Source organism: Engystomops pustulosus, chromosome 1 (genome assembly GCF_040894005.1).
Source record: "Engystomops pustulosus chromosome 1, aEngPut4.maternal, whole genome shotgun sequence".
NCBI lineage: Eukaryota > Metazoa > Chordata > Amphibia > Anura > Leptodactylidae > Engystomops > Engystomops pustulosus.
In genome coordinates, this window is record NC_092411.1 from 108,699,044 (window position 1) to 108,843,222 (window position 144,179).

Here is a 144,179-nt window from a genome sequence, read left to right on the forward strand (position 1 = left end):
ATGCTGTGACCATTACCTCTGACCTCACTTTTGTGTTATTTGTTTGCAAGTCTTGCTTTGTGTCCTCACTTTGTCATAGGAAGGGAATGTTGACCAGTTAGTGCTCACTGGCTAGGGGGCAACCGTAGGTAGGCAGGTGACAGTTTGGGGGAGCTCAGTTTAAGACTCACTGGGGCTCATTTACTAAGGGTCCGAACGCTGCACTTTCGTCAGGTTTCCCGAATATTTCTGATATTTCCGTTGAATTGCCCTGGGATTTTGGCGCACTTGATCCGATTGTGGACCATCGGCGCCGGCTTTCATGCAACAGAAATGGGGGGCGTGGCCATCAGACAACCCTACAGATTCAGAAAAACTGCGGAATTTAAAAAAGAATTTGTGTTGCAAGATCAGCACTTGATCATGCTCCGGGACGAAGAAGGTGAACTCCGGCGGACCTCGGCACAGCAGCGACACCTGCAGGATATCAGGCGCACGGACCTTAGTAAATCCCGGCAGACCCGAATCAGCGTTGGACAACTGGACCGGGTAAGTAAATCTACCCCACTGTCTTGTTTGTCCTACCCAGTCCAGAGTCCCCATTACAGTTTGTGAGATAATTAAGGAAATTAGCACCAAGTGCCAGATTAACACCAATAACTTTCAGGCATCTGAAAGTGTTCTCTAATTTTGATCTGTGTTCTTTTACAATTATCTCATTTACATTTTTATTCTGTGTTTAATAATATATACAATTTACGTAAGGATATATACACAAAGGACTACACAATGACTTTGACATCTAGGAAATTGTGTGTTGTTCTCTAATTTTGTGTATACAGTAACCAAACCAAGCTTATTGTGGAGATCTTGTAAAAGAATTAAGTCTACTTTAAAAATATAGTAACAAAACCAAGGTTACTGTACAGATATGCTAACAGAACAAAGTCCAGTGTATCGATAGGGTAAGAGCAGGGACAGTTTAAGACAAAGTGGGGCCCCAAAATAAAATTATATTATGAACAGTCACATTCAGTAAGATGCCCCTTTAGCCCTGCACAATAATAACACTTTGCAGTTTACAAACAGTAGTATGGTAAGGCAAACTATAATATGGGACTGTAGGCAAATTTTATAGGAGATGGATAGATGATAGGTAGATTGATGATATAAGATAATAATGAAAGACAACAGATTTATAGATGCATAAATATAAAGTTTATAGATGATAAAAAATAGGCACAGTAGAAGAGAGATAGAAGATCTATTGATATATGGATATTGATAGGAGATATATGGGTATATAATAGAAAGATATGATAGGTAGATAGAGGATATATAGATAAACAGACATAAAGTTAGATAGACAAATGGTTAGATAGACACATATATGGATAGGAAATAGACAGATTATAGCTAGACCAATAGATGATAAGCATCTTCACCCGGACATTCAACCAAGTGGTATTAAAGGAGAAACACATCCTCTGCCCACAAAAGTCCACATGCAGGGTCCCCTTTAGGACAGGAGGTCATGGGCAAATGGCCAGTTTGCCGCCCCTAATGCTGGCCCTAAGAACCAAGCTTACTGTATACATATGGTATTAGAATCAAGCCAACAGAACTTTTTCAGGATTTTTTCATGTTGTAAATTTAAGTGGCACTAGAAATTGTGCCGAGTTATCTAATACTCTCCCAGTCTCTGTTTCTAGAGCTGCAGCAATGATAGGCCCTAACTTTCTTGATGGTTAGAAACTGAGGGAGAACAATAGAGCCCTGTTGTTGGTGCTAGTAATATATACACAACATACAGAAGTTCTCCTAAATGTTTTGCTGCCTATTTACTATTAAATTAGATTACTGCAATTGCCTAATTAAAATGGGGTGTCTGTTCTTTGATGCCATTTTGAAATTGATAATTCTTATTTAAAGTCGCCATCAATATCAACTTCTTTAAAGAGGCCATCCTCGCTATATAGATGGACAGTGGATGGTGCTGGGTGAGGAAGCACTGTGTAGTGAACAATCTGGGTTAAAGCAGCTTAGCTCAATATACCTTAATGGGAACTAAGCTGCAGGACTCCATCCATAAATATCAAGAATATCCCAAGGTCTACATAACCTCTTTGAGAAAAGTATTTTTAACCCTGCTAAAATATGTAGTGAAACTACTGCATGTAATTTTTCCAACAAAGAATACATATATACTGTATATGAATGATAAATCTAACCTTACTAGCACTACATTGACTGTACCTTGGTCACTCTCCCTGTATGTTTGTCTCTCTCTCTCTCTCTCTCTGTCACTATTCCTGCCTGTCTATCTCTCCCTACCTCTATCCATCTTACCTTACAAATAAGAGTCTTATGCTCATTCCATATAGTAATAAATCAAAGTTCAGAGCTCATATTAATGAGCTATGGAAAAATAGCAACCAATCATGGCTCAGCTTCGAACAGCCACAGCAGCTTCAGACAATGGCTCCTGTTAATGGTGGTTAATAAGTGGATTTTGGAAAGCGCAGGATGAAATTTTTGGCTCAAAACCTATAGCGTTCCCTGAGGCACAGAGAGCGGCTGTGCAAAATATGGTAATTGTAAACGTTACGGTGCAGATTCCTTTAGCGGACATACATACATACATATAAACACACTCAGCTTTATATATTAGATAAAATGGTTATTCAAGATGGTTTGAGTTCATGCTGTAATAAAATAAAAAAGGTGTCAAATTTAATTTTAAATTGGTAATTGTACTGTCTTACTATTACCCTGGTACCCACCAAAGGAGCCAGCAAGAACCAGGTACGAACCAGTACCCAACCATCTATAGATGAGTCTCACCATGCAGCAACTTTATTGTATCTGAGAGCATATAGAAAAAGTGGGGACCATAAAAACTGCCTAACCATTTTATTTAAAAAAAAAATCAGTCATGGATAAAGTCCAAGACACAAATGGATCTGTTTAAAAGAACAAAGACTAATTAACTATTTTTATTAATTTGAAATGCTTGGAATCTCCTGCTTTAGCTTAAAAAACTGCTTCATGCTGCATTCACATCATGGGGCTTATTTATTAAGGGTCGCAGATCGCTTTTTTTTGGTCAGACTGTGCACCATTTTCGGGATTTGCATGCTTGGACAGGTATTTAACAGGTGTCTGCGTTGGGATTGTGTCGCAATTGTGAAATGCAATGTGTGTGACATTGTTACTCATTAATGTTCATGTTAAGAGGCATGTTTTTGTTCAAAAGTGGCTCCATCAGAAAAAGCAATGTTAGTGAGAAAAGTGGAGTCAGCATCAATTTGTTTCATCATTTGTTCACAAAAATCCTAACGGTGATCAAAGCCATCTTCATTTGCATGTGCATAACCAGGTGAATGATGACATGTACTTGAGAAGCTTCGTTGGTGCTGAGATGAGGATCTTCAATGAAACAGAATGCAACATCAAGCTGTTTATCCTCATAAGTCGATGATTTTGGTTGACCAGAAATGTTCGATTTCTAATAACTGCAGTTTTCTGGAAGCATCTGGCAGTTTTCTTGACAGGTGATTTCAAAATATAATTGTCTGGACTGCAAAGATTTTTGTTAAATAATTACCTTACCTTTGCATACGACCTTACAAGTTCACCCCCACGCATCATCAAAATAATTTTTTTTTTCTTCTTCAGAATGGCTCACCAATGCATTCTATGCACCCTAAATCTCCAATCCGCCAAACTTTCACCTGCCTATTGCCACAGAGTATGCTAAGCAATACCAAGACAACCACAGAGACTTTCTCTGTCTTACGTCTTAGTGTGAACACGTACAAGGACAAACAAACATATAACACAAAAGGAAGGTCGATAAATCCTAGGTCACAACAAGATAGCCAAATCACAAAAATAGAAGAGAACAAAAGTGCAAAGATTCAAAAAAACAGAATTACAGTCAGAATCACAATGTACAACTTTAGCCCTTTACCCATTATGAATTTCAACGATTACAGCGAAAGGCCCGTTCCATACTTGCAAGTGTGATGCGATGAAATCGCATCACACTCGCAACGCGTGCTGCCCGGATCGCACGGCCCGAGCATTTTAAACCGGAACGGAACTCAGCATGTCAGCTCTGTTCCGGGTTGTAGCGTTCGGGCTGTGCGATCCGGGCAGCATGCGTTGTGAGTGTGATGCGAGTTCATCGCCTCACACTCGCAAGTGTGGAACAGGCCAAAGACAGGCAGAAAAAGTCTATACAAATATAAATAGGGTGTATTACCTGCTAGGTAATGACGATATAGCCTCTGCAAACCACCAGAATGGTAGCACCCCAACACGTGTTTCAGCTTGAATCGCCTTGGTCCATGGGCAATGTTATCCAGACTCGCCTCACCAATAGAAAGGCTCACCTTATAGAAAGGCTCACCTATCGGGCCTGCGCTGCTAACATCACGTCATTAGTATCACGTGACGTATCTTCCGATCACATGTTACAGAGGCCAGATATAAACATCACAAAGGGCGTTGATGACGCCCACTCGCACCACGCATGTGCACATGCAGCCATATGAGTTTTAAACATTGTATCTATGGGAGGCTAAATCGAACAGCAGTAAAACAAATAACACAACTGCACCAAAATCACTATACTTGCTCACTATCTCTAACAGAAGCATCTGAAGCAGGATATATAGTGAAATTTGAAAAATATATTATACCAAAAGGTTACATTTACAGCATTAATAACCAATAGTCTAGTTTAAAAAGAACTTCACTATACCTAATGTTATAATAGCCAATTTATTTATAAGATGATATTATAGTGATATTATAATTTCACTTATAAGGTAATAAGGGTATCCAAATATAGCATGTGCAAATGACAACATTATAAGTGACAAAGTACTGCATAAATAAAGTGCATAATAGTGCATAAACAAAATACAATGGGGGTCATTTACTAAGGGCCCGATTCACGTTTTCCCGACATGTTACCCGAATATTTCCGATTTGCGCCGATTTCTCCTGAATTGCCCCAGGATTTTGGCGCACGCGATCGGATTGTGGCGCATCAGCGCTGGCATGCATGCGACAGAAATCGGGGGGCGTGGCCAAACGAAAACCCGACGGATTCGGAAAAACCGCCGCATTTAAAACAAAAAATCTGTTGCGGAGCTTGCACTTACCTTCACTCAGCCCGAGCCGGTGAACTCCAGTGCGTTCCGATGCTTTTCAGCGCAGCAACGCCACCTGGTGGACGGCAGAGGAACTACCTTTATAAATCCCGGCCGGACCCGAATCCAGCGCAGAGAACGTGCCGCTGGATCGCGAAAGGACCGGGTAAGTAAATCTGCCCCATTATGATTATGTACAAATAGTTTAATATAAAAAATTGTATACCTATACGAAAACATATAATATTCTGAATAGGTTTCATGAATAGTTCCTAAATCTCTGGCTTATCCTTCCCTAGAAGTAGATGACAACTCGTTAACATTCCTTTCCTGTACCAAAGTGAAAACATGGAGACAAGAACAAGACAACCAAACACAAAATAATACCAATACAAAAGCAAGAGGACAATGCAGTGCAGAATCAAGAGACAAATGGATGGTCATAAGGCAAGCAAGGGTCCAAAGATCAAAAAAATACATACAGTAAGTTTAAAAACTGCTTGTAAACTCCAAGAAGACTAATAGCATGCACTTGGAAGTTGGTAAACAATCCTCTTAAAAGAGATATGAGTCCAAAGAATGATTCGACCATCCCCTGACATCCAGACAAACCATGCTAGCAAGGGAAAAATGTAAGTGGAGAAGGCATCTGTCCATCACAGCTAGATTAACCATCTGCAGCCCAGAACAAAGTAATGAGGAGACAGATGGGTGTGGTGGGACTCAATTAAGACATCCAGGAGTGAAGTAAGGCAGTGTTCTGACTAGAGCAGGACAGAATGCAAACTAAGTACAAAATCACAGTCAGCAGTGCATCTTTTGCCGTACTTTACAGGCAAAGGATGGCGCTGAAGTCTGAACAATTGGGCACAAATATTGTATCTTCTGACTACTTCTTTTCTTCTTATACAGTGAGTATTATTTTGAGGAATCCATTAGTATTTATGCCTCTCAATAACCTTATTATAAAAATTTTGGACAACCAAAAATGAAAAATAAAAAAATGAATCACAATGTAATACAAATATATGAAATTTACTAATAGATATATGTGTGTTTGCCTTCTCATTAGACCTATCATCTATGAGGGACAGTGTGAAATGTATTTTCTAAATCCAAGAACAGAATATCAACAGCAGCTCCTCTTTACAGGAATCTTCTCACCTTTTCATAAAAATAAGTTAGTCTGACAATTTTGTCCTTAATAAAACTATGCTGGTTATCACTTATTTAAAAAAGCACCTCATTGCTTAGGATAAAGTATAAAAAAACATTGCTAACGCAGTGACACAGTAAATGCAATTCCAGGTTAATAAAGAAGTCAATAATTGGGGTTTTCCAGATTTATAACACATTAATTAACTCGTCTGAGACCACGCGCTGACTTTAGGCGTCAGCGGGTGCAGGTCCCGGGTCCCCTGCGACGTCTTTAGCTAGCCGAACGACGAGGACCCAGAGACCCTAAGGAGAAGTGAGATGTGGTTCGTTACCGCTTCTCCCTTGTCCGCTCCTCACAGCATTGCACTGAAGGAGTGCGGTGCATGGCGGAGCAGAGTCTGCGCTGCCATCAACTCCATAGACTCAGCGGTCATGTGATCGCCGGGTCTAAAGGGGTTAAGTAGCTTCTGGGTTTAATTAGACCCGGTACAGCTCTAATCAAAATCCCCAGTCATAGGTGGTCATTTCGCCTGTAACTGAGGCTCTTATAGAAGCCTCAGTTACAGGGGAAAACTTGTAAAAGAAAAAAATAGTAAAATAAGTAAGTAAAATGTAAAAAAAAAGGCCAATTAGCGGTTCGCTGGCCCTTTAAATCTCACAGAGCCAGCGCGCTCTGAAGAAAGAGTCTCAAAGAGTCTCAAACTAGGTTCTGCGGAAGGAAGACAAACCGGAGTAGCAGGAGGAGCCACAGGAACTGCTGATTAGCCAACAATTGTTGCAACATAGCGGTGACTTGTCTGAGTTGCTGACCGTGCGCGGCAATCTGCTTGGACCGCTGCGCGCCAATGGTGGTAAGATCAGCCAGTTCAGGTAGCGGAGTCCTGGCGGGATCCATGGCCAGATCTTACTGTCAGGATTCAGGGGTAGAGGACCCACTGTACAACCGTAAGCGATTATATGAGCCAACACCTGGGAGCAGAATCTAAGTTGCACCCCGTTTTCACCAGAGTGCGCCGCAGAGCGGATTGGACTTGTTGAGGCGGGATACCACCAAGTTGCTCCACAGGCTTGCTGTGGTGGTGAAGGCGTAGTACAGTGATTTCACAACGGGAAATCAGGATAAACGCACAGGGAAAGGAACACAGCTTTTTCAATGGCATTAGAGCACAGGCTATTAATTGAGTTACCAGGTGGCCAGTGCCAATTAGTGGTGTTCTGGCCCTTAACCCCTTCCCACAGCAGCCCTATTTCGTTTTTGTATTTTTATTTTTCACTCCCCACCTTCAAAAATCTATAACTTTTTAATTTTTCCATGTACAGAGCTGTATTATGGCTTATTTTCTGCGTAACAAATTACACTTCAAAATTGTGGTATTTAATATTGCCATGCCGTGTACTGGGAAGCGAGAAAAAAATTCCAAACAGTGAAATTGTTTAAAAAAACCCATTTGTGCCGTATTCTTGTGGGCTTGGATTTTACCAATTTTACTGTATGCCCCAAATTACATGTCTATTTTATTCTCATGGTTGGTACGATTACGGGGATATCGTATGGTTTTATAATGTTTTCATACATTTACAAAAATTAAAACCTCCTGTATTTTTGGCACTAATAACTTTTTTATACTTTGGTGTATGGAGCTGTGGGTGGTGTCACTTTTTGCGACTTTTGGTGATGTTTACAATGTTATTATTTTTAGGACTGTACGACCTTTTGATTACTTTTTATAGAATTTAAATTTAAAAAAAAAACGCAGTGAAAAACCGTTATTATACTAATGTTTTATGATTTTTACTGTTTATTTATATTTATATCAGTTCTAGAGAAAGGGGGGTGATTTGAGTTTTTAGGTTTTTTTATTAAACTTTTTTTTTTTACTTTTTTAATTTTTTTTTACTATTTTTCAGACTCCCTAGGGTACTTTAACCCTAGGTTGTTTGTACGATACTATCATATACAGCCACACTACTGTATGGCAGTATATCTGGATTTTACTACTCATACATTACAAATTGTAATGAATGGGTTAACCCGTAGTAGCCTCAGGTCTTCGGAAGACCAGAGACTACCATGGGGAAGGATCGCCGCTCCCCGATGACGTCACGGGGAGCGACGATCCTCGGAAAGAAGAAGCCACCGGCGGCGATCAAGGGGAAAACACCCGCGATCGGTGCTGGCGGGTGTTACCGGTAAGCCTTTGCTGCAATATGCAGCAAAGACTTACCGGCTATGGAGAGGGTTTAGCCCGTGAGCCCTCTCCATGCACCCGCACCCGGCATGTGACGTACTATTACGTCACATGTCTGTAAGGGGTTAAACCTCGCAATCTCGCAGAGCTAGTGTGTGGGGACATCTGCGCCAGACTGCAGGAGCCGCCGCTGGATCGTGGTGAAGTGAGTGAGCCCACAGGCATAGAGGGGCACACCAAGGAGCATGGGTGCGCCTGCGACCCGAGACAAGGGTCGCTGGGGCACCCATGACAGCTTCACTACAAATAGCCTTGCCATGTTTAAGGAAAACTTAGAAAATGGAAAGAAATTACTTGAGACATGTGTGCAACATTTTTGAGACATTTGTAACCAATGTTTCAAAAAGAGATCTGGAAAAAAAAAACATTTAAACACAAGGAAAAAGTGAGATTGATAAATTACCAAAGTATCAGACGGAGAAAAGACAGGCAAAACAAGCCAAAACAAACAAAGATTAAAAAAAAAAAGTGTTCTTTTTTTTAGAGAATTACAATGGGAGTTATGGCAATGCCTTGGCATAATCTTTTGAAAGTTTCTATACCTGTATGCATTTCAATTTTAGAGTAAGCAATTTTAGTGTGCATGTCACAGCCTCCCAGTATACAGCCAGCCAGCCCAGTAGTATATAGCCAGCCAGCCCCCAGTAGTATATAGCCAGACAGCCCCCAGTAGTATACAGCAAGCCTGCCCCATGTAGTATACAGCCAGCCTTCCCATGTAGTATACAGCCAGCCCCATATAGTATACAGCCAGCCCAGCCCCCTCTAGTATACAGCCAGCCCAGCCCCCTCTCTTATACAGCCAGCCCAGCCTGTCCCCAGTAGTATACAGCCAGCCCAGCCTGCCCCCAGTAGTATACAGCCAGCCCAGCCTGCCCCCTGTGGTATACAGCCAGCCCAGCCTGCCCCATGTAGTATACAGCCAGCCTGCCCCATGTAGTATACAGCCAGCCTGCTCCATGTAGTATACAGCCAGACAGTCCCAACTAGTATACATCCAGCCCAGCCCCCTCTAGTATACAGCCAGCCCAGCCCCCTCTAGTATACAGCAAGCCCAACCCCCTCTAGTATACAGCCCCCCCCAGACCCCTCTCTTATACAGCCAGCCCAGCCTGCCCCCAGTAGTATACAGCAAGACCAGCCTGCCCCCAGTAGTATACAGCCAGTCCAGCCTGCCCCCAGTAGTATACAGCCAGCCCAGCCTGCCCCCAGTAGTATACAGCCAGCCCAGCCTGCCACCTGTGGTATACAGCCAGCTTAGCCTGCCCCCAGTAGTACACAGCCAGCCCAGCCTGCCCCCTGTAGTATACAGCCAGCCAAGCCTGCCCCCTGTAGTATACAGCCAGCCCAGCCTGCCCCCAATAGTATACAGCCAGCCCAGCCTGCCCCCAATAGTATACAGCCAGCCCAGCTTGCCCCCAATAGTATACAGTCAACCTACCCTTATAATAAAAAAAATAAACTTATATACTCACACTCTGGCGGCACCGATGTCCGGCATGGCTCCCCGATGTCCGTACGGCTCCCTCAATGTCCGCGAGGCTCGTCTTCAATCTTTCGTCTTCTTTAAAAGCCTGCAAGGCGCGGCCAAGCTCTTTTGCGGCCGGCAGGCGCATACTATGACGCGGTGCCTGCTGACGTCATAGTGTGCGCCTGCTGGACAGGAGATGACATGGCCGCGCCCTACAGGCTTTTAAAGAAGACAGAAGATTGAAGAGGAGCCACGAGGAAGAAAGAAGAGGAGCCGCGCGGACATCGGGGTAGCCGTATGGACATCTGGGGAGCCGCGCTGAAAATCGGGGCCGCCGGAGGGTGAGTATATAATTTTATTTTTTTTTATTGACTTTTATGAGCCAAGGTGAGTATATATGGTATTTAATCATGTCTGCTGATTATACTCACTATTGAGACTAACTTAGAGGGGTTTTCCCATGAAAGAAAATTATTAAATTTCAATCCCCTGGTGCTGTTAACACAATAAAGATCATTTTTAACCCTTTACTTCACAATTTTACTCTAGTTTTATTGCTGTTTAGCTCCTATCACTCAGGGATGGGCAGTGCAAAATTCCAAAGTGTGGGGAGGGACTCTCTAAGCAGACTCCATCTGTGAGTTGACAGCGTGGTTATATTATCAGCGAACAGGTTTATATACACTTTCATTTAGCTTCTGAACATTGTACTAGTATCTGACACATAGAAAGACAGATCAGACAGATCAGACTTGATGAGATCCATGAGATGCCTATTGCACACAATGACACGGCTCTCCTACATCTCTGCTATTCCATAACACACTAGATCTGGAGGGCAGAGCGGGAAGGCACAGCAGTTCTAGTGTGTTATGGAATAGCAGAGATGTAGGAGAGCTGTGCCTTCCCGCTCTGCCCTCCAGATAAAGAACTTATCTGTCTATAGCTTTACACTCCTCAGACTGATGCCGGCAGGACGTTAGTGTCTGTATCAGTGTGAGCTCCATCCTGGACTGCAGGGGGCGGGGGGTTGAGTGCAGGTAGCAGAGAAAGAGAAACTCAGCTCCACCGCCATCACACAGAAATCTAAGATGGCTTCGCCGATCCTAAGCCAAAAGTTAAAGGGTCATGTCTAGGGGCAACTGAAATTGTGTACACCAAGACTGATAGAGACAGATTGGACTTATGCTGTATTTTTGTTCATAAAGGTGAATTAGAGAATGTGTTATTTTGTTATCCTGAATACATTTAAGAAACTTGTCTTCGCGGGAATACCCCTTTTAAAAGATTTACTATTTTGATACTTCTTTCACTTTGCAATGGAAGTGAATAGCCTCATGTTTAATTTTGCACACATTCTAATAGCATATCTGAGCTGATTTATACATGTTATTGGGTTGGGGTGTGGATAAAGAGGATTGTATCTTTAGGCACCAGTTTTGAAGATTTTCTATTTTCAGTTCCATGGTAAAGGTAGCTTTGACAGCTTGCCATTTAAAATATGGCTGAACTAAGGTCAAATTCATTATGATGCTACTCCTGTTACATTTTTCATAAAAGCAAATAATTATATCAAACTACATATGCATGAAAAGCACCAGGTGTGTTATGAATGATCTGTAGTTACTGGCACTGTGATTAGAGTTGTATTTACAGCTGGTAAAATTCTAGACATCAAATCTAAATATGCCCATGGTTGGCACAGTGCTTCATGTGAGCATAATGGTTGATTTATTGTTGCATTTTGGCTTTGACTTCATCCTAAAAACACTGGTGCAACACCCTGTGTTAACCTTCTAAGTGCCAAGTTCCAGGATTCGGTGCCCCCTGGGGCCAAAATTAAGGGGTATGATCAGTTCACATGACACCTGAGATCCTCCTAGAGCAGTGATGGCGAACCTTTTAAAGCCTGAGTGCCCAAACTTCAACCAAAAGCCACTTATTTATAGCAAAGTGCCAGCACAGCATTTTAAGCAGTAATTTATTTCTCCTTGTTCTTTGACAACTTTCAATCGTTCAGCCTCCTAAAGACACCGACGCATTTGAAAGGAGGAGGGCAAATTCATCTATCATTGTAGGAAGATTCTGTAGGAAGATTCCTTGAGTCCTGTCTGGTGAACTTCATGCTGGGGTGATGGCCTAGATGCCCACAGAGAGGGCTCCGAGTGCCGCCTCTGGCACCAGTGCCATAGGTTCGCCACCACTGTCCTAGAGGTTCCCAGGCCTGTCATATAAAGATCTCTGGGGGGCGTGGCCTGGCCGAGTAGGTATCCTGATGAGAACTTGCCCTGCCGGGTGCTGTGCTTGCTAGGCGCCAGCCATTTCCAATCTGGTACCAGGAACATTCCAAGGAGGGGAAAAACTGTGGTAAGACCGACAATACACTGTTTAAATAACGCTACAATATTATAAATACAGATTACAACAGGGGCGTGTCACTGCTGATCTATGTAAACGCATGTGTTCGGTAACCAGCACCCGGTGTCTTGTATTGTATAAATGCAAGACACCAGGTGCTGGCTACCGATCGCATGCGTTTCCATAGAAACTTATATAGGATAGACCCCGTGCACTCAAAGCGATAACATGTGACCTAACCCTAAGGGCCATAACACCTTTTTTTGTGCAGTACTTTAAAAACTTTTACAGTATTTTTTCATGACACATAAGGATAGTCAAAATGAAAAAAATGTTAAAGGACCTTTTTTAATTTTTAGTTTTGTTGGGGGTTAAAGTAACACAAACAGGAGAAAAATATACTAATGTATAGTATACATTTTATTTCAATTTTCAAATGAAGTCAAAATGACCATTGTAAATTAATTCCCTATTATGGGACGGTCGTTTAAAATGTATAGTCTGTGGTAATGTTTTTTATTGTGTAAAGGGGGAATTATTTTGTTCTATTAGGAAATAGTAATGTTTAAATATCTGTTAACCCCTTGTCACCGACAATAGTTTTCAGCTCAATGACCAGACTTGATTTTTCAAATCTGTCCTGTGTCACGATAATTGGTTATAACTTCGGAACACTTAAACATATCCAGGTGATTTTGAAAATGTTTTCTCGTGACACATTGTACTTCATGTTAGTTGTAAAATTTAAGTGATAAGTTTTGCCTTTCGGTCTGGAAAAAAGTTAAAATTTGGCAAAAGTTCATAAAAATTCTTCATTTTCCAAGTTTGAAATGTTCTGCTTTCCAGACAGGAAGTAAAACTACCCAAAAAGAATGATAATTAACATTTACGGAATGTCTTCTTTATGTTGAGATGATATTTTATGCATCCTCTCATTTTTCTAGGATGTTATGAGGCTCAGAACTTTAGGTGTGATTTTTCTCATTTTCGTGAAAATCCCCAAATCTCACATTTTGAGGGACAACTCAGCTTCCAAGTGACTTTGAAAGGCCTAAATAATAGTTAAACCCCATAAATTACCCCACTTTAGAAATTTCACCCCTCAACGTATGTAAAACAACTTCTATTAAGTCCATTAACCCTTTAAGTGTTTCACATGGGTTAAAACAATATGGACCTGCAATTTAGAAACTTTTGAATTTTTTGGGAAAATAAATTAATTTAGCCAAAACTTATGGTTTCATAATAAATTAAATGATGAAACGCTCTACAACATTTGATGCCCAATTTCTCCCGAGTGTACTAATACCCCATATGTGGTGGTAAACTGCTTTATGGGCACAAGGCCGGGCATAGAATGAAAGCAGCGCTATTCACAGTAGATTTGTATTGTCACATTTTACAAGCAATAAAATTAATTTTTTTTGCTAATGCGAACATATGAGGGCTTATTATTTGCCAGATGAGATACAATGGGGCAGATTTACTTACCCGGTCCATTCGCGATCCAGCAGCGCGTTCTCTGCCCTGGATTCGGGTCCGGCCGGGATTTATTAAGGTAGTTCCTCCGCGGTCCACCAGGTGGCGCTGCTGCGCTGAAAAGCATCGGAACGCACTGGAGTTCACCAAGCCGGGCTGAGTGAAGGTAAGTGCAAGCTCCGCAACACTTTTTTTTTTAAATGCGTCGGTTTTTCCGAATCTGTCGGGTTTTTATTCGGCCACACCCCGATTTCCGTCGCGTGCATGCCAGTGCCAATGCGCCACAATTCGATCGTGTGCGCCAAAATCCCGGGGCAATTCAGGGGAAATAGGCGCAAATCGGAAATATTCAGGTAACACATCGGGAAAACGCGAATCGGGCCCTTAGTAAATGACCCCCAATGTATAGATAATTATGTTGGGGGGTCAATTTTACTAAGCAAAACCAATATTGGAGGAATTTTTTTTTTAATATCGACAACTTTTCAGGGCCATAACTTCTGTAATTTTCTGTTGTGAGATCTGGTTGACGGCTTATTTTTTGCATAAAGAGGTGTTCTTTTCAGTCGTATCATATAAGGGAACGGAACTTTTTTTGATCACTTTTTAGAACATTTTTTGTGATGGTGTTTGATGAAAAATTGTATATTACGGGAAGTTTTTCGTGTTTTTTTTTACGTCGTTCACCGAGCGGGTTCAATATTGATTTAGATTTATTGTACAGATTAATATGGACGCTTTGATACCAAAAATGATATCACAGCCCGACACCGGCACTATACTGACCCGATGTCCCAAAATCTTCTTCTGACGTGCCGCCGTAGAAAGGCGTGGCGTCAGAAGAAGTACCCTTAATGACTGACGTAGATTCCCGATAGGGCGGTCATTAAGGGGTTAATATTTTGTGTCTGTAATTATTTTATATGTCCCCCAGTAGGTCATAAGAGACCCCTTGAGGGGCCTTTCCACAGTTTCGATTTATAGTCCGGTGTATGTGCAGTGTTAAATGCCTTCTGATGTGACTATAAGCTGTGTGTACTCTATGTGAATAGACTGCACCAGTCGCACGTATGTTTAACATCTGCTCAATTTCTGCCTTTTTGCAATGTTTTTGAACAGGAAATTCTCAGATACCTCAAACATAAAATTGGGAAAAAACTTTAAAATTAAGCAATAACTTCAAAATTGAACAATTTTCAGTTGATTTTCTTTTGAAAATTCTCAGTTGATAAATGTCGTGTTGCACATTCTATGGTGTATTTTTTCTGCCATTGCGTGACTTTAGAGTTGCGTTTTTTTTTCACGCAGTGCACAGCAAAAACAGCAACGTCCGTCGGCTTGCTTGAAGGCAGAAAAAGTGGAATTTTCTCCTTTTTTTTTGACAAGCGCTATTTTCCATTGCAAGGTTAAATGCCGTGAATAACTGTTATTATATTGTGATAGATCAGACATTTCGGGACGCGGCGATACCTAACATGTTTTTTACTGTTTAGTTATGTTTATATCAGTTCTAGGGAAAGGGGGTGGGGTGATTTCAAATTTTTTTTTAATACTCTTTAGACCCGCTAGGGTACTTTAACCCTAGGTTGTCTGATTGATCCTACCATATACTGTCATACTACAGTATGGCAGTATATGGGGATTTTACTAGTCCTTGGCACATTATAATAAATGCCCAGACATCATACAGCCATACAGGCTGTCCTGGAGACAGATTGTCACTCCCCAATTACATCAGGGGGAGTGTCGATCAAAGCCAAGATGGTGGAGCCCATACAAGCACTGATCACAGGTGATCAAGAAAATGCCAAGAGAGTGCTGGCGCCACACGTGGTGTTTTGAACCCATTTTTGGGCCGTTTTTTAAGCAGTCCATTAAAAAACGCATGCCTTTTTTGAAAATGCATCCGTTTTTGACCGGTTTTACCAATCTTAATAAAAACGAGTCAAAAACTGATGCATTTTCAAGAAACGGACTGCTTAAAAACGGACCAAAAATGGGTTCAAAACATGTGCCACTGCCCTTAGGCTTTACGAGCAAAGTGGAATCATTAGACATATTTTAAGAAGATTAAAATGCCATGAATGTGAATGTGAAATGCAATTACAGAGGAATAAACAGTACAGGTCTATTTTCCATATACAGTATATACATATTTTAGAGAGAACTCTATACAAAGCTCATAAATGGTAAATGTTTATTACTGAGTGAAGGACTGAATTTCACCGTCTTTTAAACATCAAAAGCTTGCCATGATGAAAAGGCTTCAAATTTTTGAAGGTCTAAACAACCTACATATTTTATTTTATCTGGTTGTGATTTCCTTTAGGTAATTTTTTAGCAGGGAATACACCCAGCAAACAGATTTAGCAATTAAAGGCAGCTTTCAGGTGCAAACACTTTTTCCATCATTGTACCTCTCACCTGATAGTGCCCCATGCTGCACTCCTTTTATGTACATTTCACATAAACTTGGCATCACTAGGCATCTCTATTTCCTGAATCCTTAATAAATTATAGCATTTGAATGATCCATAAAAAACTGTTTTGACTAGCTGCTCTCCATTGTAACAGATCGGCCGCAATAAAATATGATAAATGTCCATTTAGTTTTGTATATTTCCCTTATTATCCTCTGAGGAATAACAGTACACAAGGCTTATTGGTCCTTATAGAACAAAGTATACACCCTATCTACCATGTGTTCCATTGAACTGATAAAATAGAATTGGATCAGACATTGTGCTCTGTGTTATAGTTTCAAATAGTTAAGGGTGGGGCCACATGTGGCGCTTGCATTGCGTTCACAAACGCAGCCAGTTGGGTCGGAGCTAGACCCAACTGCATATGCTCTTTAATGGAAATGCATATGATTAGTTACCATTACCCAGGTGCTTGTGTTTGTAAATGCAATACAAGTGCCACGTATGGCCCTACCCTCAAAGTTTAGCAGTGGAGTTGTAAGCTTTCTCGGAGCAAAGCTGTCAATGTCCAGAAAATACAGAAGTTGGATAACTTAAAAATGATCTTTCACCACCTTCACCAACTCCAACTCTTTGTTTCCTTTAAAAAACATAACTACACAGATTGTGCACAGTTGGGATTTTTTCTATATCACTTGCCAGTACCAAGGAATCAGGCTCTATGTCAGGTGGGCACTAATGGGATGTAATAGACAGCATGGTACTACCTGCTTAGCATATTGACAAATCTAATGGCACTGATTGCTTCAACATGGTAGGAGCTAGAGAACAGATTACAAATTGCTGAAATTTGCTATACTTGTTAGGCAGAAGTCACACGTCCCGCTAGCGTTGCATTCATAACACAACACTACGCACAGGGGGCGGGCCTCGGCCCAATCGCATATGCGTTTCCAGGGAAACGCATGCGGTCAGTAACCAGGCCCCAGTGTCTTTTATTGTTTAAATGCAAGACACAGGGTCCTGGTTATCGATCACATGCGTTTCGCTGGAAATGCATTGTGATCGAGGTGAAGCCTGCCCCCTCTCTGTAGGAATGCGTCGCTAGTGGAACTTGTGACCACGGCATAAAGCTGTTCATTACACACATTTTCACTTAGAAATCCACATCCATCACAGCAGCTTTGTGGACAGAAAGATATGAGTGATTTCCCAGATACCTACCTGACTGAAGATTGTGATGATATAACAGTTTCTCACCTGTAATTATAAGCTCCCGGGTTACAGAATGTCTCCTGACTGAGCCTCACTTGTGATATCAAAGTGGTTATTTTTAAAATATCTGCTAGTTTTAAGGTATATTTGGTGGTGAAAATGAAATAAAAATGAAAAACATGTATACGGCTGAGTGTGCGTTCACACATGGTGTTTGCATTGCCGTTGAAAATGGAATGTAAATGCTTGGGGGCAGGGCTTTACCCGATTGCATTTATGGTTCCAGTGAAATGCATGTAATCAGCAACAAGCATCCAGTGTTTTGCATTGTGTACATACAAAACAACGGGTGCTGGTTACTGATCGCATGATCCATGTGTTTCACTGGAAATGCAGATGTGATTGGCCAAGCCTAGGCATCTGCATTGTGTTTATCTAAAGTTATTTTTGATGTTACTACCCATGGAAACAAAGTTTCTGATTGAACCTTACCTGATGATGTGATGAACATGCACCATACCTGAATTGTCACAGCAGCTCATCTGACATAAAAACATTGTTGCTCACGTAACAGAACCTGACAAAACCCACTTGTGACAGCATAAGATTTATGATTCATGGAATTGTGGGTTAATTTGTAATAGCATAGCAATACAGTTTATTTGACTAAACAAATTGTCTAGTTGTACAAAAAAAAATTCTAAATAATGTACAATAAAATAACTTAAAAAAATAAGTCCAGAAAAGTTTTCAAAGCCTCTGGAGTGAATGGTGCACCCAAAATGACCATGTTTTATGATGTCTGCTTCTGCAATCATCATTTCTGCTCTTTCATCTGCTGCTTCTGTGGACCAGTAGATAAAAGCAGGGGGCAGTATGTTTGCCTGCATGACCAGGCTGGTGCACATAACATGTTGCTTTCTCTTGTAGAACTTATTGTATTAAAAAGGTCACCGTGTTTCTTCATCTTCTTCTTTCTTGTTTCTGGGAGTCACGTGACGTTGACAGGTCCTGCCTATTGAGAGGCAGACCACCCACATGGAAGACGATGGAGCTGCCTAATAGAAACAGTCATGTAATTGTGAGAGCTTCCAGCACTCTGCAGAATGCCTGAACACCAGAAGGATTATTACACTCTCAGTTCCTGATGGCAGGGAATTGATGTGATCTCAAAGGTCCCCCCTAAGGATACAAGGAAAAATATCATCTTCCATTTCACTGGGGCTTAGCACATGTGACAAGGGACTTGATGGTAAGTACAATGACATGCTGAATTGCAGAATAATGACATAAGTGACCCTCTGAAGTGGGATGTTGGCAAATGGCACCGGCTGTGTTGTGATCTTGCTACTGCGGAGGAGGGCAGGGAAGGGTTGGCAGGGTGTTTGTGTGGATACAGGATCTGGGAATTGGGATTATGTGGTGGAATACGGAATGTTTTGGAAAGGGCAGTAACCCAGAGTGTGCCCTGTTCCCATACAGTTGTGCTGTTATCATAGCATGTGCTTCTTTACAAACCCTAACCTTGGATTTTGTTATTTTTTTCCCCTTCCTTATGTGTATGGTGTGTGACAGCAGGAATTTCTTGGTGGCTTTGTTTCATGAAAGGTGTATCTAATCTGGGAGGATATTTGGACAGCACAGAGTATTGTAGGACACAGGCTTGAAATCAGATCCCCCAGATAGATAAGTGACAGGCAGATCGCTGGAAGCTGGAAATGTTCTGTTCCAGTTTTTTCATCTTTATTTCCCCCACCCACACATTACACCTTTTATACTCAGTGTAGAAAGTCCTATTGAATTATGTAGGCGTGATGTGTAAACCGGATTAGCTGTATGAAAGGGATTTACAATGAAGCGGAATTGTTTTACTTGCCATTCACTTCTCAGGCGTATATCTCTAATAAATGTGTTACTCCCAGCACTGCACTCTCTTGCAATGGGCTATTGCTGGGTTACTTGGACCATCGGGCACTACATACACAGATGTTGTTAGGAAAGTTGTAGTTGTAGGGAACTCAAGCTAAACGTATTAGTGTGAACTAATCCATCATGCACACTGATGCAAATATATCTCTTATGAGCAATGCATGGCTTCTGTCTGACACCATGTATTACTAATGCTTATAGACCAGTGCAGGTGAGGTCAGTGACTACCACTGCTCTCCCAGGGTAACTTTTGTAGCTGTGCCAGAAGTTACCCATAGATGAGGGTGACTGTGTGACAATGTGGTTTACAAAAGTGTGTTATTAGAAACATGTATAATAATAATAATAATAATAATAATAATAACAACGTGTGTTCTTAGAAACATGTATAATAATGTGTGTTCTTAGAAACATGTTTAATAATAATGTGTGTTCTTAGAAACATGTATAATAATAATGTTTATTATGGCACTTGCTGAGCAGGTGGAGTCTAGAATGTAGGCATCCCCTGTAGGATGGCTATATATGAGGTAATAGAATTGTATGCCATTTAGTGAGATTACTGGAGTGCTACTTATAGAAGACTCCACATTGGTATTACTTACACCATGTTGTAGCCATATGTGACAGCTATCATCATTGTGACCCTGGCTGACAGTCATTAGACATGCTGCATAAGCACTGATGAGTTATTACTTCCAGGGTAGATATAAATGTAGACTTATCCCCTACACCAAGTTATCCTTACACACCCTACTTCTCACATTAAGAAAGCACTACTTTGCTCATGTCTTCCCTTGCTACACAAGTGTGGATCCTAAGGATTTGTGAAAGGTAACAAAACATGTTCAGGGCATTCACATTAAAGCCAACAAAGCTTATGAATGTAAAAAGGGGCAGATTGATCAGGAAGAGCATTATGGTAGCACTCTATATAACAAATTGGGGACAGGAATTCTTCTGACCACCCAAGTTGAGGCAGACTATTACAATGACACCTCTTCCTCTTTTTCAAACATTACTGAAACAAGGCCAATTATATCCCAACAGTAATTTATCAGTTGTATATGAAGGCTACTAGACCACAGGGAGAGAACCATTAGATAGTGCTTGTTTAGTGCTAACCTACTCATAAAGCCAGGAATTCGCTGGCAGCACTATTTTGGGCCATTTTGGGAAAGTTAACCACATTGAGGTGCAGGGTGCCTTCCACTAATCACCACTCCCAAGACCTAGTATCGTCAATGGAACTAGTTTCTTGCCAATGTGCTCTCCTGTGTGTGAGTGATGACGAGTGCCAGTGGTTAGAAGTCATCTTGTGCCCAGACTGTTTCCGCCGTGCTGTCCTGCATCCAACTAGTGATGGCCAGGCCCATGGTGCAGTGAGTGTACAGCATGACCTCAGAGCATACACTGTGGCTGGCAGCAAACTAAAGGTCCAGTCATTGCTTCATTCCTAATAATATCATGGATAGAAAGTGTTAGCAGTGCAACTTCTTTCTCCAACTAAAAGCAAAGCTGAGACATAAAAATTTTGTAGGAGCTGCAGTTTATACCACAGTTTTATAAAAATCATTGTATTACTAGGATTCTCACACTGTTGGGGTTACCATAGAGGTCTAAATCAATTGGGCTGTGGCTTAATATTGAAATATTATATGCATTTCTTTGTTATACGTTTTAGTATCTGAGTCTTCTTTTTTAAGGGAAAAAAAAACTTGCACAATTTAAAATGAGCCTGTGAAGGATTTATTTTGGAGTGCTATAAAATGGCATGCTCATATTTGACCCATAGGAATATTTACAATTGGCATGAAAAAATGAATTGCATATATGAATAGGGGAGTCATCGAAGAAAATATAGTAGCAAACATACTTACATAAGAAAGTTGATGATATCCCTTCATTCCAGTTTAGACCCTGTCTGGGTACACAGAAAAACCTTAAAAATATCCAATCACTGTTGATGATTGTTGAAGCTGTTATATTTTTGCACTTAAAGGGATTGTCCACTTTCAGCAAAAATTGTATATGGTTTGTGTAAGGAAAACTTATACAATTTTACAATATACTTTCTGTATCAATTTTTTACCATTTTCTAGAGCTCTGCTTGCTGTCCTTCTATTGAAAGCTTCTATGTTTATTTTCGCTGCATAGAAACCTGTCGATGGTCATGTGATGGACAATAGACATGCAGGTCTGTGAGCCTTGAGTATCACAGAGAGTATTTGCAGATCTGTGATAATAACAGCTCCTGCATCTGCATGTGCTGCGCATGACCACGGAAAGATTTCCAAGCAAGCAGAGGTCTAGAAAACTGTGAGCATTTGATACAGAAAATATATTGGGAAATTGTATAATTTTTCCTTACACAAAACATATAAATTATTTGCTGAAAGTGGACAACCCCTTTTATGTGTGTAATGGATTTACCAGAAAGTAAAGGCCAATGAGGTCCTAAGAAGTGTTTTAACTAAAGTGGGAAGAGATCAGTCAGAAGTATAATTTTTGTTATTTTAGAACCTATATTTAGCTATATTAAAGGGGTATTCCCATGAAAACGAGATTCTTAAAAATACCCAGGATAAAAAAATAACACATTCTCTAATTCCCTGTTATTAACAAAAATACAGCATTTCACAGATAGTATACCAGAACTGATAGAGACAGGTTGGAATTATATTTCGGTTGCTCCGGGATCCAACCGTTAACCTTCTGACTTTAGGGTCAGGAAGACACATTGGGGCCTATTTACTAAGGGTTCACGGCCGCACTTTTGTCGGATTTACCGATGTTTTCGGGATTTGTGCCGCTGTGACAGGTATTTAACTGGGGATTGTGACGTACACGATGGGATTGTGGCCCGGCTGCGCTGGCTTTCATGCGACATAAATCGGGGGGAATGCCGTTGAACTATCTGACTGATTCGGACTGAGCGCAGGATTTAACTTTCAAATTGTGTCCCAAGATCAAGCACTTACATGCACCAAGAAGAAGAAGGTGAACTCCGGCGGACCTGAGCAGGGAAGCGACACATGCAGGATATCGGGTGCACGATTTTAGTGAATGGTTTCAGAGTGCATAATCATCGGAACTCCTCGGACCAGGTAAGTTAATGTGCCCCATTGTTCTCCTGACTGAGGCTGCACTTTGCTCCTCTCTGCATGGCCCCGAACCCTTACATTTGAAGACGAGCTCACACACACACACACTTTCTGCCGGCAAGCAGCCTATGGAGAGTAAATCTACAAGCTACAGGCAGATAACATCTTTATTCAGGCGGAGGGAGAGGGAGGCACAGCATATCTGACAGTGTGTTTTGGCTGGGATGTAGTAGAGCTGAAAATGTAATTGTGTGTTATAGGCATCTCATGGATCTCATTATCTCTGATCTGTCTCATCTCTTTTTCTGTCAGATACTAGTACAATGTTCAGAAGCTAAATAAAAGTGTATATAAACCTGTACCCTGATATTCTAACCACATAGTCAGTACAAAGCAGCTCATAACACTAGAGGGATGATAATGTACCTGCTTAGAGAGTCCCTGCCCACGTTCTGGAATTTTACACTGACCAGCCTAGGGAGTAATTGGAGATAAAACAGCAATAAAACTGAATAAAATTGTAAAGTAAAACGTTAAAAATTATCTTTATTGTGTAAACATTACTAGGGGATTGAAATCCGAGCATTCTCTTTCATGGGCAAACCCCTTTAAATGATTTTTCCTATACCTGGAAAACCCATGTAAAACACAACATACCGGCGATCTTCTGTCTCCACTAGGGGGAGTTAACGAGCTTACTGCATACATTGATCTCTATGGGGATTCTTTTACACTCTACCCAGCGGGAAACCTCACACCCAGGCAAACAGTAAACCCCCATCCCCTTGATGAAGACCATAAGAGACTTAGTATTAGTTGTGTCCTGTGTATTTTGCTTTTTTTTCTGTATAAAATAATGTAGACAGTTACTGACAAAAAAGTTAGTTACTTTCAAATGAACCAAGGATTTGGTGATTGGATTAAATCCTTTGTAGCAGCTGAAAATGTATACTTTTGGGGTCTGTTCTATTAATCCTGAAATCTTACTACAACTCACAGCAAATAGCAAATAGCAAGTAACAAGCTTACATGTCAATAGAATGATATATGCCCACCACTGCTCTTCACACAGGGGATTTTTAGACCCCAGTTCCCATGATTGTTGGGTGTTCCAGCAATCAGAATCTCAGCGTTCACACACATCTGCCCGAATGTGGATGACAAAAGTGTTGAAAGTGGGAACGCTTTTAAGAAAAAATCCTAAGATGAGGTTAATTTATATTTTATGCTCAGGTACTTCTTCTGTGCCACATCTTGTGTGTGAACTTGTGAACATTTGTTCCTCTTTTTCAAAGTCAGTCATTCAGGTAACCTCCTCTGTTTCCAGAACACTGTTTGGAGACTCATTGACTACTCACAGTGGGCTCTCTTCACATTTGGGTTAGAATTTCTGTCACAGGTTTCATCATATTTAATGAGTGACAAAAACCTATATGGAACCACTCCTCGATTTAGAAGCAGCACTCCAAGATTTATCTTGGAGTGCTGCTTCTAAATCGAGGAGTGTACATTGACAGGATCTTGAGTCGGATCCTTTTGAAGCTTGCACCCTCTCTGGATTGAATCCAGTCACAGTGCTGCTCTACAAACTTGTTTGGTCCTATATGGAACCAGGTGAACTCCAGTGCTAGTCACTGAGGTCCATCAGATGTTGTTACTCTTTAATACAATAGAAACCAGAATGTGAACAGAGCATCATGACAGAGGGGCTCCACTATAAACAGTGTCCGCAGTAGGGAAAATCCTAATCAGCTTTGAAGTGTATAGTTTTGGCAGTAAATATGAAAACAATATTTCTTTTTCATTGTTGCAGTTTTTCTTTAAAAAAAAAAATGTCAATTTATGTCAGGCCAGCTTCTGAAAATTACAGAATGGTCCATGTGTTGCATTTATTCTGGAGTTTGACACTTATAGATTTTTGACCCCCACCTTTCAAAAGCCGTAACTTTATAAAATTTTCATTCATCAAATTAGAGCTTGCTTTTGAAATGTTGAGTCATATTTAGTACTGGCACCATTTTGGAGTATACAGAATGTATTGATTCATTTTATTAACCCTTAATTCTGGGGAAAATTTGTAGAAAATTCAATTCTGATGCTTTAAATTTACAGTGATAACCATGCAGTGTAAATAGCATGATGACTTTAAAGGGAACCTGTCATCAGAAACTGGCCTAATAAACCACCAGCAGTATGTTGGCAAGCAGCTGAGCAGCTTCTTGATGATATTTCTTTCATAGCCTGGTGTGGTGCATCATCCAGAAAATCTACTTTGAAGTGGGATTTAAATTGGTTTTATGAAGTCATGGAGGCAGAGAGTTAAACATTGAAGTCAATCTTTCCCTTCCTTCAAATGCCCCCTTACCACATAACAGACTTCCATACTACAAACAAATGTCCCAACATAGAACTAGAATAAGCGCACTCACCACCCCATGACCTAGTAGCACTCCTACACACGAAGTACAATAGATGGCCCACAATAGCAAAGGTTTTGATAGTATTGAGAGATACACTAGTAGCATGGAAGGAGGTGCATAAACTATATTCCCATCCTTTCCTCCTCTCTAAGCACATGCCCCCATGGAGACATAGAGAATTCACCCCAGGCACGGAATTATTTACACCATTTCGTCTTACTGAGTGGTACAACACACAATTCCTCAATGGTACATTGTGAGCCCTGCAATTATGAAAGTGAGAACAGCCACATCATACAGGAGGGTCACCAAGGAGTAATGTCCTTCCCACGGTGGATCAAGCAGCGGGTCCTAGAATCAGATACTTACACAAACATAATGACGCACCCTTCCCAGGGCATCCTCATTTAATTTTCATATTATCTTATGTCATTTCATGTTATATTCTATACAAATCTCTTACTTGCTGTATCAGAAACTGCATTGTGATTAATGATACTTGCAAAATACCCAGCAAAATGCACTTTTTCTTTGTATATTGAAAACCAAATAAAATGTTATTGGTGGTCCTGTGTCCAGGTACATAATTGATCCGATCTCCTGAAGTCTGCACATGATTTCAATCCCATGGGAGGAGGTATTTAAAGTTAGCAAGAGCTTGACTTCAGTGTTAAACTCTCCACCTCCGTGACTTTATACATCTAACTTTAAAGTTGATTTTCTGGATGAGACCACCAGAAACATGATCTGGAAGGTGTTCAACTCCTTGACAACATACTGGTAGTGGGTTTATTAGGCCAATTTTGATGACAGGTTCCCTTTAATTTCCAGGTCAGCAGAATACTGAAGACACCAATGGTGTCATTTATCTTTAGTCTGGAAATTTTTGCCCGTCTTTTTTCTGTTTTGAGGGGCTTGTTTAGCCCCTTAAGGACGCAGGGTTTTTCCGCTCATTTCTCGCTCTCCAACTTCAAAAATCCATAACTTTTTAATTTTACGTGTACAGACCTGTGTGAGGGCTTATTTTGTGCGTAACAAATTTTACTTTACCGTAATGTTATTCATTTTAACATGCCGTGTACTGCGAAGCTGAAAAAAATTCCAAATGTGGAAAAATTTGGGCTTAGTTTTTTTTCGACTTTGACTGTGCACTCAAAATAACACCTCGGCTTTATTCTTTGGTTCGGTGCGATCGCGGTGATACCAAATTTATATAGGTTTTATTGTGTTTTAATACATTTTCAAAAATTAAACGAATGTGTACAAAAAAGGAAAAAAATTTTTTGCCATCTTCTGACGCTAATAACTTTTTCATACTTTGGGGTACGGAGCTGTGTGAGGTGTCATTTTTTGCAAAATGAGGCGACGTTTTCATTGCTACCATTTTGAGGTCTGTGCGACATTTTGATCATTTTTAATTTCATTTTTTATGTGATGTAAAAAGGTGTAAAAGTCGCATTTTGGACATTTGGGCGCCATTTCCTGCCTCGGAGGTCACCGCCAGCCGTAACTGTTTTTATATTTTGATAGATTGGGCATTTTTGGACGCGGCGATACCTAATATGTTTGTGATTTTTACTGTTTATTATGTTTTATATCAGTTCTAGCGAAAGGGGGGTGATTTTAATTTTTAATATTTTATTAATTTTTTTTATTTTTTAAACTTTTTTTTTCCACTATTTCTTAGACCATCTAGGGTACATTAACCCTAGATGGTCAGATCGCTCCTACCATATATTGCAATACTTCTGTATTGCAATATATGGCATTTTTGCAGGTAATTCATTACAATGAGCCACTGGCTCATTGTAACGAATCTCCAGAAGCCATTAAGCCTCGTGTCAAAAGAAGACTTTGTTGGCGGCAATGACAGGGTTAATAGTGGCGATCGGTGCAAGCACCGACCGCGGTTATTAGCGGTGGGGGTTTTCTGCAAAATGCAAAAACCCCCACCTTTGTATGAAGAGGACTCAGCCCCTGAGCCCACTTCATATACTCCTTATACCTCTGCGCCGTAGAGCTACGGCGCAGAGCGTTAAGGGGTTAAAGAGGACCTGTCACCCTGAAAAACAGAACTAGTGCTAAAACAAACGCAGCAGCGTTACAATGTTAGCGTTGTCGGAAACCTCTGATAACGCTTACTAACACTGCTACGCTGTACACTACAAACGCAGGACTGCTCTCAAAGCGGTCGGGGGCATTTGTGAGGGGGCGGGATTAGAAGCAGTGACTGCCACATGACGCGTGGCAGCGCCTTGGACTGCCCCCTCATGAATACGCCGGACTGCTTTGAGAACGGTCCAGCGTTTGTAGTGTACAGCGCAGCAGTGTATGCTATCATTGTAACACTGCCGTGTTTGTTTTAGCACTAGCTCCTAATGACATTTTTCAGGGTGACAAGTCCTCTTTAAATCTGGCATATGAGTATTTTTTTTATAAGTTGCACAACATTTCCAAGTTGCAAGTTTCTTGAGCAAAATTTGGTGATTTTTTTGGGACTGTACTGCCTCCCATACTCAGGGTTGGGGTACAAGTCTTGTTGCGAACCACAGGGAAATAAACTGTAGCTAAGTAATTTAAAAATACATTGTGTCAGTTGTCCTTGAGATGGGGATTCATCCCCAGGGCTTTCCTCATGACCCTGGTTGGTAGGTTGCTGCTCTAATTAGGGAATCCCCAACAGTAGACAATCACACAGAGGATTACAGCAGTGCAGGAACCGCATCAACTGTAGGACCTTGGTATGTGCCAGAGGATGGTGTATGCCATTACCCCTGCATTTCCCTACCGCCTGATTGCCAGCCTTATAAGAGCACTTTGGTTGCTATACCTGGGTTCTATTGGCACACTGCATGCACTTGCACTTTCAGGTTTATTTACTCCTTTTGATACTTGATTTATGCTTTGGCAGTTCATAGGATTCATGAATTTTTAGGGATTCACTGTCATTATTTACTGATGTCTGTATTTGTTGAGATTTGGCATGCCTCAATACATTTTGGTTGGTAGGATTTCAGTCCACCGCAGGGGGACCTACATTGGGTCGACCTGCACCTTGGTCACCAGTTGATATGTATGTATATTACATGTTTTAGATGTTTTTAAATGTGTGTCATATATGTATCTTGTTTGGTAATGAATAAAGTTTACAATACTTTTTGCATATAGTGTCTACTGAGCTATCTTTGGTGCACACTTTCCCCCTTTTTTTGTTGTGTAGTTGACTTGATTGTGCACCTGCTCATTTGTATATACGCTTTTGGTTGTGCTGGACGGTCTTTGTTTGTAGCTGCCACTGGTTCCTCATCATTGCACAAGCTATGGAGATTTTTGGTGTAATGGCAAAACACATGGCTGTGGTTGATCTTTAACCCCTTAAGGACGCAGGGTCTTTCGGCTCATTTCTCGCTCTCCAACTTCAAAAATCCATAACTTTTTCATTTTTCCGTGTACAGACCTGTGTGAGGGCTTATTTTGTGCGTAACAAATTTTACTTTCCCGTAATGTTATTTATTTTAACATGCCGTCTACTGCGAAGCTGAAAAAAAATTCCAAATGTGGAAAAAGTGAAAAAAAAAACGCACGTTCTTGTGGGCTCAGTTTTTACGACTTTCACTCTTCGCTCCAAATAACATGCCTACTTTATTCTTTGGTTCGGTGCAATCGCGGTGATACCAAATTTATACAGGTTTTATTGTGTTTTAATACATTTTCAAAAATTAAACAAATGTGTACAAAAAAGAAAAAAATGTTTTGCCATCTTCTGACGCTAATAACTTTTTCATACTTTGGCGCACGGAGATGTGTGAGGGGTCATTTTTTGCGAAATGAGGCGACGTTTTCATTGCTACCATTTTGAGGTCTGTGCGACATTTTGATCATTTTTTATTTAATTTTTTATGTTATGTAAAAAGGTGTAAAAGTCGCATTTCGGACATTTGGGCGCCATTTCCCGCCTTGGAGGTCATCGACGCCTGTAACCGTTTTTATATTTTGATAGATCGGGCATTTTGTGACGCGGCGATACCTAATATGTTTGTGATTTTTACTGTTTATTATGTTTTATATCCGTTCTAGGGAAAGGGGGGTGATTTGAACTTTTAATATTTTATTAATTTTTTAAATTTTTTAAACTTTTTTTTTTCACTATTTTTTAGACCATCTAGGGTACATTAACCCTAGATGGTCAGATCGCTCCTACCATATACTGCATATACTACAGTATTGCAATATGTGGCATTTTTGCACACTATACATTACAATGAGCCACAGGCTCATTGTAATGCATATGCAGAAGCCATGTATCCTCGGGTCAAACGAAGACCCGAGGCTACCATGGCAACCGATCGCCGCCCCCCGATGACGTTTGGGGGCGCGGCGATCAAAACAAAGATGGCGGCGCCCGCGCGCCACCGTCTTTTAAATGCCGCTGGTGACTTTGCGGGCGGCAACGGAGGGGTTATTAGCACCGACCGCGGTTATTAGCGGTGGGGGTTTTATGCAATATGCAAAAACCCCCACCTTTGTATGAAGAGGACTCAGCCCGTGAGGGGTTAATCATTGTGCCCTGTCTTGTTTCACAGCCTAACCACAATGCTAAGGATAGGACTCCTTGCATCATAGTTATATAGGATGCAAGGAGTCCCTTCTTCCCCGCAAAACAACACAGCCAAACTGTAGTCATGATAACAGATGGGCAATGCTGTTTAGAGCCAAAAAGGACTCTGTGCCTATACACAGTTCTGTCCATGGCAAAGTGGTAGGTCTGTGAAACAGGACACTGCATTATCTATGATGCACAGATGACCACAGCCTTGTGTTTTATACATGAAATTGGCAGGGGGCCTATTAGGTGGTTCCTCCGGCATAGACTAATAGGCATGCATTGATGCCAGCATGAAGCCCTTCATCAAGACCCTGGCTGCAATGTAACTCCATTTGTACTTTTGCAGGATGTCTAACTGTATGTAAAGATAGTTTACAAGTCAGTATGAGCCTCATCTGACACAGGAAAATTGCACTGGGCACTGCCACACGTTACATAAGGGAACCTGTCACCAGGAGACCCATGTTTAGCACTCCCCAGTCCCCACAGAGCATAGTACATACACTGACAAAGTGTTTTTGTATAAAAAAATTCGTTTCACAGAAAAAAAGATATGTTATATTGTACCTTTCATTAGCATCTGCTGTGTGACTAGGCAGTTGCCTATTGGGAGGGGCAGGAAAGGAGCAGTTCCCCTCCACCCTTGGGGAACAGCTTCTCCATGTGACCTTTTCAAATATATGAAAACAACCATCACTTGGCTTAGCGACGCCCCCTGCTCCTCTACAGCCAATCCCGAGTGTGGGGAGTTATTTATATATTTGAAAAGGTCACATGTTTCCCAAGGGTGGGGGGGACTGCTCCTTTCCAGCCCCTCCCAGTGGCCAACTGCCTAGTCACACAGCAGATGCTAATGAAAGGTAAATTATAACATATCTTTTTTTCTGTAAAACCCATTTTTTATACAAAAACACTTTGGCAGTGTATGTGCTATGCTTTGTGGGGACTGGGGGAGTGCTAAAAATGGGTCTCCTGGTGACAGGTTCCCTTTAAGGACCAATTTAGGTAAAAGGAACTGATTTTAAGTCCCAAAATGGCTGCAACAAATCTGCATATGAATACAAGCCTGAACAACATTGAAATCGGCATTTTTCCCACTGAAGATACATCAGCACACACTAAGGACCCTTGCACTTGAGCACGTGTTAATAACTTGCTTTGGACTCATTGGGGGTGAAGCGTCACTTTTTTATCTATGTGTGACATTGCTTTGGTGCACTTGTGGTGCAAATGCTGTTTTGAGACTTAGGCCGCGGTCACACGTACCGCTAGACGTCCGTTCATAACGTGACGCTAGCGCACAGGGGGAGGTCCTCGGCCCGAACGCACATGCGTTTCCAGGGAAACGCATGCGATTGTTAAGCCGATCGCATGCGTTTCTCTGGAAACGCATGTGCGTTCGGGTCGAGGACCTCCCCCTGTGCGCTAGCGTCGCGTTATGACGGACGCTTAGCGGTACGTGTGACCGCGGCCTTACCCAATGAACATAGAACAACGCAAAGTCACTTTGACATCACCCTTCTTACACCAAATTCTTTATTTGCATAGGCAAGTTATCACAATAGGACTGAATTCATGAATTGTGACTTCAAGTTTTGACGCAAATTGACTCCAGCCCTCACTCTGGTCTATGTGCTGCGAATTTTGATAAATTGTTGCAACTATTTATGCGACTGTTACAAACGACCCCATAGCAGACAGATTTATCAAGGGCCAAAAGCCACTTTAAAGGGAACCTGTCACCAGCGGGACTGCTGTTAAACCCCTAAACATACCTTATAGGCTGCATTTAATGTTGTCCAGGCTTGTCCTCATAATGATTGAGTGCTGCATGCTGAAATAACAACTTATATTCACAGGTAGCTCCAGTCAGTGGGGTGGGCTTCGGGGTCCAGCAGTCAAGCGTTCACCAAGCCTCCGGCTAGCAGCATCATCAAGACTCCTACTACAGTTCTCTTTTCAGCCGATTCCTGCCCTGCCTTCTCTCTTTCGAAATCTTGGACATGCACAGTCTGTTTAGTATCTCCTCTCCGGCCATGGGCGCGTTAGGAGGGAGAAACGCGCACTTTGCATGCACGTGCACGAGGCACATCGGTCGGCTATCAATTACGCAGCAGCGAATAAGTTGTTAATTCTGCATGCGGTCTGCACACCATCATTACAAGGACATGCCTGGACAACATTAAGGCCCCTTCCACGCACGTGCTTTTGACGCGCAGAACTTGCATTACACTCTGACCCATTATAATCAATGGGCTTTTTCGCACTTGCATTTTTCTTAACGCGCGTTTAAATCTCGGCATGCTCTATTTTACAAGTCACACGCGTGAAAAACGCACCATATAAGTCTATGGAGATATCAAAAACGCATTGCACTGTGAGACAACTGCAAGTCCAATGCGTTCTTCACGCATGAATTGCCATAGAAAAGATAGAGCTCAGTCCTGAGTCCTTTTCACGTGCATTATCCGCGTGTGAAAAACGCATTGAAATTGCATTGAAAATGCGTGTGAAAAACTGAGACACTGAACAAACTGACAGAAAACTGATTAAACTCTGATGCAAAATGTCAGTTTTTCACTGACCAAACCCTGATCGCACCCTGATCACCCTGAACAGGCATCCTGTGGTGACAGGTTCCCTTTAACCTCTTAGCGCTCAGCGTCCGATATATCGGACGCTGAGCAAAGTGCCTTAACGCTCAGCGTCCGATATATCGGACGCGAGCGCTACTCCATTTTCGGACGTCCCCCTGTCACGAGACAGGGTGACATGTCGGTGGGAGGTGTCGGCATTACTTGCCGACACCCCACCGATGACATCACAGGACCAGTTTGATTGGTCCTGTGATGTCGATCGCCGCCATTGGCCAATCCATCGCGATTGGCCAATGACAGCGATCCGTGACGCGGGCCGGTGACACGTCGGTGGGAGGTGTCGGCAACGCTTGCCGACACCCCACCGATGACATCAAAGGACCAATTTGATTGGTCCTGTGACGTCGATCGCCGCCATTGGCTAATCGATTCAGATTGGCCAATGACAGCGATCTCTGACGCTGGGGGGCTGATCTACTCAGCACAACCCTCTCTAACAGCGCCATTTTGGTGTTGGAGTTGTTAGAGAGAGTTGTGCTAGAGAGCTGTCCCTGTACTGTACCCTAAAACACAAAATTACCCCCCCCCCTTGTACGTTTTCCCTATCCCCCACAACCGCACTTTTCAGTGCGATCCGTTAGGAGTTGGAGGAGTAGCGTTTAGGAGTAGCGTTTAGGAGTAGCGAGTAGGAGTAGCGTTTAGGAGTAGCAGGCGTGTGGTGGAGCAGGTGTTGTGTGGAGGAGAAGGCGTTGTGTGGAGGAGAAGGCGTTGTGTGGAGGAGAAGGCGTTGTGTGGAGGAGAAGGCGTTGTGAGGAGGAGAAGGCGTGTGTGGAGGAGAAGGCGTTGTGTGGAGGAGCAGGCGTTGTGTGGAGGAGAAGGCGTTGTGTGGAGGAGAAGGCGTTGTGTGGAGGAGAAGGCGTTGTGTGGTGGAGCAGGCGTTGTGTGGTGGAGCAGGCGTTTTGTGGTGGAGAAGGCGTTGTGTGGTGGAGCAGGCGTTGTGAGGAGGAGAAGGCGTTGTGAGGAGGAGAAGGCGTTGTGAGGAGGAGAAGGCGTTGTGAGGAGGAGAAGGCGTGGTGAGGAGGAGCAGGCGTGGTGTGGAAGAGAAGGCGTTGTGTGGAGGAGAAGGCGTTGTGTGGTGGAGCAGGCGTGGTGTGGAGGAGAAGGCGTTGTGTGGAGGAGAAGGCGTTGTGTGGTGGAGCAGGCGTTGTGAGGAGGAGAAGGCGTTGTGTGGAGGAGAAGGCGTTGTGTGGAGGAGAAGGCGTTGTGAGGAGGAGAAGGCGTTGTGAGGAGGAGAAGGCGTTGTGAGGAGGAGAAGGCGTTGTGAGGAGGAGAAGGCGTTGTGAGGAGGAGAAGGCGTTGTGAGGAGGAGAAGGCGTTGTGAGGAGGAGAAGGCGTTGTGAGGAGGAGAAGGCGTTGTGAGGAGGAGAAGGCGTTGTGAGGAGGAGAAGGCGTTGTGAGGAGGAGAAGGCGTTGTGAGGAGGAGAAGGCGTTGTGTGGTGGAGAAGGCGTTGTGTGGTGGAGAAGGCGTTGTGTGGTGGAGAAGGCGTTGTGTGGTGGAGAAGGCGTTGTGTGGAGGAGAAGGCGTTGTGTGGAGGAGAAGGCGTTGTGTGGAGGAGAAGGCGTTGTGTGGAGGAGAAGGCGTTGTGTGGAGGAGAAGGCGTTGTGTGGAGGAGAAGGCGTTGTGAGGAGGAGAAGGCGTTGTGAGGAGGAGAAGGCGTTGTGAGGAGGAGAAGGCGTTGTGAGGAGGAGAAGGCGTTGTGAGGAGGAGAAGGCGTTGTGAGGAGGAGAAGGCGTTGTGAGGAGGAGAAGGCGTTGTGAGGAGGAGAAGGCGTTGTGAGGAGGAGAAGGCGTTGTGAGGAGGAGAAGGCGTTGTGAGGAGGAGAAGGCGTTGTGAGGAGGAGAAGGCGTTGTGAGGAGGAGAAGGCGTTGTGAGGAGGAGAAGGCGTTGTGAGGAGGAGAAGGCGTTGTGAGGAGGAGAAGGCGTTGTGTGGTGTAGTGTAGTAGGTGTAGTGTAGTGTAGGTACTATACTATCTCCCCCATCATGTCACAAAAATCATATACTGATTTGGAGGTCTATAGTTTTATGGCCTCCGATACGGAGTCAGCTAGTGGGGACGAGTGTCCGTTTTATCTATCTACCTCTTCCTCAGAAAGCGACTCTGAAGAACCCCCGAGAAGGCGCTTACAGAGTGCCGGAGTGCCCGGGACTTCTGCCGGAGTGCCCGGGACTTCTGCCGGAGTGCCCGGGACTTCTGCCGGAGTGCCCGGGACTTCTGCCGGAGTGCCCGGGACTTCTGCCGGAGTGCCCGGGACTTCTGCCGGAGTGCCCGGGACTTCTGCCGGAGTGCCCGGGACTTCTGCTGGAGTGCCCGGGACTTCTGACCCCACATGGGTGACCCCCAGTAATTATGCCCCTCAGGTCCCTGATTTTACGGCCAGTCCTGGGATACACAGAGACACGGCAGGGCTCGGGCCAGTGGACTTTTTTAAGTTCTTTTTTAGTGAGGACCTAGTTGGTCTGATGGTGTCCCAGACTAATCTCTACGCTGCACAATACATTGCCCAAAACCCCACTTCTTTTTATTCACAACCCCACAGGTGGACCCCTGTTAGTGCAGCAGAGATGGAGAAGTATTGGGGCATAGTACTTCTTATGGGACTAGTAAAGAAGCCATCTATCAGGGATTATTGGAGCACAGACATTCTGTACCACACCCCGATGTTCCGCATGGCAATGAGTAGGATGCGCTTTGAAGCCATCCATAAGTTTCTGCATTTTGCCGACAATGCAAGGTGCCCACCCAGAGGTGACCCCAGTTATGATAGGCTATATAAGGTCCGACCCATATTAGATTATCTAAATGCCCAATTTATGGAAGTGTATACTCCAGAGAGGCATTTATCGATAGACGAGTCCCTGGTACATTTCAAAGGGAGACTTCAGTTCCGCCAGTACCTGCCCAATAAGAGGGCAAGGTATGGTGTGAAGATGTATAAGCTGTGTGAGAGTGCATCAGGGTATTCTTATAAGTTCAGGATATATGAAGGCAAGGATTCCAAAATAGTGCCCCCTGAATGCCCCCCCTTCCTGGGAATTGCTGGGAAAGTAGTATGGGATTTAGTGCACCCACTACTGGACCAGGGCTACCACCTCTACCTGGATAATTTTTATACCAGTGTTACCCTGTTCAAGTGCCTCCCTTCCAGACAAACTGCGGCATGCGGCACTGTTAGAAGGAATAAGAGAGGTCTCCCGAAGTCGCTGCTAGGGGAAAAGCTCAGAAGGCATGAGAGCCGAGCACTAAGCAGCGACTCAGTATTGTGTGTTAGGTACAAGGACAAGAGGGATGTCCTTGTACTAACAACAATACATGGGCACACCACCACCTCTGCCCCTGTACGAGGTACCAGTGCAGAAGCCCCCAAGCCAGACTGTATTCTGGATTACAATAAGTACATGGGAGGGGTGGATTTGTCGGACCAGGTACTACAGCCATATAACGCCATGCGGAAATCGAGGGTGTGGTACAAAAAGCTGGCCGTGCACATCATGCAGATGGCATTGTATAATGCTTTCGTGCTACATCGATGTGCCGGCCAGAGGGGAACTTTCCTGGAATTTCAAGAGGTGGTAGTGAAGAAGTTGATTTTTAGAGACCAGGAAGGGGGGAGTGCTAGCACGTCTGGAAGCGAGGCCACATCACGGATTGTACCAGGGCAGCACTTTCCAGGAGAAGTTCCCCAAACAGCCAGCAAGGGAAGGACACAGAAGAGATGCAGGGTGTGCTCAAAAAGGGGCATAAAAAACAAACCATCTACCAGTGTGACACATGCCCCGAGAAACCAGGGTTATGCATGAAAGATTGTTTCCGCATATACCACACATCCCTGGATATGTAATTTTACCCTGATGCACACAGCTCACACAGCTTATACATCATGCCGCATGCCGCACCTTCCCTGCTGAGCTCTACCGTGTGCCCAGCCTGTAGATTATTGCCACATATGGGGTATTGCCGTACCCGGGAGAACCCACATCATGATTTTTGGGGTGTTTGTCTCCCGTGGCAGGAGCTGGGCACAAGATGACATAATGGATAATTTGTACTATGCTCTATCCATTATGCATCATCCTTGGGGTCCACCTGTGGGGTTAAAATGCTTACTACACTCCTAGATTTATTCATGGAGGGGTGTAGTTTTCAAATAGGATCAGTTTTCAGGGGTTTCTACTGTTCTGATCCCTAAGGGCATCTACAAATGTTTTATGATGTAAAAAAAAAATGAAATGTCTGTGCTCCAAATACCAGTCTCTTCCATATCCTGCCGTGTCTCCATCTTGTAGCCTATTGCCACACATGGGGTATTGCCATACCCGTAATAACCCGCAGAATGATTTTTGGGGTGTTTATCCACAGTGGCATGAGTTGGGCTGATGTCATTTGTCACTACAATGACACATTTGAAAAAAACAATGCAATTTTTACACTGACCCATTCACTTTGTATTACATTTGGGCCAGCATCTTAGGGGTTAAAATGTTCATACAACCCTAGAACAATACTTTGAGGGGTGCCCTTTCCTAAAATGGGGTCACTACTCGGGGGCTTCTAATGCACTGGTACGTCAGGGGCACCCCAACACCAGTCTAGTGAAAAGGGTGCTCCAAAAGCTAAATTTTGCTTGTCCCTTTCTCAGGCCTGCCGTGTGCCCAGCCTGTCAATTATTGGCACATCTGTTATATTGCCGTACTCAGGACAACCCGCAGAATGATTTTTGGGGTGTAAATTGCCATGGGTTGGGCACAGTATATTAGGCACTAAAATGACATTTTTGCAAGAAAAACGCAATTTTTACTATGCACCATTTACTTTGCATTCAATTTTGACCTGCATGTTGGGGGTTAAAATTCTCACCACAACCCCAGATGAATTCTTTGAGGGGTCTAGTTTCCAAAATGTTATGATTTATCAGGGGTTTCTATTACACTGGCACCCCACGGGCCCTGCAAACATGACATGGCACTCCAAATCCAAACGTGTGAAAACGGAGCTGAAAAATCAAAATGTCACTCCTTCCCTTCTCAGGCCTGCCGTGTGCCCAGCCTGTCAATTATTGGCACATGTGTGATATTGCTGTACTCAGGACAACCCGCAGAATGATTTTTGGGGTGTTTGTCTAAATTGCCATGGGTTGGGCACAGTATATTAGGCACTAAAATGACATTTTTGCAAGAAAAACGCAATTTTTACTATGCACCATTTACTTTGCATTCAATTTTGACCTGCATGTTGGGGGTTAAAATTCTCACCACAACCCCAGATGAATTCTTTGAGGGGTCTAGTTTCCAAAATGGTATGATTTATCGGGGGTTTCTATTACACTGGCACCTCACGGGCCCTGCAAACATGACATGGCACTCCAAATCCAGACGTGTGAAAACGGAGCTGAAAAATCAAAATGTCACTCCTTCCCTTCTCAGGCCTGCCGTGTGCCCAGCCTGTCAATTATTGGCACATGTGTGATATTGCTGTACTCAGGACAACCCGCAGAATGATTTTTGGGGTGTTTGTCTAAATTGCCATGGGTTGGGCACAGTATATTAGGCACTAAAATGACATTTTTGCAAGAAAAACGCAATTTTTACTATGCACCATTTACTTTGCATTCAATTTTGACCTGCATGTTGGGGGTTAAAATTCTCACCACAACCCCAGATGAATTCTTTGAGGGGTCTAGTTTCCAAAATGGTATGATTTATCGGGGGTTTCTATTACACTGGCACCTCACGGGCCCTGCAAACATGACATGGCACTCCAAATCCAAACGTGTGAAAACGGAGCTGAAAAATCAAAATGTCACTCCTTCCCTTCTCAGGCCTGCCGTGCGCCCAGCCTGTCAATTATTGGCACATGTGTGATATTGCTGTACTCAGGACAACCCGCAGAATGATTTTTGGGGTGTTTGTCTAAATTGCCATGGGTTGGGCACAGTATATTAGGCACTAAAATGACATTTTTGCAAGAAAAACGCAATTTTTACTATGCACCATTTACTTTGCATTCAATTTTGACCTGCATGTTGGGGGTTGAAATGCTCACCACAACCCCAGACGAATTCTTTGAGGGGTCTAGTCTCCGAAATGGTGACATCTTTGGGGGTTTTTTACTGTACTGTTTCTTCAGGGGCTCTTCAAGTACACTGTGGCACCACAAAATATTTGAAGCCAAACTGGCCTTCCGAAAACCCAATAGAACTAACTCTGTTCTGGACATCGCTGTGCGACGAAACAGCAATTGACATCCACATATCTGGTATTGTCGTACTCGGAAGAAGCAGGGCAAAAATTTTGGGATGTATATTTGCCACAACTTCCTTCTGAATGTGTCCATTTTAGGGCTAAATGAGAAAAATCGTAATCAAAAATTTAAATTTTGAAATTTCCAATCCATTTTTGTATGCTTCCAGAAAAATATTTAAAGGGTTAATAGACTTCTCAAATGCTGATTTGAATAGGTTGAGATGTTAGGTTCATAAAATGGTGTTACTTGTGGGGGTATATAGTACAAAAGTCTCTGTAGAGCACTTCCAAACTGAATTGATCACCAAACATTTTGCATTTTTCAAATTTCAAAAAAATCTGAGAAGTTGCTACTAAAACTTGAAACCTTCTCACATCCGTAAAGAAAATGGAAAAGTAAAACAAATTATGGAAATAAAAAGCAGACCAATGGCAAAAGGTTTCTACCCCAAAAAAATTGTGGTGTGACTTTTTGTCTAAAAAGTAGAACATTTTAAATTTTGAAAATTGTAATTTTTTTCAAATTTTTCCTAAATTTTTGAATTTTTACCCCCCAAAAAAGGACCGGATCACCGAAATGATACTACCAACATAAACTACAATGTCTCACGAGAAAACAATCTCAAAATCACAGGGATATCTTAAATTGTTAAAAAGTTATTACCACAGGAAGAGACACTGGTCAAATTTCTAAAAAAAAGGACCGAGCCTTAACCTACAAACAGGCTGCGTCCTTAAGGGGTTAATGAATCTGACTGCAGCAGAACTCCAAAGACAGACATAGAATTGTTGTACAGAGCCGATATAATGATAAATTAGCCCCAGCGTGTTTCCACTGATCCAGACCACTGCCTTGTGATACCCGTTAAAGCAAGCACATGCAAAGGGCCAAAAAATATGTTAGTGTGGAAGGAACCTGATATACAGTCAGTGATGGTTTGAGGAACTGACATTTTTACATGGACACCCAGTTCTTCAACATGTGCATAGCCCTTCATGCAATACAATGTCAAGCACACAGTTGTCCATAAGGGGTTTCACCATTGCTCAAGCCAGAAATAGTTCCAGAGGTGCGGGACTAGAAGCACATGAATGGACTACACTAGCCCTATAACATGGTCCATGTGTGGAGTGGGCTTCTGCCTCCTCACTTCAGCATAGGGTTTAGTGTCTTCCCTCAGGAATGTACTACGGCTTGTGAGGCGGCAGCTGAGTGCGGACACCGGGGACTGTGCCTGTAATATACAGGTCTGCGAGCGGCCGCGTGCGCTATAGTAAACACACACGCGCTGGCTGTAGGGAGCGCGCCTTCCTCGGGAGGCCCGTCCGTCACGTGACGCGGGCGCAGGCCCCGCCCAGGTCGCGCCGCTTTTCTCTCTCCCACAGGCGGGTTCCCTCAGCCCCCTCCTCCCGCGTGCAACGCTTCGGGTTTTTTTTTTCAATGGACACACACAGTGCTGCGGTTAACTCCCTCACTGCTGGAACGTCTTGTAGTTTAGCCCTGTGCTGATGAGAAGAAATACATGGTTTGAGGCACAGGTTACATTTAGAAAGTTGTTACATTTGTTATGTAAAATACATTTAGTCAGCCTCACAGGAATGGTTTGCCACATGGGAATTGCATGAACCTTCAATGTGCACAGCGGCTTGCCTGAAGTGCTGGCAGTGCCTGGTACTGCGCCTCACATCCCATTTTATTTATTTTTTGTTAGAATAATTACAGTTGGAGTACATGTGTGCTATGCACTTAGTTAAGGGGTTGTCTGACTTTTTAAAAAAAAATATATACACAAACCAAATATGACATCAGAGAACAATAATGTGGATTTATGAAACAATAGGTTAGAATTCATGAGATTCAGGCTGGTGCCACAAGGACTGCTTTGTCAGACAAAGCCGCACCCACCGGGGCGGGCCGCGGCCCAGATCGCATCTGCATTTCTATGCAAAACATTGTGCGGCTCGTTCCCAATCGCAGACGTTTCCATGCGAGCGGGCCGCCCCGGTGGGTGTGGCTTTGTCTGCATTTGCGTTTCAAACGCAAACAAAGCGGTGTGTGTGGCACCAGCCTCAGGGTGATGGCACACGTGATGTTTTGAATGCGTTTTTGGCTGGTTTTAAGCAGTCCGTTAAACGCATGCATTTTTTTAAAACGCATCCGTTTTTGACAGGTTTGACCAATTATCTTAATTCAAACTGGTCAAAATGGATGTGTTTTCAAAAAAAGCATGCGTTTTTCAAAAACGCACACATTCTTTAACGTACATTGTTTTTGACGGACTGCTTAAAAACAGGCCAAAAACGTGTTTGAAACGCCACGTGTTCTGTCACCGTTAGGCCTCTTGCCCGAGAGCGAGTGCAGTCAGTGAAAACCGCTCCATGTGCTGTAGAGATCTCCCGACTCGAACCTCTGACCACAGGAACGCACTCATTGCAAAACATTTATATAAAGTGTCCTTACCTCCGCTGGTTTGGTTTTTGATTAGCTGTTGATAAGGAGATACATATTTAATATTTCTGTCCCCAGTGCCAGTTTCTATTCTGCTAGACAATTTTTTTTTGTCTACTTTTTTCTACTTTTGAGAGCATATATTCCACACCATGTTTCCAAACCATGAAAACCAAGCCCCTTTTCAGAGCGAAGTGGATGAATGCAGACAATCACATTTTTTCTTGGCAACGGCCACTAATAAATGTGTTGGAAGGGAGAAAAGGTAGAAACCCCATAGTAAGCACTTCAATTCATTCCAATGATCAGAGGTTGTAGTGATGTGATGTTTGCACACAACCAATTTTGGTAGCCGTGAACTACTGCGGCCAGCTTATGGCCACCATTAACTTGCATTATGCACGTACATTGTGCAGTGAGGCCATCAAGTGTTACTGCACCGTGACCAAAATGGGCGGCCGTGCCGCATTAGATAAGTGTTTTCAATGCAGATGAGAGGGGTGAGAAACACTCAATCTCCCATCTTCAGCAATCCTCAAACTCATACTAGTTTTTAGTCTGTTTTAAGCAAACGTTCACGTGCACATAGCCTGAAATGCGCTTCTTGGTCCACCAAAGGCAGGGTTAAGGTAGATAATTCACATATTTTCTTCTTACTACAGCTTACTATAGGGCAGTGATAGCGAACCTCTTAAAGACCAGGTGCCCAAGCTACAACCAAAACCCACTTATTTACCATCAAGTGCCTACATGACGAATACAGGAAGAATCATAGGGCCAGCAAGGGGACCTCAAAACATAATCTGGCCCTGTTTACCTTTTCACTGCAGTTGAGAGTGTTGAGAGCAGCATCTCAAATTGTCTGGAACTGCAGGAAGCTTTGAGTCCTGTCTGGTGAACTCTGTCCTGAGGTGACTGCCCAGATGCCCACATAGAGGGCTGTGAGTGCCACCTCTGGCACCTGTGCCAAAGGTTCACCATCACTGCTATAGGGTTATCTACAACTGTGTAATAGGCAGTGCTGGCTAAAACTTGCACAACAAATAATTCAAACGCCATATGTGAACATTGCCTCACGGTAACATCCCCAGTCCCATCCTCAGTAGTGAAGTTTACTGAAAGATATGGTTTGATAGGTATGCCTGGCATATATAAGTGTTTACCACAATTTTTTCATAGATTCACACAAACATAAAACAGTGAGGGAAATTTATCTAAAGTGTCTGAGGGCAGAACTGTTCTAATTGCCCATGTCAACCAATGAGAACTCAGCTTTAATTTTCCCACAGCTGTTTATAAAATTAAAGCTCAGCTCTGATTGGTTTCCATGGGCAACTAGAACAGTTTTACCTCTGTCCTTTGGCCTCTTTCTAAAATTTGAGGCATAGATTTATAGTACAGGCGGTCCCCGAGTTACGTACATGATAGGGTCCGTCGGTTTGTTCTTAAGTTGAATTTGTATGTAAGTCGAAACTGTATATTTTATAATTGCAGTTACAAAAAATATATATATATATATATATATATATATATATATTTTGCCCCAGTGACAATTGGATTTTCAAAATCCCATGAATACTACGCATAAAATATGCATAAGAATTTTTAGTTATTTTTGGTTTTGCATACCCAGTGAATACATATCAAAATACATGACCATTACATATTATGGTTGCCGTAGGAGACATCCTAGCCACAGATTTCTAGGCTAGTTGGAAATGATTGCCTTTTTATATCTTGTATATAAAACATAAGCAGAAAAGAAAGGAAAATTCTGCCACTTCCCAGAATATCTCCCACAAGCACCATAATTTGTGCAAACCTAGGAATTCAAGCTGGACCTCCCAGTATTTGTTTCAGCTTGGGGTCAAGGCACCCCTTTAAAGGAAATCTACCATCACATTCACTGATGATAGACTAGTCCTACTTACAAGCTCCTGAGTAATCCTTCTTTTCAGAACTTCTGTTATTATAACCCTGCATGCTGTAATTTCGTCAATATAGAGTTATAAAAATTATGCTAATCAGTCTGAGGGGCTCCAGCTATGCCAGCAGAGCACCTCAGCTTATAATTTATTCCCTTCCCCTCACTATTCTAGTCTTACCTGTACCTGCCTTGATTTGCTTAAAAACATCCCAAAAACGGGTTCAAAACATCACGTGTGCCGCCGGCCTTAGGGTGTTGCCACACGGGGCGTTCTTGGAGAGGTTTTGGACGTTTTTTATATGTTTTCAGTCTGTTTGAAAGCGCATGTGTTTTGAATGTTTACCATGCATTTGGCTGATTTGAAGTGTAGGCAGCTTTGAAACGCATTAAAACCATCCAAACTCATGGTAAACATACAATAACCCATGCATTTTATAACGCATGTGTTTTCAGTCGGTTTAAAAACGGACCAAAAAGGGGCCAAGAACGGACCAAGGACGCACCCTAAAATACAAATCACATTTGAAAACAAATTTTGAAGCAAAAGATTCTCCGTCTAAAAGATATGAATCAAAAACACAATGGGAAATCACAACCTGAACGCCACCTGTGTCACCAGCCTTAAAGCTGAGATTATTAGAGACTAGACTAGAGATGAAGGAAAGCAGAAAAAGTCATGATATATGAGCCATAAGGAAACCAGAGCCTACTGTACAGACTACAGAAAAGGGAAAGCAGATAAAGAGAAGAAGCTGGAGACAAATGCTGAGGGAGAAGAAGGGGAAGCAAAGAAAAGCGAAGAACTGAACACTGGAAAAGTGGAAAAGTAAAGACAACTGAAGAGATTGGGGAATCATCTTCTGGGGAACCTATTGTGTCAACCACTTGGAGTGTCCCATAATTGTCTTACCTAGCAACTGATCCCCACATACAGACATGCACATGGATGACTCCTGTGTGTCATCCATATTTCAACGTTCCAATAGAGTTCTACTGGAAGGATCAGCTGCAAACACTGGCAAGAATAGGACCTGCTTTAAGTTCGGAAGTTTGTGCAGGCAGCTCAAGTGCGAGGCTACTCAAACTACAAGTGGAAACTAAAGCTGTGTGTATGCAACTCTAGAAATACATGGGGACTTATGCTATTCGTAGAAACAATGGCTAGCGAAAACAACATTCATGTGTATGAGAACCCTACACACAACTCATGGCATGTCCCATTTTTGGCTCTGTTCTCCCATGGAAGTCTATTGAAACATGAAAAATATGAATTCCACAGGTGCAATCTCTATTTGCAGATCATTTGCTAGGTAACCCAATCATGTGACACTATAATCGGTTGGGACAAAACTGATGACATAGCATGATAGAGCCATGCTCCCCCCCCCCCCTTTTAGTGCCGGAAGCATCAAAAGGCTTAGGCCGCCGTCACACGTACTGCTAAACGTCCGTTCATAACGCGACGCTAGCGTACAGGGAGCGGTCCTCGGGCCAAATGCACATTAGTTTCCAGGGAAACGCATGCGGTTGATAAGCCGATTGCATGCGTTTCTCCGGAAACGCATGTGTGTTCGGGCCGAGGATTGCCCCCTGTGCGTCACGTTATAAAAGGAGGTCTAGCGGTACGTGTGACCGCGGCCTTAGGCCTCTTCATATATCTGGCGTGCAGCACAGCCACCAGGCAAAACTACGCCTGGTCCGTCCTAGCCCCATGCCCGCCCCGCCATCGGCCACTCTACAACCGGGAGTATTCACTATTAGTAGTGTATTCACTATTTTCATAGAAAAATCTAGCAATGCACAAGAATTTTTACATTTCTTTTTGGATTATTTCACTGCATCCATGCCAGAAAACTGGTGTAGAAGCAGTGATACGTCTCCCCTGATACTTTTTTGTAGACAAGAAACTTAAAAAATACTAAAGACACATGGACCGCAAAAACAAAAATTATACAGAAATTGTAGTCAGAAAGTAGTGAGAGAAATGTAATAATACAGAGGATAGAGAAAAGGAAACAAAAGATGAAGAACAAAAGAAAGAAGAGAAAACCAGGGCAATGCAGGCAGAAATATGAAGACTCATGAGGAAGGAAGAAGAAAATAGAGAGGGAAGGGGAGCAGAACACAGTGCAGAAGAAAGAAGAGGGAAAAAGAAACCCGAGAAAGAGTTCCTCAGGACGAGAGGGGCTCATGTCCCTTTAAGACTCCCCCTGAAGCTGGGAGATACATGCACAGCCCCGGCTGCCTGGGTGGTCCCTCTACTTTGGTGAGCTGTTGCTAAGCAGCTAATAATAGTCATGTTTGTTGAGTATTTTTTGCTGCCCCTCAGCCAATGGCAGGAGCGGGTGTGCAGCCATCTGACAGCCCCGGGGGCGGCTCTGTGCGGAGTCTCCCCTCCTTTTCTCTTTCTCCAAATGGAGAGAGCGAGTTTTCCTCTCCCTCCCCCCTTCTCGTACATCTCATCTATTGAGGCAAGGAAGGAGCCAGGGAGAGAGAGCGGAGCGCACAGCCAGCCAGGCAGCGGAGCGGGTGTCGCAGGGGCCCAAGCACGGATCGGGTTGCGTCGCTGTGCATCGTCCGATGTGGGATTAGCAGTCGCTGGATGTGTGCGGAGCAGTGAGTGAGCACAGGAGCGCTGCTCCCCCTTCCTCTGCCGCTCTCACACATAAACAAACACTCTCTGAATGTGGGAAGCGGCGCAGACCTCCGGATCGCGAAATGTGGGGATGGAAGGCGCAAAGTGTGACTCGCCGCCCTCCAGCAGCTCGCCTGCCCAAGCATGAAGACGAGAGCTGTGCCCAGCGACCCACCACAAGCCTGTCCTCCCCCAGCCCGCTAAAGCTTCGCAAGTACCCGGCCACAGCATGGCCCTGGCTGCCGAGCCTCAGGGCACTGGCGACCCGGCTGCCCGGCCGAGGGTAGCGAGGAGAAGGGCTCGCCATCTCCGGACTACAGGGCCGCCGGCGCCGGACTATCTGCAGCGGCCGAGCTACTGTGATGCGACGTTCGCCCTGCAGCAGATCTCCGAGGTGAGCGGCACCATTCATAAATCCGCTGTGTAGTAGTGCAGGCGCCTATTCACACAGGGAACAGTCCCCCCTTGTAGTGAGAGAGCACACCATGTGGCTGCCCTCTTCCGTTCACTCATGTTGTTGTGAGCAGCCCTGTGTGGACATTACTACAGAGCCCGTGTGTGTGCGGTGCTAGCACGTGTAGTCCTACACCAAGGGATAGATGTGCTGCACTACTACTACTAACCTGTATACTAACACCAATGAGTAATTACCCTCTCCAGCAGGGGGCAGGCACCGCACATCTCTTATGGGCTGCATTGTACCCCACAACATGGAATAAGTCATGTTTATGTATTTCATGTGTGACCATAATGACATCTGTCACCCTGATGGTTAATGTGGTGTATTTTCTTTCTTCCTCAGGGGAAAGCTACGGGCAGGAAAGCGCCTCTGTGGCTCAGAGCTATGTTTCAAAGACTGTTATTTAAACTTGGTTGCTACATACAAAAAAACTGCGGAAAATTTTTGGTTGTGGGCCTTTTAATATTTGGTGCTTTTGCTGTGGGATTACGAGCAGCGAACCTGGAGACCAATGTGGAGGAGCTTTGGGTTGAAGGTAAGACGACCTTTCTTTCTTTATGTGCCATTGTGTCATGTCTGCCTCTGCGTGGTACATTTACTGCACCTTCTCTGTCTGTAGATGTTGGTTTTTGTGGTGTTTAGTCTTTTTAACTTTTCTTCTAGTCAGTGGTTTGTATTTTAGTATGTCATGCACTAGTTGTTTTTGCTGGAAAGGCCTCTAGGAAGACATAATGCACAATGCAACCTGTAGAGTCTTGTGTGTGGTCCTCTGTTGGAAAGCTTTCAAGTTTTACTTGGAGGGTGGAGTTGTGCAACATATGTCTTAAGGTAAAATGAGAGTAATCCTTCAAATACACGGTGACATCACTGCAATGGGAAATTCACATATAAAAGATCTGTGATATGATTGGTACCTGTATCCAGATTTATATGTTTGTTTGTGCCAAGAATATTGGTTTCTTGTCTGCCTCTTTCATAAACTGTGCTTCATTGTAATGTTTCTATGGCCATGATTATGAAGATCCCTGAATCAGATTCTAACAGCAATCTTGTATTTATTACTTATTCTGTGGCGGCATGATTGTGGGAACACTACTTTTAAGATTTTATATGAATTCTTTTCGGAAACTTGTTTTTAGTGTGTGCAGATGTACAGGAATAGACCTATAATGGCTGAACTGAACTGACATGCTGAGGTCAGATCAGTTCAGTTCATTATATCCCACACACAGAGTGAATTCGTTGACAATAACTTCCCTCAGATACAACCAGCCTAATATTGATCCATAGATGTTAGATATAAGGTTGTGCTCTTTACATGTCTCGCTTGGGCCTGTCATACAGTCAATCTTATGTTCAACTTGGCATCTAAGGGTGCTGTCATATGATTGCGTTTTGAAACTGAATCAAAACGCACGGGGGCGGGCCATGGCTGTTTGTACATGCGTTTCTATTCCAACGCATGCAATCATCAATTGTTACCCAGTGTCATTCATTTAGGGTGTGACTACACATTCAGATCTTCAGATGCAGTTTTTGATGCCAAAACCTGAAGTGGAGTAAAAGTAGGAGGAGGAGCAGCACCTTTCAAATATTTATCTTAACCCATTATCATTCACACCTCCAAAAACTGCATCTGAAATACTGAAATACTGAACTGGCACCAGGTGCCAGTTGCCGATCCGATGTGTATGCATAGAAACGCATATGCAAACGGCTGTGCCCTGTCCCTGTGCGCTTTGATTCTGTTTCAAAACTGAAGCAAAACGTTTTTGTCTGACAGCACCCTCAGGGTGATGCCACATGTCCCGTTTTTGGACTGTTTTAAAGCCTGCGTTTTCGGACTGTTTAAAAACTTGTGCACCATGTGTTTGGCTGGTTATTATGTTTCACAGCTGCCTACACATCTAGAAATGAAGATAAACGGGTTCATAGCAGCCAAATGCATGGTAAACATTCAAAAACGCATGCTATAAAATGGTCCAAAACGCAATGTGTGGCATCGCCCTCTTCAACTGATCTACAACCAAAAAAAATTTTGAGCTGTAAAGCATACAGTTCCATAATAAAAGGTTTTTTTTTACAGATCTATCATACATACATTATACATAGGTCAATAAGATGTAAACAAAGCCAAATGTATGGATGCCACATTATGGTTGCCTATTCTTTGAGTATTTTCATGGAGGACTGCCAGGTGATCATGTACATGTTTCACTTGTTGAGTATTTCTCTCTCTTCTGCATGGATTTCTTCCATATAAGGTTTTTAATTCATTGGTCAAACAAAGGCTGAATGAGCTGTATATAGAAGTGGAGGCATGCCAATACTACGTGGATATTTTACTGCTAGGTTTAACCTAATGGTATCACAGCTGTGCACTAGTCTTTGAAACCAAGAATATTGGCCAATATACCAGACTGTATGTTAAAATGGTATTAGCAACATCTAAAGAGGTTCATATCCTTCTCTGTGGAATGGAAACTATTTGAAGTTTGACAGTGAACACTTTCATAAGCAGGTTTTGGAGGAATTGGCAATTTAGGTCATCTATTTTTTTGCACCATAATCTGAGTCTTAATGACCAAAGTATCAATTCTGTATGGGTGGACCTTGTTGTTGTACACTCAGGGAATGACATTTTGTTTAGCAGGTTTCCTCTTCAAAATCAAATTTATGCATTCAGTTTATGTATTTCACCTGTGAAATTGACAAAACTGCACCTAACACTACCTCAAAACTGATTGCAATGCAGATTTAACTGCAACGTGTGACTGCACACATTGCAGTTAAAACTTTATAGTAATCAGTTTTAGGCTACATTTGCACGAACTTATGGGGGACGTATATACGTCCCCCATACTCTTCAATGGCCTTGCGGCTCCGGCGCCTGTGTATTCCTATGGAGAGGGGCGGGGGTAAGCAGCGCTCTCCTCCTCTTCCTGGCGCCGATGTATGCTCGCCGTGCTACCGTATGGCGGGCATACATCGTGTGAATGTAGCCTTAATGTGGTTTTGGGTGCCGTTTTATTAATTTAACAGGTGAAACACATTAACTGAACAGTTGAGTTTCATTTTGAAGGGGAAACCTCAAGAAATGTGATTCACCTGTTCAGTTCATGTCTTACACCTGTTAAAGTGAGAAACTGCACCTAAAACCACCTCAAAACTGATTACAATGCAGTGTACTAAAATGTTATTTGTGGAACTAGCTGAGGATCTATAGCTCCTTGATTTTAGTTTTTTTTTCTTTTTTAATCTTATGTCCCTTGTTGACATGACGTCACCAGGCAGCTTGTCACTGGAACAGAGGGAGTGTAAGCTTTTGACTTTTTCTTTTAATTTACATGTTCATCTGACTTTCATGCCTTAATTTGCCCAGTAGACAGAATAGCAACCCAGATATACAAAATTTAGACTGAGATAATAATGGTTAGACAAGGTAAATGTAGACATCTTAAATTCTGCCTAAAATTTATATCTGTGGCTCTGGTTGTACATTGTTTGGTACATAGACTATTGCATTGTACTATGTTTTTCTAGATGGAGTCAAAAAATGTATTGCCCAAGTTTTGCATGTCTGTATTGCATTACTGTTCTAGAAAATGTTGTTGGAAAGGTTAGGAAGTCTTGAGGGCACTAGAGTAGAGGAGAAAATTAAAGCCACTGAGAGGGTAGATGATTTGGTATATATATTTGTGTGGGGTGATGGGACATTGTTTTTATCGGTAGGGATGAGCGGACTCGACATTCGTGATTCGAGTTTGTCTGTGCAACCCAGGCATATTGCCAGACTGGCAGCTGAACGGCCAATCCGGCAAATTGATGCTCCTAACAACTAGCCAGTGCCATGATTGGCCATGGACTGAACAGCCAATTCTCCCAGGTCAAATGGCCAACAGGAAAGTTGAGTCTGCTCATCTCTACTTATTAGGTTTGGAATAAAAAAGAAATTCTGACTGGCATTGAAGAGGGAGGCAGTGGAAGAGTGACCTTTGGAGGAGGGCGTTGAAGCCATTTATTTGGGATTTGATGATGGTATACAAGGAAAAATACAAAAAACGTTTTGCATAAAAACATTCCAAATGTGTTCCTTTTGGGAAAAATACTGGTTTGCTGTTTATCTTGCATCATGTCAATGGGTTTCTTTAAAAAAAAGTCATGCTTGGTGTTACTAGGGTTAGTAGAGAACTAATTTTTGTTTCCATCTTGTTGATGAGCAATTCATGTATTGGCTTAACTTGTGTAGCATTTAAAGGAAATCAGGCATCAAAATCAAACATGATTAACAAGGGACACTTTCTCATAGATCCAGACACCGTGACTGTGGTGATCATCTTATATTTGTCATCTCTTCCTTCTAAAATCAACAGTGTAACATCCTATAAAGCCTGATCAGAGGGGCTAAGGTAGCCCCTCGGGCTCATTAGCATAATTTTAAATGTTGACTTTAGAAGGAAGGAGGACCTTGATAACAAATATAAGAAGATTATCACAGTCATGATGCTTGGACCTATGAGTAAGGGCCCCTGGTTTAACATTCTTGTTTTGTTTTGTTTTTAGATTTTTTTTGCATACTTTGTGTAAATTCCACATCAACGCTTAAAGACCCACAAAATAAATCTGTCTCTCTCTATCTTAACAAGAAAAATAACTCAAAAAGTCTGTTTTCTGCTCCAGGGGTGGAGATGGTGTGTATTGGCAGAAATTTGCATTGTGAAAATTAGACTTTAATAATAAATGAAGGACACCTTAGTGCTTTCCTGTAAAGGTTGCAACCTTTCCAAGACCCGTTTATTCTCAATCTCCGTTGCATAGAACTACCATCTTAAATTTTTTTACAACAAGCCTATGCGTACACAATAAACCTTTCCCAGAAACACTCCAGAATTATGGTGCACATCTATTTACAAATATTCCCTATTTTTTTTTAGAATAGATTTAGCATTTAAACCTTATGTAGGGGTTATTTTTTTGTATATTAGCTTGTGTGTGTGTTTTTTTTTAATTGAGAATTTGGTCCATTTGGCCACATGTCTTGTTTTGGTTACTCTGGGTGTATATTCTACACAGCAGAAGACTGCTCATTCCTATTCATGTCCAGCTGTGAGTACACAAATAGATGGTGATGGTGGGTCTTTAACACATAAGTAACAAGTGTCAAAGTATGACTGAAACTTGTTATCACTGGTCTTGTTAGAGGCATTAGTTGTCATTGTCTGAGAAGCCACATGCAGGGGGGTTAATCCACATATGGCTCCTTAACCAATGGGTGATGAACCCTGCAATCGATAATGAAGATACAGCAAGTTCTACCAGTGAGCCTGCTCAACTTATTCAGTCACCATTTTATTCAAACATATAATAATGACTGAAAGCAGACCACAAAGTTGTAACCACTTGCATGGATTTAAAGCAATTATGTTTGCACTCAAATTAAAGAATAAGGAATTACCCAGACTTGCTTTTTTAAATAATTATTATATTTTATTATTATTATTGCCACACCAAATTGTGGTCCATTTCCACTTGTTGTACATGATGGCCGATACCCACATATCGTCATAATGCTACCATCCATAGCTACCCTTGAAACAATCAATCAAGGGTATAATTTTGTTTTTATCAAATCGCCTCCTCCTCCTTTACCAGTGAGCCACAGACTCAACTGCTCTATGTGAGAGAGTTTCCTTAGATAAAAGCTTCAATAGAGTTATGCTTTAGTCTTATTTAGTGCTATATAGAGATGTATCAAGGATATCTCACTAAATGCTGATAATTAATAATGTAAATTTGATATTAATGTATTTCAGCCATAAAGATCTAAAGAACACATAAATTACAGGCTAGCTGCACAGACCCTTACGTTTAAGGGTCCATAGCAAAGGATCATTTTGGTATTGAGATACCTGTGCACACCCGCTCAAGCTGGATATGTTGCCAGATTGGCTGCCCAGCAGCCAATACGGCATATTAACGCCCCAAGCAACTAGCCATGGCTTTGATTAGGCAGGGGTATCCCCGTGGTTAATCACAGCCATGGCTGGTTGCTTGGGGCGTTGATTTGCTGGAATGGCTGTTCGGCAGACAATTCAGCAATATGTCTGATTTGTGCGGGGTGCATCTGAACAGGAAGTTTGGGGCTGCTTATCTCTTGTGAGGGCACTTTGCAATAAATTCCAGGCTATGAACCTCTAAAAGGTCCACCATTGCTGCCCTAAGCAAATATAATAAGTGTCCATTAGATTTTTCTTGAAAATTTAATGTATGAAAGACACTTTACTGAACGAACAGGAAGGTAAATATTGCCAGTCACAAATGCCAAGAATTGGTTCTCTGAATACATTACTCAGAATAATATATTCATAAAAACTGGCACCAGAGCAAAACTGTAGGAGGCGTATAATTATTCCAAATCTCATATTAGACTGTTAGATGCTAAAAATTAGTTGTCTGATTTGTGGTTGAATGTATCTTACATAAATGTTGACAGATACTGACAATTAGTATCTTTAACCAGAACAACAAGCATAGGTATGAGGAATGGGCATGCCCAACCTTCCCCAGTTCTTGATTATAATAATCTGCCGTCAGGAGTGTCTGGTTTGCCTTCATCTCACCTAGTGAATAAGTATGCACGCTGGACATTTTGGTAAGTTTACTTTCTTTCCACTTCTAGAAAAACAAGCTGCTAATTTTTGCCAGAATTTCCAAATTAGATTTTAAAAAATGCAGCATGAATCTGGTATATTGTTGTTGACTATGTGCATCACAATTAGAGGTTGTTTTACAAAGAATTGACAATGACCTTGTTAAGAATTAGAATTTTCTATTTTGAGTGGGCAAGGTATAGAAACAAATATTCCTTAAAAACTTTGGTTCTAAATCATGGCTAGACTTGTTGACTCATGTAAGAGATCAGATTTTGATGGTTTTAGGGCACAACGCCCTCTATGGCAGTGATGGCTAACCTATGGCACTGATGCCAGAGGTGGCACTCAGAGCCTTTTCTGTGGGCACTCAGGCCATCACCAGAGAAATTTCTGTGTTGGCACTTTGCGATAAATAAGCGGGTCTTTGTTGTAGTTTGGGCACTCGGTCTCTAAAAGGTTTGCCATCACTGCTCTATGGCCTTAGCTGAAAGAGTTCATGTCAATGATTGGGATCCAGTGGCTTTAGAAACATCTAATACTGAGCATTGTCCGCCAGTAGACTGCATTTACACCCAATGACTTATGGCAGTTCCGTATATAAAGTTTGTTGTATTCCCCCTTGGGTATATTTGGGAAGGTCTTTTTCTCCAACAGCTCTCAATCTTTTTGCTGTTCCCTTTTTCTCCTGAGATTTTGGTTAGGGGGTTGTCTGCCAACTATGTAGCTCAGCTAATTGTTTTCACTTTTGTGACAGAACGTCTAATCCATTTGTTTCTATGTGTGGTACAGTTGATACTTTATGCACTGAGATGTTTACATGTCATTTGGACTTCTTCTTTTAAACTGACCGATCTGTGACCTCTGAAATTTACATTCTCTTTAGATACAATCTAGAGCTAATGGAAACATTTGCCAGTCCTGTTTATTGACCACAATTAGATTTTAACACTATTCAGAGGGGGGAAAGTTGTTCTTCTCAACTTGAAACATTTGGGATGAAAGGTTGATCCATCAATGATTAAAACTACTGACCATGCTGATGGTAATTTTTATGTATTTTCCTCCATATTTGTGGTGTAATAGATACATAGGATTCATATAGACAGATTGGTGTTTAGAGACAATTGTTTGACCCTGAGTGTGGACAACATTAATAGAGGATTCCCTTATTGTGGAGGATGTGAACTTGTATGCAAGTCAGAATAGGTATATATATATGTTTTTTTGTGTGTAACTCCAGACTAATTATTGCTTGGTCCTCCAAGATTTGTCATGAGAACAATGAAGTTTCATTACAGGCATCGTGCAGCTGATCACTGCAGTCTGGGACTAAAGTAAAGCACCCAGAGAACTTCACCAGAGGTCACAGGGGCAGAGAGGTCCATCTGGAACTAGGGGTCATCTGTAAGTTGGATGTTCTTAAGCCTACATTTACACAAACGTATAATCGCCGAGCCGTAGCCAGGCAGGCATACGTCCGGAGGGATGACCGTAGAAATGCACGGGGTACTTGGCGTACACACGGGAAAAGAATAGGGGGGGTTGCGCATGTGTACCCAAACATAGGTCCCCCATATGGTAATGTGAATGCGGCCTAAGTCGGGACTGCGTTTATGGATAACATCCTTCTATGGGTGAAAGAGGCTAAGGTTGCTATGGCACCAGTCTCCCCAGTCCGCTGGTCCACAGTTTGATGATTTACTAAGATGTTCCAGTGCCTTCGATGAATTCTATACCAGGTCTAGCGCCTGATTTAGGATTTCCACACTCACTTTGTTTTTCACTCATGCATTCCCATAGAAAATATGGACCACATTCATCTGTTTTTTTGTGGTTTTATTTATTTATTTTTTGTTGTGTCTGAAAAACTGAAACGCAGAACAATATTTACCAGAAAACTGAAATCGGGTTAGCCGTTGGCAAGACCTGTAGCTAGCGGAAGAGAAATCCAAAATGGCCTTTTTTATTTATTTATTTATTTTTTTTGTTTATGTGAGCTTAGGCTTTTGGTAATTTTTTTTTTAAATCCTCTCCATATTACAGAATGATACAAGACTCTTGTCTGTCCATTGGGTCATCAACTTTTTAGAGTATTCCACCTATTAAAAAAAGTTAATTCCGACAGGTAAATTTGGTCCTTGCCAAACAAGATTTTCTCCAGATTACTACTTCTGTATTAAATTGAATTATTAACTAGACTTTTTTTTTTACGACTACACTTATTATGAGCTGGATCCAGAAATTTATTGGGGTGAAATTTGAGAACAAATGTAAGCAATAAGATATTTCCTGGAATCATTTCCTTCAATCCAAAGGCTAAGTAAGTTGACTTTCTCTGCTGCCATTCCTCCACCCCCCTCCACTGAATGCATACTCATCAGCGCTTACGCTTGTGTGTGTCGGTACTGAATAATAGTCCATTGATCCGTTATTATATGCTGTGTGTGTATAATATATATAGCGAGTACAATCAATAGGAGAACATGCAATTTTGTACAAGTTTTCTTTCTTTCTTTTTTTTCTTTGTGAAATCATTGCTTAAGGGCTTCTGGCCCCCAGCTCAGGAATCCTGACCAAAATGCCAGAAGTATTACACAGTCAAGGATTGCAATGTAAACAGTGCTCTCTGCCATAAGAGCAGGGTGGTCCTTTTTTTTTTTTTTTTCCTTGAAGGAGGGGGGGAGGAGGGAAAATGCCTGCGCTCACAGCACAGTAGTTGTAGTGTTATTTGTGTTTTGGCTGCACAGATGGGTTTTTCTTATAAACTCCAGTATGAGAGCACAGATGAATTAATATCTTGGACAGGCAGGGACAAGCATCTGAACCGCTGAGATACTGTGTTATAAAATGCTGCTGGGATATCGCTGCTTGGTTTGGCACGATAATGCTTTGTAACTGGAAGGATGTGTGGAAATGTATACACGCGTATGTTATATTTTAGTAATTGCTATGTAGCATTGCGGGTACTGAGTGCATGTGGACTGTGGAATATATGTGCCACACACAGTGATAATCCAAATATAGGAGAGTGTTGCTTTATACGGTACTAAGCGTGGTCTTTTTATCAATATATTCACAGTTTGGCGACCGATTAGACCCAATTTTGCAAGTGACACAAAGGAGAGCGTGACAAATATCCATTAAATCTAGCACCTCATATTTATTACAAGCAGATACAAGCCCTGGAAGAACATGGGAGAACAGATGGAAAGGAAGTTATGGGATATGGGGCCAAGGCAGGACTTGGACTTGTAAAGAACACTGCAGTGTTAAGTGTGAAAAGGGAGGTGAGCCACTTTATCTGGACAGCAAGTTGGATAAAGTACTCAGAGCTGATTTGTGCTATGTCAGTGCTGCTTGTCATCACGGCTTCATTTTCTGACTGCGTGGAGGTATCTCGCCAGTTACAAGGCTTTGTTCAGTCCCCTTTTTTTATCCTTTTGCTTTAACTCCTGATCTGAACAAGGCATTCAGGCAAGGAAAGGTATCTCCGCCAGGAGGTAAGGGAACTCCTTAGCGAGTTGCAACACCAAGTGTAGTCTGTCCGCAGATGCTGACCATGTAGGCGCGAGAATTGCCTGACGCAATCAGCAGGAAGAGGACAAAGGGGTGTGCCTACACATATGACGCATTGACTGGGGGAGGAGATATGGAGGACATGGGAAGTTTTTAAAAAGTATGGTGAGTTTATTTCAAACTAAGTATATTAGAAAAATGTTCACATCACTCATACCCACGCAATATAAAAAATCATCTGTAATGATGGTTACGCTTTAAGCTTGTCACCTATCCATGACACTTGGCATCTAGATGGTCGGGGTTTGACTACTGGGACTCCTGCCAGTTATGAGTAAGGGGGTCCTATTCTTTTCTATTTTTCGAGCTGTGGTCAAGCACGTGTACTCCTGTAGACCAGAGAGATGTGTACGGCATATTCCGCTGTCCGATAGGAATGAATGGAGCGGCACTGTGCATGCCTGAGCGCTGCTCCATTCAAATGGAAGAAGAGTGGACCTGTATGATAACGTTTCATTGGCTTTCCTTTTAAATAAGGGGTCATGGGACACCCCATCTAATGAGTGGTGAAGGGCAAAATAAGAACGGGTACTAACAAATGTCGATTACATTGCATGGAATATTAATAATAATAATGATATTATACTGGCACTTGGAAGTACAATTTGTCTTGCAGATATCAAGTTGTGATACAAACTTTGTAATTGGGGAAAATTAAGTTATGGCTTTTGGAAGGAGGGAATGAAACCCGAAAATACAGTTACACGGTGCCAATAATAGTGTGTACTTTTAAATGTATAGCTTCCAGTTTGAGGGTTGTTGCCCATTTCATGTGTGATTATTTATTTATTTTTTATTTTTTTCCCTAGATGCCTGTATTTTGCATGTTTCAATGAGGCTGATCATTCATGATTTCACTTGTAAAGGCCTCCCCTAAATGTTTTGGTCCTTGGTGTGTAAATGCCCAGGCTGTGTACATACCATATGTAGTACACACTAACACCTAAACTATGTGCAACACTTTCACAGGACTTGTGAAGAAATGCCTCTCTCCCTCTTTGTTTCCCACACCAATTGATTTATCATTTTGCTTGCAAGCAGACTTTGAATGTTAGAAAAGTGAGTGTGTTCGTGCCCTATCGTAACTTTTGTTGCGGACCGAAACCAGTTGACTTGAATACATTTTTCTGTGGCCTGAATGAAGCCAGCAACGTGGAAAAATCTTGCCATTCAAGGCGGCCTGAATGTACATTTCAGCCACACAGTAAGCTGCATTGGTAGGCAGTGGACTGCTAAATACAACCATTTTTCGCAGCAGAGAGTTAGACAGGTGATTAGCATAATTAGCAGAGAGTAGGCTATACATATGGTAATGTTAAATGTGTAAATGCCAGCTGCGGTGTAAAATTTATGTCAGGGGTCGACAGGGTTGTGCGAAAGTATTGTGTTACCGCTGCAGGTCAAAGCCTCCTTTGCCTACACCCTTTTCTCTTGTTGGTGAATAGAAAAGCAGAAACCTAGTAGATAAGGCTGGGATGGAGGAGCAGAGTGGTAAGCAACAGGGGAAGCTTGGTGTGTTTTTTTTTTTTTTTTTTTTTTTCTCTCCTTCTTCTTGCCAGCTATAAAATGCCCAGTTAAACTGCGCAGCATATTTGAAGCATTAGCCCGAATGACTGTGGTTTCTAATGATACGCGTACGGCTGACGTGTGTATGAAGCCTTTCTTGTAGCGGTCGCTTTCCAGATTGCTTGCGGAGCAAGATGTAGCCAGTCAAATGTGACAGAGTAAATGTAATAGTAACTTGTCAGTGCCATGGTTTTGTAGCCGTCTGGCTGAATTTGGAACCGCAGCCAAGAAATGTCCCTATGTGTTTTTTTTTTTTTTTCTATTTTGTGTGTGTATGCAGTTTAGTATACTGATTCTCCCCCTGCCCCTCCAGACTCCTTAACCGCAGAATTCTTAAGAAATGAGAAGTTACCTGTGTGGCTATTTTCACATAATCGGGACTTTATTTTCTAAACAGGCCCCACATTGTAAAGCGGAGACATCACATGCCCTTTGTTTATACCCATGTCAGTTTTTTTGCCAGTGGTGGTGGTGTTGACAGAATATACTTCACACCACACTGACCTTGTGATGAAACTTCCTCACAGCCGCAGGGGGTCCTTATGAATCAAACTCTAATCCAGCTAATCCTGATCGCAACAAAAATCATGAAAGTGGCCCCCAGTGCTGTGTGTTTCTGTGCACAGATGCAGCGGAGGAACAGGATTGGGTATAAATCAGTGCAGGATGATGCTGGGGAGCCCGTGTGAAGCTGGGGGATTCCTTTGTGTCTTGCCCCATGCGGCCTCAAGTGGAAAGCCAATGAAAGGAGGATGGGAAGCATAATGAGAAGCGTTCAGAGCCATGAAGTGATGTCAGCCTTCCACAAGTCAAGACAAGAGAAGCGGGGTTAACGTTGTGCAATAAGACCCCATTTTGGAATCATTTCATTAGTGGTGTATGTGCTCTTCTAGTACTTGATTTCTGTCTTCGTATTCGGCTCTATTTGTTTGTATGTGGTTTATGAATGGTAGCGATACATGAGGAAGGTGGGATCATTATCCTGCATGTGTTGGGTTCCTAAGCAGCGCTGACAGTGAGCTCCTTGTTTGCAGTGCTGTCTGTGGAGATTTCTGAATGAACCATTTAAGTATCCAGTGAAAAATAGGCTGCGTGACAGGTCCAATGTTGTGTTTGGAACTGGTGGGCATGTAAGAAATATGGAGACAGGGAGGGCCATGACAGGCAGCAGTTTCATGCTGGGGGAGCACTGACCTGACCTGATTGTCTCTGACAGTGAGAGAAGTTCTGCTTTGCTGCAAGGATTTTCTATAGCAAACCTTTTAGGTAGCAACAGATGGCATAACAAGCAGCTGCTTAAAAAGCTTTTTAGGCACATGTTTTTTTTTTTTGTATTTTTGTTTTGCACATTTGTTTTCTTGTATAATCTTATGAATTCTAGCTTGGAGGGTTTTTAACAGTCTGAATTCATTTATTTTTTTTTTGCCATGTGGTTATTGAAGATTAAACTCTTTCTCTGCAGTTGTCTGATCAGTGCCAGAGGTAGTTGTACCTTTTTTTTAGACATTAGGAGACATTTATCAGGGCTTCTAAACCAGAAAACTGGCCTGCGCACCTGGAACGTTTGCATCGTTTTTGTGCAGAACTATGCCAGCTAGCAGCTGCTGTGGTTTTGGCCTCTGCTGCAGCCACCCACTGCATACATGAGGAGGCCTATGATAAATCCCCTGATAAATCTCCCTGATTTAATGTAGTGGAAGGATGCTCAACCTGGTATTTTGGAAAGCGACACTATGGTCATACCCCTACTGATCTGATTGCTATCCCCAATCTGGAGAATAGAAGATAACAAACTCAGGACAACCCTTTTAAAAGGTTTCTCCGGGGATAGCAAGTTGGGCTCCATCCAAGGAGCTGCAGGTGCATGTGTGACTGGCTGCTATGGAAATCTCTGGTGCAAAGGGTTACAACTAACCCCTCTTCTTGTGATCCTTGGGGTATCACCACTGAGACCCCCACCGATCATCAAGCTAGGCCCCATCCTGTGGATAAGACAGGATGCAAGGAGAAACCCTTTAAGGATGTCTACGCTAATGTATAGCATATTTTCCCATGAGGCTGCACTCATGCGATGCTTTTGAACTGCATGTTAAACACAACTCAAGCGTTTTGTGGAGAAGTTACTCCTGAACACACTTGTTAACTGTCAAAACATGTGTTACATGTTCCAGAATTCAAGTGTTTAGGTGTAAACAAATCTGTGTTTTGTAGATGCACTTAAATTTCCTTTCAAACCGCATACCGTGTGAACGTGGCAATACTAGTGTATAAAATTATATACTCGCCCTCCGACGGCCCCGATGCACAGCGCTGCTCCCCTGATGTCAGTGCGGGTCCTCTTCTGTCTTCGTTAACATCTTGCTGGGCGCCGCCATGTTTTTCTCCTGGCGGGCGCATAGTATGACGTCGGCAGTGGCTGCGTCATACTATGCGCCTGCCGGCCGGGAAGGTCTTGGCGGCGCCCAGCAGGATGTTTCCCAAGACAGAAGACTGGTGCGGAAGCCATAATAGGAGCCGCGCTGACATCGGGGGATTTTTTTTTTTGGAGCGCTCCACCTAAATCATAACGGTAGAATTGGCGTGGTAGAGGCCACACTTTGAAACACATTTGTGTATGCACCAAGCAAAACTCAATTCAATGAAATCATATTTGGTTTCTCCAACATGCATGCATTTTGCATGATGCACTTCAATGAATTTCAAAACTGCAATGAAAACAAATTAAAAACTCCATGCATGATCGTGGCCTCGGGATTTGGGTACCACCAGCTGTCCTGTTACAAGTTGAGCACAAGTATGCACTCATAGCATGTTATGGCCATGTAAAATGTATTGTTCTGTATTCACTCAGTATGTACTGTATTGCCTTAAAGGAAACCTACCACCAGGATGAAGGATTGTAAGCTAAGCACACTTACATGCTGGTGTGTGTGTGTCCTCTGCCAGGATCTGCTCTTCTTTAAGCTTCCTATGACCTGGCTTCTAACATTATGCAAATGAGTCTGTGGCGTTCCTGGCTCCATAGTTTTTAATGGAGCCTGGAGCCCCTCAGGTTCACTTACATAATTATAAAGCCTTTTTTTTCTTAAAAGCAAGGTCATATGAAGCTTAAAGAAGAGCAGATCCTGCCAGAGGGGGCCCACACCAGCATGGCAGGGTGCATAGTTTACAGTCCTTCATCCTGGTGGTAGATGTCCTTTAAAGCATTATAATTTAGTTTGTGTCTTGAGTTATATTCCTTACTCTGACCTGCTTTCTACGTCTTGGAAGGTTCTTACTTCTCGCAGTTGAATGCTTTCTCGTTCTTAGCATGCACTTACAGTGTATTTGGTTGCTGTTTTGACAGGTAGTCTTGCTGATGGGCTTTTTACATGCTGAATTATTAGCGTAATGAGTAAAGGGAATACTCTGTTGTAACAGGTGTGCCTTAAAGACTTCAACAGCTTGTCACAAACAGTCATCATCCATATGGAACAAAATGTTATTTTGACATCAATTTGTGTATTTCACATATTGAATAGAGCACTGTGGTCTAAAATCTCACAGTACTTCATTTTTTAAAATTTCATTTTATACCAGTATATATGGCATAAAACATCTCTGTTAACATCACTGTAGTATAATGCAACAATTTTTGAACATTTTAAAGTTCAGAAAATTGAATCCTTTCATCTAAATCAAAAAGTAGTCTAAAGAGACCTGCTGTTTAAGACAGATTTCTTAAAGGGATCCTGTTCTGATAAATACAAATGTGGCAGGCAGAAGGAAAGTATTGAGATTTGTGGATAAACATTCACCTCCTGTAAGTCAAGGAGGCAGTCTTTATCATTGATGGCCTTTCTTGGCTCTATGTACAAACAGAGTACAGGCAGTCCTCGGGTTACATACAAGATAGAACTGTAGGTTTGTTCTTAAGTTGAATTTGTATGCAAGTCAGAACTATATACTTTATCGTTGTAACCCCAGCCATAATTTTTTTTTGGTCTCTTTGACAATTGGATTTTAAATATGTCAGATTGTCATAATATTGTCATATTTAATAATAAAGCTTAATTGCAGACACATTTGATAACTATTATAGCTGTTTATTGTAGCCATAGGTTAAAGTACAGTAATTTAACAATATCTATAGGTCTGTTTGTAACTACGGGTCCTCTGTAAGTTGTGTGTTCTTAAGTAGGGGACAGCCTGTACTTGTCGATTACAAATAGGACCACCTTAACCTTGTAGAAGAAAGTGTTCTACATACAAGAGAGGTGATGATCGCAGCATTGTGGCCCGATCGGTTATCCATTGCGTTGCTCATACACACACATATATATATCTTGTATATGTGGAAGATGGCTTCATAGATGTGGTGCCCTCTCCATTAAAAGCCTTAGGAGTGGGGACAAACGGTAGCATATTTTTGTAGGATTAACCATTCATCTAATGTAGATAGATATTTCTGGACATTATTTTTTTACCCAAAAATAGGGATATTGGCAATTGGAAAGGCTAGCACTTTTGCCCCATGGGTCTTAAATAAATGTTAAGGTCCTGTTCAAGTCACACTGTGCTATTTTGCCCACAAAACCCTACAGATATATCAATGACAAAAACCTTATCTTGTCTTCATAGAAATGACACTCTTATAAGCCGGAGAGAGGTCTGTTTACTTTTCACTGTCTTTTACCAAGCTTCACCTTTTGTAACATTGTTGCAAAGGAAAATTGTTTTAACAGCGCCAGCTTTTTTTTTCCTCTTAACTCTCTATATATGGATGTAGATACATAAAAGCCATTGATCGTGAAATGTGCTATAGAACCAGACTGTTTATACAAGTGCAAGAAATTGTACAAAAAATGTTCAGTCTGCTTGGTATAGAAAGCTTTCTTAAAGTGATTTAGCTTCTCCATATGGAAGTCTTATATTCGGGAGGGAGTAAAAGACTGGAAGAAAAATTAAGGCTATTTGTAATGTAATTATTACTCTTTTATGGTTTATTGTGGTCGTCAACAAATATCATCTGCACATCAGAGTGGCGGATAAAGTGCCCTGCAGCTGTTTAAGTACTTCTGCCCTGGAAGAGGTTTCTGGGAATAGCAGTCCAGTTGCTGCATTGCGGCCTCATATTCTTTTGGCATTGGTTTAGTGTTGGATTCTTGTCCTTTAAATGATCTTTACTTGTACTTTTCTTCTAGTTGGTGGTCGAGTAAGTCGTGAATTAAATTATACCCGCCAAAAGATCGGAGAGGAAGCCATGTTTAATCCACAGCTCATGATCCAGACTCCACTAGAGAATGGTGCTAATGTCCTTACAACAGAAGCTCTGAGGCAACATCTTCTCTCAGCATTTGAAGCCACCAAGGTGCAAGTCTACATGTACGACAGGTAAATGGCAGATGGTAAAAATGTGTTTCAGTGCACTACATAGTTTATGGCCACTTTTTTTTTTTTTTAAATAGAAATAAAAGCGTTATGCGTGCTATTAAAGGGTTACAAGTCCTTCCCATATCACCCAAAAATTAGCTGCCTTTGAGGCACCGTATTTTAATTACAGACATTTTTCTGATATGCAAATTTGCTTTTGTGACTCATGTCTGATATCTGTGACTCTTCTCTCTGGCTGCCAGTGAATCACGCCCCATTATTCTGACTGACAGCTCTGTGTCTCTTCAAATCACTGCTCTGGCTCCTTGTACTTAGGGACTGTCTGCTAATATTCACTTATAGACATATAAAGCTCTATGTGCAGATGGGAAATATTGTGTCTTTTTTTTTTTTTTTTACATGGTGCCTTGTGTTACATTCATGACATGAGACCAATGACATCACCGCAGTTCCTTTAGCGTTCTAAAAATAGCAAACTGTATACTATGCATATGATCACATGAAATCACAGCAGCCTTCATGGAGGATGGAGAGTAGTAGAAGTCCATAGAGGCGGCTGTAACTTCATGACATGAATTGTGATGTTTCTCTCCAATGAGCCACCATATGGTACGTTATAGCTAAGCCTCTGATAATTATACAATATAGATTAATCTGTGTTTGTGTAGCATTTCTTTTTTAATTTGTTTCTATTGTATCATCTGATCATGTTATTGCTCTGTATGTTTTATTTTATTTACATACCACATGATCAGTAATGGACTGCAGAATATTATGGCACAATATAAAGTAATTATTATAAAAACATTTGTGTATTCTTGTAAAATAATTGATCTAGCATAAGATGCTCTTTAAAGTAAATTTCCTCCTCTCAAATCATAGCACATACAATATAAAATAAGAATACATCTATATTTTGAACACTTGTGTAAGACTTCAATAGTCCTTTTTTGTGTGAATTGGTTCTTTTCATAAAACCTCATTGGTAACTTCTGAAAGAAAGAAGTGAATATCAAGTGTTTTGTGTTGCACATAGAAATATTTTGTCCTGTTTTCTTGTCCAATAGGCCATGGAGACTAGAAGATCTGTGCTTTAAATCGGGAGAAGTTATAACTGAAGCTGGGTTTATGAGCCAGGTAAATGCCTTAATTGTGTTAAATGTGTTGTAGGAATGAAGAAATTGGTTCAGACACCTGTGTACAGCATGTTCCCTTCCTTCTACCATTTCCACAGCAGCCAGCGTTTTTTTTTTTTTTTTTTTTCCTTTCTTTTCCTTCTGTATTATAATGGATAGCAATGTAGGGAAGGTAAATTGAAGTCACTGGAGAATGGATGATAACCTTTCCGTTTAGCTTCACTTCTTAATTTCCGTTCCTAAAACGGAAACCTCTGACACAGGTGTGAAATGAGCCTTAGTTTACACAAGGGACGACCCCCCAAGCTAAAATAATATGCTGAATGGTTGGCAAGAGCCTGCTATAGATCTGTCTAGACCAGTAGAGGTTGTCCGATCTTGACAGTATTTTTTTTTTCCAAATGCCCCCTGCCCACCCCCCAATTCCTCCATTGCATCACTTTAGGAGAAAAGTTGAAGGACATATATTTCCAAATAGATGATCGTGTCCTAATTAGATTTTTCAACAGGTTTTATCGCATCTTTCATACCCAAATATTAACTTTGTAAAAGTACCGGAGGCTTGCTTGGGGGCGTGCATAAATTAAAAGCCAGGGAAGTTCTGAATGTATTTTGTTCCCAATTACAAATACGGGATATATTGGTAATATATTGATGATTGCCACCCTCTTGTTTTTATTCCTAGATTGTAGAATCACTTTACCCTTGTTTAATTATCACACCTTTGGACTGCTTTTGGGAAGGAGCGAAACTTCATTCTGGTTGGGCATATCTACCGTAAGCAATCCATTTTTATTTTCCATAGTTATGTGGATGGCGAGAATGTCTTTCATTATAAAATTGTTCTAAGATGGTTGATGCTTCTGGGGTGCAGATCTTGTGTGCATGCACTTTTTTTCCTTTTATTGCTCCCTTCTTGGGAACGGTTTCTAGCATGTGCCTGGGAATGTGCTTGTAAAGCTTAAAGTATTCAGAGGCATAAGCAACTGGTTTTTTTTATTTCACTTGTGTAATGAAACAAAAAAAGCCGCATTTTAATTCCCATCTTAGGTTTTTTGCAGTTGAGCAGCTTTTATATTTCATAGTCTGCATGCAACAAAGAGTTAATTGTTTTGTGCATTTGGCATATGTTGGCATTTTTGAGTAATTATGCAAGAGTTCGTGTCTGAGTAATTGTTCATGTCCTGGTTTGCTTGTCTCTGAAAATAAGCAATTTGCAATAGCCATCCCCTAACCTACAATGTGCAGCTCTGGATGTAGGACGTGAAGCATTTTCACTTTTCTAGTTGGGAGACTTGAAATAATGACTTAAGCCTGGATGGGCAAATACAGTTTGGCATAGACAACAAAATGAGGCAGCCAGAAAGCCTTTGTAATATGCCTGGCTAAAACTTGAGACGTGCCAGTTCTGGGGAAGCAGCAGTAGCCACTGTAGTGGGAGACATTGCCAAGTCATCAGCCTTGCTTAAAAGATATTTTCTGCTCTTGCCTACATTGTGTTTTTCTTACTTTCTCACTGATATAAATTTGTCATCATTAGTTATATGCTTTGCCTCCCACTCTGCCCACTTCATTTCCATTCTTTCCAATCTGCTCCGCTAACAGCACAGATTGGATGTTGTAATTTTTTGGCTCACACTGGTTTCTTTCCAGAGGTAAACCCCTTTTATATTGGACAAACTTTGACCCCATGATCTTGATGGAGGAGTTGAAGAGAGAAAATTTCCAAGTAGACATCTTCGAGGAAATGCTCAAAAAGGCTGAGGTTGGTCATGGATATATGGACCGCCCCTGCCTCGACCCCTTAGATTCGGATTGTCCGCCTACAGCACCCAATAAAAATTCAACCAAAGTGAGTTCATACACAGGATGATATTTCTCAACCTGCTCTTAGAAAATGAGCTTTGTATTGGTAATGGTTTACATGTTATAGTTATAAGTTTGTGCGTTCTGTGCCATATCTCTTACACTTGTTTATCACAATATGAAGAGAAGTACAGAAGAAAATTGGTTACGTTATGATAAAAAAAGTTGCAGTTTTTGTGAGTCTCCTGAACTCTTATTTTATTTTCAGCCTCTGGACATTGCCTTTGTGATGAATGGAGGGTGTTATGGTATTTCCAGAAAATACATGCACTGGCAAGAGGAACTCATCATTGGTGGCACATTGAAAAATGCTAGCAGGAAGCTTGTAAGGTAAGTGTTTATGTGTTATACTACAAGCCATCATAATCATCTGTCTTGGTAACAACAGTGACCTGGATGTGTTTCTATTGGAATCTGGTGTCAAGCATTAGTTAAGCATACATTCCATATACAATGTATTTAAAAATGGATCCATACATTTTGGCTTGGACATGCGAAATTTGAAATGTGAAATTTCTTAAAACATTTTTTGACTAATTGTATATTCTTCTGGTATGTTCAGTAAATACGTATTATGTACTTTTACACTATTTATTTTTGGAGGCCACAGGGCTTGCTGTGAACAATAGTCGCCGAAAGGAAACTTTACAATGTTGATGTCCATTCTGTTATAAATTTATATGTGAGGATAGCATTGGTGTAACTTGGATCATGAAGAGGTAGTATCGGTGGAATACTCCTTCAATTACTCTGCTAAATGGTAGAAAGAGTGGTAGAGATTGGAATCTTTTCTTACGTTGTTTCGAGGTGTAGAAATATGTTCACATGTCAGAATTTAAAACCAAGAAATTGTAATTTTTTTTTTTCAGTTTTGCCTGATTATGTTATACTATACTGTATATACTCGAGTATAAGCCGGTGTGCTGCAGGCTGTATACTGGGGGACAAGGGCTGCAGATTATATATGGGGGGGGGGCAGGGGCTGCAGGCTATGTAACGGGGGAAGGCTGGGACCAATGCATTTTCTACCCTTGGCTTATACTCGAGTCAGTAGTTTTTTCCAGGTTTTTTTTGTGCTAAAACTAGATACCTCGGCTTTTTTGTTACATATTGTTTTAGAAAAACCAATAAAAAGAAAGATGCAAAAAAAAAAAATTAGATACCTCTAGTCTAGATATACTCTAGTGCAGTGATGGCAAACCTTTTAGATGCCGAGTGCCCAAACTACGACCGAAACCCAAGTATCTTTTGCAAAGTGCCGATTCGACAATTTAAACAGTAACTTAACAGTAACAGTGACTCCCTGCTCTGTTACATGTTTAAATTGTATAGGCACCCGAGGACACCAATACAGTAGAAATAAGGAGAAGACGTTCAGATTATTATTGTAGCTTCCTTCAAGGGTTCTGGGCTGCCTGGGGCTGCATGAGGCCTTGAGTCCTGCCTGGTAAACTCTGCGTTGGGGTGATGGCGCAGGTGCCCACAGAAAGGGCTCCGAGTGCCACCTCTGGCACCCGTGCCATAGGTTCGCCATCACTGCTCTAGTGTATATACAGTAGTTTGATATCCTCCCTTTCACCAATGGCAGTCTGTGTCATCCTCCAGTTAAAATCCATCCTGTGTTAAAATCTGCCCTTATTGTATTGGTTCGTGTTTCAATATAAGCATCTATCCTATACATCTCATCAGGGTTATTATACCATACACAACAACCTTCTAAAGTTTTGGTTGTAGATTTATCCACAATGTACCACTGTAAGGTAGACAGATTTTGCACCATGTGAAACCATAATGATTTAGCGCTGATGGCGAGTGTGAATACAGCACAACTAGAGTGGTAAGGGGAAAGACTTGCACACGTCTGTTTAAACAATAATCACCATTTGTGTACTTCCTAGATTCCTGCACAGTGTCAAGAGTTTAGTCTGGTAGAGCTCTCAAGTCAAGCCAAATTTCTAGTGATTGCAGACAGGGTTTCTACACATGGCATTGCTACAAGCAATGTTGTTTTCTAATATGTGATATTGACCTTTTGACTTTAGCTTAACAAAGGGAAAACTTAATGACTCAAGGCTCCATCGCATGTAATTTTATGTTTCTGTAAAAGGCACGCACTTTGGAAAAAGGAATGCAACAATGTCTACAAATTTTACTTGATTTGCTAATAAAATATTTCCATGCTTTTCTGTGTTCCAGTGCGAAAGCGCTGCAGACCATGTTTCAGTTAATGACTCCTAAGCAGATGTACGAGCACTTCAAGGGACATAATGATGTTTCTAAGATCAATTGGAATGAAGAGAAAGCAGCAGCCATTCTAGAGGCCTGGCAGCGAGTTTATGTTCAGGTATGGCTGAGTCCATTGTGATTTTAGGGAATCGCCACCTATTGTAAGGTTTACATTTTACATTTTTGAAAATCAACTTGCTTTCATTGGAGGCTTTAAGTGGTAGACCATGGGGCACATTTTTTAAGAATGGTTCAAACTGCTAAGTGTGGCTTGACTGTGTATAATGCAGGGTGCTCCAGATTCATGATTTCTGGCACCTATTCTTCATGAATCTGGTCCTCCATAAACTGGCCTGACAGAGTGCACCACATTCTTTCTGGTCTATCTTTGACAGAAGTGTGTCCCACGCCCCAATGTTAGACTTACATGTTAAATCTGGTGCAGCTGCGCACAGGAACACCCCCTAATTTGTGTCTCGCGTTGCCTAGTGCATCTGCGCCACAAAGCGGTCGCAGACACTGGTGCAGACACTTCTTAAAAGATGGTGCTAAATCCACCAGAAAACCGGCGCATAGCCCTTAGTAAATGTGCCCCCATGTGTTTTGCACAACTTTTCATAACTTGGCACTGCCAATTTATATGTTTTGAAGTATATAAATAATCCTAAATTTAAACAAAAGTTATAGAATAACATCATAGTATAATTTAGTTTTGGAGTCCGGAATTGATCAGCACATTTCCATCACCTTAGCTGACTCTTTTTTAGAAACAGAGTTAGAAACATTGGACCCACAAACTGCCCAGCAGAAGACTTATTTTATGTTTGGTATACAGATTTAAGATGGTAAAACTTCCATTTAACATGAGAAGAATTTTTGTAATAGCAATAAGGTTTCTTTTCCTTGAGATGTAGTGGCTTGCCAGGGTAGTATTTCCTAATATAGCATGCAGTCTAGGGAGAAGAGAACTGAAATAAAAAGCAAGTGTGACTTGTAAGGAAAGGTGTCTGGAACACATTAGTGAGCCAGAGAATCTGTTCACAGCTGCGGTCCCATTGGTGAGGTCATGTGACATTTTTTTGGCCTTTGTTTCCCAAGCATTGACCTTTGCGGAGTTGCATGTGACCCCTGTGAGTCAGCCAGCCAATTAAACGTAAAGCCTACTCTTCCAGGCAATGTGTAGAAGACCACTGCAGAGTGATATATAGGAGATGAGTGATGGCTCGGCATCCTTCTACCACCCTGTAAAGTACAATATTCATTTTATTGTCTTGCAATGAATTAAATAAAATCAGGACTGAGCAGGGGATCAGGCACCAGATGAATTTACTTACTTGTAAGTGGTTGTTGAAATTCTTTCTCGGCTCTTCTGGTGACATCAATGTCTTCCTTACTGGTAGGTTGTACATCAAAGTGTTGCACAAAATTCCTCCCAGAAAGTCCTCCCTTTCACAACTACTACACTGGACGACATCCTAAAGTCCTTTTCAGATGTCAGCGTCATCCGAGTCGCTAGTGGCTACCTGCTGATGGTGAGTCAGACTGATTTATACTTTACCAAGCTAAGAGATAGCCTAGGCATGGGGCTTTGACACTTAGCACATTAACATGCATGTTTAAAATAGTTTCTTCCTTTGAGAATTGCCAAGGGAATGGGTTGACCTGCTGCATTTTAATGTGGTTTGCTTTTTGTTTCCAAATGTTTCATTTTCAGCTTGCCTATGCCTGTTTAACCATGCTGAGGTGGGACTGTGCCAAGTCTCAGGGTGCCGTGGGGCTGGCTGGAGTATTGCTCGTTGCGCTTTCAGTGGCAGCAGGATTGGGACTGTGTTCATTGATTGGGATTTCCTTTAATGCCGCGACAACTCAGGTATTAACTTCTGTGCAGCACATATTACATGTAGAATAAGATCACTGCATGATTTGTAAGCATTCTGAACTAGGGTTTGGGTGTTCTATTATACCTGTTTTTATGCCAACATTTTTGTGTTTGGTCGTCTTTGTTTAAATAGATTTACTTGGGCTACATTCACACTGCCGTTGCCCGCTGTACCGTTGCATGGCGGGCATACAGCAGTGCCGGGGGAAAGGAGGAGGGGGAGAGCGCTGCTCACCCCTGCCCCCCTCCATAGGAGTATATGGTGCACGGCGCCATATTCAAGAGACAGATAGGACATGCCCCATTGCTATGTATGCCATTGCTATGTATGGGGGACGTATGACGGCCGTATATACGTCCCCTATACGTTCGTGTAAATGTAGCCTTATACTGTATGTGTATCTGATATTTTACCGGTTCACTAATTATTATAAGACTTGCACCTTGTATAAGGAAGATTATTCCATTTATAACGTTTCTGTATAACTGTGGAAAAGCCAGATTCCTCAACCTGTGTCCCAAGAATCCTTCAGAAGAATGTAGTTTGCCTAAGGAACGGCAGACACCCACAGACTATGTCTGCTGAAGGGAAAGCAAGGAGGAATTTATATTCCCTGCGGCTTCCCTGCTTTATAATGCGAATGCTCCAGTAAGAGTTGTTTATCAGGGAGCGCCTTTTAATGAACTTCCCTCATTTATTGATTTTGATTCACTAGAGGCAAGTCCGGTTTAGACTATTGACTGCCAAGGATTCCTGAACACGATGAAAATGTCTGTGCACGAAAGACAGTAAAAATGGGAAGTTACTGGGCTGGATGGACATGTTACTTAGGGTGCACATAAGGCTGCCAAAAATTGTATGTGTGTTTCAAGTCTTCACTGCTTGCATTGTTCCCCACAGGTTCTGCCTTTTCTTGCTCTTGGGGTTGGTGTAGACGATGTCTTTCTGTTGGCACATGCATTTAGTGAAACCGGCCAAAATAATAGGATTCCATTTGAGGTAATTATAAAACCTGAAAATGAAAAAGTGTCTTTGTTTAGAGGCATTTTTCCCAGGAGGCATATACTGAGTTTAATATTACGTTATTTATTGCCGATTTTGGACTGATATAATGCATCGTTTGCTAACCATAGATATTATACCAAAAAATTCTTAGATCACTAGATTGATCCTCTATAGTTTGCCCCATAAGGTCCAGATCACATCTGCATTCTGCCCTCTTGTATGATCTTCCGCCACGAAAACAATAATAACAGGATCCAAAACTATGTTCATTGATTTCAGTGGACCTATATGGTCTTCGGTTAGTGTCTTTTTGCACCACTTCTGTAAGTACGTTTACTACATGGGACAGGGCCTGCTATATTTTGTTCAGTCTCCAATGACAGAAGCACAATGGAAGTGGTTCAAACAGACACTAAAAGAAGTCTCTAAATGTCCTGTGAAATCAATGGACATTTTAATGGATTATTGTTGCATTAGTGATGGAAGATATTAACGGAGGTCCAATTGCAGATGTGAACTGGGCCTTGATTGAATGTATTTTAATAGATTTGTTTTATGTTCTAATAGTAATGGAACAATTAAGCCATTTTGTTACCATTCATGATTCCTACTACATTAATGTGATATTGTGGATTAACATTTTTTTTTAACTTTTAGGACAGAACTGGGGAATGTTTAAAAAGAACAGGAGCTAGTGTTGCCCTAACTTCCATCAGCAATGTGACTGCTTTCTTCATGGCTGCCTTAATTCCCATCCCTGCACTTCGAGCTTTCTCTCTTCAAGTAAGTGTTTTTTTTTTTCTTTTTTACTCCTTATACAAACATGTTTCTTTATGGACTCTTGTGTAGAGTTGGGAAATAATTGTAATCCATTCTGCAAGTATAAGCTGATTCCACCCCTCCCCCACCCCCTGCATATTGCTTTTCCTGGGAGCAGCATTGCGGAGATTCATAAAAATGTATAAGGCACAAAATAAATTATACATTTTATATTATATTACCAAGACAACCTTCAACTTGATCGTTGGTGTTCGCATGCGTTTAATTGGAAATGCATATGTGATTAGGCTGAGCCCCGCCCCAGACATTTGTAACCTTCTAAACACTGTGTAAACGCCCCATGTGACCGCATCCTAAACATTAAATCCAGATACTTTTATTCTTTGTTTCATTATCTACCACTTAAAGCTTCTATGTTATCACCTTAAAGAAATGTTTGCACATCATCTCCTAACTCTGAACATCAATGCAAAATGTTAAAATGGAGCTAATGTTGTATCAACTCCTCATTGGTTATATAAATTTTTATTTGTGATTTTTATTAATGATCCTGAGAAATTCAGCTTTTAAAATCTTTCAAGGAAAAAGAAGTGTCTTTCTTTCCCTAGCCTCTCGTAGTATTGCCTGTCCCCTTTCCTAAGCCCTTCCTTGAATAGATAATCGGTAATGTTGGAGTTGGATATATTGGACTAAAAGAGGCTTTACACAATAGCTGGATAAAGAAGGGAGTTACTGAGGAGCAGCTGTAATGTGGAGCTTGAGCTGACAGGCATCCTCATCTGCTCATCACTTCAAGCTATGCAGTACACCCACTCTCCCTGTGTGGTCTGCCAGGAATGGCAAGGAAAACACACATACCTTGGGCAGGGCCCCATCTGAGAAGGCATACTCTTGATTCCCTGGGTAGTTCTAGCACAGACCTCCCATTCTTCTCTGACATCAGTTACAGGCAGAAAGCTCCAGATTTTTAAACACTGGAACAGTGAAACCTTACAAGGGCCAAATCGGAAAGATGTGTGTAATCTAGGAGATCACCACTGATCACTTTCTGCACGGGACATGTGGCTCACTCATTCTGTGTCTTAATAACAACAGTACCGTCAGAAAAACAGAGAAATAAAACAGTAGAATTCATACTGCATCAATCTGCCTTCTGTCCACCATTTGTACTCTTCTGTATTAGTGGTAGTGGACAGAATTTTATAGCATTTATTGTTCTGAACAAATATTATGTATGAACTATTGTGTACTTTTAGGCTGCTGTCGTAGTGGTGTTCAACTTTGCCATGGTTCTTCTGATATTTCCTGCCATTTTAAGCATGGATTTGTACCGCAGGAGAGATCACAGACTTGATATCTTTTGCTGCTTCAGCAGGTAAATGTTACTTTTTCAATATATTTTTTTGAAAACCTGTAGCACCTACCATGTGACAAATGGAGATCTGATGTTGCTACTGAACATGACTTTCTTCCTTTTTTGTATCTAACCCTTACAATTTTATTTATTTATTTTTTAATAGTCCGTGTGTCAGTAGAGTGATTCAGATTGAGCCTCAAGCTTATACAGATAATAATGAGAATCAAAGCTACAGTCCACCACCACCATACAGTAGCCACAGTTTTGCCCACGAGACACAAATCACCATGCAATCAACCGTCCAGTTGCGAACAGAGTATGACCCAAGGACCCAGTCATATTACACCACAGCAGAACCCCTGTCTGAAATCTCCGTGCAACCATCAATCTCCACCTCCCATGATGCCAGCAGTCTAGCCCCAGAAAACACAAATTCCACGCGAGATCTACTTGAATCCGGCTTTAACTGCATTCAGCCTTCTTGTACCAAGTGGACACTTTCGTCATTTGCTGAGAAGCACTATGCGCCTTTTCTGTTAAAGCCGACAACAAAGGTAAATTTCTATTAAAGTAAAGTATAAAACGCACATTATAGTATACACTATTTATTCCCCCCAAATGGGATCGTAACTGTTTACAATGTGTAGCAATAATAAAATGTGGCCATGTGCATTGAAGAAGTATAAAATCTGAAGCTTATAATAAGGCAAATCGTGTAAATCAATGGTATTGAATCCATACATCTTTATGGATAAAGATAAGGTAAAGTCTTTATCTGTTAAATAGTTGCTTTTGTATTTCATTGTTTCATGTTTTTTTTCTTTCTTTTTTTTTCACAGATTGCAGTTATATTGGTTTTCTTGGCCTTGCTGGGGGTTAGCCTGTATGGTACCACACGTGTTCGAGATGGATTGGATCTTACTGATATTGTGCCTCGGGAAACTCGGGAGTATGACTTCATTGCAGCCCAATTTAAGTACTTTTCTTTTTACAACATGTATGTGGTGACACAGAAGGCAGACTACCCCCGTGCACAAAGATTACTCTATGACCTGCACAAGAGTTTTTCAAGTGTTAAATATGTTTTGTTAGAGGAGGACAAACAGCTTCCCAAGATGTGGCTTCACTACTTCAGAGATTGGCTGCAAGGTAAGGTTATACTTTGGTATTCAAACTGAGATGTTCATTTGACTAATATCTAACATAGGTGCTGAAGATCATTCTATAGCTAGAGTTGGGGTCTGAATAACCACATCATAATATTTAATGAATGAGTTTAGGCTTTAAAGGGGTATTCCCACAAAGACAAGATTCTTAAAAATACTCAGGATAACAAAATAACACCTTCTCTAATTCACTGTTAACAAAAATACAGAATTTCACAGATCTATATCTGTGCTCTCTGCCTCCTCTGGATCCCATATATATTGAAAAAATGTCCAAAAATCGACAATTTCAAGGACTCTGGCCCACTATGTAATGTGGATGAGTCCTCCTTACCATCCCCTTACAGATGATTTTGGGAGAAAGAAGACGACCACCTATAAATCTTCCTTTTAAAGGGGTTATCAGAGTTCCGGAAAACCTAAGGGCTGGGGCGGGATATTTAAAAATAATAAATGTGTACGGCTTCTGTGCCCCCTGTAAACAAACATGGGCATGGATCAAACGGACCGCGGCACGGGACATCGCCGGAGGAGGTAAGTACACTTTTATTATTTTAAAATAGCCCAGCCCTAAGTTATTCTGGAACTCCTATAACCCCTTTAATCCTGTGGATGAAATGGACCCCTTAAGAATTACAGTGCTAGGAGCTGTTTATGTATAGTCTTTTTACAGAAATTGATATCCATTTTATATTTACCATGTATAAATGTTGGACATCCACAAGGAAGCTGGAAATCAAGCATTTTACGTTCTTTATTAATAACCGGGCTGAACTTTTTCTGCCTGTTATCAATTTGGAATATATTGGTGAAGCTGAGCCATGGGGGATGTGTTCTTAATGTGGACTGACTCATACTCTGATCTGTTTGAGTCTTTGCTGGATATTTGTTAGAAGACGTTTGTGTCTCAGTTGTGGTTTTGTGGCTTGCTAGACCTGGGTGGTATTTCATTTCTGGTCACATTCTCTGGTGGGTAGGTCTCGCTGTGTGTAATCTCTTTGAGACATGCCTCATTGTTCTCAGGGTTTCACAAGTTTTTACTAGTCTTATTGTTTTAGGCCTTTCACTACCACAAGGAGTTTTACAAAGCAAAGAAAGAATCAGCGATTGGTTAAAGAAAACAGCACATAACTAAAGGCGAACAGATTAGACGAAATTCTGTTTCAGCAACTGTAGCCGTGTAATTGCATTCCTTACAAATGATAACATCTCTATTCCGACTGAAATCTTTTTTTTTTTTTTTTTTTTTCCCGAGCTCTGATTGTAATTTTATATTTGTTTTTAATCTGATATCTTTTCATCTCACAAGCTCCCCTGCTTTCCATCTGGGAAACAGTACTCTGATTTCTTCTGCAGCTGTTAAGTAATGACTGGATCTTCCTAGAAAGTGCTTCAGAGAAAACGCTTTATTGTGCTGCTTGTGTTTTATGTTCACATTTTGGTATTTGTGTGTATACTAACAGGGTTGCAATATAGTATATTTAAGGCTGTGCCACTTTTTAGTTTTTCCACTATTCTTTATGTAAGGGCATTTCGGATAAAATTCAATGAATGGATAAAAACATGGTCATAGTTATACTCAGTCTTATATCATGTGAAGACAAGAATGCAATTTTAGACGCTTCACCCTGAGAAGGACATGTGTTTAGGATTGATGGACTGTAACGTTGCTTTTGGATTTAGCATTTCTTGTGCGAGCGTAGGGGGTCTTCTACTTTGTCATCCCATTCTTCTTTCTCTCTGGGCTGTGAATTGTCATGTATGTTTGTGCAGTGGTCAGCATGCGCTGAGCTATGGCTTCCTGTATGAAATGTGCTCCAGATTACCTGCCTGCCACCGCTGGTGTGTGCAGAGGCACTGTTCCCTCTCCCCTAACAGGATGGCAGAGAGGAAAGGAGCAGTTGAGAGTGAATAGATGTTGGCTGTGATCTTTACACATGCTGGCAGCAGATCCCACATCTTGTATTAGCTGCACAAGTTGAACAGATGGAACAAATTGACAAAATCGTGTTCACTCACACTGTGCTCAAGAAGCAGCTGAGATGCTATATGAAGCTCAAAAACTAAAGTATTTTTATTAGTTCTTGCCTTCTCTCGTCACGGAACTTACTATTTTAACCTGCAAATCAGTAGCTCAGGATGGTTCAGAATGAAAATTGTATGCGTCCTCCCCTCCGCCAGCTCGAGTTATAATACATGTTAAACATGTACTGTTTAACAATCCGGTTACTGAGTTCTGTGGGGCTTAAATGCTCTGTAATTCCAGAGCTTGGTTTCAGTGGTATATAGAATTTATTACTTAACTGGTAAAATCCATACTCCTCCTCTTGGTCTATAGTGCACCAAAAATTCCAACAAATAGGACACACACCCCCAATTAGAGTTTGTCCATACAGTTAGGAAATAGGGACATGTACAAGCCTTTTTTTCTACAGCTAGTACGTGTTCCCAATCATGAGCCAACTGCCTGGGCTGCAAAAGATGGAGCAGGTCTTAAAGGGATTCTCCGGCCACTCTATCGAAATATTTTAAAAAAAAAATTTTTATATAGTGAAGGGCATATTTTAACCTACTTTGTAACACAACTTTTCTCCCTTTAAAATTACTCCTTTAGTTTATTTTTTGTGTCTTGCTTACCTTTTTATCTACTGAGTTTGATTAAAGAGCCAAGATGGCCACAGCTTGCCTCCTCAGTGTGATCCATTGCAGTATGCGATTGCTCTTTCTGCAATATCTGTCGCACGCCCCTGCAATTGTGAAGAGTTTGCGCATGCGCTACAAGACAACTACAGGTCGTTTCCTAGGAGATCGCTGACCAATGTAACTTGCATCCTGTAAGTGGCTAAACACGTTGGCTATTTTTTAGCAAGATAATCCTGCACATATTGCAGCCTATGCAGTCAATTATTGTCATTGGTGATGTGTTGAGTGTTGGAGTAAACCCACACAGCTACATGTTGCCTTTTAATAACCCAGAACTGCAAGTTTCAAAACATTGCATCAATGTGCTGCCGATATACACTACATAAACATGATATCCACATATGGATAAGGATGTTATCCTTGGATGTGTGTTGGATTTTCTGAGTACTATTCAATTTGGGACAGCTAGGCTGGATTACACCTGTGGAGAGGTGTGTCTGTCCTGGAAGAAAGTTGCAGATTCTTCCATTTTCAACTTGGAAGGACTGGAGGTAACCAGAAACTTAAATACCAATAACTCTATGGGAAACCTCATATGCCACATATTATGGATAGAATCTGTCCGATTTATAGACATTTTGTCCGCTTTCCAAAAATAGATGCAGTCCCCCAATTTACCGAATGCTGTGGGTTCCAACAGCCTGAATCCATGTAATCAACCTGGATAGACAATAAATGCCTTTAAGAAAAAAAAAACATTTGAAGGGGTTGTGTGAAGATATCTCTTGTCCATGTGCCCTATTAAGGGAAGCTGTCATTGGCAATTGGCCTAATAAACCAATAACTGAGTATTGTCAAGCTACGTCACCTTCTAGTTTTGTTTCTTTCATTGTCCAGTGTGGTGGCATCTAGAAATTCAACTTTGAAGCAACATGTAAATTGGTTGTTTAAAGTCAAGGAGGAGGAGACTTTAATACTGTAGTCAAGCTCTGAACGTCTACTCCACTGTAATAGAAAGCATGCTTCTGACTTCAGGAATTCTGGTTAGTGATGTCTCTGATGCAGGACCATCAATAACAGTGAAGGGGTTTTCTAAAGAAGAGAGAGCTTGACTTCAGTGTTATCCTCTCTGCCTCCTTGACTTTATACAATTACTTTACATCCCACTTCAATGTAGAATTTTTGGATTTGCTGTATTTATATTGAATATGTGAATTGAAGCGGTGGCCACACATGTCCACTGCTGCTTCATTTGCCTGTAAGGGGCTGCTCAATATTCAGCACTCTGCAGTTGGTCCGCCATCGATGGTACAACCCCTTTAATCCACATGTAAGCCTTTTTTGTCTGATGGTAGTAAATAATAAATTCATAGTTCACTTGTAGTGGCATATTTTGTCTTTTCCTTGAAATCTAGTACAACTATGCATTTATTTTATTTAGTCAACAAATACTGTTCTAGGTAACAAATTTAAACTTGTTCAAAAAGTATTCATTTTTTTTTTACATATGTATCTACCTGGCCCACATAGTTTTTTTAGTTTAACTTTACATCAAAATATCGAAATATAGAATATTAATGTTTAACAGCTTTTTGTATAACAAGCTTTTATGGCTGGTAGGATGTTGACAATTTGTTTTTAATGTTCCTATAGGACTACAAGATACTTTTGACAGTGAATGGGAAGCTGGGAAAATAACATACAATAATTATAGGAATGGCTCTGATGATGCAGTACTAGCTTACAAGTTATTGATACAGACCGGAAATGCAGATAAACCTATTGACCTCAGTCGGGTAAGATTTCAAGCCAATTATTTTATATAATTTTTTTTTATGAGTATAAATAGTGCTAGTTTGTCAGTCTTTGTGGAAGAGCTTTTGTCTCTTCTTGGATTTAGTCCGCTTTAGCCTCATGCACGTGCATGGTGTGCTCTCTGGCTGCAAACAAGGGGCCCATGGTCCCTATGAGGCCTATCTGTCATCGGTGTATGGGTTCTGGAATAGGACCTGCTCTACAATTTGCTTCCTGCCCCTATAATCTGCTCTATCTACCCATCTATCGCAAAGGTCTGCTTCTTACCCTAATCATATTCTGCTCATAGATGGCACAAAATTTCTTGTGATAATATGATGCTTTCCACAAAAAGGGCAGAACTGTGATCATAATTGATGTCAGCACTGCTGCTTCACACATGATGTAAGGAGTCCCATCCCCGACATCCCATCCCAAACAATTTTTGTTTCCATAATTTGGGAAATGTATCAGTCGTACATGACATTATGCGCATCTATATGTATTTTTTTTCATTAGACTTTTGGAGATGTAATTCTGTATTTTCACAATCTTTGACAAATCACTTAGTAGAGCTTAGGAAGCGTTACTGTTATGGAAAGTGTGGAGACAGACGACAAGAACCTGTAATTACTTCTGCTCCAATAATTACATACACGTCCTATGTGGAATTTGATGCTGTGACCTGAGATGAAATCTCTCCTAGCTTATGGTCTTGCAGTAGAGATGTACTTTGCCAGACACATCTTGAAGACACGCTGTTATTCCATCTCTAGACGATTAATTAACTCCAGATACTCCAAATCATTGGGGGCACGAAAAAGAGAGTTGTGCTGCTGTCACTGTTTCTCATTTCATTTAGAAGACCTCAGCGTGGAGTTTTGCCAGTTTTTTTTCTTGTAGCCTTCTCTTACAAATGGTGCTTAAATGGATGTGGCTATCCTTCTGTGCCCTTGACTTGGAAGGTCGCAATGCATGACCTCTTAGCTTGTAGATGGATCTTACTAGTTAATGAGTTAATTTTAAAATAACTGGTCATTTAGTAAATACTGCAGCCACGGAAGAAAAGTCAGAAGATCACATGTACAGATGTTTTATTTTTTATTGCTCTCCTTCATTTACTGGGTGGCATTTCCTTCAGTGTTAACAGTGGAGGTTAACTGCACCCAGACGTGCAGGGGGATGTTTGCCAGGGCTTTTTTCTCTCTGCATCGCTTTGTTTCTGCAAAATGTTTCTCTAGCTTGGTCATCCCTCCCAGAACCACCCTCACCCCCCAGCTGTAGACATTTGTTGAGCGCACTGGTCCATCAGGAGGGGCTTGGATTCAGGAATGGAACAGGGTTGCTAGTGTAATTACAAGGGGAAGAGGGAAAGAAAGGAGAAATGTTTTTGTTAGATGGGGAGTCATATTTCTTTGGAATGCAGCAACTGTTTATTCATTTCCATTCCATTCACTTCAAGGGTAATTAAAAAACAGAGATGTTTATCATTTTTGTTTAAGAAAATAAATCAACCTCATATGGCTGGACCCCTTCTTCTAAATGTAATCACTTAAGGAAGACAAATATGTCTATATGTATAAATAGGACATATACTCCTCTGTAACTTCTAAGCCAGCAGTTCACTGAATGAGAGGCCCCAACTCACAAATGTGCTGGTTACATTGAGTTCAGGCAGAAAAGCACAGCTCCAGTCACATATAAAAAGGCATACCCTATGGATAATTCATGTAATGAAATAGTATTCATGAACAAAAACTTTCACATTTATTTGTTGTGTTTTGTGTTCCGTGCACAATATGTCCGTATACAGCTAAGGTTAGTCTACTATACCTGGTCGCATTCATAGTATCATAGTATAGAAGGCTGGAAAAATAAAAGTCCATCAAGTCCAACATTTACGGATTGAACAAATGTTTTATCCCCATAACCCGTGATAGGAATCCAGGCCTCTCTTGAACATGTACATAGAGTCGGCCATAACAACCTCCTGTGGCAGAGAGTTCCATAGTCTCACTGCTCTTACAGTAAAGAACCTTTGTCTATGGTGATGGTAGAACCTCCTCTCCTCTAAGTGTAGAGGATTCCCCCTTGTCCTGGTCACCGGCCTTGGTACAAAAAAAAACCTTTGGAGAGATCAATAAGTGCCAAATAAAATGTGTTTTCACAAAATAAGATTCATATGGTTTTATAAGAATGTAGGATTAAATACTCCATACGTTGGCAATTCTTCATTCCGGTCTCTCTTGTGTGGCTCCATGCCATAGATGCATGGAGCATTCAATAGCATGAATTTTTAGTGAATAAGAACATAAAGCATAATTTAATGAAGTGAAAGCCATTAATGTGACCTAATATACAGTGACAACCCAAATCCCCTCTGGAAATAGGAATAAATTTAACATACTAATGTTACCATTGTTGGTGTGCGCTAGCAAGGTCTCGCTGACTGGACAGTGTCTGACTGCAGGGAAGCTTCCAGCAAATACATCCATTTCTAAAATGATGCCCCTGTTTTTGTAGTTAAGGGGTCTGATTTATTAAAACAGACGTGTGAGGAGAAGTGACAAGTCCTCCTCTAACGGCTGATGTTATATTAAGATGTTGTACTCTCTGCAGTTTTCTGACAACTTTCCATATGCATGTGTTCTACAGTTGACTAAACAGCGGCTTGTGGATGCAGATGGGATCATTCATCCAAATGCCTTCTACATCTATTTAACGGCCTGGGTGAGTAATGACCCTGTAGCCTACGCTGCTTCTCAGGCCAATATCCGCCCGCACCCTCCAGAGTGGGTCCACGACAAAGCAGACTACATGCCTGAAACCAGGACAAGTAAGTAGGACTTTGCCTCAAGCCTTAAACTGTTTATGAACAGCTTCCTCTGGACTGGCTCTGTTTTTGGATGATATTGTGCAGATCTAGCACGCTTTCAGAGACTGGTCTGTTTTAATTTGACAACCATTTTTATGATACATTTTCTGTTGAAAGAATCATGTCTTTTCCATTCAGCCAGAAATAAATGCAATCTTACTAGTCAAGAAATGGTTATTTTAGCTTAAAAGGGTTAAATAGCTATAAACGCAGGTCAATATTTGCTTACCCCATATATCAAAGTCTAATAATATGATAATGAATTTTAAAATGTAAGGATACTTTAGTCATGGATTACTTTCTCACTTGTGTATTTTCTATTGGAGGAAGTTTAGAAAGAGACATTTTGAAGAGATTTACATATTCCAGGAAAAAATGCAATGGGCTAAAAAGTAAATGGCTTTACAGTATCTGAACCCTAGAGCCTTGTGGCAGTCAGCCAAGCCTTGTCTTAATGAAAATTTATAGCTGAGATTATAATAGGGCAAATCATGTTTAGCAAGTCAACTGAATGACCCTGCAGGGTCTGGAACACACAACGACAGTAACTGAGCGCTAGCAGTATGACTGACTGGAATTTATATATCTAGTGGGTTTTTTCTCCCTTATTGTGGTAGATCTAAGGTTACCGTTACATGATAAAAGAAGCATGGAAAATCAAGGTTCCCAGACTATTAAATGATCATATGTTCTAAATTTCATAAAACAAAGACCTTTTCATCTTTGTAGATGTTTCTCTGGCTCAGTCATTGTCAACAGCTTTACTAGTCCTTCTGCACTTTTTACAGCAGCTGTATAATGGGCTTTTTTTATGTTTCTGTATTTCTTATGTACCATTATTGATCCTCCTGTTTATTTGTTCTTTAGTTCATGCAGCTGAGCCAATAGAGTATGCCCAGTTTCCTTTTTACCTCAATGGACTACGGGAAACCTCAGATTTTGTTCAAGCTATAGAAAAAGTTCGAGCCATTTGCAACAACTATACCAGCCTGGGAGTATCAAGTTATCCAAATGGCTACCCGTTCCTCTTCTGGGAGCAATACATTGGGCTCCGCCACTGGCTGCTCTTGTCCATCAGCGTGGTTCTGGCCTGCACATTCCTAGTGTGTGCCCTCTTTCTTCTGAACCCCTGGACTGCTGGAATCATTGTAAGTTAATAAGGTTCTTTGTTGCAGTGAAATTCCTTTCGGCATAGCTATTGCTACAGCCAGTAAGGTTTGTTTATGTCTGGATCTCTGGTGGAATAAAGTATGTTACATCATTCATGATATGTTTATTCGACTTCGAAGGGGAAAGAAAGGGAGGGTTCACAGCTTCAGAGTAAACCTGAAAAACTTAATCCACATATTCCCTAAAGAACAAGCAACTTTTAATTGATACACATTCACTTTCGCTTACAATGGAGATTTACTTTATCAGATGTGTTTATGAGATTACCAGCTTGCCTGTAAAGCGATGGCATAGTTGTAGCTTTTTTCTGATCACTTCACAGCCGTGAAGTGTACACATTTTACCATACTCTCCTTTGTTCCCATAATAAAGGAATAGATACCGGATGCTAGAAGGATAACAATTTCTCATGTGCCTTTATTGACTCCATACATTTAATACATGTAATATTGTTTTATTTAACAGCACTTTTTACCAAAATTGCATTGAACAGTACTGTACTAAAAAGCTATTTCTTAGCCCCCCTCCCAAATTCATCCGTACATTTTGCTTCACTGCCTGCTTTGTCTATACCAATCTTCCCTAGTTCCTTAAAAGCCCAGAGGCCTCCCTGTAATCTGACACCTATTAGGGTTTCTTTTAAGCTGGCTAAGGATTTAATATTAAATGTCCTCGACAATGCGTGTTGTCATATTCCCAGATCCAGCATTTATTTTTCCACCCTAAATGTCTTTTTATATGCTTTATTTGATGCAAGGGCAAACAAGGTCATCTGTTATATTTACAGTCCCTCTTGTGGATAAATGCTGAACTGTAAGTACCGGTAGTTGACCTATGAGGTGCTGGAGGAATCCATAAAGGCAATTCTCCTGCTATTACATCTTGCATATAGAAGATGGTAGTTTATGTATATTATGTACTTCAAAGTATTCAAGCAAACACAGGTAGACTTTTACTTACCGTACTTACTTTTTCAGTCTTGACAGATTTAATGTTTTTGTTGTAGGTTATGGTGCTGGCCCTTATGACAGTGGAGCTGTTTGGAATGATGGGTCTCATTGGAATTAAGCTGAGTGCCGTGCCTGTGGTGATCCTGATCGCGTCTGTGGGCATAGGGGTAGAATTCACTGTACACGTGGCCTTGGTAAGTACTGAGTACTGTTCAGTTGTTTTTTTACCTTTTTTTAGTTTAGGGTTTGGTTTGTAATAGAATCTCTAACTGAAACAATTTAATATTATATATTCTATTTTGTCAATGCATAGCCCCTGCTCTTAAGGAAATCTGTGGTTTATACACCAAAATATACCTTAACTTATAATGGCTACATAATACATGTATACAGGCGGTCCCCTACTTAAGAACACCTGACTTACAGACGATCCCTAGTTACAAACGGACCGCTGGATGTTGGTGATTTACTGTACTTTAGCCCCAGGCTACAATAAACATCTATAACAGTAATTAAATGTGTCTGCAAGCTTTATTGTTAATCCTGGTTCTGATGACAGTCCAACTTTTTAAAATCCAATTGTCACAAGAAAACAAAAAAAAATTGGCTGTGGTTACAATTATAAAATATACAGTTTCAACTTTATACAAATTCAACTTAAGAACAAACCTACAAAACATATCGTGTACATAACCCGGGACTGCCTGAAATTAATAATATAGAAGTGTATGTTTATAGCAAATGGAAGACTATGGTTGATCATGTGTAGAGGCTCAATAGCAGTTCTGTGCTCCCAGTCAATATATTTACAGGACCAAATGGACTTTCCCTTGCTTTTTTATATCTAGTACATGGTAGAAAAAAAACACAAATGAGTATTCCAGGGCTGATACTTAGGTGCCCAGTAATATTTGGAGCCCAATGCATTTTATGCAAATCCTTGTCAATCCAATAACACTGTTCTTTTCAATAAACCAAACCATGAATTTCTCCATACAGATCCTTCTTCTGTGCAGTTTTCCTGCTTTTCCTTGCACAGTTGTACCCCAGAATACAAATAATAAATGATCGTTATTTTCATCTGTAGGCTTTCCTCACCGCTATTGGAGACAAGAACCGTAGGGCAGTGCTGGCTTTGGAACATATGTTCGCTCCAGTACTAGATGGAGCTGTGTCTACCTTACTGGGGGTCCTTATGTTAGCTGGATCAGAATTTGACTTTATAGTCAGGTAATGCATATTTTTATTTTTTTTATTTTTTTTCATCTGTTACAACATGTTAAATAATGCAAATGATCCCAAATTATATCTTCTGCATTTCTAATTCTATGTTACTGCAAAACATAATCTGTCACTGCCTAGTTCCAGGTAAATAATCCAACTCTAAGGCTACACTGGTTGAGCAGCAGAGTTTTTATTCACATTTGCTAGATGGCATTAGAGGTGGGGAGGGGGTTCTACAGGGAAGTGAAAAGGGAGGCTGTTTTCTTGTGGATTTAATTAAGAATGTAAGTTTGTCAGCTCTGGGAGGTTTTCTTTGAAGGGAATTTGATAAGTGCAGTGAAATGGATCCCTCTCTATTACAAACAACCTGTGGAGCTCTGTAAAATGACTAATCTTAGATGTAACACTGCTTCATTGTGGAGATCTGCTATTGCAAAAAAGCCTGGGAGCAAGAACAAAGCCCTAATGGAGGAGAGGCATATGAAATTCCTCCTATTTAACATAGATGCTCATATTTATGTATTGTGATGGGCAAGTTTTACTGATCTTCATTGGGCATCTTTTGTATATGGCGTATAATATGGTATAAACACTTATTAAACATACTACAACCTACAGTGTTCTATGAGCAGAGAGAGCAACACAGACCTCATCTGTTCTCGACTATGTTGTTTGTGTGATGCCTGCTGATAAAAGCTACTCATTAGGTAAATGATTTCCCAGTGCAATGTGTATGGGGTTGACGCACCGTGTAGGAGTAGCTATTTTTGGATTTCACCATGCCTATTCTTTGCTCCATTGTATACATAGCCGATCCAAGTAATATTTTCATTAGACACCTGAAGGAGATAGCTGTCCGCCTAGTATATATAGCCAGCCCCCTCCCTTCCCAGAATATTGTCTGCCAGCCCCTCCCCCCGCCTCAAAATATATATATATATATATATATATATATATATATATATATATATATATATATATATATATATATATATATATTAGCTAGCCTTCCCCCTGTCCGTCAGTATATAACTGTAGCCTGAACCGTGCTCCCAGTATATAGCCAGCCCCCTTTCCACTGTATATAGCTAAGCAGCCAACGCATTCTACCCAGTATGTAGAAAGCCCCTGTTCCCAGTACATGGCCCGCTTTCTGTCTCCAGTACACCCAGCATATTAAAAAAAATTTACTTTGTACTCCCCTTTCTGACTCCCCTCTCCCCCAGGTCCTTGCATCATAGTGGGTGCACAACCTGTTGCTCCTGGCACACACCATGATGTCAGCAAGTGGCTGCTTTCATGGTGTGTGGGCGATCAGCAGCAAGGACCTGTCATCAGCAACAATGAAGAGGAGGACCTGTGGGGGGGGGGCAGGATGGTTAGTACAGCCTTTTTTTTTTTTTTTGGTAGACTTTTTGTATAAGCAGAGTTAATATTTTTTTCGGTACCTTTTTTTTGAGCTGGAAAACTCTGCTTATACTTAAGTATATACACTAGGACCCTTATACATTAATGGGGTTGTTCAAGAAATTATTAAATCAATAACATTAACGACTTTTAAGATTTTTAAATCTGCTGCTCTTCCACCATCATTCATCTGACCATTATTCAACAAGGCTTCAGAATACTTTCTATTAGGACTGTAGTTTATGGCATAAACTTGGGATAGGCCATCATTACAGTAACATAATAGGAATTGGCTGCTGACAAACTAGACAAAGGTTTGTCTTCCATGGGAACAGAGTTGGGCAGATTAAGATCTATAATTTGCCACCGGGATACCCCCATGCACAACAGCTAATCCTGATGGAATTGAGCTTTCGTAGTCGCACATCCTCTGTATCATGGCTGGTATTTATGTAGGAGTTCTCTGTGCTTGAGAGCCATCGTGTTTACCCGCATCTTAACACACACATGTTGGAGCTAAATAGAAATCTGGTTCTTTTCTTGGTTGGATATAAAGTGATCAAATGTTACTGCTTTGTTCCAGGGGATTACAAAAAGTTCTGGAAAGACAGAGAGATTAGCTCAACGATGCGCTCCACTAAAATGGAGTAAATTAACAGACATTGTATATGCAAAGCAGACTGAAATATAATCTCCTTGTTTATTCTACAGCTAGATGGATGACATGCAAATGTTTCTGGGGCCTATTGTTGATACAAATCCCAGTCTAAAGTTTTGCTTGGTTTACATTTGAAGAGGACATTGGCTTGTTCATTGTACTAATGGAGTTAAGATTTTCCACGATGTTTACAGAACCAGGTTATTTGTATGTTGTGATTTCTTGAGGAATAAAGATACAAGGAAAACAAGAGCCTTATCCCCAGCCAAGCATTTGTTAACCTCTTCTTCTGTGAAGTGTTCCACAACCGAAATCATTTCATGTGAAGGGGAAAATATACTGCTGCCAGCCGCATCGTCACTAAATAAGCTTACATTTTATGAACTTTTTAGAAAAAATAAACTTTTTTTTTTTCTGTAATGGGTCCGCATTTTCGTATATCTGAATAATCCCTGACCATAAGCCTTAGTGGTGGGAAACTGCATCCACTTGTGCACTTCCCTCCTCTTCCCCATTACTTTCGCCTTTATCTTTGAATTGCCTGACTCAAAACAAGAGTATTCAGAGATGCTAAATTGATCAACAAAAGATTAGCCTGCAATGCAGCTCAGCCATTGTGGAGCCTTTTACCGCGTACAATGCTCAGGCATACCATAGAATGGAAAGCATTTTCTTTTTACAAAAAGCTGGTTCCTCCACTCTGAACAGTTTGCAATTTAAGCTATGTGGTAAAACTGAAACACATTGAATTCCTTGAGGAATATAGTTGTTAAAGATCAGGAACACAAAAAAAAGGGACTTTACCTGAACAAGCAGTGACTTAATTGGAGATCTCTAAGTTTCAGAAATTGTGAATTAACATTTTGCACAAGTGGCTCTCTTCCCCTTGTAGAGGTTTTTTTTTTCAATTCTCTGCCCCTACATACATTTAGTTACCATTTTCTGGGTTCTGGTTAATGGGGAGAACAGTGGAGTCTGGTATTGTGTTCTATTCACTTCACATTCCATATTTCTGGGTCTTGTGTTACACTTTCCTGAATAGAAGCAATTTATCAAGTCTTCTGTTGTGGTAACAGTCTAACCATTCTCTTTTCTGCTAACTGAGAGTGAACCTTGGGATTTAACATTGAAGGTAAAATAATACAAGAGCTTCTCATGCTTGTTGCTTTTGCTGTGTTCTGTTATGTGTTTGGTTAGTAGCATTGCATGTTCTGTTTTTAATTCCAATAATCTGCACCTTTCTCTTTTAATAGTGATCATTCATATGATTTCCTTTCTTTGCAGGTACTTCTTTGCTGTGTTGGCAATATTAACCCTTCTTGGGGTCCTAAATGGATTGGTGCTTCTTCCAGTACTCCTGTCTGTCTTTGGACCTTATCCTGAGGTAGGCATTGTATTGCTATGAAATGTATTTGCATGCTATTTTGAATGTTTCTTGGGTATTTTCCATTTAAATATATTTAATGTACAATATAAGTTTTTAACCAAAATAAAAATATTTTTAGGTGTCACCAGCCAATGGTGGAGACCGGTTACCCACACCAACATTAGATCTCCCACCAAACTTTGTGAGGTTTCCTGTGTTAAAGCAACAAGCCAATACTGGGTCAGACTCTTCAGACTCTGAATCAAGCTCACAAACTACAGTGTCTGGCTTTAGTGAAGAATTTCACCAGTACGAAGCCCAAAGAGCCGGTGCACCTCCACACCAAGTTATTGTTGAGGCCACCAGAAATCCAGTCTTCCCGAGGTCTTCTGTGAGTTCTGCCCTTGTTTTATCTGCATTTGTTTCTGATGTATCTCTTGAAATAAAAAATATTACTTTATAGTGAAGAAGTGCTATCCGAGCATGCACACTTAAGTCGGTGCATATGGAGAGAGCAAGGAAAGAATTGTTCAGAAGTAAAATCTCTGTACTACGCTAATGGGAAATTCTTTATACCATGTCACGGGCTGACTTTATTGGTGTTGACCGATCTTGGTGACAGCCAAGTGACCACAATCATTTACAAGATCCATCGCGTTTTGTCATGGCCATTTTAACACCAAGAATACCTTAACAGATGCTTATTGACTTGCTGCATTAGACAACATATTAAAGGCACCAGTTTTAAAATTATTGTTAAATTACCCGTTTCTCGGGATGGGGTATAACAAACTCATTGGTAATGGTCTGACTGCTGGGACCCACAGTGATCATAAAAACGGGACACCCAGAAATAATATGGGAGTGTTGGATATTGCAGAGAACGTTGCTCACTTATTACTGGCACTCACATAGTCATTGCATCCCCTACACTCCAATACTATTGAATACAGCGAGAGGACTAGCATGCAACCACCTATTCGGGAAACGGGACCCCTCTCCTCTTCTGTGGATGGGGGATAACTCGATACAACCCATTATTTCCATGAAAATACCTTGGACTAATTTAATGTATTCTTAGATTGTTGAAAGCTGACTTTGTATATTATTTTCCAGGTTGTAATACCAGAAGGCACACACACCCAGCCAAATCGGAGGACATTGTCTGATGCAGATCCAAGACCTCAACAGCAATGGCGCCCTAACAGGAATCAAAGGTGGGAGTCAAGGGAACAATCACGACCACCTCCATACCGTCCTCGTAGGGATGCCTTTGAAACTTCTACTGAGAACCATGCTGGTCCTAGTACCAGAGATCGCTCAGGACACAGACCACACTTACAAAGCAATAGGAGAACAGCTTTTGCTCCAACAGGTTCTTCAGGGCCTGCATACTGCCAGCCTATTACTACTGTGACTGCTTCGGCTTCAGTTACTGTTGCTGTTCACCCTTCATTGTGTAGCCACAATAACCGCAGTAGCTACCCATTTTACAGTGGGTACCACGAAGATGACCATGGACCTTATGAGGATCCTCATGTGCCTTTTAATGTTCGTTATGAGAGAAGGAACTCTAAAGTAGAAGTGATAGAGCTGCAAGATGTTGAATGTGAAGAAAGGACAAGAGGAAATGTCTCAAAATAAGGTACAAAATTGACTTGGACTATCAGAGATTGAAATGCTACTTAAAGAAGACCTGTCACCAGTTTTGGGACCCTAAACCAAATACAGGTCTGTATGGACCTGTGATTTAGGGTCCCAAAACAGCGTTTATGAGCTATCGGGGGGGGGGGGGGGGGGGGGCGCAATGTAAAAAAAATAAACACCTATATACTTGCCTAGATGTCAATCCAATAAGGCACATTGGACTTGCATCTGAAGTTCTCACTGACTCGCTTTTTCTCTTGCGTTGCCGGGAGACGACCCCATCTTCCTTGCGAATGAGCTGTACCTATGGTACATGCAGAGAAGGCTGGGGAAGGCAGGTAGAATTTATGCTGTGTGGGGTTTTTTTGTCAAGTTTTTTACTGCCCCCACCATGGAACTCATACGGAATGATTCGGGACACTAAACTACAGGTCCATAAGGACATGTAAGTGATTTATTGTACTGAATCGCCCTGACAGCTTTAAGGGAACCCTTATTTTCATATTGTGTGTGTTTTTTTTTTTTTTTCCTCATCACAGATGATCTGAAATGAAGTCTACATGTCTTTCACATCTGAAGGTCTTGTCACATACTAGTATAGATCATCAAAGAATAAATGCTTTGATATTTTTTTTACATTTGTTAGGGATGTTTATACAGATTTTCAGTTATACATTCTTGGATTTCCCATAAAATTGCAATTGAGGAGAAGCTTTACTTCTACTGTCTCCACCAAGATATAGAAAAATGCTCTGAAATTTCCAACATAGCTTTATTATTTCTGTCCATTATGCCATTTCTGAGAAATTTCCATTTTCTTCCATATGCTAATAACATAGTTGGTGCAACTGGAGTATGTCCTCAACACCTGAATGTTTCCCTACTCCTCCAGTATTACCCAATGTTTCTCACAAGAAAAATGACAGTGTGTATAATAGGGATTAGCAGTTCCCTCTGGACATGTCCTCTGTCCTTTAACTGCGTCATTTGCGTCAAGTGGATAAAACTGAATATTTTCCAGAAATGTCATCATAATGGACAGAAACAATGCTAAAATTGAAATCCTAATGTATTTCGCTACAGTATGCTGCCAACAGATACTTGGGATATGGCAGATTCCCTTTAAACCCCAGTATGTTGTTCCTCTCTAATCCCCCAGGGAAATCTATCCGTAAATTGACAATTTGATATTAGAATGGGGAGAATGTTACAATACCATCTGTCACCCTCTTATCGGTGCTGACCGGGTCAGATAGACAACCTATTGATAAAGATGCATTATATGTTAAAGATAACAATTATAAGAATAATAATTCCTTTTTCTACATAGTGCACACAAATTATGCAGCGCTGCACTTTTCTTGCCAAATATGTCCCTGTCCCCAGTGGGGCTCACAATCTAATCCACCTACCAGTATGTATTTTTAGTATGGGAGGAAATCCACACAAACATTCTGTTAGGCTTGGCTTATTTGTGCCTAATGACCTATGCAAAGAGTAGGTCATGAATAAGTAGTGATTGAATGGCCGCATCAATCTGTCACCCCTTATTCCTCATTTTCTCTGTACATGTACCCCAAAATCTCTAAAGCTCTCTGGAATGGCATTGTCGTGTCCGCTCATCTCTAGTAAAGAGTTATTTATGTCATTATGGCCGAGGGTTGGACTGGCCAGTGTGCTTTCACCTCCGACGCTAGTGTAGCATTAGGGATTCCCTGTGTCCCACTGCCCTAGATCACATATTTGTTATTATCGCTTAATGTAATAAATAGGGGGTTTCCAGGTAACTATTATCACATATATTGCAATAATGGTTTTCTTTCTTCTTACAGAGTCAACATAATCGAAATCGTCGATGGCCAAAGATGGGACAGAATTTCCAGACTGGTTAATGAAAGCTGCTGGAGGTTTTCTATAATGGACATGCTGCATCAAGACAAACAGTTCATTGTTACTGTAATCTATTGTACAAATGTGTTAAATATTGGTATAAATATTTAAAAGATGTATACATATGTAATATACAAAAGAACTATGTAAAGTTAGTATAACTTTGGAGTTCTTTTGACTCCTTTTAACAGATGGGGCAAAGCTTGTTTGCTCCCTCTACTTAATGTACAGGATTTGTGCCACACTTTTAATCTAGATATCCAGCATATTTTCTCTGCTGCTTACATATTGTATAATGTACTTGTATAATTTCTATGCAAATATTGCTTATGTAATAGGTGTTATTTTATATGTGTAAAGGTTTCCTGTTTTTGTTGTTTAATGTTCATATCACAACCCTGTGGTAGTATGTTACTGATAATTTCCAAACACGCTATGCGTGAATATCTCTTTTCCTTCAAATGGGCAGATATGAAGAATTTGTCATAGCCAATGTTGTTTCTTGCCTGTCCTTGTGTCTGGATGTGTGCACCTGTCTCATGTGATACTGTAGAGTCTGTTCCACTGTGTTCTGTATTCTTGGTGTGCTTATGTAAACCCGCTGTGTTGGGCGTTTTCTTCTACTCATCTTCAGCACTTAATTGCAGGAGACCTGTATTCTCATTAGCGAATGTCATATGCGGACTTTGCAAATCATTCTTTTTATTTATTCCCTTTATATGTTTTACGGGATGGTGACTGGCACACTTGCTGTGGTTCCATTTCAGCTTAGGGGCTACTTGGTCATTATGGCTGGTGTTATTCACCACTAGCTAAGTGCTAAAAATTTATTATTTTTTTTGTTTATTTTTTTATAATAAGCACTTCAGTGATAAAGGGGATGGAACAACAATTGAATAATACATTTTGTAAGGCTTTTACATGACCTTTTTCTTATTTTGGTGCTACTATTCCTTTTTTGCCTCTAAAAATGTAAATGGTTCCCCTATCTACCTCCCTTCCTCTTTTACATACATAAATGTTTTTTTTTTTTGCTCAGAGTTTACCTTTTTATGCTATTAATTTAATTCAGATAAGTTTTATGTTGTATTGTTTTGTTCATTGATATACTGTAAATGTTTTTCATTTGCCATTGTGGATTGCAGTGTATATTGCATTGCGTGCTACTTGGCAAAGAAGAATATTCATTGAAATACTTTTAAGGCACTTGTTCATCCTTCAAAAAAACAAATCTAACAAGGAATATGTAGCTGACATTTTTTTTTTAATTTTAATTAATAAGCTATTGTTACATAAGCACACTGAGGCCACCACAATTGTCTCTGTGTCCATTACACTGCCATCAATATAGATAAAAAAAAGACAATGGACCCTGTTTGTTTGCAGTGTTTTAGAGCCATGTATTCATTAATAATACACTTTAAAGCTGAACTCTCATGGCACAACCTGGAAAGCTACCTTCATTTCACAAGTAGTCATGTATGGCACAGTGACCCTCAATTATTGCCTATTGCATCTCAAAGAAATTGAATTTGCTTGCATCATGGTATTGTGTACTGGAGGAATCATCACTATTATACAGATTAGAGTAGTACAGATTAGAATAGTTCAGATTTTTCATAAAAACCTATGTACTTTTTCTTCTGTAGATGCCTTTTCTCACATTCTACAGGCTGGTTTGTTCTCTTTGCAGTTAAATCCATCAAAGAAGCAGCTTGATGTATAAGTACAATCAATCAGATGTATTTATGGTCTAAGAATATCATATATGTGCCTATTACCTGTTTGCATATCACTGATAAGCCAGAGTATACCAGTGCACAGTTATAATGCACCATTTTTGGCACAATGACTTTTTGATGCTAAGCTATGACCCTTTTTCAGACAAATGGTTTAAAACCCTTAATAAGTGTGGGGCAAGCTTGCTAAATCTCCTCCACTGACACCATTGTGCAGGGAAATGAGCTAGAGAAGCAGCCCAAAGGAAAACAAGCCTCCAGTGAGATTGAGAAGAAGCACTTACATAGGAGAAACTGCAAAAAAGTATATTCTTTTGATATAATTAAGAATTACATGAATACTTTATTACACCACGTTATTTATACCATGTTCTATAATAACCCAAACACATTAAGCCAAATTTTAAGCCTCTGAGAAGATATTGTCAGCTGATGACATTTTTGAGCAGCACTGTGCTATCATGACGTGTTGGCATTGCGGATAACAATAGACTCTAAGCTGTGTTTCCTCTTTTCTCAAGTCTCATACTACACACACTTACATGGCCAAATCTCCCCTCTCCCTTGTTAGTGTGTCTGCTGCCTTCTGCACAGTATAGACTTTATAAATAAATATATAAATATATATATATAAATATATAATCTCCAATAGTCACATTGGCAAAGGGAGAACAGTAGCTGGCAATGTTTTTCTTTGTTTTTTGTTTTTTTTATATTTATATTTTTGTATAATACAAATGTGTTCTTTCAGTATTTGTTTATGCCAGTTTATAACTAAACAATGCAGGGATATTTTTTTTATTTCTTATGGAAAACACTATTACAGCTATGGGCTACTTTTAATGGAATTTTTATTTGTATAGAGTGCTTACTAATGTTAAATAGGAGAGAGTATATAACATTTACACGAAAGACTCATAGCATTTTAGACTAAGGAGTTAAAAGGAAAACTATTCAAACTGGGTCTCATTGTCTGCCGTAAGAAGGCAGGAGTGGGTTTTGTGTCATTTCATTTACAAAGATAAACATATGCCATATAATTTATTTATATGAAAATTTATTTTTGTAGTGTACATAGTAGTGATCAAGTCTTTTTGACAGAAGTATATTTTTAAAGAGTTTATATGTATTGATTACCATTGTGAGACATGAAATTTGGGTACAGTGCACACATACTTTTAAAAACACCGGACAAAATATTACTTGGCCCCTTCATGGTTTTGAGTTGGTTAGCAAGTCTCCTATGCCAGGGGAATTGCTAAAACACTCCAGTAGGGAACGGGTTAACCACATCAAGAGAGCAATATAATGCTTACTATACAGAATGTTTGTTTCATTTTTGTGATCTAGTGTGGTTTACATTTCAAACATTGAAAATAATTGTACAAATTCTCTAAATATTAATGTTCGAACACTGATAGAATTTCTAACATGAATAAAAATTATTATAACTTATTGAGTACTTGGTTTGTTTTTGTAGTCTTTTTTTCATGCACAGTTTGTTGTTGTTGCTGTTATTTTATATGCAATGTGAAACAGCCATGTACATTTCCATATTCTAACACCAACCATCTTCAGTGTTCAAGGTGATAACGCCGGGCAGGGGCTGATTAGGACGACCACGTACCCTGGGCTGTAAATTGAAATAGATAGAAATAGAAATTGTGAGCCATTAGAAGTCTAATTTTAATATTGTATTTACTTGCTTCATATAGTACTAGAATCAAGCTACTTATGTCAACATTTAGTTCTGCAGTTTGCCGCAGTGTGGAGGACCTTAAAAGGTCCTTAAAGGAGCCTGGTATAATTATGTGTTGAAAGCATGCCGGTTTGGTGGCTGGAGGTCCTTCTTTTTTTCATACAGGGCAGTATCAAGACCACCTGAACCAAAGGCTACATTCGCACGACCGTATATACGTGCCCCATAGACAGCAATGGGCGCATGTTCCGTACCTGGGAGAAAGATGGGACACGCTCACCCACTCCTCCTCTCCTGGACGCTGACGTGTGCCCACGTGCTATGGTACGGCGAGCACATTGTTGTGTATAAGTAGCCTTAGGCCCCTGGCGGCCGCCCAGCCCTCCTATATTATAATCCTAATAATGGTATTGATGCCAATGGACAGAGGCATCGCTTGAGGCTGCAACACCCCACTGCAAAATCTTTACCAGGTCCCCAAACTACAAGAGTTTCTTAATAAATTTTAATTTATTCTAGCTTTTCTACCTTTTGCCTTATTTCAGGCTTCAACCCTAAAATATATAATTGTGAAGTGGAACGAAATTTGGATATTTTAAACTTTTGTATGCAGTCTCACTTTCTGCAATGGTATACATCTCTGATTGCCTAAGGATTGCCTGTGTCTGTTTTTTTTTTGTAACATTTGACCCTTTTCTGTCCTACATGATTTAATGATCATTTATGCCCCTCAATGAGTTTGTTTTTCTCTGTTCAGAACTTTATCCACATGTGTTAAGTCTCCTAGATTAATTGTTTTACGAGCTAAATGAGGGCCTGGCCTCTTGTCTTCTCTGGGTATAACTTTAGTGATAATATTCTGCTAAGTATAATATTCTGCCAAGCAAACCAAGAATTCAAGCATACTAAGTATGAAAATGCAGTTATACATTACAGTTAGACAGGGCAGGAGACAGGTAAGATGGCAAAGAAAAATGAACAATTATTTTTTGCTAAAAATGTTTTCCATTTTCTCTGTGTTTGCTATGGTTGTTGTTTTCCTACCGACCATCAATCTCACAAGCACCAACTATCCATATCAATGCCTCTCTCCTTCACTCGCCTTCTTACACCACTCACACACTCTATAAACACTCTATATGTTATGTAACCATACTAAGTTATCACAGTGTTCTGTTGTGAAGCGAGAAATAACGTCTCTTAAATCTCTAAAGCATCTTTTGTCTCTTCTTTCTCCTTCTGCTTGCTGCAGGGGACATCTCTCCTAACCCAGGCCCACCCTCTGCATATTTCAACACATCACACAGAAACCCTGCTAACCTTATAAAGATTCAGTGTATCCCCTCTTCTCCTCCACTTAACCCCTTTTAAATGTGCCCTATGGAATGCCTGCTCTGTGTGTAATAAACCAGAATCAGTTCATGACCTTTTTCCACCACGTTCCCTTGACAGCCCCCACCTGGAGGATGCTCCTTATATCCTGTAGGGACAGGAAGTCACAAGAGTTTAAGGGTTCCTCCCTAGCACCCCACACCAGTGTCTTCCTGTCCCTAGGGGATACAAGTCGCAAGAGATTCCTCTCTGAGGAGAATAAATTGTAAGGTTCTTAGGAACCCAGTCCGCTCCCACACTTATATTAAGTGCTGGGAAAAGACTTAACACCCCTCGTCCCCTGTACTCTTCCCTGATAGGACCTATCCAGCGGACCCGCGTGACTAATGCTGGGTCCAGCAAGGGGAAAGGAGTACAGGGGGAGAAAAGTTACCTGCTGGGCCGGCGGGCAAAAAATCTTGTCCTCCGCTCCGGGACGAAAACTGTAACCAGGAGACGGTGATACCGGGCGAGCCGACGTACCTCTTAAAGAAAATTGGCGCATGGATCCAGTTCTGACGACCAATGCGTGTTTCCGGCATCAGGTCCCAGCATGGCGCTAACTTCCGGTGCATCGATCCCAGCAGCCATCCAATCAGGTAACACTTCCGGGTCTCTCCGGAGGGGGTGGGGAGGAGCCTAGACATAAAACCGCCAGGCCTCAGGCATATTGCGTTGGTCTAAAGCACCACCAAGTCGGCTCCAGCGTTCTCCGACTTCCGCATGGCAGATGAAACGATTAACATGTTCCAGGTCCTGGTACCTGTAAGTACAAGCCCTGGGCTACCTCTCTGCTACATTTTCAGCATACCTATTAGTAATGTTATTATGTATACCTTCTCAGGGTAAGGAACAGAAAGAACCCAGAGAAAAGGAGCAAAGAGAGAGGGAAAAACCAACTAAAAAACCATCCAAACGTTGTGGGCTGTGTAATGCAAATGGCAGAGGATAATATAAAGAGCTTATGTCCAGACTGCTCAAATAAAATCCTCAAAGAGGAAAGATCTTCCTTAATAGATGAACTAAGATCAGTAATTAAGGAAGAAGTATCCTCATCTATTGCGGCCCACTTACCTGAACCCCTAAGAAAAAGGCTAAATATATTCAAACATCCTCTTCTGAAGAGGATTCTGATTTTGCTTCAGGATCCCTTAGCGAAAAAATTGAGGATGACCTTGAAGAAGCTCAACCTAGAGAACTAAATCAGGCAAAATATCTATTTTCCTCAGAGGATCTGCATAATATATTAAAAGCTTTAAAAAATACTGTAGATATCAAGGACGTGGTTGAACCATCCTCAGTTCAGTCTGAACTTTATGGAGGACTAAAATATAAAAAGAAACGGGTCTTTCCAGTGGTAGACGCATTAAAAGACCTAGTTCTAGAGGAGTGGAAGGTCCCAGAGAAAAGAATATCAGTCTCTAAAGAATTTCGCAATAGACTACTGTTTGAAGATAACGCTTTATGGGACTCTATACCTAAAATAGATGTTCAGGTCACCAAAGTGGTTAAAAAGACTGACCTTCCCCTTGAGGATATCGCACAGCTTAAAGACCCACAGCTTAAAATCCATTTTGAAAAAAGCGTGGGAAGCATCTTCCTTAAACAAAAAAACAAACATTGCGTCCACTTCTGTAGCTAGGTCCCTCTTTTTGTGGCTCTCAGAATTAGAAAATCACCTAGTAAATAAAACTCCTAGAGAAACTATCATAGAATCTATGCCCCTCTTAAAATCTGCTACTGCATTCCTTGCCGATGCTTCTGCCGAGGCTTTAAGATTCTCAGCTAAGGAAGCAGCCCTAACCAACTTAGTCCGTAGGTCATTGTGGGTAAAACAGTGGGGCGGTGATGTTAAATCAAAAACCATGTTATGTGGAATTCCATTCCAGGGAGAATTAGTCTTTGGCAGCAAACTGGATTCTATCCTGGGAAGAGCTGCGGAAAGAAAAAAGGGTTTCCAATTAATAAACCTTCCCCCAAAAGACCCTCTTTTTTCCTTTCGCCCCTCTAGGGCAAATAAAACCCAATTTAGGGGCAAGGGGAAGTCCGGCAGGTGGAGCTACGCAAAAGGCGGAGCAGGTCGCGGTTACCTCTTTAACCCCGACCAAAAACAAAAAAGACAATGACTTACAGGTGGGGGGGGGGGGCTTTCTTATTTTGTAACAAAATGGGCGGAAATTTCCCCGAGTCCCTGGGTTCGGCAGATCATTCAATCAAGTTACAGGTTAGAATTTCTCCACCCCCCCCCCCCATCCCCAAAACTTTCAAATTTCTCCCAAATTTATCAAGACTCAAAATCTCCAGTTATGGGCCAACATTCAGCAGCTGTGTCACATGAATGTGATTGTCCCAGTACAGGAGACAGAGAAAGGGAATGGATTCTACTCCCCTCTATTTTTAGTAAAAAAAACGAACGGCACTTACCGTTTAATTATAAACCTAAAAAAATTTAACAAATTTATAATAACCAAACTTTTCAAGATGGAGTCAATAAAATCTACAGTACCTCGCATAGGTCAAAATTATTTTCTATGTACAGTGGACCTCAAAGACTCGTACCATCACGTCCCAATCTTCCAAAACCATCAGAAATATCTGAGGTTTGAGATTCAATCCCCACAGGGGAAAATTCTTCATTTCCAGTTCAGGGCACTACCGTTTGGAATTTCATCCGCTCCCCGCATATTACCAAGTTAATGGTAGAAGTAGTAGCCTACTTAAGAATGAGAAACATTGTAATAGTACCCTACTTAGACGACCTGCTCTTAGTGGCCAGAACAGAAGCGGAGTTAAAAATTCACTTACAGACATCTCTACTTCTCCTTCAGGATTTAGGCTGGATAATAAACCAGGAGAAATCCAATTTCTTTCCAGAGAAAACAAAGACATTTCTAGGGGTAATGCTGGACTCAATAAAACAGCATTCTTTTTTGCCACCAGAAAAATTCCAAAAATTAAAACAAACTGTAAGTCTCTTTCAGGGGAGGATCTTCTGCAGTATCCGTGCAGCCTTAAGTCTACTGGGACTTCTGACATCGTGCATCCAGTGCGTGGCTTGGGCTCAAAGTCACCGTAGAATTATGCAGGCCTCGACGATCCGAGTCTGGGACAAAAATCCCCTACATCAAGATTGCAAGGTAAAGATCCCCTATCTAGTAAAACACTCGCTAAATTGGTGGAAAAATCCCCAAAATCTAAGGAAGGGGGTCTGGTGGAATCCCTCCCCGGTTCTCACAATACAGACAGATGCAAGCCTGAAAGGTTGGGGGGCAGTTCTTCCAGGCTTACATCTTCAAGGACAGTGGGACGATCTATCCCGCTCCATGTCCTCAAACTACAGAGAGCTGAAAGCGGTCTTAGAAATGCTCAAAGCTGCCCACAAATCCATAGAAGGTCAACATATCAAAATCTTTTCCGACGATACGACTACGGTCGCTTACCTTCGCAGGCAAGGGGGAACAAAATCAAAGAGCCTGACGAATCTATGTTGTCAAATTTTCAAATGGGCAGAATCTTACCTCCTCTTCCTCTCAGCGAATCACTTAAAGGGGATAGAGAATATAAAAGCAGATTTCTTGAGCATAGTCATACTGGACCTAAACGAATGGTCTCTAAATCCAGAAACCTTTTTGGAAATTTGCCATCTTTGGGGGACTCCAACTCTGGATCTGTTTGCCACTTTTCAAAACAGAAAGGCAACCCTCTTTTTCTCTTTGGACCCCAGGGGCTCTCCATCAGGCCTAGATGCTCTCAGCCAGTCATGGGGAACAGGTCTAGTCTATGCCTTCCCCCCTATATCTTTGATTCCAAAAGTGCTACAGAAACTAAGATCCGAAAAGATTTTACTGATACTCATTGCTCCGTTCTGGCCGAAAAGGAGTTGGTTCCTGGTTGTTCAAAGACTGTCCATAGACAATCCATATCATCTTCCCTACCGTCAGGACATTCTCACACAGGGACCATTACATCATCAAAACATAAAACAGTTAAAACTGACAGCCTGGATCCTGAGAGGTCGTTCTTAACAGCCCAAGGTCTCTCTAGTGAAGTAATCAGCACCATGAAAGCAAGCAGAAAACCGGTAACAAATGCCATCTATCAAAAGATTTGGAAAAAATTCTCCTCCTGGTGTGGAGACCGTCCTCCCTCTCAGGGAACCCCAAATTTAGCTCAAGTGTTAGACTTCTTACAGTCGGGATTTTCCTTGGGTCTTAGACCGAGCACACTCAAGGTCCAGATTGTTGCACTTAGTGTTTTTCTTGATTTTCCCCTGGCCAACCACCAGTGGGTCAAAAGATTTATCAAGGGGTGTTCCCGTATTAGACCTTACATTAAAAACCAAACTCCCCCTTGGGATCTTTCCTTAGTGTTAGACCATCTTACAGGGCCCTCCTTTGAACCCCTAGAGGCAAAAAACATAAAAAACCTTACACTAAAAACAGCCATTCTTATAGCTATCACTACAGGTCGTAGATTAGGTGAAATTCAGGCCCTTTCTTGTAAAGATCCCTTCTTAAGAGTCCTAGAAGATGGAATAGTTCTTAAAGGGAACCTACCACCACAAATCTACCTATAAAGGTAGATCAGGTGGTAGGTGGATCAATGGGACGTGAGGATAGCCCTTTTAAGGGCTAATCCTCACGTCCCCGCACTTTTTTAGTAACTTTTATTTGACTTTTATGCTAATTTTCTTATGCGGCTACTGGGGCGTGGAGTAGCCGCATCTGAGGTTACACGAGGCGGCTACTCCACGCCCCGGTAGCCACTTTATCCCTCCTACTCACCATCTTCGGCACGCAGCTGCTTGTAGCTGCGCACCCTCGCCTGACGATCCTGCAGTCTGCGCATGCGCAGAACAGCAGGCCCGCGCCTGTGAAGCCCCGGCTTCGGAGCAGTGACCGCGCAGTGACCATAAAAGGGCTATCCTCACGTCCCATTGATCCACCTACCACCCTCTCTACCTTTTATAGGTAGATTTGTGGTGGTAGGTTTCCTTTAAACTAGACCCCTTATTTCTCCCAAAGGTGGTCTCAGACTTCCATCGCAAACAAGAAATTATTCTTCCCTCTTTCTATCCCGACCTTAAAACAGACGGTGAAAAGAAATGGCAAACCTTAGATGTTAGAAGAACTGTGCTTCTGTATCTAGAAGCTACAGAAAGTTGGAGAAAAGATTCTAACCTATTAATAAATTTTGCGGAAAAAAAAAAGGCTGTAAAGCCTCTAAAGCAACTCTAGCCAGATTGATAAAATCTACCATCATACTTTGTTATAAGTCTGCAAACGCTTCCCTACCAGAAAGCATTAAAGCTCATTCCACCAGTGCCATGGCAACTTCATGGGCAGAAAAAAGAGGTGCATCCTTAGACCAGACCTCCCGTGCAGCTACGTGGTCAAGCTCCTCAACATTCGCAAAGCACTACCGCTTGGACATTGCCTCTCAGAGTGATCTGATGTTTGGCAGAAAGATTCTCCAGGCAGTGGTCCCTCCCAAATAATGGGTAATCTGGTAAGTCTCCAGGTGGGGGCCGTCATGGGAACGTGGTGGAAAAGATGGAATTAGTATTACTGGAAATTCGGTTTCCACTAGTAACCATGACGGCCCCCCATTATTTCCCTTCCTTCCTTCATTCTTGGTAACGGGTCCAAAGGTGTATGCACTTACATCCTTCCAGGTAGTACTTTGGTAGACACTGGTGTGGGGTGCTAAGGAGGAGCCTTTTAAACTCTTGTGACTTCCTTTCCCTACAGGATATAAGGAGCATCCTCCAGGTGGGGGCCGTCATGGTTACTAGTGGAAACCGAATTACCTAATTCCATCTTTTCTTTCTAAGTCTTTTGACATGCTTGCCATCATGAAAACATGGATCCAGCAGGATGACTCCTCCTCGGTTGCGGCATTGTCTTATGGCGGTTTACACTTCTCACAATTCCAGACCTGAGAATAGGCAGGGAGGAGGGGTAGGCATACTCCTCTCTCCACAATACACTTTCCAGATCATTCCTCCTGTACCCTCTTTTACTTTCCCATCTTTTGAGGTTCACACCCTCAGACTTTTCCACCCATTCTCTCTTCGTGTGGCTGTAGTATACCCTCCTCCTGGCTCACCCTATCAGTTCCTTGACCACTTTGCCTCTTTACTCTCACTTTCTATCCTTTCCTGTGACATTCCAACCATCATCATGGGAGACTTCAACATCCCTGTTAACACTCCCATGTCCCCTCCTGCCTCTCAGCTCTTAGCACTAACTACTTCTCTAGATCTTTCACAACTCTGCGATTCCCCCACTCATAGTGAGGGAAACCTCCTCGATTTGGTCTTCTCCCAACCATCTTCAATATCTAATCTTACCAATTCTTCCTTTCCACTTTAGACCATAATCTCCTTTCTTTTACTTTCAATAATTCTTCACCTTCTCAGAATTCTTCTACCCATCATTCATACCGGAACCCACATGCAATAGATACTCACTCACAGAAAACTTAGTCTGCACTGTCCCCATCTCCTCTTTCACCTGTCCAAACATGGCTACTAACCACTATAATCACACTGTCAGAAGTGCGCTAGATGAGAGGGCACCACTCACTATCCAAAATTTAAACACACGCAAGCAACCATGGCACACATTGAACAAACTCTGTGGAGAAAGTCGCGCACATCTGCAGACTTTTTATACTTCATATTTATGCTAAAAACTTAACTCTGCCTTGCTAAACAGGTCTATTTTACTAATCTAATTTCCTCTCTCTCTAACAACCCCAAAATGTTCTTTGATACGCTTCACTCCTTACGAACACCAGGTGCAGCCACCTGTCACAGACCTTGGGGCTGAGGATCTGGCAACTTACTTTAAGGATAAAATTGATTGTATTCGCCAGGAAATAATCGCTCAATCTGCTCACCCCTCCAATCCCCCTCCCTCCAGTGCCATACCTTGTTCACTCTCTTCCTTTAAACCGGTCACAGAGGTGTCGTCCCCTCTGGTGTCGTCCCCTCTTCTTTCAAGCATGCTGTTGTTACCTCTTTACTAAAGAAACCTTCACTGGACCCATCCAATGCTACTAACTATAGACCAGTTTCTAACCTCCCTTTCATCTCCAAACTCCTGAAACGTCTGGTCTATTCTCGTCTAACTCCCTCCTTGACCCTTACAATCTGGTTTCCGCTCTATGTATTCCACTGAAACTGCCCTTTCTAAAGTCTCCAGTGATCTCCTCACTGCAAAATCCAAAGGTGACTATTCTCTCCTCATTCAACTGGATCTATCTGCAGCGTTCGATACTGTGGACCACCAGCTCCTCCTCAAGATGCTTGGCTCCATTGGCCTAAAGGACACTGCACTCTCTTGGTTTTCTATCTCTCTGACCATACTTTCAGTGTCTTCTTTTCTGGGTCTTTCTCTTCTCTCATCATGTCGAGGTTCCTCAGGGCTCAGTCCTAGGTCCTCTTCTATTCTCCCTCTATACTGCCCCCATTGGACAGACCATCAGCAGATTTGGTTTCCAGTATCATCTTTATGCTGATGACACCCAGCTATATACTTCTGCACGTAACATTACCCCTGCCTTAATCCAGAATACTTGTGAATGTCTCTCTGATGTCTCTACTTGAAACTTCATCTTTCTAAGACTAAACTTCTTGTCTTTCCACCATCTACTAACTTACTTAACCCTGACCTCTCCATCTCGGTCTGTGGGATCACGATAGCAGCGAGGAAGCAGGCCTGCTGTCTTAGGGTTGTGCTGGACTCTGACCTCTGCTTTTCATCATATATTCAATCTCTTGCTCACTATTGCCGGATGCATCTCAGAAGCATCTCCGGAATCCGACCATTTTTGAAACTTCTAAAATGCTTATTGTTGCACTTAATCACTCTCGACCAGACTACTGTAACTCCCTACTAATTGGTCTTTCGCTGTCTAAACTCCCTCCTCTACAATCTATTCTTAATGCAGCAGCCAGGCTCGTCTTGTAGACCAAACGCTACACGGATGCCTACAGTTTGTGCCAATCACTGCACTCCCTATCTCTTTTCTCATCTCAGTCTATCACCCTTCTCATGCTCTTCGATCCATCAGTGATATTTGATTAATCTCTACCTTAATTCGAACCTCTCATGCACATCTCCAGGACTTCTCCTGAGTTGCTCCAATCATCTGGAATGCTCTCCCTCTGACTTTCAGATTAATACCTACCTTCCAAAGCTTAAAACGTGCTCTTAAAACCCATCTCACACTCGCTAACTGCATGAAATGTCAACTCTCCCTTTACTAATCCATCAGCAGATTTACATCAAGTTCCATATTTCTCTGCAGTCTTTTTCACCTTGGACCCTGTAAATAAGATGGCGGCTCATGGCTGGTTCAAGTAGCAGAATTTTTAGTTATTAAATTATTTATTAACCCCTTCACGCTCTGCAAAAAAATTTCCGCCACAGAGCTATGAAGGGTGTATGAAGAGGGCTCATACAGAGATGGGCTTTGCTGCATATCGCAGCAAAGACCCATCGCTAACACCTGCGGTCGGTGCTTGTAGCGATCGCGGGTGTCAACCTCTTCTCTGTCGCTGGCCATGTTTTTTCAGATCGTCGCTCCCCCGAACGTGATCGGTTGCCATGACAGCTGCGTGGTTTGAGGAGTGGCCAGTGGCTCATTGTAATGAATCATATGCAAAAACGCCATATACTGCTATACAGTAGCATTGCAGTATATGATAGGAACAATCTGACCATCTAGGGTTAATGTACCCTAGAGGGTCTAAGAAATAATGAAAAAAAAAGTTTAAAAATGTAAAACAATTTATAAAATATTAGAAATTCAAATCGCCCCCTTTCTCTAGAACTGATTTAAAACATAATAAACAGTAAAAATCACAAACACATTAGGTATCGCCGCGTCACAAAATGCCTGATCTATCAAAATATAAAAACGGTTATTGCTGACGGTGACCTCTAAAACGGGAAATGGTGCCCAAATGTCCAAAATGCGACTTTCACACCTTTTTTGCATGACGTAAAAATTTTTATAAAAAGTGATCACAATGTCGCACAGTCCTCAAAATGGGAGCAATGAAAACGTCGTCTCATTTCGCAAAAAAATGACACATCACACAGCTCTGTACACCATAGTATAAAAAAGTTATTAGCGTCAGAAGATGGCGAATTTTTTTTTACTTTTTTGTACACATTCGTTTAGTTATTGAAAATGTTTTAAAATGCAATAATATCTATATAAATTTGGTATAACTGTGATCGTACCAAACCAAAGAATAAAGTAGAGGTGATATTTGGAGCTCAGAGTGAAAGTCGTAAAAGCCTACAAGAATGTGACGCACATGCATTTTTTTCAATTTTTCCACATTTGGAATTTTTTGCCGGCTTCCCAGTACACGGCATGGAATAATAAATAACATCACGTGAAAGTAAAATTTGTTACGCACAAAATAAGCCCTCACACAGCTCTGTACTCGGAAAAATAAAAAAATTTTGAAGGTGAAGAGCAATAAATGAGCGAAAATACCCTGCGTTAAAGTATTTTATATTGTTACCTTATAAAGGATCGCTGGACCATTCTAAAAGTGCTTTTACCTCTTCTGTCAACCCCCTCATCCTTATAGTGGCATAAGTGGCATTGCTACACGGTGTACATCCTGTGCCATGTATGCTTTCCTTGAACAGCCGTTCGAGGGGGAATACTGCTGTGTGGGATGTGTGAAAATTGCTCATCTGGAAGCCCAGATTCGGGATCTAAATGAGCAAGTTTCAAGGCTGCGGGCAATTCATAATATGGAACGAAGTTTGCTGCTCCTGGAGCACAAACTCTCTGGGGAAGATGGTTGTGGGGAGGGAAGTATGGAGGTGCAGAATGAGGGGGCAGCAAGTTGGGTAACATGTAGAAGGCGGGGTAGAGGGAAGAGTTGTAGAGAGTCTAGTCCTGATCTGGTGCACCCCAATAAGTTTGCCAGGCTGGCGGATGAGGGGGATATCAGCTCTGGGGTAGCAATGCTGCAGCAAGACATGGCCGCTAGCAACCAGGGGAATGTCTGCTCCAGTAAGAAGGGTAATGGGAGCACAGGCAAGGTCAGACAGGTGCTGGTAGTGGGAGATTCCATTATTAGGGGAACACACAGGGCAATCTGTCACAAAGACCGTGCATACCGAACAGTGTGTTGTTTGCCGGGTGCTCGGGTTCGGCATGTTGCGGATCGGGTTGACGGATTACTGGGAGGGGCTGGTGAGGAACCAGCGGTCATGGTCCACATTGGCACTAATGACAAAGTAACAGGCAGGTGGAAGGTCCTTAAAAATGATTTCAGAGATTTAGGCCATAAGCTCAGGGCAAGGACCTCAAAGGTAATTTTCTCCGAAATACTGCCTGTACCACGTGCCACACCAGAAAGGCAGCGGGAGATAAAGGAGGTAAATAAGTGGCTCAAAAGTTGGTGTAGGAAGGAGGGGTTTGGGTTCATGGAGAACTGGGCTGACTTTTCTGTCGGCTACAGGCTCTACAGTAGGGATGGGCTGCACCTCAATGGGGAGGGGGGCGCTGTTTTAGGGGAAAAAATGGCTAGAAGGTTGGAGGAGTGTTTAAACTAGAGACCTGGGGGGAGGGCAACTACACTTGTGCAGGGCAAATAGACGGTATACATAGAGAGCTGGGAAGAGTCATAGTCCATGGGGGAGGAAGGGGGGCTGGAATGAGATTGGGGAATAAGGACAAAAGGAATACGGACAGGAAAAACCATATAAAGTGTATGTACACAAATGCCAGAAGCCTCACAAACAAACAAAATGGAGGAACTGGAACTCTTGATGTTGGAACGGAAATATGATATAGTGGGTATCAGCGAGACATGGCTGGACAGTAGCTATGACTGGGCTGTTACTATAGATGGTTATAGTCTTTTTAGAAAGGATCGTATAAATAAAAAAGGGGGAGGGGTTTGTTTATATGTGAATTCTTGCCTCAAGCCCGTCTTGCGAGATGACATCAATAACGCAAATGTGGAGTCCCTATGGGTGGAGATAAGAGGAGGGAAAAAGAATAATAAAATATTACTAGGGGTTTGTTATAAGGCTCCAAATATAATGGAGGCAGCAGAGGAAATGCTGATAAGTGAAATGGATATGGCTTCAAAGCATGGTGAAGTACTTATTATGGGGGACTTCAATTACCCAGATATTGACTGGGGGGCAGAAACCTGCAGGTCCTTCAAAGGTAGCAGGTTCTTGTCAACAACAAAAGACAATTACCTGTTGCAACTAGTCCTGGAGCCAACAAGAGGGGGGGCACTGCTGGACCTTATCCTTACCAACAGACCTGATAGGGTATCAAAACTACAGGTTGGGGGGAACCTGGGGAATAGTGATCATAATATCATTGATTTTGTATTACGCTTTACTAAGCACGTTAGTGAAGGGGCAACCAACACTCTAAACTTCAGGAGGGCAAATTTTCATCAACTAAGGGAAGACCTTAAAGGCATAGACTGGGATAATGCTCTCAAAGACAAAAGCCCCCCCCAAAAATGGGACTTTTTCTCATATATTCTGAAAAAGTCCTGTGAGAAACACATACCTTATGGGAAAAAGCATAAAAGGAACAAGAAAAAGCCTATGTGGCTAACTAGTCTTGTAAGGAAAGCAATAAGCGAGAAAGATAAAGCGTTTAAGGTGCTAAAACGTGAAGGTAGCGATGAGGCATCACAGGATTATAGAGAGAAAAATAAATCCTGTAAAAAGCAGATAAAGGCCGCAAAAATAGAGACTGAGAGAAATATTGCCAGGGAGAGCAAAAATAATCCCAAATTATTTTTCAAGTATATAAATGATAAGAAATTAAAAACAGAGAGTGTGGGTCCCCTTAGAAATAACATGGGGGTCATGGTGGAAGGAGATGAGGAAAGGGCCAATCTACTGAATGTCGCCTTCTCAACTGTCTTTACCCAGGAAAATCCCCTGGTGGAAGACACAATGAGGAATAATGTAAATTCTTTTTATAATGTCAACAGTTTAACCGAGGAAGAGGTACGGCGCCGCCTCGCAACCACTAAGATAGATAAATCACCTGGGCCAGATGGCATACACCCCCGGGTTCTGCATGAATTATGTACGGTGATAGACAGACCGTTATTTTTAATATTTGAAGATTCACTGAGGACTGGTTATGTTCCACAGGAATGGCGCATAGCAAATGTGGTACCAATATACAAAAAAGGATCAAATAGCGATCCTGGAAACTACAGACCTGTAAGTCTAACTGCTGTGGTGGGGAAAATATTTGAGGGGTTTATTAGAGATGCTATCCTGGAGTATCTCACTGTGCACAACCTTATAACCCAGCATCAGCATGGGTTTATGAGAGATCGGTCCTGTCAGACTAATCTGATTGGTTTCTACGAGGAGGTAAGTTCAAGAATGGATCTGGGGGACGCTGTGGATGTTGTATATCTGGACTTTTCAAAGCCATTTGACACCGTGCCACATAAAAGGTTGGTATATAAAATGAGACTGCTGGGAATAGGAGAAAATCTGTGTATCTGGGTAAGTAATTGGCTTAGTGATAGAAAACAGAGGGTGGTCATTAATGGCACATTCTCAGATTGGGTTGATGTTACCAGTGGAGTGCCACAGGGGTCAGTATTGGGGCCACTTCTTTTTAATATTTTTATTAATGACCTTGTAGTGGGTTTACACAGTCAAGTTTCAATATTTGCAGATGATACTAAGCTGTGTAAAGTAATAAATACTGAGGTCGATAGTTTAGCATTACAGAGGGATTTGTGGAAGCTTGAGGGATGGGCAGAGAAATGGTTGATGAGGTTTAATGTAGATAAATGTAAAGTTATGCACTTGGGCCATGGAAACAAAAAGTATAATTATGTTCTAAACGGTCAATTGCTTAGTAAAACTGAAGCTGAAAAGGACTTGGGCGTATTGGTGGATGGTAAACTTAATTTTAGTGACCAGAGCCAGGCGGCTGCTGCTAAAGCAAATAAAATAATGGGATGTATCAAGAGAGGAATAGATTCTCATGATAAAGACATAGTTTTGCCCTTATACAAATCCCTGGTCAGACCACACATGGAATATTGTGTACAGTTTTGGGCACCAGTGTATAAAAAGGATATAGTAGAGCTGGAACGGGTGCAGAGGAGAGCAACCAGGATTATTAGGGGAATGGGGGGACTAGAATACAATGACAGATTACAAAATTTGGGATTATTCAGTTTAGAAAAAAGACGACTGAGGGGAGACCTCATTACAATGTACAAATACCTGAATGGACAGTACAAGGATCTCTCCAAAGATCTTTTTATACCTAGGCCTGTGACCAGGACAAGTGGGCATCCTCTACGCCTAGAGGAGAGGCGATTCTACCATCACCATAGACAAAGGTTCTTTACTGTAAGAGCAGTGAGACTATGGAACTCTCTGCAGCGGGCGGTTGTTATGGTCGACTCTATGTACATGTTCAAGAGAGGCCTGGATGACTTTCTGGAGAGAAAAAATATCACGGGTTATGGGGATAAAACATTTATTTAATTCTTGAAGGTTGGACTTGATGGACTTGAGTCTCCTTCCAGCCTTATATACTATGATACTATGATACTATGATAGACTGTAAGCTCTTGTGAGAAGGGCCCTCCTATTGTTTCATATGACTATGTTTATTGTAATGTAATATTATATTTTCTATATGTCCCCTATGATTTGTAAAGCGCTACGGAATTTGGTGGCGCTATATAAATAAAGATTATTAACTATAATAAACTGAAAAGTGGGATGTGCAATATTATTCATCCCCTTTACTTTCAGTGCAGCAAACTCAATCCAGAAGTTCAGGATCTCTGAAAGATCCAATATTGTCCTAAATGACTGATGATGATAAATATAATCCACCTGTGTGTAATAAAGTCTCCATATAAATACACCTGTTCTGTGATAGTCTCAGGGTGCTGCTCAAAGTGCACAGAGCATAAATGGAGGAACACACCACGCAGGTCTGCGGAAGCGTTTTAAATCCAGATTTGGCTACGAAAAGATTTCACAAACATTAAACATCCCAAGGAGCAGTATGCAAGTGATCATATTAAAATGGATGCAGTATCAGACGACTGCAAATCTACCAAGACCCAGTCATCCCTCTAAAATAGTCAGAGATACAGCCAAGTGGCCTATGATGACTCTAGATAAACTGCAGAGATCTACAACTGAAATGGGATAGTCTGTCCATAGTGCAAGAATCAGTCATACACTGCACAAATCTGGCCTTTTTGGGAGAATGACAAGAAGAAAGCAAATCACACCCACTGTACCTATGCATAGCGTATATAGTGCATAGTTAAGCTCATTCAGCGAGCGCTACTGCCAAATCAATTGCCGTACAGAGAAGTTTTGTAACTCCTTCATCAGGATTGCAATTGAAATTTACAACAAAACCACTAGCTCCCACTGGACTAGTGTTGCCACCAACAACCAATAACCCCCCGGCTCAACCTCCCACCTTCCACTTTAATGTTCTTACTGTGTGTTTGAATTTCCTGTGTGTTTACATGTATTTGTCCCTGCCTCCTAGGGCGCGCGCGCGGCACCTTCAGGAAATTTAAAGGGCCAGTGCTACGCTAATTGGTGCACTGGCTGATCACTTCCCCTTTAAAAACTCTGCACCTTCCTTACACTCTTGCCGGATCTTTGTGCATCACAGCCTTAGAGAAAGCTCTGTTGCGATTTGCCTGCGTTCCAGTGTCTCCTGCGTTCCTGACTCCCTCCGTGTTCCTGAGTTACCTGAGACCCTCCATGTTCCCATGTACCAGTGTTCCTTCATGTTGCTGTCCTGTGTGCTGTGTTCCCGCACCCTTCTGCTTGGACCTCCTGTTGCTGACCCCGGACCGGACTCTGACGTTGCATCTCTGCCGCCTGCCCTGACCCTGTGCCTGGACTGTGACCACGAGATTGTCTGCCGGCTCTGTACCCCGACCTTAGCCGCCACACAGTCACGCCTGAGGAACGACCTGGTGGTACCACGCCGCAGCTTGTCTAACCCGCCTTGCGGCGGCCTCTGGTGAAAGCCGGGTACCACTTAGACTCCGGTCCCAGGTAGTGGCTTGAGTGGCTAGCCTGACACTATGCATTACAAAAAAAATCTTTTTTTCCACTTTTTGTAAATTTAACCCCAAATAAAGCAAAAACTAAAAAAAAGTCTTTAACCCCTTAACGCTCTGCGCCGTAGCTCTACGGCGCAGAGGTATAAGGGATGTATGAAGAGGGCTCACGGGCTGAGTCCTCTTCATACAAAGGTGGGGGTTTTTGCATTTTGCACAAAACCCCCACCGCTAATAACCGCGGTCGGTGCTTGCACCGATCGCGGCTATTAACCCCCTAAACGCCGCCGGCAAAGTCGCCGGCGGCGTTTAAAAGACGGCGGCGCGTGGGCGCCGCCATCTTTTTTTCGATCGCCACGCCCCCGAACGTCATCGGGGGGCGGCGATCAGTTGCCATGGTAGCCTCGTGTCTTCTTTTGACACGAGGCTATCTGGCAGCTGCATATTCGTTACAATGAGCCAGTGGCTCATTGTAATGAATGTGCTGCAAAAATGCCATATATTGCAATACAGAAGTATTGCAGTATATGGTAGCAGCGATCTGACTATCTAGGGTTAATGTACCCTAGATGGTCTAAAAGATAGTGAAAAAAAAAAGAAAAAAAAAAGTTTAAAAAATAAAAAAAATTAATAAAATATTAAAAGTTCAAATCACCCCCCTTTCCCTAGAACGGATATAAAACATAACAAACAGTAAAAATCACAGACATATTAGGTATCGCCGCGTCCCAAAATGCCCGATCTATCAAAATATAAAAACGGTTACGGCCGGCGGTGACCTCCGAGGCGGGAAATGGCGCCCAAATGTCCGAAATGCGACTTTTACACCTTTTTACATAACATAAAAAATGAAATAAAAAATGATCAAAATGTCGCACAGACCTCAAAATGGTAGCAATGAAAACGTCGCCTCATTTCGCAAAAAATGACCCCTCACACATCTCCGTGCGCCAAAGTATGAAAAAGTTATTAGCGTCAGAAGATGGCAAAAAAATTTTTTTCTTTTTTGTACACATTCGTTTAATTTTTGAAAATGTATTAAAACACAATAAAACCTGTATAAATTTGGTATCACCGCGATCGCACCGAACCAAAGAATAAAGTAGGCGTGTTATTTGGAGCGAAGAGTGAAAGTCGTAAAAACTGAGCCCACAAGAACGTGACGCACGTGCGGTTTTTTTTCAATTTTTCCACATTTGGAATTTTTTTGCGGCTTCCCACTACATGGCATGGAATAATAAATAACATCATGGGAAAGTAAAATTTGTTACGCACAAAATAAGCCCTCACACAGGTCTGTACACGGAAAAATGAAAAAGTTATGGATTTTTGAAGTTGGAGAGCGAGAAATGAGGCGAAAAACCCTCCGTCCTTAAGGGGTTAAACTTTTGTTAGGTTTCAACTTGCCCTATGTGTGACAAAAAAAAGAAATGCAAAAAAAACACTACATAGGAAAATTTGCTAAAAATGTCATTAAAGCCATTTCAGGCCTCGCAAGTAAGGGGTTAAAGCTGTCAAGAGCCAACTCCTGATGTTTATTTCTATACCCTATTTGAAGGTCTCTGCTTCTCAGATGGCCCAGATATATTATTGTGTCCGTGCCAGTTTGCATGAAAAAACAGTGTCTATGGAGCTTGCACATGTATTTATTATGTCTTTGCACCACAATTGTGCAATTCCCTCTCCCCCCGCTGTCTATTAACCTTAGGTAAAGTTATTATTGTGACTTGTATCAAACTTTGCTTTAATTAGCATATATTGCTGCTTGTAGGTGGCAAAAGGGGGGAAAAGTCTCAATTTCTTTGCTGTGCACCAGGAATTGAGAGGCATGATAAATCCTACCCACTCACACAGCTCACACATTAGAGTAAAAACCATCTAAACTAAGTGTTACATGATTTTATGAAGGCACAGATCAGAAGAAGGGGGCGCAAAAACATGTCTGCAGCTTTTTAAGTTCCCATGAGCATTGCGGTCTTCATAATTATTAAATGGAAGAGGTTTAGAGCAACCCAGAACTGGCTACCCAACTTATCATGAGAGAATGGTCTTGGTAAAAGCAGTAACCAAGAACCCAATGGTCACTGGCTGAGCTCCAAAGATCCCGTTTGAAGAAGGAGGAAAGCTCCAGAAGACATCACTGCAACACTGCCATAACTTATCATTTATGACATTACAGGCAGGAAGAAGCCTATTCTCATTAAAAGACACATGAAAGCCTGTCTGGAAAAACACCTAATATGCTCTTGTGTGATGAATACAACTTTTTGGCTTTACTTCTAAGTGTCATGTCTGGAGGAAACCAGGAAACCAAGCACCAAATCACTTACCCAATATCATCCCTACAGTAATTTTTTGGCTGGGGCAATGAGACTCGTCTGGATTTAGTGAAAGCTGAATGGCGCAAGTTTTAGAGATTTTCAGTAAAATGATTTCTAATGTAAAGCGGATCTAGATCAGAAAAGGACCTTAATCACACAGTTATGACAACACAGGAGTAGTCCAGGTATAGCTCTGAATGTTCTCAAGTGACCCAGCCATACCAATGACATGAAACCAACCGAACATCTGTGGAGAATCCTGAAATTGACTGTCCAACTTGAGATAATCTGTAGAGAAGAATGGGAGAAAATGGGAGAAAATCCAGGTGTGCAAATCTTCTGTTGCGTAATACCCCCAAAAAAGTGTAGGCTGTAATCAGGGCTGCTATCAAGGGGGCAATACAGGGACTACAGCCCAAGTGTAATGGAGTCTTAGCATTCACGCCCTCCACACTGAAGATTTTTACAGGGGTGGGATCCACCTGGAATAATCTGGGCCCCAGACCAGATTCCACCTTTTAGATATTGCAGCAGAGCATGGGCGCTTCTAGCATACTGCATTATTGCTCTCAAACACAAGAGATGCAGCTCAGGCCACTTGTGATGACACCTGTGCCAGGTCACAGGCTGCTGACACTGGTGGTCAGAGCTGACCAAGCTCTCATCACGTGTCACAGCTCTTGCATAAGTATGTGTGGAGTAATAAGGTAATTATTATTTTTCCTTAAAATATGGTACTGTTGCTATTGGGAAGGAAAGGGGGTTATACTAAACAACAAGGCACATTGACTTGACTACTGTTGGGGCCAATGGGACTTGGCTGCTGTGGGGGTTACAGCAACTTAGCTAATGTGGGGACAATGTGACTATTGGCTACTGTTGATGCCCTGTGACTATTGGCTACTGTGACCCTGCTGAGAAAAAGCTTCCTATCAGTATAGGCACTGTTGAAACTCCACTTTCAGCAATTAACCCAGTATTCACAGTGTGATAGAAAGCAGGACTGACTGTCCAACTAAAAATCAAGTAAGCCCAGATGTCTATACCCAACCAGTTACCCTTCACAATATATTTGTTATATAGATAAGTCATTTTTACACTAACCCCAAGAATTGACTGATCTAAAATTAAGCAGACAAATAGGTGTAGTGTATGAGTAAGGATGAAACCACAGCATCATAGGTGGATCCCTTAATGCCTTGGGTCTGTTTGTGTGATTTTATTAAAAGCTTTTTTAATAATAAAAGTTACATTTTAACATTCACATTTAAGTAGAATCCCCACACTCAAATGTTGCTATATTTACTATATGGTGATAAACAAACAACTGTTCAGTAGTGAAACAATACTAACAGTTTGATGTTTTGATATTGCCAACTGTGGGGGCACTGTGAATTGGCTACAGTGGAGGGAAATGTTACATAGTTTATACGGTTGAAAAAAGACAGATGTCCATCAAGTTAAACCTGGAAAGGGATTGGATGAGGAAGAGATTTAGGGGAAACAATTCTATATAACATAATTGTTAATGTTGCTTAAACCTTGTTTTCTCAGAGACAGTCTTGTCTTTTGATTCAATTTAACCTGGAACAACTGTCCACCATAATTTTTGTATGGACCATTCATATATTTATATAAATTAATCATGTCCTCTCATAGTCGTCTCTTTTCCAAACTAAATAAATCTAGTTGTTTTAATCTTTCCTGATAACTGAGACCCTCCATAACCCTTATCATTTTTGTGGCTCTTTGTTGAACCCTCTCCAGCTTCAGTACAGTACATCCTTTTTTATGGACCGGTGCCCAGAACTGGATGGCATACTCCAGGTGAGGCCGAACCAATGCCTTGTACAGTGGTAATATTACATTCATATACGAAAGTCCATACCCCTTTGGATACATGACAAGATCTTACTGGCTTTAGAGGCAGCTGATCGGCATTTACAAGCCAATGTAACTTGGCTACTGTACTATAATAGCTATTGAGGGGCACTGTTACTGTATTGTCTTCTGTACGGCCATTTGACAATTTTGGTTACTGCGCAGGAACTGTGACTATATTGGCTGCTGTGGAAAGGTACCATTATTTATTGGCAATTGTGGGGGCACTGTTACTATATTTGCTACTGAGGGGGCACCATGACTATATTGGTGACTTAGGTGGCACCGTTACTATAATGGCAAAAGTGGAGCCACTGTTATTATATTGGCTACTGTGGGGGTACTGTTACTAGATTGTCTACTTTGGGAGCACTAACTTGCTGTGGGGGGAACACTTGACTGCTGTGGGGGCACAATAGTTATCTCTACGGAAGTCGAATTAATCTTGTGTGAAGAAGGCACTAAAATCTTTCTGTTGGTAAATCTGCAGAAGTGAGCCATTGCTGTAAAAGGCTGATATGATGGGCCAAGTGGAAGAAGAAAATGAAATAGACTCTGACATTTAAAGACATCTTCTGTGAGTCAGCAGATTCACATTTAATGCTGTTATTCCCCATCGTCTCTCAATTGCTGCATCTCCTGTGTGTTGTGACTTTCTGTCATCATCTCCTATGAGGGTAACCTACATGGAGACAGACTTATATTCATCATCAGACACAATGATAATCCAGTGCAATATAACACTGTCTGTCTAACTTTGCCTGTTGAATTAATGTAGTAACCTTGGTTCTGGTAACATATCTATGTAGTATTCTTAGCTCCAGTGCTGTATCTACTGTATGTAGTATGCTTGGTTCCATAGTTGTTTTATGTAGTTGTCAGAACTCACAAATTGTTCTGATGAGATCAGGTTTCAGGCTTCTTGCTGGAAAACCACACCCAGAGCTGCCTGTGATTGACAGCTCCATTTCTGATCCTGGGAAAGCTGGGTATATCTTTGTATTCGTTTTGCCTGCAGCTGCGGTTTGAGTGATGGACGGCTGAGCCAGTCAGTGCTGGAGGTAGTGTCCATTACTGCTTTATATTCTGCTCAGCCCCTTCATTTGGTGCTGGTTATTGCAGTCTATCTGTGTATCTAGTGCTCTTGCTATTGTGTTTCTGGCTATTCTGTGTACTGACTTCTGCTTTGCCTACTGACCATTCTATTTGCTATACAAATCTGTACCTTTGCCGCCATCTTGGTTTTGACCCTGTTTGTTTGACTTCGCTTGTCTGTCGTTATCTGTTGTTTGTCCCTCAGTAACGTTTATCTCCTAGTGTGACCCCACCTTCCTTCCTGTCTGTCTAGTGTCGGTTTCTGTTACCAGTGTGAACACTGACCTATATCTGTATTCTGGTTACCTGTCCGCTCCACCATCCAGCAGCTGCCAGACGAAGTAAGTTTTCCCCTTCATCTTGTAGGGTCACTCGGGGACCGTCAGTTAGGTTCCTGATATTTATGTAGTAGGCTTGGTTCCATTGCTGTTTCTATGTAGTTATCTTGGTTGTGGGAACTTATCTATTTAGCACATGTCCCCATGTAATACATTTAGTTATGTTTTAGTTTCTGTTCTAAAAACAAGTTTTATAATTATGCCAATGCAGATTCACTAGCTGTTAAACTATCTCCCTTCCCCATGCTCTCTAGGCACTTCACCCCTCCCTATGCCTGTTGTAATATTGCAGTGGAATGGGGGAAGGTGCTCCTGTTCATTGTAACTGCTTGTGAAGCTACAACACAGAGAGGCTCTGGTTACACCTTCAGAGCCTCTCTATCTCATTAGCATAATATTGAATTTAGAAGGAAGAAGGCCACTGATAACAAATGAAAGAATATTACCCCATTCATGGTGCCGGGATCTATGACTTAGTGTCCCTGGTTTATCATGATAGATTTTGTTGGTAGATTTCCTTTAAAGATTATAGACCATTGGGGGGGCCTAATACCCAGATAAACTTATACTACAACTACACCACATTGCAAAGAAAAGATAGGAAACTAATGTAAGCGGGGAAGGGGGACTCTTCGCGGTTTACAAGGAAGCAGGAAACTGTATATAGAGAGCAGCAAGAACTAGGGAAACAGGGAAGGGAAAACTTACTCTATGACTAAGCTAGTCCCTGCCTTCGGGTGATGGTCAGCTTACCCTGGCTGGCCCTGGACCCGACAACTTCTCTCTCTCTGAACATGAAGACCTTTCCAGATAGTAGGGAAAAGGACAAAACGATACTAGGGTCTGGTTTACTAGATTTGGGCCCCCCTAACGAAACAATTGCTGCAAGTAAAAATTTGGCGAAAAAGCAATCCCTGCATGCACACAATTACACAACCGAGACTGATTTTGTTGGTAGATTTCCGTTAAAGATTATAGACCATTGGGGGGGGGGACTAATACCCGGATAACCTTTTACTACAACTACACCACATTGCAAAGAAAAGATGGGAAACTAATATAAGCGGGGAAGGGGGACTCTTCACGGTTTACAAGTAAGAAGTTCCTTAATCTAAGTCTAAGCTAGTCCCTGACTGCGAGTGATGGTCAGCTTATCCTGGCTAGCTCCGGACCCGACAACTTCTCTCTCTCTGAACACGAACACTTTTCCAGATAGTAGGGAAAAGGACTAAAGGATACTAGGGTCAGGTGTACTAAATTTGGGCCCCCTAACGAAACAATTGTTGCAAGTAAAAACTTGGCGAACAAGCAATTCCTGTATGCACCCAAACACACAGCTGAGACTGAATGCAGGGAGAAGGGCAATAGAGAGGACATGCATTGTGGGTAACAACCAGAGCAGGTCCAAAAAACACTCCCTAGGAAATAAGCACAGAGAAAGGGGAAAAGACAGGAAAGTGGTGAGTGAATAAGAGAGAAGACAAACTTCACAGAATCTCTCAACACAGTCAAAGAAACAAGCTACTTAGTTAGTATAGATGTCCTACAGAACAGAACCAAGGATAAGCTGCAGAAGCAACAATACATAGTAAATACTGAATGACAAAACCAGCATTAAATAGAACCCAAATGCATTTAGGATAATAATTTGAATCCTATCCTAAATGAAGTAACACAGCTGACTTTAAAAAAAACAAGCAGTTTATGCAGAAACACTAGCAACGAAAAGACAGGTAAAATATTCAAGCTACATAGCACAGTGGTAGAGATCTGACTAGAAAGGCTGGTTCAAATCCTGACATATCCAGCTAAGTATTAAGTAATCGGTCTGTATACTGTTATTTTTTATTTGTTCATTATTTTGACAGATTTTGATCATTCTTTTTTAACTTTTTTAAATATGTAGTATTGTGGACTAACTGATGTGAAAATCATAAACGTCAACAGAAAAGTCATATAAATTCACTCATAAACACATACACTATATACATGAACTCCCATATAGTAAAGGTGGTATAATATAAAGTAAACTATTATGGGGTTGCTGGAAGGAGCAAAGAAAATGTACATTAGTGTCCTTGATTAGAGCCCCCATTCCTTAGTCTGCAGGTAGATCACCTTTCCAAGTAAAATCCCAGTCATGATTTTTGGCCACTCCTGACATAATTTTTTTCCCATGAAGTAGACTACTCTAGCACATATATTACTGTAAAAACTGAGAAACCAGATGCCTCTTTACCCTGTATTGCAACAAATGCAGAATAAAGGATGTCTGTAATTTTATTTCTGTCATAAATAAGGCGTTAAAATAAATAATAAAAAGATGTGAAAATATAAATCTTGAAAACAAGCAAACATTTGTGAGGATGTTTAATGAACTACAATCAAAACTGCACATATGCCTATATTAGCCATACTGTGAAAGTGGAAAAGCATTCCAGCTATGATATGGAAAAGTCAGCAAACACCTTCCCAAAGTGTGACTGCACTCAGTAAGGAAGTGGGCTTATTCCTTTACATCCCCTTACTTCACAACATTCCTTTCTTTACCTACCACATATCATCTGTTTAAAAGAGCAGCCACCTCCAAAGTGTTTATTTTTTAATACTTTTTAAAGCAATGGCCATTTACTCATTAGATGAAAATGTTGTGTTATTTTTAGAATCAATAACACCTTTTACACAATTCACAAGTCTCTTGATATAAGACAGTCTTAAAAAACAAGATTAAATGATTACAGCCGATTTTAAATAATTGAATAAAAAAATACAATAAATATATAATCAGAAATATATCAAAGATTGCAGTCAGCCAGCAGTCCAGCAAATAGAGCACTGGTAAGTCTGCCAACAGAAAAACACTTTATAGAATTCAGCGCCTTCTCCACCTGACAGTATGAACAGCAGAAGACTAAGGGACAGTTATAACAGTAGTCCTCAAAAAGGGCTACCGAACCCTCACTAGGACCACCAAATGTGAAAGGGTTGTGTTGATGATACAACTTGAGGAGACACAGGGAGTGGAGATCTTTGCCAGAGATCTATGTTCACTCCTTAAGGCTATATCCCTTCCAATGCATAAGTATTGAACAGATTTCTGAACCCTGCAAGAATCATATTTTCAACTTCAAATTCTTATTCGCCCTGGATAACAACAGCTGGTGGTTTAGTGTTACATATAGTGTTACATATACAGGAGGGTTCAGCACCCTCGAACCTGCAGACCGAACAAGCGCTGCTCTTAGGGATCTGGTTCTGTGTTGGGTAAAGTTAGCCAAGCAGCCTGATTGACTGCTGAAGCAGCAAATCAAGTAGCTGACAGTCCCTTAAAAACCACCGGCACTGGCTGGGCTGAACATGAGACTTTAGGGAGAGGTTGCTGCCATTATAGGGACTTCTGAAGGCATAGACTTCTGATAAAACAGCAATAACCCTTTTCAGGGTGTATAGAGGAGGCTGCTGTTATTAGGGACAGGTGGAAATCTAATTTAGCTGCCCTTATTAAGGCACTCTGAAGATCTGCATTAGGCTACTTACAGGCTGCTCGAGTGCAGGGATATACTTGCTTATTATAGATGATTATACAGCAATATTTGGAAAGACTAGATAGGAATATTAGCATTTACTGCATTATCCTGCAAGATCTTGAAGGTCCTGTATATTATTCAGCTCCAGAAAAATTCTAAATCATCATTAATCATGCTTTGATTGTAAAGTTGCTCATGTCAGTGAGTAGCACACAGTAATACATGGAACACATGTTGTTGGGCATCTGGGTACTCTATGTCTGCAACTGGGGCATGGGCTGGTGAAAGGCAAACAGTACAGCTCTGTGATAACTCTCCTAGCTGGGATTCTAACTGCTCCAAGACCCGTGGCTGCGAAGTCCTTGCTGTTTTGAATGTCGATGAAGTGGAGGGCTTTGCACAAAAGAGGTGGAGCAGGTTAAAGACAATCTGATGGAACGTGAGGCACTCTGCAATGTAATTGACTAATACTTTAACTTCATCTAGCCTCTTTATTCTGGGAGTACACCTGCAGTAGTTGATATAGCCTTGAAAAGAACAATTATTTAACATTTCTGTGCTGGTCAGGTCCACTCATCATTACCCATACTGTCTTCTAGTGCAGTGACCTTAACAGCATTTTATTTTTATTATTTTATTATATTTCTTTATTTTTTATTTAGTTTTTTTGTTATCTTATGTTATTCTTTTAATTACTTTCCCTAACCCATTTTGGTCAGGGCAACTGCTGTGTTATTCCTACAGTCATGGCCAAATGTTTTGAGAATGATACAAATGTTAATTATTACAAAGTCTACTGCATCAGGTTTTATAACGGCAATTAGCATTTGCTCCAAATGTTATAAAGAGTGATCAGCTTAACAGCAATTCATTTCAAAGTCAATATTTGCCTAGAAAATGAACTTTTTCCCCCAAAACACATTTCAACTTCATTGCAGGCCTGCCTTAAAAGGAGCAGCTAACATCGTTTCAGTGATTGCTCCATTAACACAGGTGTGGGTGTTGATAAGGACAGGGCTGGAGATCAATCTGCATGATTAAGTAAGAATCACACCACTGGACACTTTAAAAGGAGGCTGGTGCTTGGCATCATTGTTTCTCTTCTGTTAACCATGGTTATCTCTAAAGAAACACTTGCAGTCATCATTGCACTGCACAAAACTGGCCTAACAGGGAAGAATACCGCAGCTAGAAAGATTGCACCTCAGTCAACAATCTATCGCATCATCAAGGAAGGAGGTTCCATTGTTGCCAAAAAGGCTCCAAGGTGCCCAAGAAGGACCAGCAAGTGCCAGGACCGTCTCATTAAAGGTGTTTCAGCTCCGGGATCGGGCTACCAACAGTGCAGAGCTTGCTCAGGAATGGCAGCAGGCAGGTGTGAGTGCAGCTGCATGCACTGTGAGGCTGAGACTCTTGGAGCAAGGCCTGGTGTCAAGGAGGGCAGCAAAGTAGCCACTTTTCTCCAGAAAAAAACATCAGGAACTGATATTCTGCAAAAGGTACAGGGAGTGGACTGCTTAGGACTGGGGTAAAGTCATTTTATGTGATGAATCCCCTTTCCGATTGTTTGGTAAATCTGGAAAACAGCTTGTTCGGAGAAGACAAGGTGAGCAATACCACCAGTCTTGTCTCATGACAACTGTAAAGCATCCTGCAACCATTCATGTGTGGGGTTGCTTCTCAGCCAAGGGAATCAGCTCTTTCACAGTCTTGCCTAAAAACACATCCATGAATAAAGAATGGTACCAGAATGTCCTCCAAGAGCAAGTTCTCCCAACCGTCCAAGAGCAGTTTGGTGATCAACAATGCCTTTTTCAGCATGATGGAGCACCTTGCCATAAAGCAAAGGTGATAACTAAATGGCTCAGGGAACAAAACATAGAGATTTTGGGTCCATGGCCTGGAAACTCCCCAGATCTTAATCACATTGAGAACTTGTGGTCAATCATCAAGAGACGGGCGGACAAACAAAAACCAACAAATTGTGACAAAATGCAAGAATTGATTGCGCAAGAATGGACTGCTATCAGTCAGGATTTGGTCTAGAGGTTGATTGAGGGCATGCCAGGGAGAATTTCAGAGGTCCTGAAGAAGAAGGGTCAACACTGCAAATATTGACTTGTTGCATTAACTCATTCTAACTGTCAATAAAAGCTTTTGTTACTCATAATATGATTGCACTTGTATTTCTGTATGTGATAAAAACATCTGACAAACACACATAAAAACCAGAGGGCAACAGATCATGTGAAAATATAATATTTGTGTCATTCTCAAAACTTATGGCCATGACTGTACAATTTTTCAACCATGTAGCCCTTATTATCCTCTTATGAGTCAACTGCAATCTAAAGGACAAAGGATTAAAAATCCTGGTTATCACATATGGACCCTCATAGTGGGGGACAAGTTTTCTAGACTGAACTTTAAGACCCAAGGTCTTGGTTGATAACCACACTTCCCCCAAAAAGGGATTAGTGACTCAGTGTCCCTACAAGATGAATATCTACAATAATATATTAATTACAATAGCAACACTTTAGTGGAAGAGTTTACTCTATTGTTCAGAGCAAACTCTGCGAAAGGAAAGAATTGTCTGCACTTTTCTTGAGAGTCAGAAACATTTTCAGGAGCTGAACACTGAATATTAACGATAGATGTGGCCAAAACATTGACAGCAATAACTCTGGAGGACAGGGTTTTTTCAGAAACCTCTGGGGCATTTTAGAAAGAACTATTTCACAGGGTATCATCCTTAATGTTTTAGTACCAAAACGGTAAGTCATGACAAAATCAAAACTAGTAAAAAAACAATGCACAACGATTCTGAATGGGAGATAATGTATTAACAGTATCCACACACAGTAAATTCTTATGTAAGTAAATACCACAATTCGTTGTCTGGAAGTGTCTCCATGCCTCAAATGCCCACTTTATGGCCAGGAGTTTATGGTTTCCCACATCATAATTGCGCACTGAGGAGGAGAACATCCTTGAGAAAAAGGTCACAGGGTGTAGGTTGGTAAGGAAGTCAGGACCCTGGGACAAAACAGCTCCCACTCCAACCCCTGAGACGTCAACCAAAAATCAAATCATGTAAAATTAAGACCAGGGTGTTCATGAAGCTCTTCTTTAGCTATACAAACACTGACTCTGGAGACCAACTGGTTACATCAACACTTTTCCTAGTAAGATCTGTCAATGGCTTAGGATATTTGTTTAACACATTGTCAATTATAGTTCTAAACACCCAAAAATGTTTGTAGGTTTTTCAAATTATTGGGACGTTTTCTAAAGCCATGACAGTGATGGGACTCATAGAGAGAGACTAAGGAATGAATAGTTTTAACCTGCAAGGTAACAAGGAGGAGTCTTGAAACAGACCTTGCCATCCCATAAAGGGGAGGCAGCAGCTCTTGCTACCAGAAATAGAGCATCCAGTTTGACTAAATCTACTGTCACGGGTGCTGCTGCTGAGCACCCGTGCTCCTTTAGGGGTCCCCGGACCCCCACCACTGGCTTACCTCTCCACGTTCCAACACAAAGCTGTTAACTGATCCTTCCCAGTATAATCACATATCTCATAAAATAGTCCTAATTCCGAGCATTGTTCTCTCCCTGCACCAAAGAGTAGACACATGACAAGACAGACAACAAATAACACAAAGTGGAGGTCAATGATCCAAGTCACAGCAAGATGGCAAGCAAAGCACAAAATTGAATAGACAGGAGAAAAGTCAAGGACGTAGCCAATATCAAGAAGCCAGAAAAACAAGGAATAGCAAGACTAGCACTGACTGGTGTCACGGTTGACCCTGCGATCCATATCTCGGATCGTGGGGGCACCCGTGTCCCGCTCCCCCAGGCCCATACTCACCTCACCTGGCTCCTCTGAGGCCGCGCTCCTGCTTCCTGACGAGCGCGCCCGGCTCTTCAGGAATTTAAAGGCCCAGCGTCTTCCTTATTGGAGCTGGCATCCAGGCTCTGCTATATAGCCTGGCGACTCCCAGCATCCCCTGCCGGATCTTCATGTCCTATAACTGAAGAGTAAGCCCTCCGTGTTCCGAGTGTTTCCAGACGCCTCCGTGTATTCTGTGATTCCCATGTTCCGTGGTGTTCCCGTGTTCCTGTGGCAGTCCTAGTGTCCTGTGGCGGTCCTGGTATCATGTGGCGATCCTGGTATCCTCTGGCGGTCTGGTAATCCAGTAGCTTTCTGCGGTCCTGCCAGCAATCCAAGATCCTGCCAGCCATCAGAGGTCCTGCCAGCCATCCGAGGTCCTGCCAGCCTTCCCGTGGTCCTGCCTTCCTGTGGTCCCCGTTTCCCTACCTTGGCTGCCACCGCAGGCCTAGTCACACCCCCGTGAGGTGACTCCCCGACGCAGGCGGGCTCTGGCGAGGACCAGGAGTTCACTTAAACTCCGCTCCCGGGTTGCACCTAGTATTGTTATCCCCCGCGTTGGTCCAGGGAGTCCACTGACTATTCCCATAGACTGTGACAGTAAGATCTGGCCATGGACTCCGCCAAGGTCATGATCTCTGCAAAATCCATGGACAGTGTCAAGGATCCGTACCAGCTTCTGGGTGACCTTCCCAGCATTATTGACCAGCAGTCCCAAGAGATTGCTGCGCAAAAAGAACTCTTGGACGAACTCTCTGCCACCCTGTGGATTATTGCCTCTCAGCAGCAGGCTCCTGTTGCTTTTGTCTCCCAGCAATTTTTTTCGGCAGCTCTGGACCAGATTTTTTGATGCCTAACAAATTTGATGGCAACCCCAATTTTGGCTGAGTTTTGTTTTCCAATGCTCATTGTACATCAAACTGACATCCTTCCAGTCCACCCCCGAATGCACTAAGTTGGCATGTGTTCTTTCTTTGCTCACTGGAGAGGCGCTTGACTGGGCTACTCCTCTATGGGATAGTGGTGACAGACATGGTTATCCATACCAAGTTCCTGAGAAAAATCTTTTAGGCTTTTAGGCCCTAGCAGTAAATGAGCAAATAGATAGGGTAAGAATACCAGTAAAGTAGAGGACTCTAAAATATAAGCCTTGTTCACAGGAGCGTTTAGGCCCCTAGCAGAGAAGAACTTGAAGAAACCTAGAAAAGGGAGGTGAAACATTCAACAAGTCAAAGTGGTGTTGTTTGTGGGTTCTTTGAAGGTCTCTGTTAGGGAGAGAATTCACACCATCTAAGCAATTGAGGCATCAGGAAGAGAAAGCAATCATGGCCAATCTGGCAGGGTAATCAGGTATGACAAGCCAGTTCAGGAAGGATAAGAATCTCAGAGTCTCCATGATGCAGAACTTTACAATCACTAGCATATAAAAAATTATACGACAGGTAATATCATGAGTACAATGACGATCTAAGGACTTGGGACCCAGAGACCTGTGTAATTTCAGTCATTTCAATATAATATTTAAATCAATTTTAACATATCTAAAATACAAAATAATTAATACACAGTAATTATGAATATAATTATTCATGGTCTGAATAAGGAAGGATTGCTAAATACTCACAGGTGGGATATTTTCCTTTAGCATAACATCCATTTAAATAGTTATTCATATACCTATCTTCACAGACTGTTTAGTTATAGATACAGCATGTGTGCACTCATTTATGGACATATAAAGCCTCTTTAAAACCCCATAAATAAAAAAAAAATTAAAAAAAGTATAAATTGCATCGATCCAAACATTAGAACACAGAACACCAGAAAAAGTTCTAAACATAAATGCACCAGACCAAGCCTAGTTCATAGATGCAGCTCCAAAATAAAGCTACCACCATAAATACAGTACCAGAACCATGTTCTTTACATAAGTACAACACCAAAATCAGATTCAATACATAGATACACAAACTGAACCCAGCTGACTACAAAATATAGAACTAGAACCCAGCCCAGTACATAGACATAGCACCAGAACCAAGCTCTGTACACATATGCAGCACCAGAACTAAACTTAATAGATAAATACAGTACCAGAACCAGTGTATAAATATTGAGTGTTATACAGCTGGAGAACAATAATGAACATCACTGAACATCATACATGCATTCTCAGTGAAATAGCAATTCTAAATAAACTTTTTTTCTCAAAATCCTGAATTATGCTTCTGTTGTTCCTCTGTAAACATATAAATAAATTGACAGCATGCATCAATTTTTCCGGTTACCGGGCTGCGCTTGATACATTCTCTGACAATGTCCAATCATCACTGGGGAGAGAGCATATTGAAAAGGAGGATGGTAACACCTGTTTGACAATGAGTCATGGCTAAACAGAGACTTTTGTAGCACAAATGATTGATATCAAATATTTAATTACATTAGCGCTCCACATGTTTCAATAAAACTCCATGTATGGCTGTGCTCACATCCAGCTCTGCTACATTCACTGTCACATGACCTCCTCCTCTGTGAGCAGTGAGCAGCAGCTCCTCCCTTCCCATGAAACCGTCTGAGATACATAGTGTAAACAAGCTATAGACTCATAGGGCTTATCAGCACATAGAGAGGAAGCAGCCATTGCAGCACTGGGGTAATCTGAGGGGGATAGCAAAGAAACTGCTGCATATAGGTAACAAAGTTAATAGGAAAAGTTGTTTTTCATCCCAAGAGATATTGATCTGGTCACTGTATGTTTGTAAGGGCTTGAACTTTAATACCACAATTTCTAGGGTGCATTTAATACATCGTATTTTCTCTTTCTGTGCCTAGAACATATGCATATCAGGACCCATTTGCTGCCCTACTTGGCTCCAGTTTTCTAAAGACCAACACAGCTGCCCTCCATGTCTGCTGCAGAGGAGGCCATGCAGGTGGATAAAGCTCTTCTGACACCCCAAGAACGCTCCAGACCACAGCAAGAGAACCTGTGCCTCTACTGTGCCAGCCCGGAGTACTTTCTCAGGACTTGTTCACTCAATCCGCAGCACCTGGGAAGCGTATGTACCTAGGTGAGAGCAAAGCTTGTCCACGTCTGAACTTACCTGTGCTACTCAGCTCGAGGGCAGGTAACTAGTTTAAAGCTTCTGGACACTTTGAGTATCTCGTCATGCTGTTTGGTCTCTATAATGCTCCAGCCGTATTCCAGGAGTTCGTCAACAACATTTTCAGAGACCTGCTATATACCTGTGTTGTATACTATCAGGACAATATCCTGCTGTTCTTGGTTGACCGCAAGTCCCATCAGGATCATGTACGGTTAATTCTCAGGTGCCAGGGGTCAACCATCAGTATGCCAAGCTCAAGAAGTGCCTATTCCACTAAAAGAGTCTTCCTTTCCTCGGGTGTATTATCTCTGACAAGGGCGCAACAGATGGATCCCACAAGATTATGTACTGTACTTCAGTGTCCTCGCCAAGTGGGACTTCGTGCCATCCAGAGATTCCGGGGCTTCGCTAATTACTAACGACAGTTCATACAGCATTTTTCCTTCCTCATCTCTCCCATTGTGGTGCTGACCAAGAAAAACGCCAATCCTAAGCTCTGGCCTCCTGTGACTGAAGAAGCTTTCTCAAAGCTGAAGTCTGCCTTTGCCTCTGCTCCTTTACTCACTCGGCCTCATATGCAGAAACCATTCCTTCTAGAGGTAACTTCTCCTCGGTAGGGGCTGGAGCCATTCTTGCCCAGAAAGGGCCCCCTCACTTACGGCTTCTTCTCACGTGCAAAGAGGAATTATTCCATAAGTGATCGGGACCTTCTGGCCATAAAGCTAGCCTTGGAAGAATGGCGTTACCTTCCAGAAGTAGCTAGTCATCCTGTCTGTATCTATACTGATCACAAGAATCTCCTATATCTCCAGACCGCTCAGCATCTCAATCCGGATAGGATCGTTGGTCTCTCTTCTTCTCCCGTTTCAACTTTCTGATACATTTCCATCCAGCAGAGAAGCATTTCAAAGCCGATGCCCTCTCTCGTGCCTGATGTAATTGGGGACGAACCCCTCGACATATCGTTCCTCCTGAACAGCTCGTTTTTACTGGTGGCCAGGTCTCGTCAAGGACGTATGAAGCTTTGTGAGTATCTCGTCACTTCCTTGTAATGGATCTTCTGCCATCTTCTGGTAATACTGTCATCTGGGTGGTCACAGACCATTTCTCTAAAATGTCCCACTTCGTTCCTCTGCCGTCAGCTCCTCATCTTGCCAGTTTGTTCTTTCTCCACATCTTCTGGCTTCATGGACTTCCTCAGCACATTGTCTAACATCCGCAGTCAAACGGGCATGTGAAGAGAGTCAATTAGACTCTGTGCTGCTATCTTCGGCACTTTGTTTCTGATCGACAGGACAACTAGTGCTGCTCTCTTCTTTATTGTCTATGGACGCACCCATCCCCACCTCTTCCTCTTTTCATGCCTTCTGATGTTCCTGCCATGGTAGAGTTAGTACAAGACCTCAGGTCCATCTGGGAGCAAACTCGTCAGTCTTTACTTAGGGCGTCCACCCGTACCAAAACCCAGGCCGACAAGAAACACATGTCTCCTCCAGTCTTCTCTCCGGGTGATTAAATGTGGCTGTCCTGCAGATATGTCCAGCTAAAGATTCCCAGCTACCAACTCAGTCCTCATTTCCTGGGTCCATTTGAGATGCTGAAGCGCATTAACCCTGTGGTTTACAAACTTCCTCCCACCATGTGCATCCCAAACTCCTTCCGCGTCTCTCCTCTAAAGCCTCTTATCCTGAATCGCTTCTCCCGGCAAGTACCTATTCTTGCTCCTGAGGCTAACTCCACCAATGTCTTTGATGTAAAGGGGATCCTGGACATGAAGTCGGTTAGAGGGATGCATTTTTTCTTATCAACTGGAAGGTGTTCGGACCAGAGGAGAGATCTTGGGAGCCTGAAGACAACATTCTGGACCATGGTGTTCTTCAAAGGTTCCTTCAGGCCAAGAAGAAGGGGAGGCCTACTGTCACTGGTGGAAGGCCAAGAAGAAGGGGAGGGGTACTGTCACTGGAGCTCCTGTGACCCATGTCCCGGGTCGCAGGGGCACCCGTGTACCTCTGTGTCTCCCATGCAGTCGTTCCAGGCAAACTTACCCGTACACGCTCTATCGACAGCTCCTGTGGTCCTGCACAACTTTTAGCATCATATCTTTCAACTATATACTCTGACTTTCAGTTCATTCACAGCCTTTGCAATTGTATATATATATATATATATATATATATATATATATACATATATATTGTAAGGCAGTGGCTGGAAAGGTCATCAATGGCATCTATATTCCATCTATGGCATATATATATATAGTAAGGCAGTGGCTGGAAAGGTCATCAATGGCATCTATATTCCAGCTAGGTTTTTCTCCTATGCTTGGTAAAGGGATGGCCATTGATGATTAATCCAGGTTCTGGGGCTGTGTTAATGGAGCTTGTTAGTCCGCACCTGGTCCAGGGCTTTAGAAACCTGATCTGCATCATGAGAGGTGTCTCTCTGACCAGAGCTAGAGGTGCTGCTGTGTGTGATACAAGCCTGGAGGTAAAGACTGCCAATGCATTTGTTTTGTACCCTTAGCCAGAGAGGGAAAAAGCTATTGTATTAGCTAGCGCCTAGACGGGCAGGTCTTTTTGTTTTGTATTTTATTTCTGTCAGTTATGCGCCTGTACAAGTTGGACTTGTGTTCACAACTGACAATAAAGGCTGGAAGTCAAACCGGTGTTTGGAACTAAAAGTTGGACTCTACAATAGGAACTACAATATATATACATTTATACATATATATGTATACCTATATGTACCTTGTGTATTGCATGTATCTGTTTCTTTCTCTAACATCTGTCCTTAATGATTTAATGTTCATCTATGTCCTTGAAATGAGTTTGTTTCTCTCTGTTCCAACTGAAGCCTAGCTGTTTATAGCAGCAACTTTCTGCTTGTGGCTACATCAGTATATACTGCCAGTACCCGCTTTGATTAGCTATAATAATGATAATTATATATTAGTCTTTACTATTACTTTTCATAGCATTTGCAATGGGATATATCTCTGATTGGTCAAAAAGAACAGGTTTAAAAAAAACCTGAAGTTTGCAAAAGCCCATTGAAAAGAATGGCCCAGTAAGGCATTAGTGAGAAAAAATTGTGTTGCAAAAATAGCCCTCACATACACCGGAACAAAGGAGGTGAATTCCAGCGGACCTCGGCGGACTTCAGCACAGCAGTGACACCTAGTGGACATCGGGCGCACGACCTTAGTGAATCCCGGCAGAAACCGAATCAGCGAATGGACATGGTAAATAAATCTGCCTCATCATGTCCATAAGTCAAAATAGGTTAATTGAAAAATCACTTATGTAAAAAAAAAACTTCAGTTGCGCATCCGTTGTGTTTTATTTCTGTTTTTCTTCCATTTTTTTCTCTGTGATGCATCAGTTTTTTCTCCGTGTCCGCAAAAAAAAAAAAGGTTTAACACTGCTTCAAAAACATCACATATGGGTTTTCAGCCTCATGAGTGAAAAAAAAACTTTAAGTTTTATCAGGTTTTTTTTGCCGACCCATAGATTTCTATTGCCTTCCGTGAAAAAAATAGGACAGATTTCACAATTTTTTTCAATGGGCAAAGGATCAGTTTAAATACAAGCCAATGTGAAAACACGCATAGAAATCAATGGCATTGTGAAGCATCTATGGCAGTGATGGTGAACCTTTGAGAGACCGAGTGCCCAAACTGCAAACCAAAGCCAACGTTTCTATCACGAGGTGCCAACACCGAAATTTAGCCCAATGGTGCCACAATACCACCTTACAATAAGACAAATAATACTGCCATATGATGCTGCCACCTTTACAATCACATAAATAGCATCATTCTGGTAATAAAGACTATTGAAAGGCCAATGTTACCAATAGTATTGCTATACTATGCTATACAAATATAGCGATGAATATCATATTACTGCCATTCAGTGAGGAAAATTACAGCCATATACTGATTATCATTACCCCCGTACAGTGACAGCAGTCCTGAGTAGATGCAGGGACTAGGGGACTGTGATAAGTTAGTTTGCTCATGGACCAAATATTGCCATCTTTACCCCCTTTTTGTTTTTGCGTTTCCATTTTTTACTCCCCACCGTAAAAAAATTGCACTTCATAGTGATGGTATTTAATATCCAATTCCCTGTACTGGGGAGTGGTAAAAAAATTCCAAATGCAGTAAAATTGGTTAAAAAATGCCTTTGTGACATATTCTTGTGGGCTTGGATTTTACCGTTTCCACTGTGCACCCCTAAAACCTCATGTACTAAAAAAAAAAAAAAAAGAATTTTGCCATCTTCTGGTGCAAATTTTTTGGGCCCTTTTCATACTTTCGTGTACGGAGCTGTGTGTGGTGTAATTTTTTGTGATGTGAGATGCGCTTTCAGAGCTACCATTTTGAGGACTGTACACCCATTTGACCACTTTTCATAACATTTTATTACATGTTGCAAAATGGCAAAAAAGTGGCATTTTGAGAGGTGGTTTGTAGGGCAAAGTGGTTGTTGTGGGGTGGATGCACAGGTGGATTTGGGATCACCCATAAGACGTGTGTGGCCACATATACACTTGCCTCAGCCCTCATCACCTGCACCACACTGCCAGTGATGCAGCATAGCACCCGGTTACATTTTACATAGGGTGCTTACTGTGGGGTTGTCCTGGCTTCACTGGATGCCGTGTGCAGGTGATGAGCACTTCAGATACAGGCAATGTGGCCACAGATAGCTGTCATACAGGGGGATTTGGGACACTAAACCACAAGTATGTATAGTTGGCTTAGTGTCACCTGCCAGGACCTCTGTAAGTGTGCACATGTATGTGAGCAGCCCCAGCAGCTCCTGACCTCGTATCACTGCTCTGCTCTGCTGCTGTCAGCTCTGTTCTGTGAGCTGCCTCACTTCGTTCTCTTCCCACTGTTTCCCGGGCTGAAGAGGAGGAGGGGCGGGCACTGACACTGATCGGCTGCTCTTGTCTCACTAAGGCATCACTAGTGAGAGCAGAGCCGATCAGCTTCAGGTTGCCGGAGCTCCGACTTTGATGAGACCGAGGAGATGGTACGCGTGCCTGCAGAGAGGGCTCTACGTGCCCTCTCTGGCACGCGTGCCATAGGTTCGCCACCGCTGATCTATGGAAATCACTGAACCACAGACCTGAAAAACAACACAAATGTAATAGAGCCCTAAGTCTCCTAGATTAATTGTTTTACAAGCTAAATTAGGGCCTGGTCTCTTGTCTTTTCTGTGTATAAATTTAGTGGTGGTATAGGATTCTTGCATTCTTTGATTGTTTGCATAGCATAATATTCTGGTAAGTATGCTGCAGTTACTCATTGCAATTGGACAGGGCACGAGATAGGTAAGATGGCAGAGAAAAACTAACAATTATGTTTGTCTAAAAATCTTTTCTGTTTTCTTTCTTATGTTTGCTATGGTGGTTTTACTAGCTTACTGTCCACTTATTCTACCAGTAACAACTATCTACATGAATTTCTCACTTCACTCACCTTTATATGCCACTCATGCTCTATACTTTGCGTAACAATACTAATTTATCATACAGTTCTGTTGTGAAGCAAGATATAGCTTCTTATACATCTCTTTTCTCCTCCTGCTTGCTGCAGAGGACATCTCTCCTAACCCAGACCTACTTTCTGCTCATTTTAACATTTCACACAGAAACCCTGCTAACCTTATCAAGATTCGGTGTGTCCTATCTTCTCATTTTCCTCCACCTATAACCCCTTTTAAATGTTCCCTCTGTGTGCAAGAAACTAGAATCTATTCATGACCTCTTTCTTTCTAAGTTCTTTGACCTGCTGGCCATCAAAGTAGCATGGATCCAGCAGGATGACTCTGCCTCCCCCATTGCCTTGTCTTATGGTGGCTTACACTTTTCTCACTGCTCCAGGCCTAAGAATAGGTGGGGAGGAGGGGTAGGCATACTCCTCTCTCCACAATGCACTTTCCAGGTCATTCTTACTGTACCCTCTCTTACTTTCCCGTCTTTTGAGGTCTACACCCTCAGACTTTTCCACCCATTCTCTCTTTGTGTAGCTGTAGTATATCATCCTCCCGGCTCACCCTACCAGCTTCTTGACCACTATGGCTCCCTCACTATCCTGTGAGATTCCAACCATCATCATGGGAGACTTTAACAACACTATTAATACTCCCATTTCCCCTCCTGCTTCTCAGCTCTAATCACTAACTACTTCTCTAGATCTTTCACAACTCTCTGATTCTCCCACTTACAATGAGGGAAACATCCTTGACTTTGTACAATATTTCATTTTATCAATTCTTCCTTTCCACTTTCGTTTCCACTTTCAAAACATGACCTTCTTTCTTTTACTTTTAATAATCCTTTACCTTCTCAGAATCCATCCATACATTGTACATACTGGTACTAACGTGCCATTGTTACTCACATATTCACAGAAATCTTGAAGTCTTCCTTGTCCCTCATCTCTTCACCTGTCCAAACCTGGCTACTAACCAGTATAATCATACTGTGACACAGGCAACCTTAGCATATGGACAAAACTTGTTTCCTACGGCTGTGCTCCAAGAGTGCCAAATGGCTGTGGAGAAAATCACATACATCTACAGACTGTATACACTTCATATTTATGCTCAGAAACTTTAACTCTGCCCTTCACCTTGCTCAACAGGTCTATATCACTGATCTAATATCCTCTCTCTCTAACAATCCCAAAAGGCTCTTCATTCCTTACTAACACCAAAAGTGCAGCCACCTGTCACAAACCTTGGGGCTGAAGATCTGGCCACCTACTTTAAAGATAAAATTGATTGTATTCGCCAGGAAATAATTTCTCAATCCACTCACAACATTAATCCCCTTTCCCTCCGGTACTCACCCTGTTTGCTCTCTTACTTTGAGCCAGTCACAGAGGAAGAAGTGTCTAGGCTCCTTTCCTCTGTTCTCTCTGTATATGTCTCCTATGGTTTGTAAAGCGCTACATAATATGAGGGCGCTATAGAAATAAAGATTATTATTATGGATTCAGTGCGCTATTATATACTGTGTATACAAGAAAAGCTTGGAATTATAATACACTGGATTAGTTTACATACGCCGAACACTGTTGATTTTGTTATAATAATTCAGATGATTATTTCCATATTTCCATATTTAATCTTTCATAGTTTTAGAAGTGTGTGGCACAAGTCAGAATGGCTTGTGGTATAACTTATTGGTTGAAGATTTTTTTCCACAGAATAAAATATGAATTCTGTTTATCCCTTACAAATAAAGATTGTGAAAGGGTAAGTATTGCACATGCAGGGATTGACCTTAAATCATGGATAGATGGAGCATAGAAACATGTGTCTACAATGGAACATATTTATCATGTCAAATTAAGTGCTTACATTTATATATAAAAAGAACTGTTATTGTTAACCCCTTAACTATGCAACCAATTTTAGTTTAAGTGATTTATAAAGTATTTTCTTTGTCACAAAAAAGAGTGAGGTGAAAAAGAGGTGTGTCCAAATAATATTTTAGGAAAAAGTTAGTCTTAAATAATGTTTCACAATCATCGCTGACTATCTGCGCCTAATTTGCAATATTTTGCCAGCCCACTTTGCTGTTCACTTCAATCAACTTACTCCAGATGTGCTAGACAGATTAATGAAGTGAAACTTTTTGAAAAGTTGCAAATTTAGGTGTCAATCCATTCCTGTCATTTCCTGGCATGGGAAAAAAACTTGTAAACTAAAACAAGCTTTTATCAGGATTTTATAAAATTAGAAGTGTTTCATTTTTTCCAATTCTAAGGAAATGATGCCTCCTGGTACATCTGTAATACAGAACAATCTCAGAGTCTGATCCATCCTAAAAACATCTATTAGCAATAGGTCACAGTGAAAAGCAAACCTTAAGAATAAAATTTGAATACATATTTTCTGATTCATTGCAGATAAGCCAAACTATTTTGAAAAGCTTATTCACTCTGGATTTCATTAAAATATCACAAGTGGAAGTACCTAAAGGCACTTCAATATCTATGATTTGATCATCATTTGCCACTTCGCCATTGTTTTGGAATTGAATGTAAAGTGAATTTTTTTTACCTAAAGTATACTGCCGTGAATAAATAGCTGGCATAACAGCTCAATAACTTATTGAAAATTGTACCTCACACCTTCTATTTAAGTGTAACTTTTAAAAATGGTAGTATGATTACTTATGATTTAGCAAAACTCTGCTTACTACAACAGGTTTACATTTGTATGCATGTGACCAAATGAAAATGTGGTTTAGATAACCTAAAATTATAATTAGGCTACATTCACATTTATGAGATGTGAATGTAGCCTTACGTGTACATCACTAGTTTTCTCACTGACCACTAGAGCACACAATAGTTTTTCTTTCTGTAGCTCACTTGTGGATTCTGATGTGCGGACATTTGGGACAGGGTCAGCTTAATCATTTCCGTATCTTTAGAGGGTAGTAAATTTATGACAAATGATGGTTCTGTTGCATTGCTGAAGGAATTTTTTTTTCAGTCTATAACATCAAAAGTAATGAATAAAAGTTAAATATATCAGATTAATATTATATTTGAAGTTCCTAACATGCTGCTATAACATCTGTGCCCATTCGGGCTTTAGCAACATGCTTGATCCATAAGGTAAGGCTATGCTAAGGCTGTGCTCATAAGATTTTTTGATTTTGTTCTTGGGTAATATTTTGTTTTAATCAATTCCTGGCTGACTTAATTAATTTCTGCCACACCTATCTGTCTCCTGTTGATTTTGCTATGGGTTGCTTACAGTTACGCTGAAATGGAAAAAATCTTCCTCCACTCACACTTCTCCCCTGCTGATCTACTTTGCTCTGGATCAAATCAACTTCAGGACCAAGACCATGATATCTCATATAAGGTTTGCCTACCATTTCATCTGAATTTTGGATTCCTTGACCCTTTGACTGTTTTATGATAATCCTTTTTGCTTGTTGATTTTGTACAGCATTGTCCACTTAGTTCTGGCCCGTAAGTGATGACTCATCTTCTATGTTTCTGTTGTCCAGTCTCTGCGTTTGCACTTTGGTGCAGGAAGGGACCATCGACCTGTTGTCACTTACCGCTTAGAGTAGGCTGGGCAATTAGTTACAGACATCTGAAAAGTTAGCCTTAGGACTCACTGGGGCAGATTTACTTACCCGGTCCATTCGCGATCCAGCAGTGGATTCGGGTCCGGCCAGGATTCACTAAGGCAGTTGCTCCGACGTCCACCTTTTTTTTAAAAAAATGCAGCGGAGACAAAGGGCTGCAGCATCTTATCGATTTACACACTACACAATTGTGTAAGTCAATCACAGCCAGACACAATTGGTCTGCCAGGAACAGGTACACGTCCCTTATGCACCTCGGGTAGTGCATAAAATGTCGCAATCGTGGGGTGTGCATTGAAGAGTACCTTGTATTCATCCATGCTGAGCAAATTGTCCGTTACTGAATCAGTTAGAAGCTTGTCCAGTTCTTTCACATATTCTTGCTTGGGGTCAGTACGGAGGACTTCATAGGTCTGTCTATCCGATAGGAGTCTATAGACCAGTGATGGCAAACCTTTGAGAGACCGAGTGCCCAAACTGCAAACCAAAGCCAACGTTTCTATCGCGAGGTGCCAACACAGAAATTTAGCTCAATGGGTCCACAATACCACCTAACAATAATAGTAAAACGAGAGGAAAGGTTCGGCACCAACCATTATCTTTCAACAGATCCCCACATGTAGCTGAAATAAGGAAAAGGCAAAACGAATATAGACTTGCCTAAAAGTTCTTGTTGGTGTTGCTCAGACCGAAAAAAAGTCATTACATGAATTCTATTCCAAAGAAAAAGCAAGGTGGCACTCACCAACGTGCCGAACTATCTTTATTAGAGCGAGGTGCAGTACAGAGAAGAGCGACGGGCTTGAGAAAGCGCGTCTTAGCGCGAAACGGCCTGTCGCCTGGCCCCGCTCTTCTCTGTACTGCACCTCGCTCTAATAAAGATAGTCCGTCACGTTGGTGAGTGCCACCTTGCTTTTTCTTTGGAATAGAAACCACCTAACAATAAGACAAATAATACTGCCATATGATGATGCCACCTTTACAACCACATAAATAGCATCATTCTGGTAATAAAGACTATAGAATAATACTATGCTATACAAATATTGCGATGAATATCATATTACTGCCATTCAGTGAGGTATATTACCGCCATATACTGATTATCATTACCCCCATACAGTGACAGCAGTCCTGAGTAGATGCAGAGACTAGGGGACTGTGATAAGTTAGCTTGTGCATGGACCAAATATTGCCATCTTTACCCCCTTTTTGTTTTTGCGTTTCCATTTTTTACTCCCCACCGTGAAAGAGCTCTGCGTAAAAAATTGCACTTCATAGTGATGGTATTTAGTATCCAATTCCCTGTACTGGGAAGTGGTAAAAAATTCCAAATGCAGTAAAAGTGGTTAAGAAAATGCCTTTGTGACATATTCTTGTGGGCTTGGATTTTACAGTTTCCACTGTGCACCCCAAACGACATGTTCTGTAGGTCAGTACGATCACAGGGATAATATATTTACATGTGCTTAATAATGTTTGTATACATAGTTGATAAAATCTGAGCTGTCAATTAAAAGTTATGTTTTAATTATACTTTCCTGTGTCTGGATATGGGTAATCTAGTTTGCCAGTGGCAAATTTGTAAGGAGATATTGAGTAAAGAATCCCTGCCAACACATAAGGTCCTCCATTTTTGAGTTGCATTTGTGAGCCCACTTCATACTCCCTCCTCCGCTACAGGATCTATAGGAATGTTCAAATGTGGTAAAGGGATAAATGGGACCCAACCATTTTGAAATGGATGACCTATCCTTAAAATCAATTTTCTGATCTCAGAAAACCCCTTTAATGACCTATCACATAATTAGATCATTAATAAGCAGTAAAATTATTTTATCTGGTTAACTGGTATTTATCATGTTAAGGAATTGTAAATAAGGATCCATCTGCATTGAGTCATTGCATTTATAAATATAAGACAATTACAAGAAAAGATGTTGAATCAATCCATTCAGGATGGAATACTAAGAAATCACTGCAAATATTTAGCAGCCATGAAAAATTTTAGACTGGAAGTAAGTTACACCCAATAAAGATATCTGATGTGTGGAAAACTATTTTGGAACAAGGCAATTTTACAGATGCAATTTTCAAATATACAGTTAAATAAACTGTACTGAAAAATGTATATGGTCAGAACTTGAGGAAAGTTTTTGATAATCTAGTTGCTACACTGGGAGGTGAAACTCGAAACTGTTCAGCTACATGGTTATGAAATCGGATTTATTACAAACTCCAGAGAATTCTGTATGCCTGAGGCTTAAACAGTGTAAAGGAATCTATTCAAGCACCATTAAGCAATACAATATGAATAAAGTACCTTTTCCCAGTACTAGACCACAAATCCCTGTAGGATAAGGCTAGAACTAGATTGCATAAACAAATGTTGTATGGCATTAAACCACATTACTAACATGGGAAGCCACTTAAGATTTGCCCGTAGCATGTTAATATGCCCCTTTACCTAGATATGTCTTCTAGTTTTCTAATTGTAACCGTTCTAATCACATACAGTACAGACAAAAAGTTTAGACAAACCTTCTCATTCAAAGAGTTTCTTGTATTTTTATGACTATAAAAATTGTAGATTTACACTGAAGGCATCAAAACTATGAATTAACACATGTGAAATTATATACTTAATAAAAAAGTGCAAAACAAATGAAAATCTGACTTAAATTCTAGGTTCTTCAAAGTAGCCACCTTTTGCTTTGATTACTGCTTTGCACACTGTTGGCATTCTCTTCATGAGCTTTAAGAGGTAGTCACCAGAAAAGGTTTTCACATCGCAGGTGCGCCCTGTGATGTTTAATAAGTGGGATTTCTTGCCTTATAAATGGGGTTGGACCATCAGTTGTGTTGTGTAGAAGTCAGGTGGATACACCTACTGATAGACCTACTGAATAGACTGTTAGAATTTGTATTATGGCTAGAAAAAGCAGCTGAGTAAAGACAAACGAGTGGCCATCATTACTTTAAGAAATGAAGGTTAGTCTGTCTGAAAAATTGGGAAAACTTTGAAAGTGTCCCCAAGTGCAGTTGCAAAAACCATTAAGTGCTACTGACTCACATGAGGAGCGCCCCAGGAAAGAAAGACCAAGAGTCACCTCTGCTGCGGAGGATAAGTTCATCACAGTCACCAGCCTCAGAAATCATAGAATAACAGCAGCTCAGATTAGAGACCAGGTCAATCTCAAAAAGAGGTCTAGCAGCAGACACATCTCTACAACAACTGTTAAGATGAGACTGTGTGCAGCAGCCTTCATGGTAAAATAGCTGCTAGGAAACCACTGCTAAGCACAGGTAACAAGCACAAGAGATTTGTTTGGGTTAAAGAACACAAGGAATGGACATTAGATCAGTGGAAATCTGTGCTTTAGTCTAATGAGTCCAAATTTGAGATCTTTGATTCCAACCACCGTGTGTTTGTGGGATGCAGAAAATGTGAACAAATGGACTCTACATGCCTGGTTCCCACCATGAAGCATAGAGGAGGAGGTGTGATGGGGTGGGGTTGCTTTGCTGGTGACTCTGTTGGGGATTTATTCAAAATTGAAGATATACTTAACCAGCACCGTTACCACACCATCTTCCAGCGACATGCTATTCCATCTGGTTTGCATTTGGTTGGCAAAAGGGCCAACAAGTGTTAAGCAACTCTAGGAGTTCCTTCAAGACTGTTGGAAGACCATTTCAGGTGACTACCTCTTGAAGCTCATCAAGAGAATCACTTATCAAATGAATAAGTAGTGTCCAAATTTCCAGAAGTGAAACCATCTGGATATTGAATTTTGTATGAAACCAATAGAAGCCTAATGCCTGATTCTCTGACTGTATATACAGATCTCAGTAAAGCTGGAATAAAACTACTTGTCTCTTTTGCTTAGCAGACAGTTAACATCCATCTGACCACCCAAGTGAATTCTTATACTGCAGTTCTCAGCATAGACTGAACTAACAGCTTCTTGGCAATGTTACTGGTACAAGGGCACTTAGAAACTCTAGAAAACACGCTTTTTTGGGCTTTTCTAGTGAGACAAATATGATATTTAGTGAGAGGGTTTCATGTTCCGTTGATTTGTCACATTTATACATCATTAGACGTTACCAATTTTTTGCAAACACTAATGGATATTTTAAATAGGTTTGTAAATGTAAGGTATAAATAAAATATGATATGTGTACAATATTCCAATACTTATTTCTACTATTTTATCCTACTAAACCTTAAATTTTATTTCACCTTGCCCTGGAATGTTTCCTGGAACCATAATATCATATAATAAAACTCTGTATCATCATGGCATGAGCATGCATTCATTAAATCTTCTCTTTCACAGGAGAAGTGTTACAGTATAATATAGTAATTGTATACAACTTTTTCAATCTGTCTTTCAGGCCAGCAAAAACTTGGTGCCTGGAAAGAGAGTCCACTCTTCCAAACTCTTTAGAATACCTATGCATGTTGCGCAAATGCTGCAGCTGTGCAATATATGAGCAATTGCAGACTCCAAATATTATGAACGGCTTTGTCTTTCTAAGAGTATACTGCCTCATAAATGTTATTGAGTTTAAAAGTCAAGATTTCCTGGGAACAGTAAGCAAAATAACATAGCTCTGTTACTTAAGGAAGAAGACTTTCCCAAGTATTTGCCACCTCTATAGTCCCTACAACCATCTCATGTTATTCCCAACCCTGGTAGCAATCAGGGATCCAGTGGGAGAGATGCCATTTTTACTTTCCATTTTTTATTACATTTATCTACTGTGTCATTCAGTAGACTGCTCAAGTGATCATTAAAGGGGTATTCTCGTCTGGGCAATCAGACTCAATTTCATTAATCTGCCATATATAAACATTTCTTCAATTAGATGTTATTAAAAAAAATGTTCATGTGTGAAGATAATTTCTCATAAATGTAGTGATATGGTCCCTTAGAAACGAGATTGCTTCCTCGGTTACGGCCACCTCTGCTGGAGTGATTGCACAAAGAAACAAAAAGTTATTGTATATAAAATGTCTGGGAGTTACTACATTTCGCACAGCCGTCCAGTGGTAATGATTGCTGAATTCTGGTGGTCCGGCAGGACTCTATAGCGCAAGTCTGGCCACCGCTGCCAGAGTGTGACGTGGTCGTATCTGAGGAAGCCATCTGGTTTCTAAGAGACAACATGGCTACATTTATGAGAAATTATCTTCACACAGGAACATTTTTTTTCATAAAATTCAATTGAAGAAATATTTACAGATGGAAAATGAATTGAATTAAATGTGAATACCAAGATGGTAATACCCCTTTAACCATGATCCATGATAATTTAGTGGTGACATATCAATGGGATTGTGGATGATTTCCATGCTATTGCTATTTTGGCTGCCAACAGGATATATATTGTATCAGTTTGCGAGAAGCCTTAGAGGTCTCAGTTATTTTGCCATTGAGCAAGGGTAACAGTGGATCCACCAGGGGCGAATTCCCGTTAGGGAGTGTATTAGATCTGAAGCCACTGTCCAAAATCTCTTTAACACTGGGCAGTCCCAGCATGTGTGGCTAAATGATCCCTCCTTTTCGCATCCCCTAAAACAGCGAAAATCAGTAGTCAGATTCATCACGAATAGCCTTGAAGGCACCAAGTACCAGCTCATCAACACTTTATATCCAGCTTAGATCAGCAGTGTCAATGTATTATTTATACATGGTGTATCCCATATCTTGCCATTGCTGGAGTTTAAGTTCAGCTCCGAGTTCCTCTTCCCATTTTATCATGTAAGAGAGTTTCGTAGTCAGTGAAACAAGCTGGTTATAGAGGGTTGAACTCCGGATTACAACAGATAGTAGCCAGAGGCCTATGGGGTGAGGCCAAAGAGTGTCTCCTCAGTAGGGCATCCCACAGAACCCTCACCTGCAATAATACAGGGGCCAAGAGTCGGTCTGATGGGAATTGGGTGACATGTCGCTGCTTCAATTTGCACCCATTGTGGGTATTGTCTAAAAGAGTACGAACCAGCACTACATACAGGAGTTCCGCGCTGAGTCTAAGCCAAACATATGTCCTTTATTGGATAAAATGCAACCTGCACAAACTTTCACTGCGATGAATTATAACTGTTTCAGCTGTGCAGGTCAAGGCAGGAACCACACCCTCCCACCCGATCACATGATAACAGGCAACACTCTCCCTCCGTCACGTGACGGTGAGTTGAAAAACATAAATTAAAAATGTAATACCACCTTAAAAGTTATATTACTAGTGAATAATTGTGAATCACAATATTAGCATGGAAATAAAGCCTTACAATTATGTATTGACTGTATAACCTACCTCTAGGCCCATGGTGGCCGTTATTTTGGACACATGCATTTTTTAATCCATTGTGGTCTACTCACTTTTGTCTTCTGTATTATTTGATTTTATCATGTTTCAATAAAGTATATTATTAAAATGACTTTTGATTATGTTAGTTTTGTACTGTTCATAAATTTGGTGATCGTATTCTGTGTAGGCAAGAGCCCCAAGGAGTCCAGGAGGTGTTCTCCCTCTTGGAACATCACAAAAGAGTGTTGCTTATTGCTTATTTTTATTGCTAAATTGTAACTTAAATGGAAATGATCTCCTGTATGTTATAGAACAGTTCTGCAGGAGAGGTCTGAATGAGCGCCTCTTCCATATAGTGGAGGGGGCAACGTCAGTAAAAATTTGTATGGCACAAGCCAGAAAGGGATCTTTCTGGCTGCCTCCATGACACCCGCTTTAACCGAATAGCAGTGTGGCTTGATAATCTTCGCCCTTTTTTTGAACCATTGTATCTGTTGTTACAATTTCTTAGTG

The 144,179-nt window shown here is 41.4% G+C and overlaps 1 protein-coding gene across 3 annotated transcripts; it reads left to right on the forward strand.

The window, feature by feature from the left end:
- The first annotated feature begins 18,564 nt into the window (after positions 1-18,564).
- On the forward strand, positions 18,565-95,325 carry PTCH1 (patched 1). Of its 3 annotated transcripts, none has more exons than XM_072150835.1 (24): positions 18,565-18,746; positions 46,266-46,458; positions 62,902-63,091; positions 64,159-64,228; positions 64,913-65,004; positions 65,881-66,079; positions 66,302-66,423; positions 68,290-68,437; positions 69,720-69,851; positions 70,034-70,189; positions 71,100-71,198; positions 71,862-71,987; positions 73,241-73,359; positions 73,505-73,895; positions 74,181-74,490; positions 78,804-78,946; positions 81,600-81,780; positions 82,687-82,967; positions 83,996-84,133; positions 85,027-85,169; positions 88,513-88,612; positions 88,734-88,985; positions 89,711-90,239; positions 92,074-95,325. In XM_072150835.1, the coding sequence occupies exons 1-23, from the start codon at positions 18,744-18,746 to the stop codon at positions 90,236-90,238; spliced, it is 4,116 nt and encodes a 1,371-aa protein (XP_072006936.1). In that variant the 5' UTR covers positions 18,565-18,743; the 3' UTR covers position 90,239; positions 92,074-95,325. The 3 variants fall into 3 exon arrangements, 2 of the variants coding, with proteins under 2 accessions (XP_072006936.1, XP_072006935.1); XM_072150834.1 differs by lacking the exon at positions 18,565-18,746 and adding an exon at positions 45,227-45,857; XR_011855578.1 differs by lacking the exons at positions 18,565-18,746; positions 89,711-90,239; positions 92,074-95,325 and adding exons at positions 45,227-45,857; positions 88,334-88,360 and having other exon boundaries at positions 88,734-88,773.
- Positions 95,326-144,179: the final 48,854 nt, after the last annotated feature.

Bases quoted from the DNA above. Each gene is read 5' to 3' on its own strand.
- PTCH1 (XM_072150834.1), top strand. From the start codon at position 45,693: ATGGCCCTGGCTGCCGAGCCTCAGGGCACTGGCGACCCGGCTGCCCGG. The intron at 63,092-64,158 runs GTAAATGGCAGA...CTTGTCCAATAG, and splicing joins CAAGTCTACATGTACGACAG to GCCATGGAGACTAGAAGATC. The intron at 84,134-85,026 runs GTAAGTACTGAG...TTTCATCTGTAG, and splicing joins TCACTGTACACGTGGCCTTG to GCTTTCCTCACCGCTATTGG.